Source organism: Oryctolagus cuniculus, chromosome 5 (assembly GCF_964237555.1).
Source record: "Oryctolagus cuniculus chromosome 5, mOryCun1.1, whole genome shotgun sequence".
Taxonomy (NCBI): domain Eukaryota; kingdom Metazoa; phylum Chordata; class Mammalia; order Lagomorpha; family Leporidae; genus Oryctolagus; species Oryctolagus cuniculus.
This window is the reverse complement of record NC_091436.1, coordinates 49,845,042-49,989,220: the sequence shown is the minus strand read 5'-3', so window position 1 is coordinate 49,989,220 and position 144,179 is coordinate 49,845,042. Positions and strand designations below refer to the sequence as shown.

Sequence of the window (144,179 nt, the reverse complement as noted above, 5' to 3'; positions counted from 1 at the left end):
TCTTGTCCTGACAGTTGATGTACAATGTAATACTTTATCCATTATAGTATTTTTTTTTTGTTCTAGTACTGTTGGTTGAACTCTGTAATTAACACACAATTATTCTTAGGTGTTTAAATTTTAACTGAAAAGTGATCCCTGTTAGGAATTTGGAAAACATTATGCTGAGTGAAATAAGCCAATCCCAAAGGGACAAATATCACTTGTTCTCCTTGATAGGTGACAACTAACTGAGCACCAAAAAGAAAACCTGTTAAAGTGAAATGAACACTATGAGAAACGGTGACTTCATCAGCCCTCACCCTGACTGTTGATGAGCAACTTGATATGTTATCCCTCTTAGTATGTTTTTTTTGTTTGTTCTACTTAATACTTTTGGTTGAATAATGTAATCAACACACAATTCTTCTTAAGTGCTGAAACTTAACTGAAAAGTGATCACTGTTAAATATAAGAGTGGGAATAAGAGAGGGAAGAGATGTGCAATTTGGGACATGCTCAAGCTGACTTACCTCAAACGGTAGAGTTAGAAACATACCAGGGGATTCCAATTCAATCCCATCAAGGTGGCATGTACCAATGCCATCTCACTAGTCCCAGTGATCAATTTCTGTTCACAATTGATCATAATGATAGGACTAAGAACCAAAGGGATCACATAAACAAGAATAGTGTGTGGAAATACTAGCTGATAGAATAAAAAAGGGAGTGAATGATCCAACATGGGAAGTGAGATACACAGCAGACCCATATTATGGCAGATGTCCTAAACAGCACTCTGGCCTTAGAATCAGCCATTAAGGCAGGCAGATCCAGCTGAAAAGCCCATGAGAGTATTTCAGGCATGGAAAGCCAAGACACTCTGGGGGGGGGGGAACCCTAAATGAAAGATCTCCGCGAGTGAGATCCCAGTGGAAAGAACGGGTCATCAAAGAAGGAGGTACCTTTCTCTGAAGGGAGGAGAGAACTTCCACTTTGACCATGGCCTTGTCTAAATATGATCAGAATCAGTGAACTCAGGGGGCTTCCATAGCCTTGGCAGCTCATGATAAGAGCCTAGGGTGATTACTGATGCCATAAACAAGAGTGTCAATTTGTTAAGTCAACAACAGGCGTCACTGTACACTTACTTCTCATGTAGGTTCTTTGTCCTTAGTGTGCTGTACATTGAGATTTAATGCTATAACTAGTACTCAAACAGTATTTCTCACTTTATGTTTCTGTGTGGGAGCAAACTGTTGAAATCTTTACTTAATGTATGCTAAACTGATCTTCTGTATATAAAGAGAATCGAAAATGAATCTTGATGTGAATGGAAGGGAAGAGGGAGTGGGAAAGGGGAGGCTTGCGTGTGAGAGGGACGTTATGGGGGGAAGCCATTGTAATCCATAAGCTGTACTTTGGAAATTTATATTCATTAAATAAAAGTTTAAATAAAATAAAATAAAATAAAATAAAATAATAAAAATTAGATAAAATAAACAAAGCATTTCATTGTAAAAATGAAAGAAGAAAGCCGGCGCCGCGGCTCACTAGGCTAATCCTCCGCCTTGTGGCGCCGGCACACCGGGTTCTAGTCCCGGTCGGGGCGCCGGATTCTGTCCCGGTTGCCCCTCTTCCAGGCCAGCCCTCTGCTGTGGCCAGGGAGTGCAGTGGAGGATGGCCCAGGTGCTTGGGCCCTGCACCCCACGGGAGACCAGGAAAAGCACCTGGCTCCTGGCTCCTGCCATCGGATCAGCACGGTGCGCCGGCCGCAGCACGCTGGCCGCGGCGGCCATTAGAGGGTGAACCAACGGCAAAGGAAGACCTTTCTCTCTGTCTCTCTCTCACTGTCCACTCTGCCTGTCAAAAAAAAAAAAAAAAAAAAAATGAAAGAAGAAAAAAGAAAGGAAAGAGGGAGGGTGTGAGCTTTGTTGGGTGGGAGAGTAGGCTGGGAATTATCACTGTGGCCCTGAATCTGTATATATAAAATACATGAAATCTGTTCACCTTACAAAATAAAAAAGAAAAAGAAAAAGAGTTATGGTTTCAAATATTAAAAACAATGAAATAAAAAAGAAGTTTCAGTAGGAAAACCAATACACTTCATACAGATGTAGAACGCAGAATGAAACTTCCCTTTTCTTGCATTGTAAATAGATTTCACTTTGGAAAGTGAAGCTTTCTGAAAGTTTTAAATAGATGCTTAAGGATGATTCATAGTCAATCACGTCACTGAATTACTTATCAGATTATTAGAAGACATTTTTGATGATTTAGACTACAATTCATTCCCAGAATGGCTTTACCCTATGTAATGATTCATGTAGTACGTGTGAGTGGAATGGGTAGACTGACCTATTTGACACAGCTGTAGGAAAAGTCATGAGAAAATGTGCATGTACACCACACAAAACAACAGAAAAGTAATGAGTGTGTCATATTACCTCAAGAAGACAAGTACTGTGAAAAATGATAACATTTTATTTTCTTCTTTTACTTTCTCTCAACAACAATAAATTGCTTTCACCTAGCTTTATGTGGAACTCATAAACAACAATAGAAGAAAGGAAAAGACATAAGAAGAAAAATCGCTAGAATATTATTTTAAAATAACAATTCTAGTGAGGAAGAATTGTCATATACTGAATTACTTTTGCTTGGAATGTAAAACACGAAAGTTTTGAGATTTATACAATTACCATGATTAAGATTTATATCCCCCAAACTTTCCTCATTCCCATCTCAATCTACCCCTCCCTCATTCTCGTTTTGTTTCCCAGGAACCCTTGGTTAGATTCAAAACAAGTTAGTTTGCATTTTTGAAGTTCTTTATAAATGGAATCCAATAGTATGTACCCTGTTTTGCTGTTCAATACAATTATTCTATATTTTTCACTGTATTTTGTGTTGAATAAATCATTTTTATGGCTATATAACATTCCTCTTAATTCATCTACCACATGTGCCTACTCATTCCCAGAAGAAGGATGTTTGCATATTTTACAGATTTTGGTTATTTAAAAAAATTTATTTTTATTTATTTGAAAATTACAGAGAGGGGGAGAGGGAGAGGGAGAGGGAGAGGGAGAGAGAGAGAGAGAGAGAGAGAGAGAGATTGAGATTCCACCTGCTGGTTCACTCCCCAAAAGGCCAAAATGGCTGGAGCTAAGCCAATCTGAAGACAGCAGCAAGGAGTTTCATCCATGTCTCCCATGTGGATGCAGGGGCCCAAGGACTTGGTCCATCTTTAACCTCTTTCCCTGTTCATAGCAAGGAGCTGGATTGGAAGAGGAGCAGCCGGCACTAGAACCAGCACCCAAATGGGATACCAGCACTTCAGGCTGGGGCTTTAACCTGCTGTGCCACAATCCTGGAATCCTGGTTCTAGAAAATAAACTTTTGGGGCCTGCTCAGTGGTGCAGCAGGTTAAAGCCCTGGCCTGAAGCGCTGGCACCCCATATGGGCACCAGTTCTACTCTCGGCTGCTCCTCTTTCGATCCAGCTTTCTGCTATAGCCTGAGAAAGCAGTGGAAGATAGCCCAAGTCCTTGGGCCCCTGCACCCATGCAGGAGACCCAGAAGGAGCTCCTGGCTCCTGGCTGTTGCAGCCATTTGGGGAGTGAACCAGTGGATGGAAGACCTCTCTCACTGTCTCTACCTCCCTCAGTAACTCTTTCAAATAAATCAAGTAAATCTTTTTTAAAAAAGTAAACTTTCTACAAACACCCCCAAACAAGTTTGATTTATGCTTTTGCTTAGGTAAATCCCAAGATATAGATGGCTAGATCATACAATAGATTTCTGTTTAACGTTTTACTAAAATGTGAAGTGGTTTTCCAAATTGTCCTATTGTGCACTGCTACCATGAGCATCATAAAGTACATTTCTTCCATATCTTTACCAACATTTGATATATACAGACTGTCTTATTTTAGCCAATTTATTATATGGTTAGTTCATCTGTTTAGTTTTAATTTTCATTCTTCTAAAAATTAATGCTGAACATCTTTTTATATGCTTATACATCATCTGATTGTCTTGTTTAGTGAAGTGTCTATTCAGACATTACCTACTTTTAATTGTGTTATTTATCCATGTAATAAGCATTTGCAATGTTCTTTCTCTCTCTAAGCACACCCATATTTTCATCTGATATCACTTTTCCTTCTGCCTAAAAAACTTCCTCTAATAATTCTTGAAGTGGAGGCTTGATGATAAATTACTTCAAGTTGCTATTTCTAAAAAGGCTTTCATTTTGTTTCTGGCTTTAAAATGTTTATGAATATTAAATTCTATTTGAGTAGGATTTCTTTATCCAGTTATATTTCTTTAACTTTTATTTAGTAAATATAAATTTCCAAAGTACAGTTTATGGATTACAATGGCTTCCCCCCCCATAATTTCCCTCCCACTCGCACCCCTCCCATCTCCCACTCCCTCTCCCATTCCATTCACACCAAGATTCATTTTCAATTATCTTTATATACAGAAGATCAATTTAGTATATATTAAGTAAAGATTTCATCAGTTTGCACCCACAGAGAACATAAAGTGTAAAATACTGTTCAAGTACTAGTTATAGCATTAATTCACATTGAACAACACATTAAGGACAAAGATCCTACATGAGGAGTAAGTACACAGTGACTCCTGTTGTTGACTTAAACAATTTGACACTCTTGTTTATGGCATCAGTAATCTCCCTAGGCTCTTGTCATGAGTTGCCAAGGCTATGGAAGCCTTTTGAGTTCACCAACTTTGATCTTATTTAGATAAGGTCATAGTAAAAGTGGAAGTTATCTCCTCCCTTCAGAGAAAAGTACCTCCTTGATGGCCCGTTCTTTCTACTGGGATCTCACTCGCAGAGATCTTTCATTTAGGTTTTGTGGTTTTTGTTTGTTTGTTTGTTTGTTTTTTTGCCAGAGTGTCTTGGCTTTCCATGCTTAAAATATTCTCATGGGCTCTTCAGCCAGATCCGAATGCCTTAAGGGCTGATTCTGAGGCCAGAGTGCTGTTTAGGACATCTTAATCTATCTCCTTGTGTGCTACGTTTCGGAAGTGAAATCTGGCTATATCTTCTTTGTTTGTTTCTCTATAAGTAATGCTGTTTTTGTCCTCTGATACTTTTAATTTGCTTTCATTGCCAATAATTATGAGCAATTATGCCATGACCCGCCTTTGTACATTTTTGTTTGTTTTGGTGTTCTTGAGCTTCTTGAATTTAAAAGTTCATTGAAATCTTTGCTTCTATAGGATTGTAGTTTTACTTGCATTTGGAAATTTTGGGTACCTCTTTTCTCTGGATATTTTTTAAAGATCTATTTATTTATTTGAGAGATAGAGTTGCAGATAGAGAGAAGGAGAGACAGAGAGAAAGATCTTCCATCTACAGACTCACTCCCAAATAGCTGCAATACCTAGAGCTGGGCCAATCCTAAGCCACATTCAGGAACTCCTCCTGGGTCTCCCACATTGGTGCAGGAGCCCAAGTACATGGGTCATCTTCCACTGTTTTCCCAAGAACATTAAGCAGGGAGTTGGGTCAGATGTTGAATAGCCAGGATGTTGAACATGAACTGGCAACCATATAGGATGCTGGCACAGCAGGTAGTGGTTTAACCCCTATACCACAGAGACAACCCCTAGTATTTTTTTTGTAAATGTAATTTCTTTTTAAATGTAAATTTTCTTTTCCTCTACTATTGGGAACTGTATAAACATTAGAAGGTGTGAAATTGTCCCTGAACTGGCATTGTGGCGTAGCAGGTAAAGTCACCATCTGTGATGCCAGCATCCCATATGGGCACTTATTTGAATCCTGGCTGATCCCATTCAGATCCAACTCCCTATTGGTGTGCCCAGGAAAGCAGTGGGAGATGACCCAAGAGCTTGGGCTCCTAGAACCAACTGGGAGACCTGGAAGAAGTTCCTGCTTCCTGATTTCAGTCTGGCCCAGCCTGGTTGTTACAGCCATTTGGGGAATAAATCAGCAGATACAAGATTTCTCCATGTCCCTCCATCTTTCTCTAATTCTGACTTTCAAGTAAATGAAATAAAATTAAAAAAAAAAGAACTTGTCCCAATGTTCACAAAAAGTTCTTTCAGTTTAGTTTATTAAATTGCTTTTTATCTGTATTGTTTTGTATATTTTGATTATGTTTTATTTTCTCTAATTTTTCTGTTGCAATAACTATTGGTACCATCCAAATTCTTTTTTTCACATCACACATTTCTAAAATTTCTTTTGAGGTTTTGTTCATATATTCCTTGTCATTATTATAATCTTTTTAACTTAAGAAACACAGTGAAAAAAAGAACTATTTCAATATATTTATCCATACATTTTACACCTGTAGGAGGTCTGGTTTGGTTTGATTAAATTTTTTCCTCATTATGTGTTGTATTTTCCAACTTATTTGCATAAATGGTAACGTTTGGCTGGATGATGAACGTTGCTAATTTTAACTTTTTATTGCTAGATATTTTTGAATTCCTGTAAAAACCCTTGAGCTTCATTTTGGGATACACTTGGAATACTTGGAAATAGTTTATCCCTGGTGACAATTGTTTTAAAGATTTGTTATGGCTCCCCAGAGCAGCTTATAGTCTTTGGGCAATCATTCCTCACTATTGAGGCAAATACCTTCTGCTCTACTGGATAACTCTGACTTATGAATTTTTCAAAACTATCTTGTGGAAACAGGCACTGTTTCTGGCGTTGTGTACACTGAGTATTGTTTGCTTTAATTCTTTCAGATGGTTCCTTCTCTGGCTTCAGGTAATTTCCTCTCATACATGCTCTGAAAAACCCCTTGTTAAATATTCAAGGGGTATCTCTGCTGATCTCTAGGGCTTCCTCTCAGTGCTCTTCTCTCCTCTCACTACTGTGCTATGCACATTGTGGTCAAGATTAAGTATTTCTAATAGGAAAATCCAAAATGAGAAACATTTGGGTATTGGCATAAAGCCACAAGTGAAAAATTCCACACCTGACCTCCTGTTATGGATCACTGTCATACAGGCACATATCACAGTTCTTCCAACATACCTGGTGGATGACAAAAATTCCTTACCCTTCAGTTGTATTTCTTGTCTATGAATGTACAGGTTCCAGCAGGCAAGCATGGCCACACACAGTGGTAAAGTGGCATATGTGTAGCCCTAATGCATGATTGACAGGTTGGCCATAATGTCCTACATGGGACAAAGACCATGGGTACTATTCACTATTATTTTTAATTCTTCTCTGTTCTGTGTCATGAAAATATTTTTGAAAAGTTCAAAAATGCGTGCAAATATTCCTCTGGGTAACAATGATAAGAAAAAGAGAAATCATTTATTTTTAATTATCACAATTTAATTTTTAGTTACAGCTGTTATAGAAACTGGGCAGTGGTATAATTGTGAATCTTGTTACAGAAGAGCATAACCATGCAATGTCTACCACAAATGACCTCAAGAAACAGAAGACTAAAGTGTTAAAGTTCTGTGATGAAATGATGAGCAGAAGGCAATGAAAAAGGGAAAAAATCAATACTGAATTGAAAATGAGTCTTGATCATGTGAGTGGACCCATTGGTGTTGCATTGAATATATATGGCTTAATTGTATGCTGATCATGAAACAAAGATCTATCCTGATGAACTAAAAATTGAAGAGGACTATGAATATCCACAACAAAATTTAAGAAAAGACATGGTGTTAAGATTTTTAGCATTTGTGATGATGAAGCATCTGCTTATCAAGAAGCAGGGGGGAAATTCATTGATGAATTTGCCAGGTCAACATTTATGGAAATCTTAGGCCAACACAAGTCTATTTGCTGATGAAACATCATTGTTTTGGTATAATTTCCCCCAGAAAAACATATAGTACAGTTGATGAAATAGCCCCTACAGGAATTAAGGACGCCAAGGACAGAATAATTATGCTGGGGTGTGCTAATGCAGCAAGCATGCAAAAGAGTAAACATGCTGGATAAACAAAAACTTGCATTCTTGCTGTTCTAAAGAAGTTAATTTCTTGTCATTTCATTATTATGCTTCCAAAAAGGCATTGATGTCATAGGGACATCTTTTCTGACTGATTTTCACAAGTATTTTACCAGTAGTTCATGATCACTGCAGGGAAAGTGGGGCTGAATGAAAATGACAGGATTCTTTTATTCCTTGACAGTTGTTCTGCTGCATCAGATATAATGTCTATGCATGTAATTCCCATAAAATATGATCTCATTAATTCATCTTTGTTTCTATTTGATTCATAGTTCAATGAGTAGTAAATATAAAAAAAAACACTTTGTTGAACCCATACTGGCAGCATGCGTATGGGCGATATGCAGAAGGAGTTCAGTATGAAAGATGTTTGTGCTGTTGTCAATGCTTAGAACATATATTCCTGTCACAATCGCTGACCTATAATCGTGTTCAGTGAGGATGATGATTATGGTGGTGATTTTGTAGGAATGTGTATGTTAAATGAGAAAAAAGCAATGCCTGACCTCATATATGCAAAATATGTGTCTTCAGAGTCTACCAATAAGATGGAAGAAGTAGCTTTCAAGGCAGTGTCCCATTATTCATGCATTTGCAATGATGAACTCAGTGAAATGTGTTGAGTAAATATCATTACGATAATAATGTTGAAGAAGTGGGAATTGTTATCACTGCAGAAAAAATGCCTATAGGTGACACCATGGAAAATGTTTGATGAGGTTATTGAAGGAATAGAGCTAACAGAAGAAATCATGTCAATTTATAAAATCAAAGTGACTTCTAAGACAAAAATTTATATCAGTGAAGATGATGACTTTGGAGAAAACACAAAGAAAAGACCACCAGGTCACTAGTCATAGTCTAGGAAAAGGAACAAGTTACTAAAGTTACACAGAACAGTGGTGAATATACTTCACAATAATCTATTTTCTGAGAAAATAGAAGAGAGGAATCCGAACACTGTCATCATAAAGTAATGACAAGGAGAGAGAAACATTACTTGGAGTCCTTTGATCAATACAAACTGTAGCCATTTGTTGAAATGTCACACTGGACACCACAAATACTTACGATTACTATTAACAAAATTTTAAAATGTGTAAAGAGATGTAGATGCTAACTAACCATAATTGATATCCATAGTGAATATACATACTGATTTATCACATTGTGATTATTAAATATGTTCAAATAAATGATAAAATATATGAAGTTAAAAAAATCAAAAGTTAATGAGAAAATTAGCTTTGTACAAACTGAAAAAGTAAAACTATACAGAAGAACACCCTTCATCCCTAACAGAATCACTTCTTAGTCCCTCAACAGTTACTAATGTTAGTTTTCACCCAAATAAAACTAAAAGACAGTGTATAATAACATTTTTATCAAAACGCACTGTCACAAATTGTTATAGGGCCATCAATCCACATGTACAAAATACAGTTGATGACACTGGTCTTTTTGTAAGATGAAGACTTTATTACAATACAGCAAAGAGGCAGGACAATATGGCTCAATTTTTTCCTAGGTCAGTTTGGAAAAGGGATTAAATGGAAACTTTGAGAGTGAACAAGGGAATAGAGAAAAGTCTTGTGTTATACATTAGTTAGTATTTGTCTCATGAAACTCATGCAGATGTTTAAACATGTATGGTGGATACAGGTATTCTGTTGATGCTAAAATTTTGCTTAGTTACACTGATCACATTATTTTTTCTCCATATTAATCATGTGATACTCTTTTCACTACTAAGTGCCTTTGTGAATATGTATAATGAAATTATTGCTTATTAATAGAATATAACAAAAGTTAGGGTTGATAGTGATGCTGAGTTTAATAGAAAATGACACTTTGCTTTTTGATGGTTCAAGGTTCACAGACTTTTTAATATATACTTTTATTTTTATATGTTTTATTTATGTAAGGTAAACAAATTTCATGTATTTAAAATATATAGATTTAGAGCACAGTGATACTACCCACAGTACACTCCAGCCCACCATGTACCTATCCTCCCTCCTTCTTCCTTTCTTATTCATTTCTTTATTCCTTTCTTTTTTAGAGTGAATTGCAGATTTATTTTTTCTTCAATTCAAATTTTATTTAAGTTATACAAGTTTCATGCATTTAATGTATGTATACAGATTTAGGTGCTTAGTGATACTGCCCACCCTAATCTCCCTTCTGCCCACACTCCAACTGTTCTTCTTCCCTCTAAGTTCCCACTCTTAATTTTTACAAATATCTACACTCAGTTTACTTAATGATAATAAGGTTAACCCTACACTGAGTAAAAGAGTTCAAGAAATAGTATGAAGAAAAAAAAAAAAAAACTCTTACTCAACAGAAGAGACAAGGGCTGTAAACAATTATCAGATCTCAAAATGTCCATTTCATTCCAATATATTACATTTCAGGTACTCTATTAGTTACCTTGGAGCAAGAAAAACGTATGGTATCTGTCTTTTTGGGACTAGCTTATTTCATTAAGTCTAATGGTTTCCAATTGCATCCATTTTGTTGCAAAAGTCAGAATTTCATATTCTTTACAGCTGAGTAGTACTCCATAGAGTGTATATATATCATAATTTCTTCATCCAGTTAACAGCTGTAGTGTGTATGTGTTTGTGTGTGTGTGTGTGTACCACATTTGCTTTTTCCAATCATTGGTTGGTGGACATCTGGGTTGATTCCATATCTTAGCTTTTGTAAATTGAGGTGCAGTAAACACGGGGGTACAGATAACTGTTTCATTTGCTGATTTCATTTCCCTTGGGTAAATTCTCAGGAGTGGAATGGCTTGGTCACATGGTAGATCTAGTTTCAGATTACTGAGGAATTTCCATACTGTCTTCCACGATAGCTATACTGGTTTCCATTCCCACCAAGAGTGAATTAGGGTACCTTTTCCCCAACATCCTCCCCAATGTTTATTGTTTTTTGATTTCTGTATAAGAGTCTGGGAGAGGTGAACCTATTTGTTGTTTTGTTTTGCATTTCCCCGATGACTAGTGATCCTGAGCATTGTTTCATGTGTGTGTTAGCCATTTGAATTTCCTTTCTAGAAAAATGTTTTTCCAACCCTTTGCCCATTTCTAAACTGAATTCTTTTGTTATTATTGATATCTTAAGATCTTTATAGATTTGTTATATTAATCTTTTATCAGTTTCATTCTTTGCAAATATTTCTCCTATTCTGCTGTCTCCCCACTTTGCTGAGTGTTTCTTTTGCAGTGCAAAAGCTTCTTAGCTTTATGTAAGTTCATTTGTGTATTTTTGCTTTGATTCCCTGTGTTCTGGGGTCTTTTTCCAAGAAGTTTTTGCCTGTGCCAATGTCTTGCAAAGTTTCACCAATGCTCTTCTCTAATAATTTGATGGTATCAGGTTATAGATTTAGATCTTGATCCATTTTGAGTTGAATTTTGTATAAGGTGTAAAGTGTGTATCTTATTTCATACTTGTGCCTACAGGGATCCAATTTTCCCAGAATCATTTGTTGAAGAGACTATCATTTTTTTGGAATTGATTTTTGCTCCTTTGTCAAATATTTGTTGATTGTAGATGTGTGGATTGGTTACTAATGTTTCTGTACTCTTCCATGGGTCTACATATCTATTTCTGTACCAGTACGGAACTCTTGATTAAAACTACCCAGGAGAAGAATTGAAATATTGTATTATGATGGTTCTAGCTTTCTTTTTTGTTGTTTAAAATTGCTTTACCTATTTGAAGTCTCGTGTTTCCATATGAATTTTAGTATCATTTTATCTTGTTCTGAGAGGAATGCCATTGGTATTTTGATTGCAGTCACAATGAATCTATAAATTGCTTTTGGCAGTAAGGACATTTGATGATTTTTTTTTTTCCAATCCACAACATGGAAGAATTTTCCATATTTTGTATGTTCTTATATTGGTCTTTGTTTCATGTACAATATTATTAACACTACTGTTATAATGTTATCTTCAGTCTATGTGTTCAGTCTATGTGTATAAGGAGTATATAAAATGTAAACGAATGTTGTGTTTCCAATTAAGCTTTATTGCAAAGATATCTTGTTATGTATATGTCAGTACTACAAAAACTGGAAACATCAGCAAGTTCCTGATCTCAATCATGTTGGTTAAGGTGTGGTAAAACTGTACATTATCCTTCCGCACTACTCAACAAAGTCTCCTTGCAGCACTCCTCCCAGTTCTCCTGTCTTTTCTCTCCCTGCCTAACATCTGAAGTATTGCCAATGCTATTAGTTGAGAGAATAATAAGAGTCATCTTCTTTGTTTCTTTTTCAGAGGAATCCCTCTCCTTTGCTTCCTGTGGGGGACAGAATAATGAAATTCATTGTTTCAGATCTGGTTTTGGGTTGTTTCCGGCAGGTAATATACTCAGTGTTTCACAATCTTGGGCAAAAACACAAGTCTTGATTCACTTTCAAATCAATTTCTTTTTTTATTTTAACTGTTTAAAAGTGAATTTTTTATGCTATATAATGATACATACAATGTTGTCTACATCCAATATTATAGCTTCCTATATGTCAAATTTATTTTTAAATATTTCTACATGGTGGTAGTATATTTACAAGGTAATAGATACAAATATTTTAAGTCACATTCTTATATAGTTGATTGTTTTACACATGTAATACAAAATGTATTGTGTGGTATATAACATACTGTCAATTAACTTCTAGTAATAATAACAAATTGTTGCCACAATGAACATAGTCTAAATGTATTTAGCCTAACAGTTAAGACTCATATTGGAGTACATAGATCTGAGTCCTGATTTTTTCCCCATTACAACTGCCTGGTTATGCACAACCTGTGAGGCAGCAGGTGGTAGCTCAGTATTTGAGTCCCTTATATCTATGTGGGAGACAGATTGTGTACCGGTTACCCATGTCAGAGATCTGGATTGATGCCAATTTGTGAATCAAGAGATGGAAGCTTTCTTTATCTCCCTGCTTGTCCCTCTCTGTGTGTCTCTGAGTCACAAATAAATGACTTGATAAATATTTCAAAAAGTATAGTTGTTCAGTATGTATTATAATTATACAATATAAGTTCAAAATAGCATGTTGTTTTCTGAGTCTAAGCCAATTTTTAATCATAATACAAAAGGCACATGAGATTTTAGTATGCTTCAATCAAAATTTTCAGATGTAGTCAAAAGTTTTATAATTAATCATTTAAAAATTCTTTCAAGTAAAAATATTAGATACTGGTTTCATTGAGTATAAGATTTACTTATCTTTGATTTATAGATGCATTGACCACAGCCTAGTCAATTGACGAAAATGGGTTGTTGAAGTCACTCAAATGAGGGATGTTTTCTATATTTTTTCACTTAATATGCTTTCTAATCCATTCTCTTTTCCACACCTTCAGCAAATTCTGCTTCAACAAGTCCACTGTTAAGGGTTTTCACTGTAGTCTTTATTCATTTCTGATATTTCCATTTGGTTTCTCTGCAAAATCTCATTCTCACTGAATATTTTCCTCCATTTTGTGTATAAATCTCTTGACTCACTCATATGTGGGGTCAAAAAAATTGATGATCTCACAATAGTTAAAAATATATTGGTGGAGGCCGGTGTTGCGGCTCAATAGGCTAATCCTCTGCCTGTGCCGGATTCTATTCCAGTTGCTCCTCTTCCGGTCCAGCTCTCTGCTGTGGCCCGGAAGTACAGTGGAGGATGGCCCAGGTCCTTGGGCCCTGCGCCTGCATGGGAGACAGGAAAGGCGCCTGGCCCCTGGCTTCAGACCAGTGCGGTGCACTGGCCGCAGTGACCATTGGGGGGGGGGGTGAACCAACGGAAAAAAGGAAGACCTTTCTCTCTGTCCTCTGTCTCTCTCTCTCTGTCCACTCTGCCTGTCAAATATATATATATATATATATATATAATCCTGAAATATATATATAGGTGGTTACCATAGCTTGTGGAGGAGGTGTAACAGGACTATATTGGAAAGGTTGATTGATATGTACTCAATTTTAATTAGACAAGAGACTCTATGATTCCATTACCCAATCAGATAACTATATATAATTAAAATATTCTGTATATTTTTATATTAAAAGCCTACATGATAGAACTTTGGATGCTTTCATGGTAAATAAATGTTAAATGCATGAAAGGATTTATTTACCCTGATTGAATATGTACAATGTGTACATGTAATGAAACATCACATAGTACTCAATAAACATTCACATTTTATATGTTATTAAAATTTTAAATAAAATAAAAATAAAAAATTACAAATTTTAATATGTATCATAAAAATATACAGGATATACAGGATAATATTCTTTCTTTTCTTTTTTTTTTTTTGACAGGCAGGCAGAGTGGACAGTGAGAGAGAGACAGAGAGAAAGGTCTACCTTTTGCAGTTGGTTCACCCTCCAATGGCCGCCGCTGCCGGCGCGCTGCAGCCGATCTGAAGGCAGGAGCCAGGTGCTTCTCCTGGTCTCCCATGCGGGTGCAGGGCCCAAGCACTTGGGCCATCCTCTCCACTGCACTCCCGGTCCATAGCAGAGAGCTGGCCTGGAAGGGGGGCAACCGGGACAGAATCCAGCGCCCCAACCGGGACTAGAACCCTGTGTGCCGGCGCCACTAGGTGGAGGATTAGCCTATTGAGCTGCGGCACCAGCCAAGGATAATATTCTTTCAATTCATACCTTTATGACAAAATTGTTTTAATGTCAGGTTTCTCTTACTAAAAAAATTATAAAACTATTTTTTGAAATTGCGATGTATTATAAATTTGAAAGAAAATGTTTTAAGTGTCTTTTACTAGCCTCATAACTCACACTTTCCACAGTGCCACAATTCAATCACACTTAATCACATTTAATTAAATCAATTACATTTAATATATCAGTGAAAAGGATCTGTGAGATGGATAAAAATGACATTTAGTGCCATATCATACACCATAAGTGGCCAAATGGTTGGATTTAGTTAAAAATTTTAAGATTTTATTTATTTATTTATTTGACAGGTAGAGTTACAGAGAGAGAGGGGGAGAGACAGAGAGAAAGGTCTTCCATCCACTGATTCACTCCCCAAATGGCCGCAACAGCTGGAGCTGGGCTGATCTGAAGCCAGGAGCCAGGAGTTTCTTCCAGGTCTCCCATGCTGTTGCAAGGGCCCTATCCCTTGGGGCTATCTTCTGCTGTTTTTCCAGGCCATAGCAGAGAGTAGGATCAGAAGCAGAGCAGCCAGGACAGGAACCAGCACCCATATAGGATGCAGCCATCACAGGCAGAGTCTTAGTCTACTCTGCCATAGCATTGGCACCTATTTTAGCTAAATCTTGAAAAAACAGAACTTGTATTCAGATATCATACATCTTTTAGAATAAATTATGGAGAAATAAAGTATTATTTATTCTTGATATTATTCTCTATTCAGCATGATTATGCGTGATTACACAAATACTTCCACAGGAAACCAATGTTTTATGTTTCCCTTGACAGTAACTGATAATGTATAAGGAAGGAAGGCATACAAAAATGATGAACTGTACTTTTGAGAACATTATCTTTATAGCAAGAATTTTACAACAAATATTCTAAAAAAAAGATTTCATCAAAATAAAGACCATCAATGTGTTTAGTTTAAGGGTACAAATGTCTATAATTCTAGCTTGGTGTATTTTAGCTAGAAAAGCCTCCACTGAATTAAAATTCAACCATGTGTGCATGTGCACAACCTTATACTCATTACACCTTCGTTATCATACTTGTAGTATTCCTGAAACTAATCACTAAGATTCTTCTGTTTAAATGTAAGCCTTCTTATGTTGTTATGTTAGATTCATAGAACTAGGAACAATATATAGTTTGTTCATATTGCATTTGGTGTATATACATTTGATCTTTCAATGAATGAGTTAATGTCTATTACCAGATAACCATGAATTCTTTTTCTAACTTACTTCCAGAGGAACAGTTAGATGCACCTGATTAAGGAGTGAAATAGCACATAATAATATTTGAGAGAAAGGAAAATGAAATGAAACACACTTGGATAAGTACCTCAATGATGATATTGGTCTGGAAATGAAAAGTAATTATCCTGACCTGTCACAGAGCAGCATAAAATCTGGACACTGGACAACTGGCTTTTACAAGTTTTTTGTATATGAAGTCTAAACAATTGGAATAGGCATTTTTAAGCAATTTGTCCTGAATATCCTTGGCTATTAATATTGCTATAGAAATTACTTTTCTGAGGCCAGGTAAGGGAGCTAATGTGAATAACGAAGACTAATTTGTCAGTTCTAAAAAAAATCTACCCATTCTGAATGATGTGAACTCTTCTATGGAGAAATGTAAATATTTATTTTTTAGAGAAAAATGAACCGGATTCAGCCAAACTTTGAATTTATTGTTTAATTTTATAGATTCAGAAGCGAGGTATAATCATGTTACCAGAAAACATGAAGTTCAGTTGGCTTGATTTATTCTGGACAACTTATAAGAAAGTGGTGTATTCAGGGAACAGCAATTTATTCATTAATGTGATAAAAATAACATATAAAAAGATTCAAATAAGTACTTAGTGCATTTCCCCCCTGTGGATTGAAAAACTGAAATTATAACCAGACTTTGCTGGGCATGAAAAGATACTATCCCTTAATTAACACTTTATTTCCGCCACGGCAAAACCCAATGCACTAGGCTAGCCCTGAAGTTTAATACGCCAGCTTTGGAGTTTTCCAATGCTCCTTTAAAAAGCCCTAGCCTCCTCAGATATGAAAATATTTAGAAAATAAAGGAAAAGGTATTTATATTCAATTTCTTTGGAAACATTTTTCTCCTGACATACCATGCAAATCGTAGCTGTAACATTTGTCTGATTAATTGCACCTACTCAAAACAATAATGACTGCTGTCTACCTTACAAATTGAAAACATTGTACATAGGCTAAGCATCTACTTAAATTCCCATGTTCCCAAGAAGAATGAAATGCTATTTCCCTATAAATTTACATGTCAAGAGATAAAGTCCAGTTATTGTATACATCTCTATGTTATGCCAGTGATGCTTGTATGGCTCTTACAAATCTGTATTTACAATTCCAAAGAGTTCACCTAAGAGTATATTTTATGTCACACATCCAAAGATGAGAGCTTCTGCTCCACCCTTTCAAAAGTGAGGGGGAAGCACGTGCTTTCTCTTATTTATAGAGAATTCAGTTTTTCCCCCCAGTAACTGCATACAGAATTAATCCATCACTAACACAGGAAGTCTTTACTGGTTGTTTCGACTTACTCAAAACTCCAGGTTTCAAGTGATGGATGTTAATCACATTATTCTAGTTGTTGAATTAATTTGATCAAAATATAATTCCCTTCCTTGACACGTTTCCAACACACACACACACCCCAAAACGTCACACAGTTCATTTTAATTTTTATCTATTAATAGGTCAATAAAATGATTTACATTTATGCGATACAATACTGTTGAATGACTAAATCAAACTGATTAATATACCCATCACTTCATGTATCATTTTTTTTATATGACAGATAGACAGTGAGAGAGAGACAGAGAGACAGGTCTTCCTTCAGTTGGATCACCCCATCAAATGGCTGCTAAGGCTGGCACGCTGTGTTGATCTGAAGCCAGGAGCCAGGTGCTTCCTCCTGGTCTCCCACGTGGGTGCAGGAGCCCAAGCACTTGAGCCATCCTCCACTGCCTTCCTGGGCCACATCAGAGAGCTGGATTGGAAGAGGAGCAGCTGGGACTAGAACCCAGTGCCCATATGGGGTTCTGGTGCCGCAGGCGGAGAATTAGCCAAGTGAGTCTCCCCTTCATGTATCATTTTTGGGATGTGAGAATATTTAAAATTACTCTCTTAGAGTTTTCAATTATATAATATTTTATTTTAAAGATTTGTTTATAATTTTATATGAACGTTAGAATTACACAGAAAGAGAAGAAAAAGTAGAGAGCGAGAGAGAGAGAGAGAGAGAGAGAGATGTCTTCCCTCTGCTGGCTCACTCCCCAGTTGTCTGCAAAGCCTGGAGCTGCACCAATCTGAAGCCAGGAGCCAGAAGCTTCTTCCTAGTCTCCCACGTGGGTGAAGGGGCCCAACGACTTAGACCATCTTCTTCTGCTTTCCCAGGCCACAGCAGAGAGCTGGATCGGAAGTGGAGAAGCCAGGACTCAAAACGCACCCGTAGGCCGGCGCTGCAGCTCACTAGGCTAATCCTCCACCTTGTGGCACCTGCACACCGGGTTCTAGTCCCAGTCGGGGCACCGGATTCTGTCCCGGTTGCCCCTCTTCCAGGCCAGCTCTCTGCTGTGACCAGGGAGTGCAGTGGAGGATGGCCCAAGTGCTTGGGCCCTGCACCCCATGGGAGACCAGGATGAGTACCTGGCTCCTGCCATCGGATCAATGCAGTGCGCCGGCCGCAGCACACTGGCCGCGGCGGCCATTGGAGGGTGAACAAATGGCAAAAGGAAGACCTTTCTCTCTGTCTCTCTCTCTCACTGTCCACTCTGCCTGTCAAAAAAAAAAAAAAAAAAAAAAAAAAAAGCACCCATGTGGGATGCCTGTACCACAAGATGCGGCTTCACCCACTATGCCATAGCACTGCCCCCTATACAATATATTATCTATAGTAACTGTTCTATACAATAAATCTGATAACTTATTTTTCCAATTTAACTGAAATTTCCAAACCATTATTTATTTGAATGGCAGAGTGACACAGGGAAAGAGAGTCTATCAGCTGGTTCATCCTCAAATTGTCACAATGTTCTGAACTTGAATAGGATGAAGCTAGGACCTAGGAACTCTACCCAGGATCCCACATGAGTGTCAGGGACCCAAGTACTTGGGAAATCTGCTGCTGTTTCTCCAGTGCATCAACAGGGAGCCAGATCAGAAGTGGAGCAGCAAGACTCATGTGTTCATTTCCTCCCCACTCCTCCTTCTGCCAGACACTGGTAACCACTACTCTATTCTCCGATTCTGTGAGTTTGACTTTCAGATTCTAAACATAAGTGAGGTTATCTTTCTTTGTGTTATTTCAGTCAGTCTTCTGCCTTCATCCATATTGCTTCATATGAAAGAACTGCATCCTTTGTTTCTGTTGAATAGAATTTCATGGTATATGTGTACCACATTTTCTGTGTACCACTCTTATGTTGGTAGACACTCAATGTGATCCATAACTTGGCTACTGTGAATAGTGTTTCCATTATTTTGAGAGCAGATATCTCTCTGGCACCCTGATTTCATTTCCTTTGAATACATATGCAGAAGTGAAATTGCTAGATCATATGGTAAACATTCTGTACATTTTTCCTATTTTCCTATTTATTTGAAAAGCAGAGCTACAGAGAGAGGGTGGAGGAGAGACAGATAAGAATTTCTGTCTGTTGGTTCACTCCCCAAATGGCCTCAATGATTGGAACTGGGCTGATCTGAAGCTGGGAGCCAGGAGCTTCTTCTGAGCTTCCCATATGGTTGGAGGAGCCCAAGAACTTGGACCATCTGCTGCTGCTTTCTCAGGCACATTAGCAGGGAGCAGGATCAAAAGTAGAGAAGGCAGGTTTCTTAACAGGTGCACTTATGAGATGCTGGTACTGCAGGTGGCAGCTTTCAAGCTTCATTACAGCACCAGCCATTATTTTCAATATTTTGAGGAACTTTCGTATTGCATTTTTAATAGCTGTGCTAATTTACATCCTTCGAATATAACTATGAGTTCCAACTTCGTCATTTTAACAAGTGTGAAGTAATACATAGTATTTCATGATGATTTTTAAGACATTACTGTCATGATTCATAATATTAAGCATTTTTATATCCTTATTGGCCATTTGTTTATCGTCATTTGCGAAATATCTATTCAAGTCATTTATCTATCTTAGCATATTTTCTATCTTGTTATTTAGCATTTGAGTTTCTTATATATTTAGGCTACTAACATCTTACCAGATATGTGACTTGTAAATATATATTTTCTCCCATGTCATAGGTTTTCTATTCACAGTATTGATTGCTTCCTTTGTTGTGTAGAAACACTTAAGTGTGCTACAAATCCATTTATCTTTTGCAGCTTTAGTATCCCATGCTTTTATAATTCTATCCAAAAAAATTTGCCAAAATCAATGTCAAGAAACATTTTCCCTGTGCTTTCTTCTATTAGTTTTATAGTGCTAGGTCTAAAACTTAAATGTTAAATCATTTTGGGTAAATTTTTATATTTGGTGTGATATCGGGGTTCAATTTTCATTCTGGATGTCCCATTTTCTCATTAAAAAACCCATTCTTTTCCCTGTTGAGGTTTTTTTTTTTTTTTGGGGGGGGACTTTGAAAAAATGTTAGTGAAAATGTGTCAGTTGATTTCTGAGTTCTCTATTCTGTTTCATTTGTCTGTATACTTGTTTTCTTGCCAATGCTACATTATTTTAATTACTATACTCTGTATTAGATTTTGAGATCAGCTGTATTATTTTTCACACAAGTTTGATTTGTCTATTCAGGATCTTTTGTGTTTCCATATATGTTTTGTTTTGATTTATTTTATTTTATTTTATTTTATTTTATTTTTTTATTTGACAAGCAGAGTTAGACAGTGAGAGAGAGAGAGAGACACAGAGAGAAAGGTCTTCTTTCCGTTGGTTCACCCCACCAAATGGTCACTACGCTGTGTCAATCTGAAGCTAGGAGCAAGGTGCTTCCAACTGGTCTCCCATGCAGGTGTAAGGGCCCAAGCTCTTGGGCCATCCTCTATCCCCTTACTGGGCCGCAGCAGAGAGCTGGACTGGAAAAGGAGCAACAGGGACTAGAACCCGGCGCCCATATGGGATACCGGCTCCTCAGGCGAGGATTAACCAAGTGAGCCAAGGTGCACCATCCCCTCCTATATGTTTTATATTCCATTTTCGTAAACAATGGCATTGATATTTCAGTAAAGATTTTGTTGAATCCATTGATTTTTTTTTTTTTTTTTTTGGATAGGCAGAGTTAGACAGTGAAAGAGAGACAGAGAGAAAGGTCTTCCTTTTTCCGTTGGTTCACCCCCCAAGTAGCCGCTACAGCTGGTGTGATGGGGCTGGAGTACTGCGCCAATATGAAGCCTGGAGCCAGGTGTTTCCTCCTGGTCTCCCATTTGGGTGCAGGGCCCAAGGACCTGGGCCATCCTCCACTGGCTTCCTGGGCCACAGCAGAGAACTGGACTGGAAGAGGAGCAACAGGGATAGAATCCGGCACCCCAACTGTGACTAGAACCTGGGTTGCTGATGCCGCAGGCTGAGGATTAGCCTAGTGAGCTGTGGCGCTAGCCCTGATTTCTTTACATTATATGGACATTAGAATAATATTAATTCTTCAAGTCCATGAATCTAGAATATCTTTCATTTAAATATGTACTTTTAACTTTTATCAGTGTTCTATAGCTTTCACTGTACAGTTATTTTACTTCCTTAGATAAATTTACTCATAAGAATTTTATTTAATGATGCTATTGTAATACTTTTTTAAATTCCTTTACATAGTCCATTGTTGAACTATCAAATAATTGATATTGATTTTACAGTGCTTTTGAATTCTACAACATAATTTTATTTATTTACTAGCTATAACAGGTTTTTTTGAGAATCTTTAAAATTTGATATACCTATACCATATCATGTATAAATAGATAATTTTACATCTTATTTTCTAGTTTTGATGCCTTTAGTTTATTTTTGTTGCTTAATTGCTGCAGTTAGGACTTCTAGAACAATATTATTTAGAAGTGGCTATAATGGACATCCTTGCCTTACTCCTGATCTTAGAAGAAGTACTTTTGTGTTGTCCCCCAATGAGTATGATGTCAGTTGTGTACTTGAAATAAATGGCCATTATTGTTTAAGGTACATACTACCATACCTAACTTATTTATTTTTGTCATGAGATTATGATGAATTTTAACAAAATGTTTTTCAGATATCTATCTCCATAAATAATTTTGTGTGATCATAAATGGAGTTAATTATGTGACTTGTCCTTCAAAACGTTTGAAGAGTTAAAATTGTATATGTGCAGGTGTAAAAAGTTAAGCTTAAGCTTACAGGTTTAAACCTTCCTGGTACAGCTGTGAAAATAAGACAAAGTAAAGTAGCACCTTGACAGTAGGGACTCCATTTTGGAGCACTTGAGACTCCATTCTGGAAAAGCACCCCCCCACCGTGAGACTCTGGTCTGAAACTATGATCTCAAATAGTCGGACAATAGCAGTGCACTACATCACCCTTGGCAGAGCACAAAAACCCCCTAGCATGATTGCTCAAGCTAAAAAGTAGAAAGGTTGCACCTGGGTTACCTGGGCTAATAATGAAGATGTAATTTGTCTATGTCTTAAAATCATAATTGCTGATTGTAAGATTTTAGCAACCGCTTAGCAACCGTGTATTCTCTCCCCCCTCCCGATTTTGCGGTTTTTGCCTTTATAAACCCTATGCTGTAGTTCCTCACTGCTCCTCTGTCCTTGTATGTTCAGAGAGCCCCAACATGTTGGATCAATAAATCTTTAACCTTTTGCTGGTTGCATGAGAGAAAAGTCTCTTGGAGTCGTTCCTCAGGCGGTGCGCGTTTTCGGACCCTAACAGTTAATGTGATCTATTAATTTTATTCATTATTATAGGGTAAGCCATCTTAGTATTCAAGGAATAAATACCACTTAATCTGTGAATGTTCCTTTACTTTTGTATTGTATTCCGATTGCTAGTTTCCTTGTAGATTTTTCTTTTCTTATAGTGACTTTCACTTTGGTATCAGGGTAATGCCCTTTGTAGAATATATGTAGAAATAATCCCTTCTACTGTAGTGCATTTATTATTGCTATAACAAAATAACAGAGTGAATCGTTTATAAATGATTGTCCTTTACTTTGCTGTAGATGCTTGGAAATTCATGATATGATGGTGGCAATTGTTGAGGTGCTTCTTTCTGCATAGTAATATAACGTAGAGCATAACGTGGTAAGACAGAAAAAACATACCAAACTCAGACTTTTCTTCCTCTTTTACAAAGCCAGAAGTTTCCTCATTGAGGTCCCACCCTGGTGACCTTATCTAATCCCAATTAACTCCTAAAGTTCCCATATCAAAATACCATAATATAAGAGTTTGAGGATTAGCCTTCAACATGAGACTTCAAGGGAAAATTCAAATCATAGCACCTTCATGTCAATATTTTTGAAGAAGTTTGAGAGGTACTGATATTAATTAATTAAGTGTATGAAAGAATTTAGTAATGAAGCTGTCAGGCTGGAGTTTTATTAAATGGGAGACTTTCATTACTGATTCCATTTTCTTATTCATTATTGACCTGTTCAGACTCCCATTTCTTCATGATTCAGTTTTGGTGGGTTGTTAAGTGTCTAGAAATTTATGTATTTTCTCTAAATTACCATATTATCAGCACTTAATTGATCATAGTATTCTTCTTCGATCCTTTGTCTTTCTGTGGTATCAGCTTTAATGTCATATCTTTCATGTCTGATTTTCTTTACTTGAATCTTTTTTTTTTCATTTCTTGAGATGAAATATTTTCTTTTCAAAAAGATCTCTTAATTTTGTTGATATTTTCTATTGTTTTTTTGAGTTTTTAGTTTATATTTTATATATTTGTATTCTGATATTTGTTATTTTTTTTTAGTTCTAGGATTGTTTGTTGTTCAATTTCTTTGAGAAATAATATTCTCTTGTGGAATTGCTTTTGTTACATCTTGAAGTTTTGATGTTCTGTTTTCAATTTGGTTTGTCTCAAGATATATTTAAATTCCACTTTTGATTTACTCCTTGACCCATTAGTTATTCAAGAGCATGCTGTTTAATTTGTGAATTATCTAAAATTATTCCTGTTGATTTCTAATTTCATCCCACTGTAGTCAGAAAAGATACTTCATGTGATTTCAATCATCTAAATTTATTTTTGTCTGGCATAGCCAAAGACTCTTGAACAAATTCTCTTCCTTCTTGCTTACATTTTAAACTGTGGCCTTTATACAATAGTTACGCTTGTGATTATAAAGTAAATTGAAAGTACGTCATTCCAAAAATTAAAAGAAGGGGAGCAAGGAAAGGAAGAAGGGAGGGTATGGTACAAACTATCATTATGTTGTTAAAAGTGTATATATGAAATACATGAAATCTGTTCCCTTTATATAAATAAAAAATTAAATAAAAATAAAAAATACTTATTTTGTGTCTAACATCTGGCCTTTCCTGTAGAATGTTTCTGTGTGCTTCAGAACAATATGGATTCTGTTGCAGGCTGATGTGATGTTCTAAATATATCTCTTAAGTTCAGTCAGTGTAATGTACAGTTTAAGTCCTATATTTCTTTATTGATTGTATTTCTAGATGATTTATTCAGAGCTGAAAGGGAATAATGAAGTCTCCTACAATTATTGTATTGAAATCAATTCCTCACAACTGCAAGCAGAGTCTGGAACTGGAGAGTAGGGTGCCAATGTTGTAATGTTCACAATGGGAGTGAAGATAACTGACATTTGTTCCATTTGAAGTATGAAATCACAAAAATTTTATGAATGTAGAAATTATGTAATCATATAGGTAAATTGGGGTGGGGATTTAAGATTGAAGATCCTAGAAGTGAAAGGATTCTGTCAGAGGCTATTAGTATAGTCTTAATGATAAATAATAAAGCCCTCAACACCTAGTAGTAGTAGTTATAAACCAAAATCTAAATTAGAATTATACTAAAAATCAGTGACTTCGACTTCCAACATAAAATGACAATGCAGGTTAAAATTTGGTGAGGTAAAAGCAGGATCTCTATATGTTTTTGTTTTGAATTTTACACTATTAACTATAAAAATTGTAATTATAATGGCCTGACATCTCTTCAAGGTGTCCTAAGTACTTCACTGATATATCAGATATAAATGGAACTAGCCAAGAACAAAATAAATTACCCAAACAATTCTTATATACTCACAATTCCATGTGTATGCTAAATATTAGATAAAAGATTTTAGATCATTAAATTCTGTCATGTAATAGGTCTGATTAAATGGAAAAATCTTATTTTTTTAGAAACTTCAGGTATAAGCAAATCATCAACATTAGCTAACACAATAAAAATAGTGCTTACAAAATTATAGACTTTTCTAGAGTTCTTGAATGTATTTTGAGTAATAATAATCGTCTGTATTTGTGTATAATATAATGGAAATTCCTTGAGAACAAAAACTGTATCTTATTCAACACTGGATCTCTAGTTTTTGGAGCAATGTCTGTATTGAGTTCACTTTCAGCAAATAATTCTTGAATAAATGAATAAGAAGCACTTGTTTAGAGATGCCACATACTGAATTTTCTGATTTTTGTATATTAAGAAACATGAAAACAAGTAAATGATCATGGTAGCAGGAATAGTAATAAAAGCAAGTTTAGAAGGTTAAAAAATATTGTTGGCTGAATACACAGTTTCATTTGTCTGCGTTCTCCAAAGGGACAGAACCAATGGGATGGTTGTCTGTGTGTGTGTGTATGTGTGTGTGTGTGTGTGTGTGTTTGAGAGAGAGAGTTTCCAAAATCAGCTAATGTGATTTATGATTGTGTAGCCTCATAATTCCAAAATCTTCAGAGTAGGCAAGCAACCTGGACACACCAGAGATCAGTTGCTACAAAACTGAATGTGGAGACAGTCTGGAGACAGAATTCATCTCACTCAGGAGACCCTAAGCCTATTCTTTTTTTTTTTTTTTTTTTTTTGGCAGATAGAGTTAGACAGTGAGAGAAAGAGAGAGAAAGGTCTTCCTTCCGTTCGTCCACTCCCCCAAATGGCAGCCGTGGCCAGAGCTATGCCGATCTGAAGACAGGAGCCAGGTGCTTCCTCCTGGTCTCCCATGTGGGTTCAGGGACAAGCACTTGGGCCATCTTCCACTGCCTTCCCTGGCCACAGCAGAGAGCTGGACTGGAACAGGAGCAGCCAGGACTAGAACCTGGTGTCCATATGGGATTCCGGTGCTGAGGACAGAGGATTAGCTAAGTGAGCCGTTGCGCCAGTCCAAGTCTATTCTTTTAAAGCCCTCAACTAATTGGCTGAGGAGTGTCCATATTATGGAGGGTAATCAGCCCCAATTAAAGTCTACTGATTTGAATGGTAAACACATTTTTTAAAATTTTTTTCATCTTTTTTTTATTTAGTAAATATAAATTTCCAAAGTACAATTTATGGATTACAATGGCTTCCCCCCGCCCCACAATTTCCCTCCCACTCGCACCCCTCTCATCTCCCGCTCCCTTTCCCATTCCATTCACATCAAGATTCATTTTCAATTATCTTTATATACAGAAGATCAATTTAGTAGATATTAAGTAAAGATTTCATCAGTTTGCACCCACACAGAACATAAAGTGTAAAGATACTGTTTCAGTACTAGTTATAGCATTACTTCACATTGGACAACACATTAAGGACAGATCCCACATGAGAAGTAAGTACACAGTGACTCCTGTTGTTGACTTAACAATTTGACACTCTTGTTTATGGCATCAGTAATCTCCCTAGGCTCTAATCATGAGTTGCCAAGGCTATGGAAGCCTTCGATCTTATTTACACAGGGTCATAGTGTCAAAGTGGAAGTTCTCTCTTCCCTTCAGAGAAAGGTACCACATTTTAAAAATATATTCATACCATCATCTAAACTGCTATTTGATCAACAACCAGACATTTTAGTCTCATCATGTTGACCTTTAAAATCTATCATTTCCACAGTTCCCCACAGTGAAGGAGAGAATTTTCCTATTTTTATTGAAGACTGCCTAGTAAAATATGGTACATATTTTTATTTTTCACAAAATTAAAAAATTGCAAATAGTTATGGTATATCATATGATGTATTTTTACTGTTTATTTTCTTATTTTTCATCTACTTGGAAGACAGAATGACAGAGTGGCAAGACCAAAACCAAAGGCCCAGAAGGCCATTTGGTTTCTTACATGGGTGGCAGGGATCCAACAATTGAGCTGTCAACAGCTGCCGCCCAGGACTGATATCAGTTGGATCAGAAGGAGAGCAGCTGGAACTGAAAGAAGCATTGCAATATGGGATATGAGTATTGTGGCAGCTTATCCCATTGTGGCACAACACTTGTTTCATCATATGATGTATTGACCATGTGTGGATTTCATAGTGTTCAAATCAGGGCAAACATATCTGTCTGCTCGAATATTTATCATTTCCTCATGGTGAAAAATTTCAAAAATTTTTATACACTATATTTTAAATATTGATAACAACTTTTTTGTGCATTGAAACACTATATCTTCTTCCAGCTCTCCTACTATAACTTAAATAATCTATTCCTCATATGTCTCTTAAAGGTGTACTTATTGTGAGAATGGGATAAGGGTTTAAATACAGCAATCCAGATTCCTGAAACACTAGGAGAGTCTTAGTTGTTTTTTGTAATTGTGATGATGAACATACAGGAGATACTAAAACATCATTAAATACCTTCAAGTAAATTACTGTTGGAGGTGAACCTATGCTTTCTCTTAAATTTCACTTTGTTATAATTCAAATATTTTCTTGACCAATTTTTGTTAAAATTCTTTCTTGCTTTTCACAATCCTTTCTAGTGACTATTTTATCATACTTGAACAGCAGGACAGTTTTATATATGGTGGCTCTTCAGTGTGTTTTTCAATAATTATAAGCATAAAATGACAATTTAGCTGGCAGAAAATGTTGAAGGCTTTCAATTACATCTCAGCATATGACTTTGAAAATACAACTGTTAAACCAAAGCCTCATCCTGAAAGCTAGAAATAATAGGAAATTATAATGGCAATGCTCACAAAAGGGATAATTTCTTTTCTGACCAAGTAATGCTTTTACTCTGCTATTAGCTTTGTAAGCATATCGATAATTAAACAAATGACCCTTGACTTCTTGAGGTCTTTGTGATTTCCCTCCCTCTCCTCTGGACTGCATGCAGCATTAAGCTGTGAAAAGTATTATTTCATTATCAAGAACATTTAAAATAAAAGCAAGCTCATGCTGCTAAGACTACTGGATTCTGGTGATGGCAAAAACAAAAGAGATCATCCTTGAAAATGGCATGTTTTCCTCATTGTAAAAGTTTCCAAAATGTATTCATAGCATTGCCTTCCTTAGACTTCTAACAATTTGTATTCTCCATGAAGATGTTATTCATGCTGAATTCTAAAATATTCAGCTAGCGGTTTTTCTGCCTCATTCTACAAATGTCCATCAGTGTAATCCCAATGAATTTATTTGATACAAAAGGGTCCACTGACTGTGAATAAGTCATTTTTTCTGGTAAACTCTTCATTGAATTTGGTTATACTTGTCTAAGAACAAAAATTTTTGAAGTAAATTGATATGTCACTTTCCTCCTATTGTTATGAAATAGCAAAATGGCTAATAAATATGTCCCAAAATTATTCATAAATAAGAAATAGGGGTGCCTGTGAGGATTGCATAAAGCTGTAACTGTTTTACAGACAGTATTGAAAATTCATTGCATCTTTTTCAAAAGTAATATTGTTAGTGGGTTAGAAAGATCAAAGGTTTGAACTAACATGAGACACAGATTTTCAACTCTAGATCAATGATGTGTCTCTCATTAAAACTATTATACAAGGCTGATGATAACTGAGTTTCTCTCTCTCTATTATTCCTCATAGAAAGGCAATAATAGTAAATATAGGTACAGGTAAGGAACTAATACTATTCATCTGCACTCTATTTCTCTCTGCCTCTCTCTGTCCTTCTTCCCCTCCCTCTCTCAGTCACCTTCCCCTCCTGTCATTCTAATATACTTACTATTTATTGATAATCTAATAAAAATGAAGATAAAATTTGAGTAAATAACTTGCCTTTTAATAACATTATCTTGCCAATACAGAATTAAGTAATTTTAACAAGGAAATTGTATTTTCTTCTTGAGCTTTGACACTGTTTATTCCAAATATAGAAACAAAACTTTTCATGTATTTTCTACATGTCTGAAAAATAATTATAAATAGTTTCCTTTTAATAATGCTCTGATATCTTTTCTAATCATAAGGTTCATTGTCTTGATACACTGTAACTCTTTTGTTAATTAGTTCATTGTAATCCTTCTGGATCTTAACATGTAACACTACAAATTTTTTAGGAACCAGATGAATTCACCCAGTCGTCCTGTGTTTATACCGGATCATATACATTGGTGCTAACTACATGAAAATCATTCCCTTTTTATAAATAGATATATTTTTAAAATATTGAAGAAATAAAATTTCTAGTTTTTTTTTTTTTAAATATCCTCAACTCTTTCCATTATGTATACCCTTTACAGAGAGGAGGAAGTGTTAATTTATTTTTAGCCTGGATTCTTACTTTGTGATTTAAACTTAGTCTACTATTTCCTTGTTCATAACAAGCCATTATTCTCATGAATATTAGAGTCAATCTCTTTGCTCCAGAAATTTCAGATAGCTTCCAATTTGTGAATTGTTTTGCTTACTGTTGATACTAAATATAGTAGTATTTGTGGTTTATAGGCCTCATAATTATAACCTGAGATGCTCACCTTCAATTCTGTTCACTAGTTCTGCTTATTTCAACTTCTGTTTTCTTTCTTAGGTGATCAGCCAGCTATATTTCCTTCATTATGTATCAAAGCAACATAGCCTTTGATTTTTTACTGAGTAATGCTGGCTATAATATAGTTTCCAAATGGTGCAAAATGTTCTGAGCTAGCTAGCTGGTAGAAATAACATCTTTTGAAAAATATTCAGTTCTAAAGCCTTGTTAGATTTTGGCCAAGATAAAAAGCCATTAACTTTCTCCATAATTTCCATGGATACTCTATGTATGAAAGATGAGCATTTCATTTAAAAACTGTACATTTTGAGAAACCAAACGAAACTTTGAGGAGTACTTTACCTTTGAAGTCTAAGGAAACAGAAAAATAATAAGAAACGCAATGAAGAAATAGGATGCTTTCAAAAAGAACATGTTAAACATAATGAAATATAGAAGTATTATTGATTATTGATTCTGTCATAAGATGATCATTGGAAACATTAATAAAATTTCAGGAAAAAGGTATATAAAGTAAAATTGTATAGGAAGAAGAAAGAGACATGGTAAGGGGCATTTTCCAAGATAGCTAATAGGGAAAAGACGTACTGATTTAGACAATGGGAAAACAGCAGGTAAAAACAAAACAGAAATAAAACAGAACAAAAAACAGAAGAAGCCCATTCCCAGGGGAGAGCTGCAGAGAACTTTGCAGTGGATACACTACGGAAGAAAGAGGGGCAATGTGGGGCAGAGTACAAGTTGCTGACACCCAGCAGACACCACACATGGTCCCTGCAGCTGGGGTTTGAGGAAATGCCAGCTTTGGAGAGGTGAGAGTAGACAACAGCAGCCTATACCACTAGTGATGTTGCCAGAGGGAAATCCTTGTGGCTCCCACTGTCTTCAAGTCCAGAGTGGAGCCCTAATTTTGGGTAGCAGGTTACCCATAGAATCCAATGAAGGAAAAGCATGCTTCTTTCTCACCCATTCCTTCACAAGGGCACCCAACAACTGGTGGGGGTGGGTGGGTATCATTTTGACACAAGTAGAGACTGCTACACTGGCTCTTGTGTGCATGTATGATCAGAGGATTTTACCAGAGGGAAATATCTGCATTCCCAACTGACTTTGATTCCAGATGGGAGGGTTCATAGCAGGCTGTGTACCTACATAGGACTGTGAGTTTCCTCCTTTCTCTCAACATCTAACAGACTCTGGGCTCAAACTGCCAAGACAGAGCATCCACAGGTAGCTGGTTCTCAGAACCTCTCTGCTCTCCCCGAGGACAGGGCACGCTAGCAGGACTGAGCAGATCTTTGGCATCTTGTGACTATGAGAGCCTTGCGTGCTATGATTGTGGGATTCCAGTGACTGAATGACTAGGCATGGGGTGTGCCTTATTCTCTTGAAAATCACTGTGTCTGGTGTCAGATGCTCAGAGCTCCCTGACTGCTTGGGGTGGGTGATTCCTGTGAGTTCCATGCTCACACTAAGGACTGCACAGATTATTTGTACATTGGATAAGACTGGGTGAGTGTTGCATTGTGGGTCATTAATCACCTTGCAAGAGAGGAGGTAAGGGTGTGATTATACCAACAGAGGTAATCCTATCGTCTTCTCTGCTGACAATAGACATCTATCACATTCAACTTGGGTGTCACGCTGTATACTCACCCTAACCTACAGCACTGACTCAAGCTCCCAGGAAACACCCTGCATATGCCTCATGGTATTCACTGAAACAGAAGTCACCCCACTAAGACACAGAGGCATAGTTAGTTCAAAGATAAAATCCATCAGAAGAGAAAACAAGTATTTCATCAAGTGCCTAAAAGCAAATGTAGAAATTCAATTACGAAGAATAAGGAAGACAACGATTCCCCAAGAAACACAAAAGCACCTCAGTATTGGAGGGTGAAGATGATGAGATTGAAGAAATACCTCAAAAGGAATTAAAAAAATGATCATATGATGATTCGGAAGAAGTTTGAAGCAAACTCATTACTTAAAGAAATACATACCTGACATGGAGGAAAAATATCAACACGAGATGGAGATTTTGCATAGAAATCAAGTGGAAATATTGGAAATCAAGAATTCAATAAGTCAAATAAAAATACAGTATGAAGCCTTAACAACAGAATTGGTGATGTAGAAGAAAGAATATTCAAGCTAGAAGAACAATCTTTGGAAATAAATAAATAAATAAGAACAAATTAGAAAAATGAAAAACAATGTTCATGATTTACGTAATACTATCACATGACCCAAAATATGGGTCTTAAAAGTTTTTGAAGGTGTAGAAAGAGAATTTATAAGAACTATTCAGTGAAATAATTACAGAGAATTTCCCTAATTTGGAGAAAGAAAGGGGTTACCAAGTACAGAAGGCTTACAAAACCCCTAAAAGATATAATCAGAAAAAAATCTTCACCATGGAACATTATAGTCAAGCTTTAAATGGTAAAACACAAAGAATATATTCTAAAATGTGCACTAGAGAAATGCCAGATTCATTCAGAATATGTCTAAAGACACTTCAGCTTTCTCATCAGAAACCCTACAGGATAGGGAGAATAGAGAGACAGAGTCCAGGCCTTAGGAGAAAAAAATAAAACAGTCAACCTAGGATACCATACCCTGTAAAGCCCTCATTTATGCATGAAGGTGAAATGATATTCCTTAACAGACAGAAATTGAAAGAATTTGTTACCATTCATCCAGCCTTAGAAAAGATGCTTAAAGATGTACTACACACAGAAAGATGGTCAACATTATGAAAGATTGTGGAGGCAGAAACTATCCCAGTAAAAGTACAAAGGAAATTTGAAGCAAAAATGTAGGAATATTTATGGAAAATGGCAGTGTCAAATCATTGCTTAGCACTAACAACCTTGAATCTAAATGGACTAATTTGTCCAATTAAAAGATACATATTGGCTGATGAGATTCAAAGCAAATTCCATTTATTTGCCACCCACAAGAAACAAACCTCACAAACAAAGATACTAACAAAGTAAAAAAGATATTCCTTGCTAACAGAAAGCATAAATGAGTAGATGTAGCTTTCCTAACATCTGCCAAATAGACTTTAAAACAAAAACTTTTAGAAGACATAAAGAAGGGCATTATGTATAGATTAAGGGGTCAATTCAACAGGATGATGTGACAAAACAAAATGTATATGCTCAGAATGCTGGAGAACCTGGCTACTTAAAACAAATGTTAATGGATATAAAGGGACACATAGACTCTAATACAATAGTAAAAGGGAACTTCAACATGGCACATTCATCAATGGACAGATCATGTAGATGGAAAATCAGCAAAGAAATGCCAGAGCTAATCTACATTATGCACCAAGTGGACCTATATGACATCTACAGAACCTTTCATCCCATACTTACAGAATACAAATTCTTTTGATCAGTGCATGAAATTTTCTCTAGAATAGACTATATGCTAGGCCACAAAGCAATTTTCAGCAAGTTCAAAAATTTCAAATTACACCAATAGAATTAGGCTGGAAATTAAAAATAAAAAACCTCTGTAAAATGCAGAGACTGAACAGCGTGCTCTTGAACGAAGAGTGGGTCATAGAAGAAAACAAAAGGGAAATAAAAAAATTCCTAGAAATGAATGAAGTTGACATTACAACATATCGAATCCTAGGGGAAACAGGAAAAGCAATGTTAAGAGGGAAGTTTATAGCAATTGGTTTCTACATTAAGAAAATGGAAAGGCATCAAATAAATTATGTATGAATGCATCTAAGGACATCAAAAAACAACAATGAATGAAACCCCAAATCAGTAGGAGAAAACAAATAATTAAAATTTGAGAAGAAATAAGCAAGACTGAAGCAAAAAATAAAAATGGTCAGCGAAATGAAGAGCTGTTTTTTTGAAAAAAAATTGATACATCATTGGCCCAAGCCAGATGTCCATCAAGTGAAGAATGGATTAAAAAATGTATATATGCACTATGGAATACTATGCAGCTGTAAAAAATGAAATCCTGTCTTTGCAACAAAATGGATTCAACTGGAATCCATTATGCTTAGTGAAATAAGCCAGTCCCAAAAAGAGAGATAGAGTATGTTTTCCCTGATCAGGGGTAACAAATAGAGTAGCTAAAATATAATATATTGTTGTGAAATGGACATTTTGAGGTTCAATGATTGGTTACAGCCCTTGTTTCTTTTGTTGAGGTACACTGTTTTCTTCTTTATGCTATTTTTAAACTCTTTTTCAAGTGTAGGATTAACCTTAAGATTACTAAGTAAACTGAAAGTACATTTCTGTAAAAATTAAGAGTGGGAATTGAAAAGGGAGGAGAAAGAAAGGTTGGAGTGCAGGTAGAAGAGAGGGAAGTATCACTATGTTCCTAAATCTATATATATGAAATACATGTAACTTGTATAACTTAAATAAACTTTTAAAAAGTCCTCAACAAAATACTAGCTAATCAATTCCAAAAACACATCAAAATGATCATTCACTTAGACCAAGTGAATTTATGCCTGGTATGCAGATATTTTTAAACATATGCAAATCAATACACATATACATCACATGAACAAATTGAAGAAGAAAAAGACATTTATTTCAATTGATGTTGATAAAATGCAACATCTTTCATTATAAAAATCCTACACAAATGGGGCATTGAAGGAACATTTTTCAATGCAATCAAGGCAATATATGACAAACCCACAGTCAGCATCTTATTGAATGAGGAAAAGCTGAAAGTCTTCCCACTAAGATCCAGAATTAGACAAGAATGCCCATTCTCATCATTATTACTCATTTTAGTTCTGGATGTTGCAATAAAAGCAATTAGACAAGATAAATAAATCAAATGGATGCAGATGGGAAAGAAAGAAGTCAAATTACCTCTGTCTGCATATGACATGATCCTCTATATATGGGAATTAAAGGCTCCATTGGCAGATAATCAAAACTCATAAGAGTTTGACCAAGTTGCAAAATGTAAAATTAACACACAAAAAGCAATAACATTTGTATGCATTAAAAATGCCATGGCTGAGAAAGAACTTGTAATCAGTCTCATTCAAAAGAACTACAAAAAATAAATACCTTGGGATAACTTTAACCAAGGACATAAAAGATCTCTACACTGAAAATTATAAAACATTAAGGAATGAAATAAAAGACACACAAAAATGTAAGATTCTTTCATGTTCATAGTTTGGAAGAATTAATATTATCATCAAAATGTCCCCAGATGGCTGCAATAGCCACAGCTGGACCAGGGCTAAGAGCCTGGAGCTTCATTTGGATCTGCCACATTGGTGTCAGGGAGCCAAAACTTAGGCCATCTTCTGCTGCTTTTCCAGTGCCATTAAAGTGAAATTAGAAGGTATTGGAAGTGGAGCAACTGGGGCAGGAGCCAGCATCCATAATTGATGCTGAAATGGTAGGTGGTGGCAGCTTTACCCACTAGGCCACAATGAGGGCCTCTGGCAGTTTCTTTTAAAATTAAAATATACTCACTGTATGGCACAGAGAGAAACTAGAGAAATACGTATTTTTTCTAAACTGTTCTAGATGCATATATCTATCTATCTATTTCTATATATGTTTGTATATAATAAACATACATATATATATATATATTCCATAATCATCAAAACTAGAAAGAATAGAAAAGTGACTGAAAACTTCAAAATGAAAATCTATAAACAACTTCTGGTGTACCCAACAGTTGAATACCACTCACCAAGTGAAAGGAAGAGATTATTGGCATATATAAAAACTTGCATGGAATTTCAGGGCAACATGGTATGTGATAAAAGTTAGACACAAAAGTTACCTACTGTGCAACTCCACTTTTATAATATTCTCCAAAAAGACAGTACTTTATATCCATTATAAATTTGTGCCCACAATTAAGGGTGGATATTGTGAATACAAATAAATAACATGAGGAAGTTTTATGTGTGATTGAACTTTTCTGTATATTGTTTATGGTATTATGAATATCTACGTATGTTACAATTCATGACTATACACTAAAATGCTTATTTTAACTTATTAAATAAAAATATATAGATTATTTACATATTCAAATTCTGTAGCATCACCACATTTTCATCAATTTTCTGTCAACTGAATAATCTTTTTAGTCATATTAATATAGCCAATTCCTTTTAGAGATGAGTGTTTAGCAGTTAATATACCAATTAGCATATATTTGTCCCACATTTGATTGCCTCAGGTTTCTGGCTCCAGCTTTCTGCTAATGTGGATCTTGAAAGGTGGCCTTAGTGCCTCCAGTGATTGGGTTACTGCCATGTATAAGGGAAAATTAGGTTGAATACAAGGCTCTCAGCTTCAGCTTCAGTCTCAGCCCAGCACCAGCCACTGTGGGATAGTTGGAGAATGAATCAGTGGATAAAAGGGTATGCTGGGGGCGGCGCCGTGGCTCACTTGGTTAATCCTCCGCCTGCGGTGCCGGCATCCCATATGGACCTGGGTTCTAGTTCCAGTTGCTCCTCTTCCAGTCCAACTCTCTGCTGTGGTCTGGGAGGGCATTGGAGGATGGCCCAAGTGTTTGGGCCCCTGCACCCGCATGGGAGACCAGGAAGAAGCACCTGGCTCCTGGCTTCGGATCAGTGTGGTGCGCCGGCCGCAGTGTGCCAGCCGCAGCGGCCACTGGGGGGTGAACCAATGGCAAAGGAAGACCTTTCTCTCTGTCTCTCTGTCTCTCTCACTGTTCACTCTGCCTGTCAAAAAATAAATAAATAAAAATAAATTAGCTTGAAAATAAGAAACTGATTTATATTTTTGTGGGAACTATTGCTATGATAATGAGGCATTGATATCTTTCAGAAGATTATTCTGAAAAATCACTAGTGAATTTTTCACCCACTTTTAGGACTGGTGTGGTAAAGCTTCACTATTTCTCTGTATTTTCGATGAGAAATTTAGGATGCTTCACTGATCAAATGTTCTTTAGAAAAGGAAAATCTCTGCACTTTTCTGGTCAATAACAATTTCTAAGTCTGTAAAGAAGAAAGAAGTCAAATTGCATTCTATGGGAGGAAACACTTTGTCTTTCCAAAGGGAGAAATTGAGATTATGGAATTGATGCCAATGTTTCTATAAATGCAAATGGTAATATTTGAAGAAGTTCCTGATATGAACAGCATGCTAAATTTTCAACATGTCATCAAGTGTGCAAGAGATAACAAATAAATTATCTTGACATCCATATCTCCTTTCGAGTTCTTTGGCATTAAATATCAATGACAAAATGCATCTCACTGAACCAGACTGAAATGATTTTATTTACTCTGCATGATTTTTTATTCTTCATCTTAGTGTTGTCAGTCTTGTTTTTGCTATCCATCTTGAAAGACATTGGCAGCTACAAGGTCATCATCTTCTCACAGATTTTCCTGGACTGACAAGTACTTCCCACTAGCTGAAGCATTGCCTTCTTTAGGGGTCCAGCTGGAGTGTCAGATTTATTACCTTTTCCCTGGAGGAGTCCGCTTCAAAGTGGCCGTGAACTTGGGAGCTCAAGATTTCCTGCACACCAAGAAAACTAGAGAAGTTGCCTTATATTCACAATAGCAAGGAAGTAGTTTTTCCTTTGAACAAAAACATCAGAAAATATAACATTTGCATTACAATAACATACTCCCTGAAATATCTCTTCATCAGACAGAATTGTCTTACTCATTTGCCCATATATATAATTGCTGTGTCTGGTTTCTTGTTGTTGTTGATGTTATTAACTTAGCAGATAAATCGAGTGGGAAAACGTTGACATCTACTCCCAAATCACCTTTTTCAGACTAATGTCCAACAGAATGGAAGGACTATGTACTTTCCCATGAATTTTTCATGGATGAATTCTAATATAATTTTTCATTAGTTTTAGTAGTGCAATTATGATTATTACAGCTGCAGCCATGATCAAGGACTGCTTCTCATGCAATTTCTTCTGACAGATCTTTTCCTGAAGTGCACCTCAGAGGTCTCTGTGTTTGTACAAGAGGATAAAGCATGAATGGTGACCTTTTCACTCTGTCAGATAGTGTCCTGGCTCTCACCAACGTTCCATGTTTTTTAACTTTGAGTCTCCAAATGAAAATATCACTGAGAATTTTTTTTTCCCACAAACGTCTACTAACCTTCAAAAGTACAAATATTACAAAGGAACAAAATAAGTCATTCTGACCTTGTTTTGCTTTACTGAAAAAGCAAAATTAAGATTTTTGTTTCCTTTAATTCACTAGGGATTTTCTGTCTCCCTTTTTATATGTAAGCTGAAGTAACTTACAAGCTCCATAGACAGAGATATGATTGGGTTGGTGATTATCTTTGGCTTATGAATTAAAATGTGTTGGGGAATGCATGCATGTGTATGTGTGTGTGTGTGTGCATGTGTGTGTGTGTGTGGTGGATACATGTAGAAATACGTGTGCATGCTTCTTTCAGAAAATGAAAGATTTAGGAACATGTACTAACAAACAATTTAGGACATTACAATCTTAAGATAAATGGATCCAGGGTCCTCCCAATGAATAATGTAAGTGAAATTAAATGAATTTATAAGTCATAGTAAACTCCCGAGATCCTGTTACAACTGAAACAAATGTCAGTCCTGATTTGAAACATATGGACTCTGTTGGAGAAATTATTAAAAATAATGCCTGGCCATCTCCTTGTAAATACTTCTCAGTATGGCAAATGACTTGCCAATAGTGACCAAGAAAGAGCCATTTTAGACATATAAAACCCACATCAGAATCCGCATTTACCAAAAAAAAAAAAAAAGATAGACCTGAAAAGAGATTTCTTACTACGTTTTCTGTTGATGTAATAAAATGGTGCAGCTTGGAAATTTGCAAAGAATAAAATTCAATTTATTTCATAGTTCTGGAGGTTGAAAGTCCCAGGTACCTGGTAACAGTGTCTGCGCAGCTTCAGTTGAGTGCCTTGTTGGTTTATCTGAACCTGATGGAAGACATGACAAGGTCAGTAGAGCAAGTATCACTCTATTGTAAAAACAGGAATCCAGAGGGCCAGTGCCATGGCTCACTTGGTTAATCCTCTGCCTGTGGTGCCAGCATCCCATATGGGCACTGAGTTCTACTCCCGGCTGCTCCTCTTCCAGTCCAGCTCTCTGTTGTGTCCTGGGACGGCAGTGGAGGATGGCCCAAGTGCTTGGGCACCTGCACCCGCATGGGAGACCAGGAGGAAGTGCCTGGCTTCGAATCAGCACAGTGCCAGCAGTAGCGGCCATTTGGGAAGTGAACCAATGGAAGGAAGACTTTTGTCTCTGTCTCTCTCTTTCACTGTCTATAACTCTACCTATCAAACAAATTTTAAAAAAAAATTAGGAATCCATAAATTAAGTTATTAATAAACCCTCGTGACACAGTCAACTTTTTTTTTAAGAATTTTTATTTTATTTAGTTGAAAGGCAGAGTTTATAGAACAGAGAAGGAGATACAGAGAAAAAGTTCTTCTACTGGTTGGTTCACTCCTCAGATGGCTACAATGGCTGGAGTTGAGCCAACTTGAAACTAAACTAAGAGAGGGGTTATGTATTCTCTGAAGACTCAGTAAAAAGATCCATCCTTGCTTCTTATCATCTGTTAGTCGCTAGAAATCCTTGGTATTTCTTGGTTTGTAAATATATTACTTCACTTCCTGCCTCTGTCTTCACACAGCATTCTGAATGTCAATATTTTCTTATATTATTATCTCCTCTGTATGTATGTCTCTGTGTTCAAATTTCACTTGTGCTATAAGGTCTCCAATTGTTGGGTTAGGGCCTGCACTAACCCAGTATGAACTCATATTAACAGCATCTGCACATTTCTTAATTCTGCATTAGGTCTCAAAATTAAGCTAGACAGCAGTTTTGGGTTAATACTTTTTAACACAGTATGCAGCTAATTAGGAGGAAATAGTAAAACTACTAGGAATTTATTTACTTCAAGTGGCTCATTGAGGAGTCTGTCCTCTTTAAGGAATCAAGGGTGTAAGATAGTACCAGTGAGTTAGCAGTAGGCTAAGAGGTTTTTTAATTTCACAAAAATTTTGACCTTCTTAGAGGTAATACAAAGCCATCAACTTGTGTCTAATTATAGAAGCCTGATGTTTGGATTAGTAGATCCTTCTAACACTCGGTAAAATATAAGGAAGTAGAGTCAGCAATTTTAGAAACTTTATCAGAGGTTTCCATGGTGAAGAAAAAAGAAATGAGCCCCTCTAGGGAAGTAAAATCTCAACGGTTGATAGTCTTAGTGAGAAGATGAGAAATATTTATACTCTGCCATGGAGTATCTACCTACCAGAAAAGAAAAAAAAGTAGAAAATACATGAGAGAAAGTGAAAAAGCTGCTGCACAGTAAGAAGTACACCAAAGCAAGAATACTTGTACACATAGGTGATGCTGTCAAGGAAATAGAACTTTTGTTTTTAGGATGAAGAAAGTGACAGAGATTTATTATATATATGAATTTCTGTAGGAATTGTTGGAGAAATTGAGAGAATCATGTCTTTCAGAAGAAAGAAACAAGGTAGAGTGCTTTATAAGTGCCAGATTTGATATGGTACTAGGCAGAAAATGATGAACAAAGAGATACAACTGTTACTATTTAAAAACGTATAACATAGGAGGAGATATAATTGTAATACAGATAATAATGCAAAGTGAGGCACGTTGCAGAAATGCATAGCAAGATCAAATGCACTAATATAATTTGAGACCTAAAGAATGAATATGAATAGGTGTCAAGTGTATAAGGAAGAGTATTCTAAGCCTAGGAAAAAGTATGCTTAAACACAGGAGAAAAGTTGCATGTCATCAGTAAGTTACTGAAAGGCACAGTATGGTTGAAATGTTAAACTCTAAGGCTTATGCTCAGAACTAATGCTAAAGTCAAAAAGAAAGACCATCTTACCTATTTTTTTTTTAACTTTTATTTAATGAATATACGTTTCCAAAGTACGAATAATGGATTATTATGGCTTCCCCCCCATACCGTCCCTCCCACCCACAACCCTCCCCTTTCCCACTCCCTCTCCCCTTCCATTCACATCAAGATTCATTTTCGATTATCTTAATATACAGAAGATCAGCTTAGTATACATTAAGTAAGGATTTCAACAGTTTGCTCCCACACAGAAACATAAAGTGAAAAATAATAGATGATTTTTTTTTTAATGATGATGAAATCAGATCAGACCTATTGTCATGTTTAATCCCAGTGAGAGTCAAGTTGGGAGTTGATAGTTTCTTTTCTTTTCTTTTCTTTTCTTTTTTTTTTTTTTTTTTTTACAGAGGATCAGTTTAGTATGCATTAAGTAAAGATTTCAACAGTTTGCACCCCCATAGAAACACAAAGTGAAATATATTATTTGAGTACTCGTTATAGCATTAAATCTCAATGTACAGCACATTAAGGACAGAGATCCTACATGAGGAGTGAGTGCACAGTGACTCCTGTTGTTGACTTTACCAATTGACACTCCTGTCTATGGCATCAGTAATCTCCCTATGCTCCAGTCATGAGTTTCCAAGGCTATGGAAGCCCTCTGAGTTCTCCGACTCTTATCTTGTTTAGACAAGGTCATAGTCAAAGTGGAGGTTCTCTCCTCCCTTCAGAGAAAGGCACCTCCCTCTTTGAAGACCTGTTCTTTCCACTGAGATCTCACTCACAGAGATCTTTTGCCAGAGTGTCTTGGCTTTCCATGCCTGAAATACTCTCATGGGCTTTTCAGCCAGATCTGAATGCCTTTAGGGCTGATTCTGAGGCCAGAGTGCTATTTAGGACATCTGCCATTCTATGAGTCTGCTGAGTATCTCACTTCCCATGTTGGATCACTCTCCCCTTTATTTATTCTATCGGTTAGTGTTAGCAGGTACTAGACTTGCTTATGTGCTCCCTTTGACTCTTAGTCCTTTCATTATGATCAATTGCGAACTGAAGTTGATCACTTGGACTAGTGAGATGGCATTGGTACATGCCACCTTGATGGGATTAAATTGGAGTCCCCTGGTATGTTTCTAACTCTACCATTTGGGGCAAGTCAGCTTGAGCATGTCCCAAATTATATATCTCTTCCCTCTCTTATTCCTACTCTTATGTTTAACAGGGATCACATTTCAGTTAAATTTCAACACTTAAGAATAACTGTGTATTAATTACAGAATTAAACCAGTCCTATTAAGTAGAACAGACAAAAAAACTACTAAGAGGGATAATGTATTAAGTTGTTCATTAACAGTCAGGGCTATGCTGATCAAGTCACCGTTTCCCATAGTGTCCATTCCACTTCAACAGGTTTCCTTTTTGGTGTTCAGTCAGTTGTCATCGATCAGGGAGAACATATGGTATTTGTCCCTTTGGGACTGGCTTATTTCACTCAGCATGATGTGTCTAGACTTTAAGTCTAGACTTTATTCTAAAGAGAGAAAATAAATCATTGAAAAGTTTTAAGCCAGAGGATGACACAGTAAGATTAAGCAGTGTCCATTTTTGCTTAGGTAAAAAGTATTAAATAGTATAAAAATAAAGAAAGAAAGCTAAAACAGTTTAGAAACAAGGCCATTAATCCATATGAAACATGGTGGTATATATAACCAAAGTGTGGAAATGAATTGATGAATTCCAGGTATATATATATGATGAATAATGATTTATTTAGATATTGCTTAGGATTTGTTTAGGTATTATTTATAATATTTAGAAAGAGCAATAGGTTAGATGAGTGCGGAAAATAGGTGGTTAAAGTAAATATTAGACTCAGTATCCTAAAATGCACAGACATACTGATGCTGAGACCATGCACTTATATGTGGAGTTGGAAGCACCATAAATTTCACTTATAGAATGTGACTTTCAGGACTTATGATAAATATCTAAATGGATGTACCATAAACTGTAGGACAATGATATAGCCTGATAATAATATTTTGGCCATCATCCAATGAAGGTTAAAATTATGCAACAAGAACCTGAGATAGGCTTGTAGAATGACAAGAAAATGAAGACAGAAATTAACCTTAATAAGTTCAATATTTAAAATGGAGTAGGTGAAGAAGAGAAAGCAATTCCACAACGACTAAAGAAGTAAGAGAAAATATTGAAAGATGTGGGATTATGACACTCAGCAATAAATGATTATTCTTTCTTTGGTGGACTATTAAGCCCTTGTCTATAGCACAAATTTAAAAAAAAGCTATTTGAAAAACTTAAAGAACAAAAAAGGAATAAAAAAGAAGAAAGAGGAGAAAGGAAGAAAGAGGTAGGAAAGAAGGGAATATCATCATACTCTTTGAGTTGTATCTGTGAACTATACTGAATGTGTTAAAAGGTAAAAACAATTAAAATTTAAAAACGAAGAGCTCTCTTAAACAGGGTGTGGTGAAGCGAGAGGCCGAGAGCTTCAGTAAAGCAATCCAATAGATAATCACAAATGGATTTTGAAGGATGTAACAATTGAGAATGTACATGGAAAATCATTTCATAAATTTTGACATTACTGTTTTCCCTATAGATTCATATGTTTATTTATTTATTTCAGCTGTTACCCATTTATTATGATCTCATAGATTAATTTGAAGTAGCTGATATGAAAGATTATGCTTGAGTATGATATATTTATGCCAGTTTTGGCTATTTTATGAAGCTAATTTATCAATTCTAATGCTTTTCACATTTCCAGGTATATCTCATGCCATCAGAAAATAATGATTATATGGTTTCATTGTTTTTAATATTATCTCTTCTTGGTGTTATTTAATAATATATTGCGTGATTATTACTTCAAAAATAATATGAAATGACAGCAAGAGTTGTTTTCCCCAGGGCAAGTGGGTCACTGGATGATTGATTGTTCTCTGAGGAAGGAAAATTATTGTTTCCTGAATACAGCCAAATACATTCTTTTAAAAGATGTATTTATTTGAAAGAATGGCATGCCACACACACACACACACACGTGCACACACACACACAGACAGAGACAGTGAGAGACAGAGAGGAAGAAAGACACTCTATCCACTATTTCATTGCCCAAATGACTGCATCAGCCGGGTCTGGCCAAGGCTGAAGCCAGGAGCCAGGAACTCCATCTGGATTTCATACATGGGTATCAAGGGAACAGGCCATCTTCCACAGCCGTCCCAAGCACGGTAACAGGAAGCTGTTCAGAAACAGAGCAGCTGGAACTTGAACCAGCTCTCTGATGTGGAAAGCTGGTATAACAAGCAGTGGCTTCACCTGCTATGTCACAATGCTGACTCCACCTTCAAGACTTTGAAATGAATATGGTTCTTTCATTTGGGAACAGTTATCCACTTGTTTTTTTTTTTTTTTTTTTTTATATTGAGAAGTAGCTTATAACTTATTTTCTGAGGAGACTTTAAATAATAATCAGGACACTGACTTGAGAAAATAACCTTTCTTTACTTACTAAAAACAATATTTTTATTTCTATGCTGTTTATTAAATTTATTGTTTTTGAAAAAAATCCGACAATACTGAAGAGCTGATAAGTTAATTGTTCCTTGCTCCATCCATCTCCAGCCCTAGGCTTTCTATTTAGAAGCAGTTCCTATTAAGAGTACTAATTTGGTTCAATTTTAAATTAAATTAAAAATAGGCTTAAAGTTCTAAGTAATGCACTTTTTCATTATGTTTATTTGTGAATTTAGACTTCAATCTGTTCTTATAAAAAATAAAATAACCTTATTTAGGTATCGTCATCCAAAACTCTTTCCCTCATTCCATCCCATACTTAGTTATACTTTTACTTTTTGCCTTTATCCTGTTAAATGTATACATTTGCTAAGGTATTCCTGTGTAAGTCCTCTCAATAGTCACTTACTGAAAACTTAACTCCCTGGATTAGAAGGGAGGGACTTTGGGACACTTTGTGATAAGGTCAAGGATGTGGAGCCTTTATGAATAGGATTTGTGCCCTCATAAAGAGGCCAAAGAGATGCTCTCGTCCCTTTCACCAAGACAAAATACAGGAGGCATTCTTTTTTAAAAAAATATTTAAGATATACAAATTTCATGTGTTTCATATATACAGATTTAGGATAAAGTTGTACTTTGAATCCTATCCTCCCTCCTACCCACAATCTCAACATTCTTCCTCCTCCCTCTCCTATCCCCACTCTTATTTTTTTAACAAAGATCTATTTTCAGTTTACTTAATACTCTTAAGGTTAGCCCTATGCTAAATAAAGAATTCAACAAATAGCATAAAAAAATACTGTACCTCCATAGGCGAGACAGGGGCTGTAAATGATCATTGAATCTCAAAATGTCAATTTCACCACTATACATTACATTTTAGGTACTCTATTAGTTACTACAGATCAGGGAAACAAGAGGCATTCTATATGGTCCAGAAAATGGTTCCCAGCAGACAGTGACTCTGCCAACACCATTATCTTGCACTTCTTAATCTAGAGGACTGAGAAAAACAAATTTCTGTTGTTTATAACTCACTCAGTTTATGCTTTTTTTTATTGCAGAATCTTAAATGGCATGGATATGCCCACTTTTTTTTTCCTTCAACTACATGAAGTTTTCTTGTTTACCCACACTATAATAGAATTGTGTCAATTTTGTCCTCACATTTGTATGGTTTCCACCCCTAGTTCTGTTGTCCATTGCTAAGAGTTTGTCCTTTGCTTTGTTTAAAATGTCACATTTCCCTTTTCTCTCTTTTTCTCTCCTTTTAACCAATATTTTTGTCTAGTAACTTCTATCTATGGGTTCATACTTGAAACTACAAATGAATATCTATTTGTTTTAAATATTGTTTACTTTAAAGTCATTTAATTTTTAACAATCGTGTTTACTTCATATTTTCCATGTCAAAATACCTGTTCCATGTAAACAAAATGCTACAGGTTAAATATGGATTAGGTACACGTTAGCTCCATCATTAGTTCAACATCATGGACTCAATTTGAGTCATTTGTTCCAGTTCAACACTTTTTTCCTGGAGTTAATAATTACATTTCTTTCATTGCTCTTGATGTTGATAGAGGTTGATATTTTTCTGTTTGATTTTTCTCTATTGTAATCTTTATTTCCTCACTCTGATAGCTGTGGTTTTAGTTTCATCTTCTTTTGCCATGTTCCTTAAATGGATTCATTTGAGGTGTCCATTTTTAATGCAGACATTCACAACTGCAAATTTCCCTTTGAGTACAGATTTCATTGCATTCCATGGATTTTGATATGTTATGTTTCATTTAGTATATCTCAATATATTTCCTAATTTCACTTTTGATTTTCTCTTCATCCATTGGTTGTTTATTTGTCTTGTTTACTTTCCAATGAATTTGCTCCTAGACACCCTGTCATTGATTTCTAGCTTCACTGCACTCTGTCCAGAAAACATTTGTATGATTTGTCTTTTTAAATTTATGAACTCTTTCTCTGTGGCTTAACATATAGTCTATTCCAAGATTCCATGTGAAGTTGAGAATAGGTGTAATTATTTTTTATTTTTGAATTTCATTCATTTATTTATCTATATATTTATTTAATGTGTAGAAATTTCATTTATTTTATATGTACAGATTTAAGAATACAGTGATACTTCCCACCCTTTGCTCCCTCCCACCCATGCTCCCGCCCTTGATCCTCCTTTATCTCTTATTCCTTCTCTCAATTTTTACAATGATCTACTGTCAGTTTACTTAATACTCCTAAGAGTAATCCTACACTAAATAAAGAGTTCAACAAATGGAAAGAAGAAAACAAACCAAAAAACAAACAAACAAACAAAAAAAACACTCTTACTCAACAGTAAAGGCAAAGGCTGCAAACAATCATTGAATCTTACCTTTACCCTTGTGGGGGGGGGGGGTAAGTGCATGAGAATGTGTGCCAAACTGTACAGCTCCTCCCTCTCTTATTCCCACTCTTATTTTTCACTGGGATCTGTTTTCATTTGAAATTATATACCTATGATTATATAATGATTATATGATTATATAATATCATATATTAAAGTGATCATATTAAGATTATAATTGATCATATAGATTGGATTGTCAAAGGGATCAAATAAATAAGACCAAGTGTCTTGTAATAGCATAACAATAGATAGAATTAAAAAGGAGAGAATGTTCCAACATGGAAAGCAGTCCACAAAGCTGACTCATAGAATGACGAATGCCCTAAACAGCACTATGACCTCAGAATCAGCCCTTAAGACATTCAGATCTGGCTGAAAAGCCATGAGAACATTTTAGGCATGGAAAGCCAAGACACTGTAGCAAAAAATGTTCTACATGAAGGATCTCTGTGAGTAAGACCCCAGTAGAAAGAAGAGGCCATCGAAGAAGAAGAATATACTTTTCTCTGAAGCTAGGAGAGGACTCACACTTTGCTCACGGCCTTTTCTAAATGCTGATGGACTTTGTGGATGCAAACTTCCATAGCAACTCATGTAAAGAGCCTCAGGTAATCACTGAAATCATAAACATGAGTGTTAATGATTAAATCAACAACAGGAGCCACTGTATACTTACTCCCCATGTAGGACCTCTATCCTTAATGTGTTGTGCTATCATAATTAACTGTAAAACTTGTTTGCAAATAGTATTTTGTGGGTCTGTGTGGGTGAAAATTGTTGAAATCTTTACTTAGTATGGAGTGTCTCTTCAATACATAAAGTTAATCAGAAATGAATATTAATGAGGAACGGGATGGGAAAGGGAGTAGGAGGTGGGATGGGAGTTGGGGTGGGAGATGGATATGGGGGAAAGAACCACTATAATCTTAAATCTGTACCTATGAAATTTGTATTGATTAAATAAAAGCTTTCTTAAAAAAATCATCAAATCCCAAAAAGTCAATTTCACTTCTATACAATTCATTCTTAGTACTCTAATAGTTACCATGAATCAGGGAAAACATATGGTTATTTTGTTTTGGGGGCTGGCTTATTTCTCTAAGTATAATGGTTTCCAGTTGCATCCATGTATTTGCAAGACATGGTTTCACCGTTTTTTGTGGCTGAGTAGTATATCATATTTCTGTAAAAGAACATAAATTGATTAGGAAGAAAGTTACATTGAGTTCCATACCAAATCCACATGTAGAGCAATCTGGTTTCTAACAGGCTCTTAATAATTGTTGAAGTCCAGAAGGAAGAATGAGTGAATGAAAACATTCCCAGAGTAAAAACATCAAATGACCTTCAATTCTTCTTAGATTACAGATCTTAAATCCCCTGCCAACTTCTCCTGTAACACTCGCTTCCCTGTCCTCAATTTCCAAGAACACTGGACATTGTGATCCCTTGCATATGCTATAATCTTATTTATCTCTTTTTTTTTTTTTTTTAAGATTACTGGTCACCTGCACCCGAGGACTTTCTTTCCCCTCTTCACATATCATTTTCCTAGACATTCTTTAGGTTTGAGCAACTTTCTTGATGAGATTACACAGACTTAAACAGTTTATATATATATATATATATATAAATTTTATTTCAAATAGATCATAATGAGCAACAGTTGACTCAGGTAAATCTCTGAAGCATCTGATTTCTGATTGCTATTCCTGTGTTTCTTATAGATTTAGACCTTGGATATGAGTAAATGTTATCATGGTCTTTGATAGGAAGAATTGTGTAACTAGATTTACTTTTGCATTACTTAGGAGAATGGAAATGTGGGAAAATGTGCTTTAGATTGGATAGGGGATATGTCTTAATTTATCCAGTAGTGAATTTCTGCATATTCCTCAATTTCAAAGAACAATTATTACTTACTTATTTTTTTCACATTTTATTTAGAAAAAATTTTATCTAGTAGTTTCCTTTAAACGTATTTGGAATATAAAACAGTGTAGTTGAATATACATCATAAAAGTATACTATGAATCTAAGTTATGTGAAATAATTCATAATAGCGGTTCTTAATACACTAATTGTGTATACTACAAAGGGTCTTCAGAAAGCTTATGGAGATTTTATATTATGGAAACAATTTTGCATCACTTCAAAATATTTTACAAAATAAGCATCTTCTGTTTCCACTTTCCGTAGACTTTTAAAGTAACATTGAACATTCAAATTTGATTCCAAATTTGTTCTTACTTCATTTCTTAATTGAATTACTATAGATTTGCTATATAACTCATAAGTGAAGGGATAAGTGGTACATATTTTTAGAATTTCCAATCAAATGAGTAAGTTTCCTTATCATGCAAGAAGCCATTTCAAAGTTTCTCTATTCTCCTGGGTCTCTCTGCCAATTTGCTACTAATGCTGGAGTTTTTATGCTTCCCTTTTATGTGGTAGCTTATTTCTTAAAAACCGAACAATCTAGAGATGGGTTGCTAAAACAAAACTGCACAGGGAAGGACAGTTTATACAATGTCTGATATTGGACATTTGGGAACATTAAGTTTTCTCTGGAGAAAGGGTTTCCCTTTTCTGCTAATGGAATATATCTGATGAAAAGTGGCCATAGAAATAAATACCAAGAGAAACAGGGGCTGACTTTTCCTGCTCTGTTCAACCATAGAAGATAATTTATTCTTTTCTTTTTATTTGACAGGCAGAGTTAGTGAGAGAGAAAGACAGAGACAAAGGTCTTCCTTCCTTCACCCCCTAAATGGACCCTACATTCTGCATTGTGCTGATCCAAAGCCAGTAGCCAGGTGTCTCCTCCTGGTCTCCCATGCGGGTGCAGGGACCCTAGCACCTGGGCTATCCTTCACTGCTCTCCCAGGCCACAGCAGATTGCTGGACTGGAAGAGGAGCAACCAGGACTAGAACGCAGAGCCCATATGGGATGCCGGTGCCACAAGTAGTTTATAGATTAACCAAGTGAGCCGTGGTACTGGGCCTGATAATTTGTTCTTTGAACAGGAATTTATTCCCTGTAAAAATAAGAGATTGATTTAAGGGGCCAGCATGTTGGTGAAGCAGGTTCAGTTGCCACCTGCAATGTAGGCAGCCCATATGAGTACTGGATCAACTCCCAGCTGACTCACTTCTAATCCAGCTTCCTGCGAATGCATCCAGGAAAGCAGCAGCAGATTGTCCACATGCTTGAGGCCCTGCCACCCATGTGGGAGACTCAGATGGAGTTCCAAGCTCCTGGCTTTGGCCAGGACAAACACTGGCTGTTGCAGACATTTGAGGAGGGGAGCAGCAGATGAAAAATCTTTCTCTCTCTCTCTCTCTCTCATCCTCTCTCTCTGTTATCTTTATCTTTCCAATTCTACCTTTTAAATAAACATAAAATAAATAAATAAAATAAATAAATAAAATAAACATAAAATAAAAATACTTAAAAAAGAGATAGAGAGGTTGACTTCAATACTTATTAGGGAATCCCATCTAAGAAGGGTAGGATGTAGATAGAAGCAATATGCTTCTCCCTCATTGCTCTGAAAGTGGATGTGTAGTCAAAGGGGAATTCGAATAAATTCTTGGTCAGCAGTGTGTCTAAAATTCTACTTCAATCTCTGACTTCAATTTACAATTGGATCAGATATGATTACTGAGGCGCATTAGTTATGATGACTGTGCCTTAGTTTTCTTAAATATTATGCATATTTAAAATCTCCTGTAATAGCAAATCCAGATGGTGATTATCAACCAGGATCCAGGTTCTAACCTTCTCTCCAGTCTGATGGTCTTTTCACTGATTTTCTCATCAAGCATATAATAAGGTTACAACACTTGCAGTTATTGCACTCAGACACAGTTATCTTGCGATAAAGTTATCTCTTATTGGAGATGTCTGTTTAAAAAAGAATATGTTCTTAGAATTCACAACAGCATTATCCTCACCATTAGTCAGACCTGAGCTAGCAAGGGAAATGAAATAAGAGTAGCAAATTCAGAGCAGTGTGATTGATCTAATGCTTATTGAATGTTACTCACCATACTCCCTTGGATTTATTAAGTACATATACAATTTTTCTAGTAAGTTCCGGTTCTTATATTCCAATTTGGTTTTACTAAACTTGGTAGATGTTTACCTTCATGGTACGTCAAGAAAATCCTCTGTTACACTTCCATGCAATCAGAAATGACTTTGTGGTGGTTTTTATGAAATTGAATGGAAAAAGGAGCAAAGACACCAAGTCACAAAGTGGAAAAATAATGAAACCTAAGGAAATGGAACTTCAGTAGTCTGAAGCCAGGAGACCGGAGCTTAATCCGCATCTCCACATGGGTGGCAGGGGCACTGGAACTTGGGACATCTTCTGATGCTTCTTAGGATTGGAAGTGGAGCAACACCTGGACTTGAGCCAGCACCCACATGAGATGCATGTGTAGCAGGCAGCAGCTTTACTTCCTACACCACATTTCCGGCCTCATATTGTTGTTGTTTAAATGAATGAATTTTTATTTTCAATATGAAAATATTGAGAAGATGAAGACAATCTGATGGAAAGTGAAAGTGAACAGGTCAACAGAAGAGATTATTATATGAGTCTGGTAAAAGAATCAAATTTTTTTTTATAAAAGGAAATAAAGAGAAAGCGTTAGGTGATATTGTAAAGTGAAAAGTCACAGTGAAAAGTGGTAGATTGAATGAGTTCTGCTATTTGCAATAAAAATTGAAATAATATGTTGAATTAAATTTATTGATTTGCTGTCTTAAAAATAGAAAAAAAGTATCAAAATTGATGAAAGTGATTTAAAAATTAGTCAACAAGAAGTAAATAAAAGGATAGCTAAGAGCCTGTGATAGTGGGTAAATTTGGATATCAAAAAATATACTAAAAGAAAGTAAAACATATTGGATATAAGGAGAAACACAGGTAAGAGAAAACCCTGAAAGAAAAGTAAAATAACAATTTTTTAATTTTTGAAACTTGATCTCACAAAATAGTTGTATTGGACAGTCAGTTATGATGATTTATTTTCATTTCATATAGATCTTGAATTGATCTTCTTAGGATAAACAGAATTAATAAAGTTGGCATATTTCTAGAGTTCAAAATTTCATAGCTCTATACTCATAGCAGTGCATATATAAGATGGAACAAAGGACAAAATGCAAATTTTGAAGCCAGGATTTTTGTTGGTTAGAAAAATATTAACTGTCAATAAGAAAGATAAAGAAATAGTCCCACTCTTTTTATATAAGGCTTAGCATCAGTACTGTGAAATTTCTGTGTCCTTTCTATAAATACGGCAAACCATCTCTATGCCTGCAAGATGCTGAATGGAAATAAACGTTGATGAAGGCCCATGATGAAGTGAATGTAGATTCACACAAGAAGGAAAGACTTGATTTTTATGGCAGTCTCTTATGATTTTCTGACTCAAACTTAGAGTTTGGAATAATATATTTATTTGGAATAATATATTTATTTATCTAATACTGATGTCAGTTCACAAATATTGAGAAAATCAAATGAACTGAATGTACATGAAAGTGCACTGAAAATCTAAAATCCTAAATCAACAGGATTTGCTAAGGCTAAACTCGAAAATATTTAAGACAAATTGTATTTTTTTAAAGATTTATTTTATTTATTTGAAAGAGCTACAGAGAGAGGTAGAGACAGAGATAGAGACGTCTTCCACCTGCTGGTTCACTCCCAAGATGGCCACAATGGCTGGAGCTGCGCTGATCCGAAGCTAGAAGCCAGGAGCTTCCTCCAGGTCTCCTACGTGAGTGCAGGGGCCCAAGGACTTGGGCCAACTTCCACTACTTTCCCAGGCCACAGCAGAGAGCTGGATCAAAAGTGGAGCAGCTGGGACTCGAACAAGTGCCCGTATGCGGTGCTGTGTGCAATACAATGTTTAGATAATGATATGGAGGAATATGCATTATTTTTCTTCTTGAAGGATGATACCAAAATTTTTAATATAATAGTTTTGTCATTATCGTAAGGACAACTAAAGGAGTAAATCATTGTGAGGAGTGCTGCAAACATGGTACATTTTAAGATCTGGATAAACATTTACTTCAAGTAGTTTATAGATTGCTGCTAAAAACACATGTATACATTGCATATGGTCAGTAGACTTATATTACAAATATTTTTGAAGAATTAAGGAAGAGAAATAGAAATAATATGATTGGAAATCTATAACTGTTTCTAGCATAGCCGCAGAATTACAAAGTGAATTTACTTGTATTTTCCCCAAATTTACATTTAGTCCAAGCGGTGTAGTGAGAACTAATTATCTAGAACAGTTCAAAGTGGAATGAACAATTTAGACTCGGAGAGAAAATAATCCTGTTTCTGATGAAGGAATATTGATAGTTCACATATTCTTTAAATGAAAATGATGCTATTAAAACTAGTAATAAATTTTAGGAACATCTCAGAATATAAATAAAACATATTGGAATAAATGTGTACTCTCATTAGCATTAAATAACGAATTGAATTTTTAACCATTATTTTATAATATCAATGAAAACAAGGAATATTTATTTATTAAAAAACTGGTAAGTGGGGCCGGTGCTGTGGTTTAGCAGGCAAAGCTGCTGCCTGCAGTGCTGGCACCCCATATGGGCACTGGTTCAAGTCCCACCTGCTCCACTTTCAATCCAGCTCTCTGCTGTGGCCTAGGAAAGTAGTGGAAGTTGGTCCAAGTCCTTGAGGCCCTGTACCCATGTGGGAAACCTGGAGGAAGCTCCAAGCTCCTGGATTTGACTGGCACAGCTCTGACCATTGCGGCCATCTGGGGAGTGAACCAGCAGACAGAAGACCTCTCTCTCTCTTTCTGCCTCTGCCTCTTTATAACTCTGCCTTTCAAATAAAAAATAAATCTTAATTAAAAAATAAAAATTAAAAAGGTGTATATAAAGTTATATTTTACTAATAAAAATTAAAATACCTAAATAATTTGAGGTTTTATCTGTTCATGGATTATAAGAATTTATTAAAGTTGAATATGCTCCAGACTGACCTGAGCTCCTGGCTCCTAGGATCAGCCTGGCGCACCCCTGGCTGTTACAGCCGTTTAAGGAGTGAGCCACTGGATGGAAGACCTCTCTATTTCTCTGTAACTTTGACTTTCAAATGAATAAAATAAATCTTTTAAAAATATGCCAATTAATATGACATCTAAATATTTTTAACCTCTGTATACACATGAAAGACAAGTGTGGAATTTGTCTTTCTGTGGTTTATTTTACTTAAAATAATGATTCACAGTTTTATCCATTTTATTCCAAATATTAGTATTTAATTCTTTTTATGGGAGAGTAATACTCCATCCTGTATAAATAAATAATATTCCATCGTGTATAAATATCTTAATTAAATGATAAGTTGACTGGCATCTATGTTTATTGATTCTATAACATTATTATTGTGAATTGGACTGCAATAACCTGGCACTTTAGATATCTCTTTCATATGCTGACTTAATTTCAGATATATTTTAGATATATCTTTGATATATTCTCAGAAGTGGGATAGCTAAGTTGGGTGGTATATTGATCCATGTTTTGTTTTTGGGGGGTTGATTTTTACATTTTGATCATGGTTGCATGGTCGTACTAATTTTCATTCCCACCTACAGTGCATTACAGTCTCTTTTGTCTACAATATTGCTTCCATTTGTTATTTTTTATTTTTGCATAATGGCTATTCTTTTTTTTTTGACAGGCAGAGTGGACAGTGAGAGAGAGAGACAGAGAGAGAAAGGTCTTCCTTTGCTGTTGGTTCACCCTCCAATGGCCGCCGCTGCAGCCGGCGCACCGCGCTGATCCGATGGCAGGAGCCAGGATCCAGGTGCTTTTCCTGGTCTCCCATGGGGTGCAGGGCCCAAGCACCTGGGCCATCCTCCATTGCACTCCCTGGCCATAGCAGAGAGCTGGCCTGGAAGAGGGGCAACCGGGACAGAATCCGGCGCCCCGACCAGGACTAGAACCCGGTGTGCCGGCGCCGCAAGGTGGAGGATTAGCCTATTGAGCCACGGCGCCGGCTCATAATGGCTATTCTAAGTGCGGTGAGATGATAGCTCATTGTGATTTTCAACTACATTTCCTTGATGTCTAATGATCCTATGAATTTTTATTATGTGTTTGTTGACCATTTCTATTTCTTTCTTTTTTTTTTTTTTGACAAAAGGGTACTAATTTTCTTTGCTCATTTCTAAACTGGACTGTTTTGTTGTTGAATTTCTGGAACTCCTTATGTATTCTGGGTATTAATTCTTTATCAGACACATGACTTGTAAATTAATTCTTCTACTATTTTAGGGTTCTCTTTTCACCTTGTTAATTCTTTTGCTGTACAGAATTTTCTTAGTTTGATACAGTCCTATTTGTCATATTTGTTTTTACTGTGTAAGCTTTTGGGATTTTATACAAAATTAATTATATTTATCAATAGCGTGGAGTGTTCCTCTGTTTTTCTCTAGTAGTTTGAAAGTTTCAGCTCTTACATTTAAATCCTTGATCCATTTTGTATTGATTTTTGTAAAGGGAATATAATGGGCATCATAATTTTCATGGCAGAAGTATTTTATATTCTTGGATAAAATTACCATAAGGTACTTAATTTTTGTGTCTATTATAAATTGGATTATTCTTATAAGTTCTTTCTCAACAAGAAAACCATTGATATATATGAATGCTACTACTTTTTGTGTGTTGATTTTGTTTCCTGTAACTTTGCTGAAAGCTCTTATAAGTTCTAATAGTTCCTTTATGGCATCATTTGGGTCCCTTAAATATGGAACCATGTCATTTGCAAATGGAGAAAATTTGATTTCCTCTTTTTGATTTGTAAAAACTTTATTGCTTTCTCTCTTGCCAAACAGCTTTGACTAAAACTTCCATAACTACATTGAATATGAATGGGGAGAGTTTACATCTTTTTCTGTTCCCAAATTTTAGTTTATTTGTTCCCAACCTTCCTCCATCCATTATGATGTTAGCATAAATAATTGAAATTAAAATCCTAGAAGATGTTTGTTTAACTTGATCTACTCTTTCTAAAGATATATAAATGTAAAATATTTCTAGAATAGCCAAAATAATTTTAGAAAAAAGAGATCATTGAAAAATGCATGCTACTGAATTTCAAAATAGAATGCAATGAGAATCAAAGCATGGTATTGGGAGTAAATTTGAACATACAGATTAATAAATCAGAATTTAAAGGTCAGAGGCTAACACACACAGGAGATTTGCTTTTACAAACACCAGGAAAGTGGAGAAATAATGCTCTTTTCAACAAATAGCATTGAGGGCTGTTGCAAGTGAAAGGAGAGAGAAGATGCGGGAACTCTTACTCTGAAGAATGTGCTGGAAATCCCAGTGTGTTTCTTTTATTGACAAGGACTACATCAGCCATATGCACAGCACATTCACATGCTTATATAACTCTTACATTACTTGTAATATTACTTGATAATCTTCAGTACATGATTATCATGACATTGTCTCCTTGTGGCTTGGTTTACTAGATAAGCAAGTCTGGGAAAGCAGCTCCATGTCCTCCTGGGAGCTAATGTTCCCATGAGAACTCATTTTTTTTCCTGATAAGTCATTCAGTGTCCTTAATCAGCATCTGCAGCCACACCCTGTTCCCAGGAGGATGTGTTCTCACTGAGTGCTTTAGCAGAAGCTATGTTCCCTACAAAATAGTTTGGGAGTAACTGGATGTACACATAAAATAATAAATAGCAACAGGTGTTTCATCTAGTGGTTAGGGAAGCAGTATCCTATATCCGAGTACCTGGGTTTAAGTTCTGACTCCACTCCCTATTCTAGCTTCTTGCAAAATTATACCCAGGGAAGCAGCAGCTGATAACTCAAGTGACTATGATCGTACCATTAATGTGGGAGATTGGGCTGAATTCCACATTGCTAGCTTCAGCTGGGCCCAGCCCCAGTCATTACTGTCACTTGGGGAGTGAGCCAGTGGATGAGAGTGCCCCCAGGACCCCATTATCTGTCTCTCAAGTGAAAAAAATATATGTACAATAATAATTAAAACTCATGACTATTTCCCATTATATACAAAATTAACAGTATTGTACCCAAATTGTATCTCTGTATGCTTCATATAACTCTGGCCTGAGGAAAAACTTCTTAAAAATATAGGAAGAGGGGCCGGTGCCATGGCTCACTTGGTTAATCCTCCGCCTGCGGCACCGGCATCCCATATGGGCTCCGCGTTATAGTCCCGGCTGCTCCTCTTCCAGTCCAGCTCTCTGCTGTGGTCCGGGAGAGCAGTGGAGGATGGCCCAAGTGCTTGGGCACCTGCACCCGCTTGAGAGACCAGGAAGAAGCACCTGGCTCCTGGCTTCGGATCAGCACAGCGCTGACTGTAGCGGCCATTTGGGGGAGTGAACCAGCGGAAAGAAGACCTTTCTCTCTGTCTCTCTCTGTCACTGTCTATATCTCTACCTGTCAAATAAAAAAATATAGGAGAAATTGTTTCTTAGTTTCTTTTAGAAAACCTTTTCCTGGGTAAAATTGAAAAACACAATACCAGGACAGGTGCTGTTACATAGTAGGTAAAGCCACCACCTGCAGTACCGGCATCCCATATGGGTTCAATTCCAGGCTGCTCCACTTCCAATCCAGCTCTCTGCTATGGCCTAGGAAAGCAGTAGAAGATGGCCCAAGTGCTTGGACCCCTCCACCCATGTGGCAGACCCAGACCTAGAAGAAGCTCCTGGTTCCTGGCTTCAGATCTGCCCAGTTCAGGCCATTGAGGCCAACTGCAGAGTGAACCATCAAATGGAAAACCTCTCTCTCTCTCTGCCTCTCCTTCTCTCTATATATAACTCTTTCAAACAAATAAATAAATCTTTTTTTCTAAAAAACCACAATACCTAAATGAAATTCATGGATAAATTGATAAAAGAGATATTATTCAAATTATAGTATTCTGCTTTAAAAAAATATTTCTATAGAATGAAATCAAGACACAGACTAGAAAAATGCCCTTGCAAATCATATAATGATATAAGGACCAATATCTAGACTATGTAAATAATATTTTAAACTTAACAGTTTAAAGACAGAGTAAGGCCAGCACCGCGGCTCACTAGGCTAATCCTCCGCCTTGCGGCACCGGCACACCGGGTTCTAGTCCCGGTCAGGGCGCTGGATTCTGTCCTGGTTGCCCCTCTTCCAGGCCAGCTCTCTGCTGTGGCCAGGGAGTGCAGTGGAGGATGGCCCAGGTCCTTGGGCCCTGTACCCCATGGGAGACCAGGATAAGTACCTGGCTCCTGCCATCGGATCAGCGTGGTGCGCTGGCCGCGGCGGCCATTGGAGGGTGAACCAACGGCAAAGGAAGACCTTTTTCTCTGTCTCTCTCTCTCACTGTCCACTCTGCCTGTCAAAAAAAAAAAAAAAAAAAAAAAAGAGAGAGAGAGAGAGAATAAAATCTACTTTACAGTCAGCAAAAGTTCTGGATGAACTTCACCAAAGAAGACCATGTGGATGACAAATAATGTGTAAAAATGGTGTTCAATGTCATTCGTCGTAGGTAAAATGCAAACTAAAAGCACAGTGAAATGCCAAATCCAGCCATAAATGATTAAATTTTAAGACTTAGAATGACTGTGATTCTTATTTAGTTAGATACTTAACCATCCCATGATTCAGTAATTTCATTCCTAAATAATTATCCAAGAAAAAAGTAGATTCAGGATGCTGCTGGCTCCTGGCTTCCGATGCTTCTGATTGGCGCAGCTCTGGCCGTTGTGGCCAACTGGGGAGTGAACAGTGGATGGAAGACCTCTCTCTGTCTCTCACTGCCTCTCCTCTCTCTGTGTAACTGACTTTCAAATAAATAATCTTTTAGAAAAAAGATCAGAAAATGAAAAGATTTGTATGCAAATACTGGCAAGAAGTTTATTTATAATAGTCTTAAAAGGAAAGTAATCACATTTCTACCTCCAGGTGGGTGAGAGGACAATGCTCTGCAATAAAACAGAAAGAGTAAATTTTCTCTATTTTGATAGTAAACAGATTAGCATTTGCCCAGGACAAAGGAAGCAGAGTGCTGGAGTGGAGCAAAAGAACCAGCAAAAGGCTTTACTTGTGAAGAATCAGATATTCTTATTAGCCACGACAGCATAGATCTTTCTCAGCCTTTGTAGTGAGATATGTCATTCTCTAGAAGTTTCAGAAACTTTTAATTACTCTGCTACATAAGCTTTATAGATATATAATATCGGCATAATATATATATATACACATATATGTGTGTATATAAATGCATGTGTGTGCATATACATGTATAATACACAAAATTCCAGCATTGAAACTAAGTTAGGTTCAATTTGAAATATATTGATATTTTACATAGTTATAGAAAATTTTTTTGCTCAAAGGACAATCCAAGGACAACTTGTGCATTGCTCTGTATGGGGATTGGAATGCAAGGAAAACTGTGGTATGTATATTAAGGAGAGAAAATCCCAGTGAAAAACTGTAGCCAATGTACTATAGCACACAGAAATGATCTGATCTTTTTTTAAGATTTATTTATTTATTTGAAAGTCAGAGTTACACAGAGAGAGGAGAGGCAAAGAGAGAGGTCTTCCATTCACTTTTCACTCCCCAATTGGCCACAACGGCCAGAGCTGCGCCAATCGGAAGCCAGAAGCCAGCAGCATCCTTCAGGTCTCCCACGTGGGTGCAAGAGCCCAAGGATTTGGGCCATCCTCTGTTGTTTCCCAGGCCAAAGCAGAGAGCTGGATCAAAGTGGAGCGACTGGGTCTCGATCCAGCACCTATATGGGATGCCAGTGCTTCAGGCCAGAGTGTTAACCTGCTATGCCACAGCGCCAGGCCCCTATGATCTGCTCTTTTAAAGAAGGGAAAAGGTTTTGTTATTGCAATGACCTTCACTTATAATCCAATAATTTGAAATGAATATTCTAAAGTAAATTTCTACAATAAAAATTACATATCTTGGAATGAGCTTTTATCCTAGCAGTTCAGACACCTGTATCCTGCATTGGGATATCTCTGTTTGATTCCTGGCTTTGGCTCTTGAGTCCAGTTTCTTACAAAAGTGGATGCTGGAACTAGCAGTGATGACTTAATAAATTAGATTCCTGCAGCTCTCATGGAAGATCTGGATTGAGTTCCTGCTTCCCAGCTGTGGGACTGGCATAGCCCTAGCCATTGTGAGCATGAGGAGAGGCAATCAGCAGTTGGAAAGTTTTCTGTGTCTCTATCTCTGTCTTTCTTTTTGTTTCTCAAATGAAAACAGAATTGAAAAGTTAAAGTTCTTGAAATGTTGTAGACTTTTAGTGAACAACATCTTCTGTCTTAATTTCTATAAGCTTACAGTTCTTATTAGTAGGCTCTATCAAGCAGAAATTATAGTAGATTATTGAGTTCATAAAACCATTAAACAATTCTAAACAGAATATATGAAATACTATGTCTGCAATAAGATACTAAAATAAAACTTATTTCTAACTTCATAAAAGTAAAGCTATGTTATCAATATTAATATGCCACATACTTTCTGCACTAATAAATTCAAAATAATACTGGTTTCCTTCTTATGTGGTGTGTTTTCTAAACCTATTCCTCGTACTCAATATTCCAGGGAAAATGAATGCATATGCTCATTCTCCTAAAAACTCTTCACTTTCTACATGTATCATTTTCATCAGCATTCTCTTTGCTTACTTCTTCACTAATTTGAGTATAAGTCATACTTTATCCTAAATCCTTTTTTATTAAATTAATTTTACCCCTTGTTTTCTTATCATCAGTTAGGACTCATTATAGTACTCTTAACTGTCACATAATTAACTCTCAAAATTTCCCTGTCTGGCCATTTCTGATTATGGTTTGCCCTTTTCTCTATTCACAATTATTTCATGTGCTCATAGGTTTGGCCCAATTATTTTTCTTCCTGAAAATCCATCAATGACAAATTGTTGTCATTTAGATTAAAAGCCACCTTTTGTCAGTCAATGTCAATGACCTTCTGCACTCTTTTACTTTATGTGCTATGCCATATTTGGCTTTAAAAATCCTGCTTTGTATACTACTCAGCATGAAGCTCCCTTTGAAGGTGAGCATCATGAGACATCCCCCGATCTAGCTAGGTCTCCTTCTTCGTGAAATCACTCCTCATTAGAGCTAATTCCTCATAACCTGGACACAACGAGCTGACAGTGCTGATCGTGTCTGTTCAGGCTACGGCTTTCCTTGGCAGCTGTGACAGGAATTCAAACACTGAGCAGCCTGAGAAAAGTAGAAGCACCAATTTCAGTCCAATCTGGAAGTAGACTGGAAACTTGTGGGAAAAAAATCTTTCACTAAGACTTCCACAAAGGTTTAAATCCCTTGTAAACTTTCCACACTGAGTTGTGTTTCAGTCTAAAAGGCAGTAGCTTAATTAATTGACTGTAATTTTTTTATTTGTTTCTTTTCTCTGCCTTTAGCTCTTTCTTGTGCTGTTCAAAAAAAACATGCAATGAAAATTTACACTATTCCACCTAGATGCATTTCTGCTTATCTTCTTTAGTGTTGAGATTTGAAATCACTTTATATAATTTTTACTTCTGTCATACATGCTATTGTGCTTGTTAGGAATGAATATCTGCATCTTCCCAAAATTCTTATGTTGAAATCTTCCCTTGCGGTGTGACTGTTTTGTGAAATATGCAGTAATTAAGGCTAAATGAGGTTATAAGGACAGTCTCTGATCCTGTATGATTAGTGTTCTTGCAAGAGAAGTCACCAGAATAGACCATAGGGTGACATCACTGGAAGACACTGGTCAACCTTTAATAAGTCAAGAAGAGCCCACACCAGAATGCTGCTGTGAGAAAATAAATTTGATTGTTCTAACTACGCTACCTGCACTTCTTAGTTTGCTTGGACTCCCAAGCAAACTAGGATAAATGTTAAAGGTCCTGCCTTCCTTACTCAATGAACAGCTTGTCCTTAGCAAAGTTCATACACACACACAGGTGCAGACACACACACACACACACAAAGGAAAACTAAAGGTTTTATATGAAAAACATTGAAGTCTTCTCATTATCTTTTCTTGACCCCTGAAAATTGACCCATTCAGTCATTGACACCTTCAAGTACCATAGCATGAAGGTATGCAAAGCAGACTCAAGCACACACAGAAGTATTATCTTATCACACAAACAGCAATGTGAATTGGAAAACCATCTCCCATCAGAAAACGTCTGCAAATTTAGAAATCCTTCATACATATGTACTTTTCTGATTCGATTAGTCTTCCTGGAAACTTTTTTTAGACAGGTGAGAATCAGCAAATAGACAATGAACTGGTCAATATTTATGCATCCTTTCTTTACCAAAAATAGCTTAGTTCTTTTATCAGAGATATCTTTGATGGGTATTTCCTAATGACAAAACTCAGCTTGTTTATACACTGTGGGATGTAATTATATCATAATTCACTTGATGTAAAAGTTAACTGATATGCAAATATGTACATACAACCTGGCTGAGAATTTTCCTTAGAGGACAGTATATTACATCTAAATTCATGGTGTCCTGTAAAAACTTTAACAATATTTAAATATATTTCCACTTGTGTTTTCTGCATAATTTTTCTATTTATAAGACTCCGGTCCTTTTTCATTTATTTCACTGAAATCTCTTATATGTTATTGTGGATTGGGCCTTAGTTAATTTTTTCTTTTCATAAAGTGTTAGAGTCTATTTTCCTCTATACCATGGCCTAGATAAAGAAATTGTACAGATAATCTCCTGGAAAAAATGCGTTGAAAAATATCTAAGTATTTATATGTGTATTTTATGATTTGATGCATGTGTTTAAAATATACTAAACATAATTTACTACAAATATTAAAATTTGAATTGAATATTTTTTATGTATTCTGTCTTGTAATACAAGCAAATTCTAATTGGCAGGTTATGTGGTTTCAGTATGAAGATGTCATAGAATTGCTTTTTTATTAAATATATTTTATTACTTGCATGAAACATTATTTTTGAGCCTACGATGTGGTGCTGTGGGTTAACGCCTTGGCCTGTAGCACTGGCATTCCATATGGGCACCGGTCAAGTCCCAGCTGCTCCAAATCCAATCCAGCTCCCCGCTAACGTTACCTGGAAAAGCAGCAGAGGATAGCTCAAGTCCTTGGGCCCTTGCATCTACATGGGAGACCCGGAAAAAGCCCCTAGCTACTGGCTTCAGAATGGCTCAACTCCAGCCATTGTGGCCATTTGGGGAGTGAACCAGTGGATGGAAGACTTCTCTCTGTGTGTCTCTAAACTCTCTCTGTAAGTCTACTGTAAATGCTGTGGCTCACTTGGTTAATCTTCCGCCTGTAGCACTGGCATCCCATACGGGCCCCGGGGTTCTAGTCCCAGTTGCTCCTCTTCAAGTCCAGCTCTCTGCTGTGGCCTGGGAGGGCAGTGGAGGATGGCCCAAGTGCTTGGGCCCTGGACCCTCATGGGAGACCAGGAAGAAGCACCTGGCTCCTGGCTTGGATCAGCACAGCGCCGGTGGTAGCAGCCATTCGGGAGGTGAACCAATGGAAGGAAGACTATTCTCTCTGTCTCTCTCTGTCTCACTATCTGTATCTCTACCTATCAAATAAATAAAAAAAAGAAAAAAAATTTTCTAAGAATATAAAGGGAATTTGAATAGATTTTAATACACGTTTCAACAGAGGAAAAAAAGAAAGCAATGTAGCAGTATACATTCAGATTGAAAGGTTATAATTGATGTAATTTTCCAGGTTATCTCTGGCACTTCTGGTCTGGAGCCGTAGAAGAGAACATAGTAATGAATATTAAAATGTTTAATTATAGTTCAACAGGTTATGTGCTCATTATTCAAGGAAAGGTGAATCCTACCATTTCTGCTCCATTTCTGAGATACAGATAAACTTAACCTTGGGGTAGTCTCAGAGAAGCCAATTCTGTGTACTGTGTTGTCCACATGGTCATACAGAAATTAGACACTTTTTCATGTACGATTTATTTAGCAGATGAGTCAGAAAATTAATTTAGAAATGAAATTAAATAGAAAGTTGGAATAACCAACATTTTATTCTGTAAGTTACTATTTCTAAATTAATTTGATTTTTTCTATTAAACATTCATAATATATTGATCAGCAATTATTTTACCTTACTTGTATCAAATGTTATCAAAATATTAATCAATTTTAATTATGAATATTTATCAATTTGTAATTAAATATTTTACAGGGTTTGTTAAATGTTTTCTGTTATAAATTTAGTAGATGAAGAACATAAATTGTACTTGATCTCTGTAATAATCTTTGAATTTCCTTCTGGTGATAATAGTTTTTTAAAGACTTATTTATTTATTTGAAAGTCAGAGGTACATAGAGAGATAAGGAAAGGCAGAGAGAGAGGTTTTCCATCCAGAGCTGCACCGATCTGAATCCAGGAGCCAGAAGCTTCTTCCAAGTCTCTCACGTGGGTACAGGGCCCAGAGAACTTGGGCTATTTTTCTACTGCTTTCTCAGGCCATAGCAGAGAGCTGGATCAGACGTGGATCAGCCAGGACTCAAACCAGCACCCATATGGGATGCCAGCACTGGAGGTGGTGGCTTTACCTGGTATGCCACAGCTCCAGGTGATAAGATTTTAAAAGGAAAATTCGGTTAGAAGATGACAGACCAAATGAGAAATATGACATAGAATAATAAATATTTTTAATTGAATGTGTCACTTGAAACTGGTAGCCAAACTTATTCTGTAATGCATCATAACCTATGTGTTATTAAATTGACAAAATGTAAATTTTGTAACTGTAAGAGAGTTGAAGGCAACAGTCTACAAAAGAATGGATGAGACAAACACTAACACTAACCTAAGATAATACTATTATGATAATAATTATCATATTGAATCCGAGCTATTTTCCAGAGGTCATATTGCAATTTACATCGAGACTATCTCCAATAATTAGATGATGTTAAGTGTATCAGTAATAACTATGTTTAATTAAGGAGAAATGCTTAGCTATATGTGAGTTGAATATTATAGTTAGGCTTGCAATATTTTAGTTAAAAATTTCTTTCTGCTACATCCTTGAATATTTTTGCTTGTTTTGGATTTGCTAAAGGCAGATCACATCTGCCTTTCAATAATGAGCACTGAGAATGGCCTCTCAGCATAGAGGTCTAAGATGCTGACCTTTACAGATTCTCCCACAAGTACATCCTCCAACTACTTACACAAATGTGCAGCTAATCTAAGACCATGAGTCGCATGGCCAAGGAAGCAGACGTCTCCAAATCTTCCAGTGAAAATGAAAATTAGGGAAGGGAGTTTTTCATAAGCCAATGCAATCAAACAAAAATCCTGGTCCTCATGATTATGATTGGAATTAAGAGGATTTTAGAGCTAACTAGAAACTCCTTAACATTGAGACAACTTTAAAACGACAAGTGAGTAGTAAAGCTTCTAGCAAAATCTTACTAACACATATGTGAAGAATGTAGGGCTAGAAAAAATTGTTAGCCATTATGCTGATGTGAAAAGTAACCTTGGAATCCCTTCCCCTCTAACAGTTTGAAAGTATGGTCCAGCTTCACTTAGAAAGCCCCACGTTTCTGGGGGAAGTACAGAACACAACACTTGGCTCTGTTACATGGTGGAGCTCATTCTTACCACTTGCCTTCTGCCATACCTAAATTGTCACTGGGAAATATGAACTTTTGCTCTTTAGTTGAGTACAATATCTATGGAGGCAGGGAAGGAAACTTGGTGGTGAATGACAAAAGTGTTCAAAATTTACTTCCAAATAGCCCTCTGTTAAATAGAACTATAAGTACCCAAGTATTGGTTAGTGTGGTCCATGGGGATTTTTGCGATACCTACTTAACTCCATTTCTACTGTATTAGGCTTATACATATCCTTGCATATGTATGCAGTGTGTGTTTTTCTTGGAGCTGATATAGGTAAATAGATAAAGCTGTGTTTATACTTGAGTATACACTGAATCATATATTGCATAAACATTAATGCATTACTGCTGTCCAGTTCAGTTTGTTTTCTGGTATGTATTCAAACTGGTCATATAGAAAGACTTAGCTTTAGGTCAGAAAAGGAAGTTTGGCATGGAGGAATATGGGAATGCTTCTAAAAGTTCCAGTCAACCTCTCATTTTCACATCTGTTATTCCTTAAACTGTGGATTACTGAGTATATTTCCTAGACACTCAAACTTCACTGTAGAATCACTGCTGATCTCCCTGAGGATACTGTTGGATGTGCTTTCTTGCTTAGCGTTCTCAAGTAAGTAGACATATTTCGACTAATAAGACAGATTTTGGATCCAGGTCTTCTTTTTGTCCTTTTGGCAACTTATGTTTATTATAACCATTTTCATCAAGCAAAATAATTTATGCTAAAATCATTTTAATAATTATCCTTGGAAAAGAAAATGGAATAAAAATGACATGGTGACTGCTTGAAATGCATGCACTGAGAAAGACTTATACACAAGTGAAAAGGATAAATCAGAGCTTAGGACAGTGACACTGTTAGTTATGATTTGGTAGAAAAAGTAAGAAAAATAAAAATGATATAAAAGCTTTATGACTGTGGTTTTATCCTTTTATTTATTAAATGTTCTTTATTAAACATAAAATGTTTATCTAAAAGGTCATTAGTATGACATTCATAGTGTATTGAACATATTTTATTTTCCTTATTGGCAAGGAGCAAACAGACAGCTACTCAGTTCTTGCTGCTTTTCTACCCTCCATACAGAGGGTAGAAACATCTCAGGAGTACAATTGGGAAAAAACTTACTTCGAGAAAACAGAACCAAAACCATGGATAACAATGGATTAGGAAGTTAATCTCAAATATTGGAGAAACATTTCTCTCTAGTCTCCATATTTAAATGATTAAGGACCAAACAGGTAATTCCTTTACACAACAAATGGTTAAAAGCTTCTTGATTTCCAACTTGATGCAACCTTCAATCTATGTTTTATTAAATCAGATTTTGTGAGTAAAATTGTTTGAATTGGAATCTCATCATTGTAACAACAAAGGAAAAATTTGTTCAAAGACCACACTTCTTAAAAATAGTGTGTTGTGAGTAGTATGAGTATTACAGTTGCAAACAAGTTTGAATCAATAAACAATGCATCTTTAAAAAAAAAAAAAAAAAAGGAGCCAGTTCTGTGGCATAGCGGGTGAAACTACTGCCTGCAGTGCCGGTATTCCATATGGGCGCCACTTTGAGTCCTGGCTATTCCATTTCCCATCCATCTCTTGGCTATGGCCTGGAAAAGCAGTAAAAGGTGGCCCACACCTTTAGTCCTTGCACCCAAATGGGAGATCTGAAAAAAGCTCCAGGCTCCTGGCTTGGGATTAGACCAGTTCCAGCCATTGCGGCCATTTGGGAAATGAACTAGCGGATGAAAGACCTCTCTCTCTCTTTCTATCTCTCTCCCTCTGTCTCTCTCTGTCTCTGTGACTCTGCCTTTCAAAGAATAAATAAATCTTAAAAAATTAAAAAAAAATATCTGAAGAGTATAAAGACCAAAATTATGTCTTTCATTTATTATTTGAAATAATCATTACAAACACAATCTCAAATAATCAAGAACAATGGTTTTTCACATCTGACTATATATTTGCTGGTTTGTTCTGCCTAGGAGTGAATAACAGAAAATACTCCTCTGGTATTAAGTGGAAAGAAAGTGAGTAAAAATAAAGATAAATTTTAAAAGTGAGGAAAAGTTCTCATATAACACAAAAAAAGTTTTATTAAACAGAGAAGGTGGACTATGATTTTGTAGGAGGGTTAACATGATTATTTTTAAGAGTGTGGGAAATTTTAGAATCCTAGGCATGACATAAAATAGGTTATTGGATAGGGACATGAAGTTTCAGTAGAGATCCTACATGTCAGAAATAGATTGATAATTAGTCATAAGAGAGATAACAATTCATGCAATGATGATAAATAAGATTTTCCAGTAAAATAAAAATTTTAAAAGTAAGAAAGGAGAATCAGAAACATTCTCATTTGAATGAGCGACTGATATAAGGGAAATCTGCAAAATAACTTTAAAAGTAGACGAAGGAGTATGCTATCTTACAAGTCAAAGAAATCAAATTTAAAGAAACATAGAAATTAACAATGTGAACTACCATTGAAATTTAAAGGAAAATAAAACAGCGAGTGGTTTATCATAGGTAATAATGGTCCTTAGTAACTAGGATTAGATAATTTCCTTCAAGGGGTAGAATTTCAACCCAGATATGAAAGATTGATGAATTATTGGTAATTACATAAATGGAAAAAGTGATTACAGATATATTACTAGAGTAGCATTTTCCAGGAGGAGGGGGAACTTAAGCAAAAAAAATTTAAAAAGCCTGACATATTCAAATAATATCCCTCTTTTTTAAAGTTTTTCTTTTCTTTTAATTTTTATTTATTTATGGGAAAGGCAGAGTTACAGGCAGGTGGAAAAATAAAGAGAGAGAGTTTCCATCCAATGATTCACAAGGGTCAGGACTCAGTCCAACCAGGAGCTTCCTCTGGGTTTCCCACATGTGTGGTAGGGGCCCAATCACTCTGGCCATCTTCTGTTCCTTTGCAAGGCACATTAACAGAGTGCTTCATTGTAAGTGGAACAGCTGGGACTCAAACAAGTGTCCATATGGGATACCAGAATTACAGGTGGCGGTTTTCTACAGTATGCCATAATATTGGCTCCATGAAAAAGAGTTCTGATTGATAGTCAGCAAGCAGGGGGTCAAATGACTGGAAACTCTACTGCTTGGATAGAGATTAGATGAAGATGGACATCTTGGACTCCTTGGCTGCTTTTCCCAAGCCACCAGGAGAGAGCTGGATCAGAAGTGGAGCAACCAGATCATAAATCAGTGACCACAGGCAAGATAGACATTGCAGGTAGTGGCTTTACCTGCTAATGCCACAACCCTGGTCCCTGAACTTAAGATTTTGCAAGTGACTCAGAGTCTAAGAACTGGCTACTGGTGGGGTAACAACAGCATTGTGTGGAAGAACAATCCCCCATGGAGAAGAAAGTAATGAGTGGAGGTTAGAAAACACCAGATTTCTCCAGGACTTTTATTTGTCTTAGGGAAGATAGAAAAGTGGTTAAAATAAAATGAAGTGTAGAGGCCAAGGCTTGGACCTAAGAGCCAACAGCCAGGCAACGATTGCTGTGAGTGGTGTTAGGAATGCTCGGATAGGATCAGAAAGTCACCAGCCTCAACAAAGAAAAATAGGATCATTATGTAGACAAAGAATATTCTTCTGTAATCAGAAGCCACACGTTTTATCCCACTTCTTTTTTCTTCTTTGTCTTCTCTTTCTCTCCATGAAAGCTGTGTCCTCACTTTTATTATCCATAAAGATTTGACAGCTTAACATTTCCTGTAATCAAGTGATTAATCATGTACAACAGAGAAGCATAAAGTGATACAAAGATTCATCATAAAAAAAAAAAAAAACTCTAAACATAATTTTGAACCTGTAGCTAACTCTGTTTTGGGAAAAAAATTCCAGTAACCAGATTACTAAAGAGTTAAAATAAAAGATATCAATATGCTACTGAGGTGAGGATGCCTTGGAGGTAATTGGATTATCACATGATGTGATCTAGAAGTGACAGCACTACAAAACATAGGTTGTAGAATAAATATGCTTGCAGTAGAAGTATATGTTTGTAAATTCCACCACCTGGCTAAGTTCTACTTCAAGGAAATTTATCTTATGTTGGCTTCAGGTTCAAACAGAAAGCAAATCACTGCTCTGAGAAACCTTAATATCACATGATGCTAAATCTATATATATGAAATATATTAAATTTATTTGCTTTATATGAATTTTAAAAAATATAAAGCACACACACCCCAAAAAAATCAAAACAACTTCTACCCTCCCCAATCACAGTGGTTCATGTGTACACTCCCATATGGCACAGAAAATTCAAGCCAATACTTCAGTGAACATGGTTTTGTTTGCTGTTCTACTAGGTATATGCAGGAAGTAAAATCTTATTCTTCTTAGAAAAATGTATTTTAGGACCTTTGGAATACTCATAGATAAAATTCAAATGAACATGGGTTCAGCATAAAAAGCAAAAGAAAACACAGTGTACTGTAAGCACAGTCATTTTTTTAATAAGATTTTTATTTAATTACGTGAGCGGCAGAGTTACAAAGAGAAGGAGAAACAGAGAAAAAGGTCGTCCATCTGCTGGTTCACTCATCAAATGGCCACAAAGGCTGGAGATAGGCAGATCGGAAGTCAGGAGCCAGGAGCTTCTTCCTGGTCTCCTACACGGGTGCAGGGGCCCAAGCGCTTGGGCTGACATCCACTGCTTTTGCAGGCCATAGCAGAGAGCTGGATTGGAAGAGGAGCAGCTGGGGCTGAAACCAGTACTCCTATGGAATTCCTGTGTCACAGGCAGAGGCTTAGCCTACAACAACACAGAGCCAACACAGCACAGGTCATCTTTAAAACACTCAAATATTAAATTCTGTTTTACAGTTGTCCTTTATATTACACATTTGGACATATAATGTAATGATAAAGAAGTAAAATTAAAATGTATTTCTTTAAAAATGTCTACTATATTTGAAAAAAAAAGACAAACAGAATTTCTACAAATATAAACACAACCACTGAAGTTAAGAAACCAAAGAATCGATAAACAAAGAATAAACATTTGTAAAGAACTTGTGAATTAGAAAGGAAATCTGTAGAAATTATTGCTTATTCAGTTCATAGGGATAATGAGATAGAAAATACAAAATACAGGCTAAGACATGCAAAAGAGAAAATGGAAATGTCTAATACCTATTCCACATGAATACTGTAAGAAGAATAAATATAAAAAGTATTCACTACTTGATTTCAAAAGTTACTGTAGGGATACTGTAATTAAGACAGTGTGAAATGCATAAAGGAATGATATAAAAATCAATGGAAAATAATGAAAGTGAGAAAAATATTTGGATCATTATTTAAAAAGAAAATCGTAAATGCTATTCAATGTAGGATCAACAATCTGCAGGACAAAAAGAGCTACAAAAATTGCACTGCAAAAAGGAGAGAAAGCATAATAATTTAATTCCCACCTGAAACAATATACAAAAATGAACTTAAAACATGTTATAGATTTTAACTTAAATCCTGAAACTTCACATTTTCTAGCAGAGTATGTAGAAAAATATCTTTGTTACCTTGAACTAGAACAAAAGGATTCTCTGAAGAATTATATTTCACCAATATTACAAACATCTGATCTTTGGGAGACATTTGGCTGATTGAAAGAGCAAGACAGACTAGGAGAAAATATTTGCAAGTCACATATTTGAGAAATAAATTGTGTGTGCTATGATAAATTACAGAAACCAGACTCAAAAGATAACATTCTGTAGTTTAAAATTAGATGACATTATTTGGAAGTAAAAATAAAGATATGTGGTTACCAAGGACTGGAGGTTGGCAATACTAAGAGATAAAAAGACAAGAATTTTAGAGGAGTATTAGTGGTGTTTTATACTGTAAAAATGGTTATGCAACATCAACTGTTAAACTCACTAAAACAAGTGAGTTTTACTCTGTCTGAATTAAATTACAATAAAAAATTTAAAGTATGATAACGATCATTTTGTTTAGGCTTGCATACACTGAAGCATTATTATTCTAAAATTTTTATATAAAATGGCAATTTATAGGGATAAACCTAAACTCTTCAAAACTTCTAATGTAGCTAGGTAAACTTTTGACGAAAACTTTTTACAGCCAGTGATGCTTATTTTAATACAAGAAAACAGAATGTTCAATAGTTAAATCTCTTACTCAATAAGTTAAGCTAAGATTCTGCCGGGTCTTAGTCCACCCGAACGAGGATGGACTGGGTCCGAGGAAAGGTAAGTGTGCCACATGCCCTTGTGGCAACAAGGTTCCAGCAAGAAGGGAAGTGGAGAGACTTTGATGTTGCAATCTATACTCGTTTTCTATCTAGGCATTTGTGCAACCTTGTGATGCATGTAGAAACAAGGCAATAAATCAATTATTAAACATTTGGAAGAGGGAGCTGATTTCAGGTGCACAGATCTTCAAAAATTCATTTAAAATTTGTATGATGACATATTTTGCGTGATTTTGGTGCAGAAATAAACTTATGATTTGATTCCATTATTCCATAAATTTCTGAAGTTCTCTTACACTATTACAGTTGATATAAGGGCAATACCAAGCCACAAGATTTCTGTTGAAAACCTCAGACTTCCAAATGATATCTGGCAGTCAGTGCAAGCAAGAGGTAGACTGAGTGCTCAAATGATAAAAACTATTCTCAGATCAATTAAAACCCTGAATAAATTCACATGACCATATAACCATATAAATTCTACTCCACAGGTAAATAAAAAGCAAAAAACAACAATGTCTAGGTAATAACATGACAAATGCCAAACATTTTTCTTATATCTGCAGTGTCAGACCTATTAAAAATATACTATGTATAGCAGGACCCAATGCTCAGAGAAAACAAATGGCAAACCAAATAAATAGTATATGGATGGAATGTGTATTAAGATATCAGACACTGAGATAATGTTTACTAAAAACAAGTGACAAGAGAAAACACTCCACCCTAATGGTGGAATCTATCAATTTATCTGAGAATTTATCAAAACTGATGAAAGACACCTACCTACTGATTTAAAACTACTACTGATTTAAAATTAAGCCAGTCCCAAAGGGACAAATATCATATGTTCTCCCTGATCAGCGACAACTAACTGAGCACCAAAGGGGAAACTTGTTGAAATGAAATAGACACTATGAGAAACAGTGACTTGATCAGCTCTTGTCCTGACGGTTGATGTACAATGTACAATGTAATACTTTATCCATTATGGATATGTTTGATGACAATTCAGTGTATGAAACAAGCAAAACAAATAACAAACACATATGTGCATATCCAAAGGTATTCAAAAATTACTGGAGGGGTCAGAATTGCAGCATGGCAATTTATGCTGCCTCCTGGGATGCCAGCATCCCATATGGGCACCGTTTCATTTCCTGGTTGCTCCACTTCCAATCCAGCTCCCTACTAATGCACTTGGAAAAGCTGCATGTGATGGCTCAACTCCTTGGGCCCCTGCCACCCATGTGAAAGACCCATATGAAGCTCCTGGCTCCTGCCTTCCACATGGCCCAGGCCTGGTCACTGTGGCCTTTCATGGTGTGAACCAGCTTATACAAGATCTCTCTGTGTCTCCTTCTTTCTGTGTAACATTGCCTTTCATCCAAAAAAACAAATACATCTTTTTAAATAGAAAGTTATTGGAAAATGGTTAATAGATGTTTATTTGGTTCAAGAATTTTTTGAATCTATGGAAAATTTTTTCATGAAACACATTTTCTCAACTTCGAAGACCCTTCAAATGGACAATATATTTTAAATATAAAGAAAATATTATTGCAAGATAAAATGTAAAATAATAAAATTTCTGAGATCCTAACATTTATAATTTGTCGAGGATGCATAAATTAATCTCCATGTAACAAAAAAGTATAACAGAATGCTTTCTTTTTAAGATTATAGCAGAAAAGAGCTAAAATATTTGTATACTGAAAATGAAAAGGCAAAAAATATCAACAGTAAATAAAATAATAGATCACTAATAAAAATGTATTTATATGTGCAAATATATAAATACAGTGTATTCAAGCCAATGGAGGTTTTTTTTAGATTTATTTATTTGAAAAGTAGAGTTACAGAGAGGCACAGGCTGAGAGAGAGAGAGTAAAAGAGAGAGAGAGAGAGAGAGAGAGAGAAACTTCCATTCGCTGGTTCACTCCCCAGATGGCCACAATGGCTGGAGCTATGCAAATCTGAATCCAGGAACCAGGAGTTTCTTCAGGGTCTTCCACATGGGTACAGATTCCTAAGGACTTGGGGCATCTTCTACTGCTTTCCCAGGCCATAGCAGAGAGCTGGATAGGAAGTAGAACAGTCAGGACTCGAACCGGTGCCCATGTGGGATACCGGCACTACAGGCAGCAGCCTTACCCGCCATGCCTCAGCACCTCCCCACCAATGGCTGTTTTATGTGATAGTCTATCAGTTCTGAAAATACATTGCATGACTGCAAAATGATAACAACAATGACCACAACGTGAGTGTCATTTTCACCATATGCACATAGACTGTCACTGGAGGTGTCTCAAAGCTGCTTGTATTTGAATTGAATTGAACCAAGAAATGGCCTTCTGAATAAACAGCCTGTATTCCTCTATATGAGAGTAGCATAAGTAGCGATGCTTCTGGAACACGAAGACTTGTGAAACTATCTTGGAGGGCTTGGCCTATGAATCTGTAAAATCTATTGCAAATCAAGGCATTTTAGAAAATTAGTTTTGGATCCAGCTTTAGGATCAGCAATCCATTTTCAATCATCTAAAGCTAAGAAGCTCAAATAAATCATCCAAGGTCATGGAACTAAATAGTAGATTGGGATGTGTAAGAATTGATAGTATTAACATTACTTTAAGTCATAAAAAGTAAACTGTGTGAAAACATGTTAGGATTATTTCCATTAAATTTAATCACATTTTAATATGCAGTAAAATTATTAGACTGGATTCCAATGCTACTTAATGAAATTTTCCAGAAAATTTTCTTACATGTTAGAATATATCTAGGGGGTAGGCATGTGGAACAATGGTAAGCATGCCACTTGGGAATCCACTTCTCATATTGGATTTGCTCTCTGTTAAGGGTCTGCCTTTGCTTCTGAATCCAGGTTTCTACTGGAGTGCATTCTGGGAAGAAGCAGAGTGCCTGTCACCCATGTGGAAGAATTGGACTGGGTCTCCCGGCTTGGACTGATGTAGAGAAATAACTAAATAAGTCTCACTAAGTAAAAGTTTCAAGCAAGAATGCTTACTCTCACAATGTAGAGGGAACATCCTGCTACTTTCTGTTCTAGTCTATTATTTATTTACACAAAAATGCTCATCATGTTTCCATAAATTAGTTTTATAAAGCACTGAGCCTTTGAGACTTTCAATTTGAGAATCACTGTTATAGATATCACCATTTCTCTAAGAGTTTAATGCAGTTTCATAGACTCAAATGGCTTAGAGTATCTTGTTTTCTAGTTTTGTGGTGTAGACTTAGGTGATAGCATAATAAACCATAAAAATATAAACTGAGGCAGGTGCTTGGCATAGTGGTTGAGATGCTGCTTGGAATACCCACATCCTCTATTGGAGTGTCTGATTTTGAGAGCTGTAGCTGCTCTCAATTCCAGTTTCTTACTAATGTGCTCCCTGGAAAGCAGTAGGTGACAGCTAAAGTATTTTGGTTCCTACCAACCACTTTGGAGACCAGGACTGACTTCATGGCCATGGCTTTGAATTACACCAACCCTAGCTATTGTGGATATTTAGGGAGTAAAACAATGGATGCATTGTGTGTCAGCCTCACTCTGTTTCTTTCTGTCTTTGTGTTTATCTTTCAAATGAAGAAAACAAAAATATAATAAGATATGTAAACAGACATCCCCATAATTTCCAAAAAATAATTAAAATTGCAACCTTGAGAATTAGTTATTAAGTGTAAGTTATCTCTGCAGGCCACATTACCCTGGGGATTAGATGAGTTAATAATATATTTATTGTGTATTTAAGATAAAAATTTTAAAGTATTTTATTAACTTTAAAGAGTGTGGCGATTAAAATGTAATAATCTGTTAGCACTAAATATTCCAGTAAGTACAAGTCATCCCTAATTTCTTTTATTATAACAGTAGTTTTTCATGGATTTCACATTACTTTAAAATAGAAGACACAATAACACAGGCTATTTGGAAGATGTTACCTTTGAGATGAAAATTGAAATGAATATAAATGCTTTGCATTAAGTATGCCAGACACTACTTAATAAATATCAATGCCACCGTCACTACAGTTTTTGCAGGAAAGATATGTCAAAGCCAACAAGATGATTGCTTCCTTGGTTTGGATATGGTTTGAGAGTGTCCCCTAGAGGTCCATGTCCCAGAGGCTTAGTCCTTGGTGTGGCATTGGTGAAGTGATAGAATATAAGAAGTGGGGCTTAATGGGAGTTAATTAAGGCATGGAAGCATTGCCCTTGGAAGGATTTAATGATGATCGCATGGACTGGGCTAGTTCTTGTGACAGTATCTTGTTACAATTGAAGTAACCATGAATTCGTCTCTCTTTGAACACAGCCAACATGAGGTAAAGCAGATGAAGTCGGGGTGGAGGAGGTTAGCCAAGATGCTGGTGCTATGCTCTTGGATTTCCAGACCTGTCAGTTTAATAGACTTCTTCCTAAAAATAAGGTGCCCAGCCTCAAGTATTTATTAAAGAAAACAAATCAAGTCCCTTCTCATCTGAGTGCAAAGTTAAACTATATTCTAGCACTCTTGCCTCTAGCTGGTGCCAGATGAATAGTTCTCCCCCAACAAATTTAAGTGAAATGATCTGATCACCTCTAATTTAGAGATGTAGAGAGCAGATGTGCTTATTGTTTTTATTCTTGTTCTTCTTGCCCTGCTTCATGCTGGACAATAATTGGAAAACCTTAAAGCCACATATTAAAGTTCAATGGAGCCCAGTCTATTGGACATCTGTATAACTACAGAGACAGAATGCACCTGATTTTCTCACCATTTCTCTCGTCTAACTTCCTCTTCTTCTTCCTCTTTCTCTCTCTCTCTTCCTCTCTCTCTCTCTCTCTCTCTCTCTCTCTCTCACACACACACACACACACAGAATCAAGAGATATGTGATCAGCCCTTGTCTAGACTGTTGAGGAAGAACTTACTATTTTATTCATTTTAGTATTTTTGTTGTTGTTGTTGTTGCTCTGTTTGTTCTACATAAGACCACTGGTTGAACTCTAATCAATGCACAATCATTCGTAGGCATTTAAAATTAACAGAAAAGTGATCTCTGTTAAACATAGGAGTGGGAATAAGAGAGGGAGGAGATATAAAGGTTGGCACATGCTCACTCGGACTTACCTCCAATGGTGGAACTAGAAATGTGCCAGGGGATTTCAACTCAATCTTACCAAGGAGGCAGGTACCAATGCCAGCGCACTTGGTAAAGTGATAAGTATAAATACACAACCGATCAAAAAGATAGGGTATGTGTCGATGAGATTTCAGAAATAAGACCAGTGTAAGCAACTAATGAAGGATAGAATTAAAAGGGAGAGAATGATCCTGCAGGGGAAACAGGACACACAGCAGACTCATAGAATGGCAGCACTCCTGCCTCAGAATCAACCCTTGGGACATTCGGATCTGGCTAAAAGGTCCATGAGAGTCTCACAGGCATGGAAAGCCATGACACGGTGGCAAAAAACAATCTAAATGAAAGATCCTGGTGAACAAGACCCCAGCGGAAGGAACAGGCCATCAAGGAGGGAGGCGCCTTTCTCTGAAGGGAGGAAGGAACCTCCACTGTGATACAGCCTTGACTAAACAAGTTCAGAGTTGGTGAACTCAAGGGGCTTCCATAGCCTAGGCAGCTCATAGCAAGAGTCTCCGGTGATTGCTGACGTCATAAATAAGAGTGCCAATTGTTAAATCAACAACGGGAGTCACTGGGTACATGCTCCCTACGTAGGATCTCTGTCCTTAATGTGTTTTACTATGAAACTTAAAAACAACACTACTAGTTGAACAATACCCTATACCTTGTGCGGTTGTGTTAGTGCAGCCTGTTGAAATCCTTGCTTAGTATATACTAGGCTGATCTTCAGTATATGAAGGTAATTGAAAATGAAACTTGATGAAGGGCAGGATGGGAGAGGGAGTGGGAGAGGGGAGAGCCACAGGAGGGAGGGAGGTTGTTGGGGGGAAGCCACAACAATAAAAAAGCTGCACTTTGTAAATTCACATTTATTAAATAAAAAATAACTATATAACAAACAAAAAAGAAACAGAAAAAAAAACTTAATTCTTTACCCTTTTAGTATTTTTTATGTTCTACTTAAAACTATTGGTTGAACTCTGTAATTAATACACAATTACGGGCTGGCGCCGCGGCTCACTAGGCTAATCCTCCGCCTTGCGGCGCTGGCACACCGGGTTCTAGTCCCGGTCAGGGCGCCGGATTCTGTCCCGGTTGTCCCTCTTCCAGGCCAGCTCTCTGCTGTGGCCAGGAAGTGCAGTGGAGGATGGCCCAAGTGCTTGGGCCCTGCACCCCATGGGAGACCAGGGTAAGTACCTGGCTCCTGCCTTCGGATCAGCACGGTGCGCTGGCCGCAGCGCGCTGGCCGCAGGGGCCATTGGAGGGTGAACCAAAGGCAAAGGAAGACCTTTCTCTCTGTCTCTCTCTCTCACTGTCCACTCTGCCAATCAAAAAATAAATAAATAAAAAATAAAAAAAATACACAATTACTCTTAGGTGTTTAATTAATGCTATAACTAGTACTCAAATAGTATTTTACACTTTGTGTTTCTGTGTGGGTGCAAACTGTTGAAATCTTTACTTAATATATGCTAAATTGATCTTCGGTATATAAAGATAATTGAAAATTAATCTTGATGTGAATGGAAGGGGGGAGGGAGTGGGAGAGGGGAGTGTTGTGAGTGGGAGGGAAGTTATGGGGGGGAAGCTATTGTAATCTATAAGCTGTACTTTGGAAATTTATGTTCATTAAATAAAATAAAATATAAAAAAAAAACAAAAAAATATTTTATTTGTAAAGTCACTGAATATTTAAGCATTAACAAGTAACAGTGATCACTTACCTTAACAAATGGAAGGAAACCAAAATTCTGCAAAGCTAGGTCATCAAAAACTTAAGGCACCTTAATCACTGTATTATTGGATTCTACAATTTTTGGTAAGCTTTCATTATGTAATAGATTGCTTCTTATTGAGAAATGCTTATAAAGAAGAATCTTTGACAATCTTTCTTCCTATAAAAGAAAGCTCATTAATCACTGTTTCATTTTCATGTGTAAATTCCACTAACAACAAGGAAAGGGATAATTATTCAACTGTAAGAAATTATTAAAGGTCTATTCATAAGGTATTTCCAAAATGTCACTTAGATAAATCCTGCACATAATGAATAAAACACAAATATATTTCTTGATCTAAATGTGATTGACCTTTACAATGGCAACAAAAACCCTGAGACAAGTATCATAAGGATAATTTTAAGTAACTATAAGATTATGTGGCATTTGCATAAAATGTTATTTTATATCAGATTCATATGTCTGACCTCATTAGTTTCACATTTCAGGTCATTGATGCATTTATTTGGCATGTTTTAAAAATACGTGTTTGTTTAATTGTAAAAAATGAATCTTTGTTAAAATAAACCTTAGAAAATAATGGAATTAATTTTATATTCCTCAGTGGTATCATGCATTTAAGTCTGCCTGATGCCACCTAGGACTCTATTGTAAGGAAAACAAGGAGATCCTTTACTATCTATTGAAATGTTGGATTTATAATTCAAAGTCATTAACATATGCTCTTTCAGAATTTCCCAATGACTTACTTTCAATTTATTTTATAATCACAGGCTTAATCCTCCACTAAATAAAAAATTAAAAAGAACAATAAGCAAAGGAGGTGGGTGAAAGTGAGCGAGGGAGGACGTTGAGGGAAGTAACATTGTGCCCTTTAAACAGTGTATATGAAATTAGAAATTTTAAAAAGTAAAAAATGATGATTTTTCCAGCATAATGAACCAGACTCCCGAAATTATGACACTTTACAGTTACTTTGTGGGCCTTCTTTTATAATGTTGATCAGAAAAAAGTTTTTCTAGAGATGATTGAACCTACAACACGGTCTAGCCATATTGTTTTGAAAAATCAGAGATCTTGCTAGTGATTTCCAAAGCAAACGTTATGCTACTATTTTTAGGTTTAACAAAGCTGACATGAAAGAACTCACAGAGACAACCCTTAAGGACATACAAACCTTACTCTTTAATCTCAGTGCCCTGAAATAAGCTTGATAGTTTTACAAAAGAAAGATTGTAATACACGTTTTTCTTAGCTGAATATTAAAGTCTTGTTTGAATATTATTCTTTCTTCAGGGTATGATACTTGAGGTGGAAGTCCAACTTTCTGAGAATAAGAGATTTCTATATCTGAGTTATTCTTTTCACCGTTGTTTAACAGAAAAACCAAAACGCAGTAGCCTAATAATTTAAACAAACAAAAAAGTAGAAGTTATGGAGAACATACTTCTAAGCTATCCGTTTAAGAAGCTGAACTCTTTTATCGGTATTTCAGGTTTGCCTTTTACTGCTTTGCCAGCTTCTCTCTGTGGAAGATAGCTCTCAAGCTTGTCTTCTCTTCATCACAAGTTAGTTTTATGAAGCTTCCCTTGCAGAGGGAAGGATGGAAAAACAATAACTGGAAAAAGCCAAAAAACTGTTCTCCCACTGTAATTTTAAGGATTATTATTTTTTTAAAAAGTCTCACAACAGATATTCATAATAGCTAATTTACCATACTCTTGTCACCTGCCCAATCTTAACCTAATCACAGCAATTAGAGTAGGAGAAATTTAACAGGATTACTTTAGATTATTCAAGGTTTATGTACTGAGGATTGAAAGTAGCCAATTTCTCTTGAAGTTATGGGGTTCAAAAACCAAACTGAAGGGTGATTTCTTTGATAAAAAATTGAAGGAGTGATTTACCAGAGGCAATCAGTTTTGCCTTCACAAGGTATGATCAATATTGCCTGAATCAATAATTTAGAATCTTGGAGAATGCCAATATCTTCCATTTTATCCTTTATTAATTGGATTTTTCCTTATGACAAAAAGGAAAACTAAGTATTCAAAGTCTTTTCAATAGGTTATTGTAGAAATTAGCTGAGTGAAACATTAGATTTCTTATTGAATTAAATCAGGAATATCCTAATGCAGAATAATTAGAGGAATTTTTTTCAATTTTTCCTATGAACAAATAAAACAATTCTCCCAAGTTGGTTTTGGTGAGGTTACAGTGTATATAAATATGTCTTCGGTGGACCTAATGGTAGTCTGGAATTCAGGAAAACTGTTACCTTAATAGAATAGAGTGCCCTAGGCTTATTTCAGTTACTAAACACTCACAACAAAAACAATTGTAATAGAGATTGCTGGTTGTACTTTTAATATTTATTGTCTCTTTTATTCTTAATAAAAAGCAGAAAAATATTCGAGATAACCCTGCAAATCCATGAGCTCATTGTCCATTTGCAAAAATTCTGGTTAATGAGGTTATATTTGACATAATCATAGGATTCCTCAAAGAGAGGCAGAAACCTTCAAAGTGTTTTTATTTCTTTTTCTTTTTCTTTTTTTTTTTTTTTTTTTTTTTTTTTTTTTTTTTGACAGGCAGAGTGGACAGTGAGAGAGAGAGACAGAGAGAAAGGTCTTCCTTTTGCCGTTGGTTCACCCTCCAATGGCTGCTGCGGTGGGTGCGCTGCGGCTGGCGCACCGCGCCGCCCCAAAGGCAGGAGCCAGGTGCTTCTCCTGGTCTCCCATGGGGTGCAGGGCCCAAGCACTTGGGCCATCCTCCACTGCACTCCCGGGCCATAGCAGAGAGCTGGCCTGGGAGAGGGGCAACTGGGACAGAATCCAGCGCCCCAACCGGGACTAGAACCCGATGTGCCGGCACCACAAAGCGGAGGATTAGCCTATTGAGCCACTGCGCCGGCTTCAAAGTGTTTTTATAAAAATCTTCAATCTGCTTTAGTAGATGCATATAAGGCTCGAACTGCCTTAGCACATGTAAAGTTTAAGGAGCAAAATAATTATAGAATAATACCAGAATTCTCTACTGGAAAATGAGTAATATATACAGAGGACAAATAAAACAGCACTGTGAAAACTGAAAACAGGATAATTCTAGAACCAAAAACCAAAAAAAGGTGAGCAGAACTTACATCATAAAATCTATTTGGTTGAATACTTGCTAAAAGAAAGCACAACACCACTTTACAGGACCAAAGAAGACCTAGAATTTGGTTACATTCAATTAAAACTTTTCAGAATAAATCCCAATTTACTAACCATATGTAGAAATAGGAAAATTTCAATTTTCTTAGGTAAAGTGATCAATGAAAGGTAATACCAAGATAATGTAGATGTGAGAATTATCTGGATAAAACTTTAAGTCAGCTCTTCCTAAACTGAGGAAGACTGCAAGTAAGCACATACACTAGAATGAATAGAGGAATGAAATTCTTACCAAAGAAATATGATAAAAACAGGATATAAATTCATTTAAAATTACAAATATAACTCAAACATCTGATTGATAATAAATAACTCAGTAGCAGAATTGAGTTAAAAAAGAGAAAACCTCAAGATAGATAAATAGAAATTATGAATTCTGAAATCATAAATGAAAAAGATTGAACATAAAATGCGCAAATCCTTGGAAATTATGTTATATTTCTTTTTAGAAGGCTTTTATTTAATTAACACAAATTTCATATGTACAGCTTTTAGGAATATAGTGGTTCTTCCCTCCATTCCCACCCTCCCACCCCACTCCCTTTCCACCTCCTACTCCCTCTTCCATCCCATTCTTCATTAAGTTTCATCCTTATTTAACTTCATATACAGAAGATCAACTCTATACTAAGTAAAGATTTCAGTTCACATTCATGTCAATAATGCCACAAAATTATAGGGAAAAGAAATCAATACCAAAAATGTTTTAAAGGATTTTTTGTAAACATTCCAGTTTAGTGAAATCTATAGATTTGATAACCTAATGAACAACAAACAAGATAAATTTAAAGAAATTCAAAGGGAAACTGGTAGGCTTCCAGCAAAAAGAAAGATAAGGAAAAGGGAAGACTGTCTGGTATGGCAGATTTAGACTACGTAGAGTATGGAAAGTAACATTGGGCTCTTTAAAATGCATGAGGATTCTATATTAGAGACATAACCTGTGGGGCAACTGGTTAAACTGCCACAAGGATTCCTTACTGGAGTGCCTGTTAGAGTCCCAGCTGGTCTGATTCCTATCCAGGTGCTTTCTAATGTATATGGGAATGGCAAACTACTTGGCATCTGTCATCCACGTGGGAGACATGGATGGAATTCCAGGTTCCTGGCTTAAGCCTGGACCAACCCTGGCCATTGCAGATGGAGGATCTTTGTGTCTCCCCTTATCTCTTTATCATTCTGGCTTTCAAAATAAGTAAATAATACAAAAAACATATAACTATATGCTAATCCAAAATTTTTAAAGAGATTTTATTTATTTGTTTGAGAGGTAGAGTTACAGAGAGAGAGAGAGAGAGAGAGAGAGAGTAAGAGAGAGAGAGAGAGATAGAAAGGTCTTCTGTATTATGATTCACTCCCCAAATGGCTGCAATGGCCAAAGCTGGGCTGAACTGAAGCCAGGAACCAGGCTTCTGGCTCTCCAATGTGGGTGCAAGGATCCAAGCACTTGGGCATCTTCTACTGCTTTCCCAGGCTATAACAGAGAGCTGGATCAGAAGCGGGCAGCCAGTGCATGAAAAGGAGCCCATATGGGCTGTTGACATCCCAGGTAGAGGCTTAGCCCACTATGCCACAGCACCAGCTCCACTAATCCAAAATTTTAAAAATAATATTCAGCTAGTAAATAAAATCCAGGAAAAATTAGAAATTCACACTGAGGCATATTATCATAAAAGAGGTAAATTCCTTTCACTATGAAATCTTGAAAGTAACCTGAGAAAATGACTGATCTTCCATTGATGAACAAATATAGGAATGACAGTAAATTTCTTATCAGTAACCATGAAGGGTAGAAGTAGCACAATTTTATAGTACTTAAAGACAAAGACTTGCAATTCCTTGTCAGAACTGGAAAACAAAACAAAACAATAAAATCATGGATGTCTATGACACACTCATTACATGATATTAATATATTTACCTCAAACGAAAGTTCTCAGATCACTTATTAATCTAATTTTTGGATGCTCAAAGAAATATATCAGAATATGTCAAAAAGCCTGTGTAAAACAGAAGATACTGAAAGATAAGTTCATCTTGGTGCAAAAATTTGAAATTAATGTATATTTTTTCATGAGAGGCATTTCCATGAACTTTTTGAAAAACCATTGTATTATGAGAAATGAAAGCTAGAGATAGGTTTCCAATTTCCTTTTCATTTCACTAGTCCCTTCATTATTTAATTTTGTGATTTTTGCTCTCTATATTCCTACCTTTGCTGTTTCCTTGTGATCTCTCTGTCTCTCTGTCTCTGTCTCTGTCTATCTCTCTCTCACACACACACACACAGATCAAAACACACAGATGAAAGAATGCTCATCTACTGGTTCATTCTCCAAATGCATATAACAGACCCTGTCAGGGCCAAAACTGGTTGTCAGGAACTCTACAAGTCTCTCAATTACTTTAGCTGTCACCATCCCTTCCTAGTGTCTGCATAACCAGAAACTGGAATAAGGATCCAGAACAAGGAAGTGAATCCAGGCACTCTGATGTCATATGCATACAACTCAAGCACTAGGTCTAAACCTCACTCCTCTGTATGATTCACTTTAACTACTCTTGATTACCAAAAATGCACCATTTTCTTTGGGTCTTTTAATAGGATAACGTATTAGTCTGCAAACTGCAGAACAGATACTTCAAGGTAGATGTTATAGAAGTACAGACAACAATGAAAAGATGATGAATGATTTGGGACACACAAACTGTGGTAAACCATCACCAGTTCCAAACCTGAAAGGACAACAGAGAGACAATTTCTGAACTCTACTGAGAGCTGTTTCCTTCAGAGTGGGACTCAGAAGCTGTGGCCTGGGGAGAAAAATGAAGGAATTGCCCACTCATGGATTAAATGTCAGGAAACAAAGGGAATCAGTAACCTAACCTCTCTCTCCACCTCTCAGAAACTCCCAGTAATTGAACTCAAATGGAAGCTAGAGAGATCAGGCTTTCTGGTATACAGTCAATGAAAGATGGAAAATAGATTGAAAGATACAAATATCCCATAACTACAATACACAGTTTTACCCCATAGCAACCACTCTCATATCCTTAATATAAGGAAATAGAAGTCCTTAATAGTCTTGTCTTCATTAAATATATGGTTTTCCATTATAGTATTATCAAACGTGGCAATACAAAGTAGCAATTTTGTGACACTCTGATTCTAACAATACTCCCTGCTGATCCTAATTTTATATATTGATTTTATATAATGGTGATGCTTAACTTCTCTTTTGTTGAGTGCTAGGAAGATATGGGAAATAGCTTTGTGCACTTTCAATTTTCACTGTGTTGTTGGAACCAACTATTGGCCCTGGTAGAAATATTTTTCACAAGCACTCAAGCATCAGTGTATTAAATCTAGTATTGTGAGGCAGAAAAAAACCATATTAATATTACTAATAGCTACATCTGTGAAGGATCCCTGCTACTTTTATTCCTTTGTCAAGTATGACGTTGGGAAATGGCATCACAGATTGGCCGTCACGTGACAAGAGAATGCATCCTCTAGTTTTTTCCCCTTCCTTATCTACTCTTTCTCCATATTTATGGCCTATGTGTCTCCTCTCACATTCCCAGGCAACTTGACTTGGTGAAACTTTGACAAAATAACTACTACATCTGAAACTGTACTCATATAAATAGCAAAAGTATCTTCTGTTTTACAGAGTGAAGTAGTGATTAAATCATTGAAAGAAAATGTTAGCGCATTCTCACAAGATGGTTTTTCCAGAATCTGTCTGACATTAATTGCAATGTTTCTTTATCATGCAGCCACATCTGCTAAATTCTGATCTCATCAGAGCAGTGGATGAAGTGTGGCAAAATTTGTATGTGTTTAGCTGATTAAAATTTGCTATAAAGATTCAGGCAATATGAGCTGTACACATTGATTTATGAATTTATCTGTACTTGGAAAATGTGACATTTGCTATATAAACCCCTAAGGGATAGGAGCCAGAATTTTTCTGGGTGAACACTAATGCATAACTATTGCCTGTGGAAAGTTGCTAAGTAAAAAGCTTACCAATTACATTCACACAGATGAACAAAGTTTTGTTTGTGTTGTCAACCAATTATCTTTCAGTGGTGAAATTAAAAAAAAAAAAAACTATTGGAAGAGCACTTTCTTTATTACATTATGCAATTGATAAAACTGAGTAAGGATAAAAGCCATTCTTTTACATTAGTTTACCTTTAATGTAAATACATTACTTTACTAGTAATACAATTTTTATTAAGGAGTAAAATGCAATAGTTTTTATTGATATTAAAACATAGTTATATTGATTGGAAATCAAAAATTGCTTTAGCTGTTTGAAATTTGGAATTTTGTCAGCACAGAAAGAAAAAGATGTACTTCCTCGATTTCTTCTATAGGCAATGATTAGACATCCTGAAATTTAAACAGCTTGGAATGTGAAGTTTTGGCACAGTCATTTAATCTTTTATGAGGCATTGCCTCTGGTTAATAGCAGTAAAATGTTAATTTAATCTTTGATAGGACATATTTGCATTATAACTCAGAACAGTTTCTGGTATGTTAATGTTGAAATGAAAATGGTTCAGATTAATGAATGGATCAATAAAAAATCTTCTAGATGTCAGAAATGACAAAGCTGATCAAAGATGTCAAACTGGTATGGTGATGCAGTTACAGGGCTATGTGTTCAGAGTTAAATGTGGGCCAGTGCCATGACTCACTTGGTTAATCCTCCGCCTGCGGTGCCGGCATCCCATATGGGTGCCGGGTTCTAGTCCCAGCTGCCCTTCTTCCAGTCCAGCTCTCTGCTGTGGCCCGGGAAGGCAGTGGGGGATGGCTTGGGCCCTGAACTTGCATAGGAGACTGGGTAGCGAGCCGGCCGTAGCGGCCATTTGGGTGTGAACCAGAGGAAGGATGACCTTTCTTTTTGTCTCTCTCTCTCTCACTGTCTAACTCTACCTATCAAATTAAAAAAAAAAAAAAAAAGGAGTTAAATATTATCTGCAAAGTGATGAAAGGAGACTTTAATAAAATCTCTAATTGATATTATATGAAATCATGCACAACATGCTATTTTTTACACTATTACCTATTTGTTCATATTTTTAAACAGTGACTGAATAATTTTAAGTTTATTTTTCTATTATGTTGATTTCATTTTTGCAGGTGATATGAAAAACACCTGATTTGGAAAAACATCAAATGTTTTGTATATTCTGGCTAAGTTCATACAAGTTTAAAGATTTTTATTTTTTATCTATTTAAAAGTCAGAATTACAGAAAGAGAAAGAGAGAAAGAGTGAGAGAGGTCTTCCATCCACTGGTTTTCTTCCCAAATGGCTGCAACAACCAGCACAGGGCCTGGCAGAAGCTAGGATCCAGGAGCTTCTTCCAGGTCCTACACATGTGTGCAGGGACCCAAGAACTTGGATCATCTTCTGCTGCTTTCTCAGGCCATCACCAGTGAGCTGTATCAGAAGTGGAGCAGCCAGGAATAGAACCAGTGCTCATATGGGATGCTGGTGTGGCAGGTAATGGCTTAACCTGCTACGCCATTGCACGGGCCCCTCAAACAAATTTATAAAACAGATTGTAATACAAAGAAAATATGAGAGTAAATTCTAAAATTCTTTGCTATTAGATAGGCCAAGAATTATTCCTTGTCTCTCTATTTATTGCTCAATTGTTTGATAAAGTAGGTGTAGGAGGAATGCAATAACCACCATATTTAGTTTTTCTTCCTTTACCTATTACTTCTTGGCTCAATCTCACACTTCTAATATTTCCCCCTAAACTACCTTATACTGTGGAATGTTCCCATAATTTATTTTCATGATTCCTTCTTTGATACTAAGAATTTACAGTAACCCTAACCTATTTTCTGAAACATTGTAATCATTGATGGTTGTTACCTTTATTTACTTTTAATTCTGCCACTACTTATAGTCTGTATTTTAAAAATATTTAAGTTTTTAGACCTTAGATGTCTCTGCATCAGGCAAAATGTATATATGAGATTTAAAATGTAGTGTTAAGGGTGTCCTTTTTCATTAGATTAACAGGTTTATGTGAGAGGATTATCTTCACTTCAGCCAGTACATTCAATTCTACAATGTCATATTTAATCTTCACAGCACTCTTTGTAAGATTATTCTGGTCTAAAGTATTATTTAATCTGTTTGTCAATTGGATTCACTGTCAGAAACATTTAGGGCCTTATTCCTCATATCAGCATTCTCACTAAGGGGAACTTATCTGAGAACAATCATAACTGCATGTGATTAAATGATATTTATTCATAAACTATAAATCAGCTATCTATTTTTGGAACTTAAATTGATTATGAACAAGACCTAAATGTGTGTACATGCCTTCTTTTTGATTTACATAGAATATTTTTCTAAATAGCTCAAAATAATTTTAAATTTATTATCTCATTAACTGTTTCAGTCTTTATGCATTTCTAGCCTTACCTAAGGCAAATTGGGTGATACAGTAGCTAATGAAATCATTTATTCATTCCATTTATTATCTATCAATTTTAACTTTCTAAATGTATTTATATATCTAATTTATACATGGTTGTCTACTAATTTTAAATAGAAATTTTAAAGACTAGAAGAGTGAAAGACTATTAATATTATTTTGCCTAGAGAAAATTTCTATTTCTCTATTAAGTGCTTACTCCTTTGAGAAAGATTATCTTTTTCCTGGTTTAATGAATTCTTGATATCCCAATCCTTATGAAAATATTGCACCCAAAGCTTTAGCTCTTGTGCCAACATATCACATTTTTATTTTATTCAATATTTTTAAGCAGTAATCAACAGTAGCAATGACTAGGGAAACTTAATAAGACCAGAGGAAGATGTATGGATATTGAGTAGGAAAACTAATACTAAAAAATGGTGTGACCTTCTCTTGGGGCTGGCACATAGCAGATAAAGCCTCTGCCTGCAGTGCTGGCATCCCACATGGGCGCTGGTTCTACTCCCGGCAGCTCCATTTCGGATCCAGCTCTCTGCTATGGCCTGGGAAAGCAGTTGAAGATGGCCCAAGTCCTTGGGCCCCTGCATCCACCTGGGAGACCCGGAGGAGGCTCCTGGCTCCTGGCTTTAGATCAGCGCAGCTCCAGCCGTTGTGGCAATCTGGGGAGTGAACCATTGGGTGGAAGACCTCTCTCTCTCTCTCTCTCTCTCTCTCTCTTTCTGCCTCTCTTCTCTCTCTGGGTAACTCTTTCAAGTAAATAAATAAAATTTTTTTTTAAAAAAGGTGAGATCTCACAAAGCACTCACACTTGTATCAGAAGTCTAGAGACAGGGCTTTTATCAGCACTACAAATGTATCTTGGGATTTGCACATCCCGTATCAGAGTCCCCACTATCAAACTCTGGCTCTGCTTCCAATCCAACTTTCTGCTAATGTGCACCCATGGAGGCAGCTTGTGATAGTTCAGTACTTGGTCCCTGCCACCCATATGAGAGTTCCAGAATGAGTTCCCAGCTCCTGGCTTCAGCCCAGCTCAGTCCTGGCTATTGTGGGTGTCTGGGGAATGAACCAGAAGGTGGAATCTCTCTCCCTTTCAAGTATACATATATGTTAAAGTATCCTAGACAATTTCTGGTATTGAAAGGGATACACAGACAAACTCTTGCTGATCAGAGGTATGTTTAAATTCAGACAAAGCCTAGACAAAATAATCAAATTTACAGGAAACACATTAAAAACATCGCACCAGGGTCAAGTATTTGGCACAGTCAGTAAGACACCACTTGGAACCCTTTCATTCACAATTGTAAGGTTCCTTTCCAGTACCAGCTACTCTGCTTCTGGTACAGCTTCCTGAAAACGTGCGTCTCAGAGGCAATGGTCGTGGCTCAAGTACTTGAATCCCACCGTGTATGTGGGAAGCCTGATTGAATTCTCGGTGCCTGGCTTTGGCCTGGCTCAGCCCTGGCTGTGAATGGCATTTGGAGAATGAATCAGTAGATAGGAAATTTCTCTCTCTCTCTCAAATAACTTGAATTTAAAAATCTGGGAGCAGACTCTGTGGCATAGCAGGTTAAGCTGCTTTGCAGGACACTCACATTCCCTACCAGAGTGCTAGTTTAAGTACTGACTATTCTGCTTACAACCGTTTCCAGGTAATGCATCCTGTGATGCAGCAGATTTTGGCTTAAACGCTTGGGCCTCTGTCACCCATGAGAGATTCAGATTTAGTTCCAGGCTTTCTGGCTTCCATCTGGCCCTGACATAGCAACTGCAGTTAGTTAGGGGAGTGAATCAATTAATGGAGAATTTCTCTCTATCTCCCATTCTTTCTTTCTCCCCCTTTCAAGCAGATGAAAACAAATTAAAAAATCATTTAAAAAATCTGCCAATGCGTCTGGAAAATTACTTACTAAATTCTTAGATTGAAAAGAAAAGGAGATTGAAATACCCCACGTTGGTACCACACTGAAAATGTCAAGATTTCTCTCACCAACCTGAGAAGAGTTGGTTTTCTGTACTTCTTAAAGTGTATCACATGGAATTGTGTGAAGTCATGGCAGGAAACTTAGAACAATGAAAAATACTGGTTTCTATTCTCCTGAGCATGTTTAATATAGATGATAATTTTGAGTTAAAAAGCTGTACACTTTTGAACTACTTTGTGTTGGTTCCCTATGGGCAGGAAACGTGGTCTAAGGAGCAGCTAGAAGTCACATCATGTACAGTTACATATATTTCTCAATCCCACTTGAAACTATTTCAATCCTTCTGTGTAATGTACTTCAAAGGTATTAAAATAATATCAAGGGTCATTTGAATGTTTCTAGACATTCTGTGGCAAGTTATATTCTTGTTATTTTAAATCTCAAGTAAGTCAAAGAAATTTTAATGCACCTTCACATGTCTCTTAAGATTTCAAAGCTACAGTGGAATAAAAATGAAAAAAAAAAAAAAAAAACCTAGATTTAAGTGACAGGTCTGAAATTAGAAACTCATTGCCTTGTCTTTCACAAGTTGTAATCTGTGTTAGAAGAAAGGCTGCATATCTCCAGTCATTTCTGGTTGTGCTGCTTCCATTGTCATTTGTTTGAAGTTATTGTTGTGTAGTAACATCCATTCTAGATTTTTATTCATTTATTTATACTCAGCATTTTAAATTATACTTCCTGTGGAGGCCTCTGGGTGAATTTAAATTTCTTCCAGTTAGGGTGTAAGTATCAAAGGAGAGCATGGGAGATAGATCAGAGAAAAAAAAACTTATCCCCTGAGGCACCAAAGGCACTGGGGAAGCTGATCCAGACACACCAGCAGAGGGTCGCAGTGGGAGTTAAAGCTGGTATTGGTTAAAACAGTTAAGGAGTTGAGGGTGGGATGCTGAGAAACAACAAACAAGCAGATCTCTACAACAGAAACCAGGGAAGAGGGCACAGCATGAGAATACATGGGTAGGCAAACAGGATTCTGAAAAGGAATCTATTAGTAGCTAGCAAATCCTCATTTTGGATTGAGATGCAAAGATTTCATGTGCTTTAGGGATCCTGACAAAACAGTGACTGGTTCTATGCCTTCAAATCTTTTGTCCAAAATGCATTGTTAAGACAGAAATTCATGCACACAGAAATAAAAAGCAAAACAGAAAAGCAGAGTCATATGTGTATTAGTGATCTGACAATACGACTCAATGTAAAGACAGTGATGTGTTCCACATCTTAATCAAATCTGATTTTCCATAGAAAGTGATGTGGATCTATATGAGGGGAAGGAAGAAAATTGGGAGGATGTTATAGGTGTCTTCAAACTTCTCCTGCAAAATGGATGTGATAACTCACTCCCAACTTATATACACAGTTGTGAGAAGTTTGAAATATTAACGTTTTCTACATGTGACACTTTACTCACATTGTCTTTGGTAAAGACTGCTAGATGTCCATCAGCATCTATTTCTGCCTTTTCCTAAGCTCATCAGTAGACTATCATTCCCTGTTCTATGGCTGTGCGTTTTGGAAGTGGATCCAATGAAAAAGAAATATGTGCTGCTTATGGAACAAGACCTAAGAAATAAGTTTACCCTTCCAAGATCTCTGTACTTTTCTCTCAAGTGCATGCTGATGGTGACCAGATAGCTTTCAACATGGTAAATTCATTTCTATTGATTTCATTACAACCTAAGTTTTGCTAGATGAAAAAGGCCAAATTCTTGAATAATACATGCAGAGGAACCACCCAGCAACCCATACATACACAGGTCTATGAGTATGTAAAAAAGGAAAGCAATTTCTACTGTTTTCTTTTTCATTTTTTTTAAGATTCATTCATCTATTTGAAAAGCAGAGTTGAGGTGGGGAGGAGAGAGAATCTTCCATTCCCTGGCTCCCTCTCCAAATTCCCCAAATGGCCAAAACAGACAGGGCTAGCCCAGGGCAAAACCAAGAGCCAGGAGCTTCTTCAAGGTGTCCCACCTGGGTGAAAGGGCCTACTCACTCAGGCCATCTTACACTGCTTTCCCAGGTGCATTTGCAGGGGTCTGAATCAGAAGTGGATCACCTGGGCCTCAAACTAGTGCCCATATGGTATATAGGTATTGCAGGTGGTACTTTTATCTGCTTTGCCACAAAGCCCACCCTTCTACTTTTTCTAATGGGCATTTGGATTTGGTAAAGGAGTTGCAGCGTAACTACTTAAATCAGATTCTGGATGTCTCATATTTAAGTATTAGTAAACTTTTCTATAATCGCCTTTCAATTCTAAACTACAATATCTTTTATCATCACAATTCACTAAATCAATTTTCTCTTTAATAAATGACAGTCCTTTACTGCACAATCTCCTAATGTGGTATTTGGGAGTATCTTCTGATTATTATTGTGCTTTGTATTATTTTAGTTATTACTGTGTATTACTTAACATTTACATATTTATTTCTATTGTTTTATTTATACAAATGAAAAAATGATCAAGAAACTAACTTCTGAAGTCATGTCTGCTGGAAGTTTTTTTATTTATTGAAACTACATATATAAAAATAGATATAGAAATGTCTATGTAATAAATCTTAAAATGATAGCTATTAACATTAATAATGTAATAAGGGTTCAAATGGTACATTTTCACTGCAACTAGAATTTGCTAGGTTAGCAAGTACTTCCTCTTTACCTGGTGATAATTTAGTGTACTTTTAAACAATATGATTCTCTTATTATCATTATAAATTAAATTATATACATGCAAATGAGCATTCTGAAGTATTTTCCATTTTTTAGAAATTTTATTTCAGAAGCAGAGAGATACAGATACACTCGCAGAGACTGACAGCTGCCAGTCACTGGTTCACTGCTCACATGTTGCAATGGCTAGGACTGGCTGTGGGCCAAAGCCAGTTCCTGCACCAATTCTGGTGGCAGTAACCTAATTACCTGCATCATCAGCATTGGCTTCCAGGTTTCATCTCAGTAGGCAAATGGAGTCAAGATCTAGAGTCCATGGCTGGAACCAGAAAGCATATCCAGGCATTCCAGTTTGGGAAGTGAGCATCTTAACTGGTATGTAAATGTCTTCTTTCTAGTCATTTCTAATCAATTGTTTTTCAGGATTCTGATTGGCATTTGTTGAAAATATTCAATGGTATCTTGTATATAGTTTTCTTTTGGCGTCATTTTGAAAATTTATTTTTTATTTGAAAAGTTTATTTGAAAGTCAGAGAAACACTGTGGTGTCATTTAAAATTTACCTTTTCAAGGTACTAAATTAAAGAACTCTTAAAACAAATGATTTTCTATAAAATATACTTGGATTATACAGCTGTTTTATTTATTCTGCCTAGAAAGCCATATTTATTACTGCTCACAAGTATTTGATATCACGGAGATCTTTTTTAGCTCCCTTCTGTATGAGGTTGTAAAATATGTATTTAGAAAATTATTTAACTTTGACGCTACATATCTAATGACCTGAGACTATGCAATAAAAACGTATCATTTTAAGACTCAACAAGAAGAGCCGGCGCCGTGGCTCAATAGGCTAATCCTCCACCTTGCGGCGCCGGCACACCGGGTTCTAGTCCCGGTTGGGGCGCCGGATTCTGTCCCGGTTGCCCCTCTTCCAGGCCAGCTCTCTGCTATGGCCAGGGAGTGCAGTGGAGGATGGCCCAGGTGCTTGGGCCCTGCACCCCAGGGGAGACCAGGAAAAAGCACCTGGCTCCTGGCTCCTGCCAGGATCAGCGCGGTGCGCCGGCTGCAGCGGCGGCCATTGGAGGGTGAACCAGCGGCAAAGGAAGACCTTTCTCTCTCTGTCTCTCTCTCTCACTGTCCACTCTGCCTGTAAAAAAAAAAAAAAAAAAAAAAGACTCAACAAGAAGAAATTTAATATCAAGTAGAGCTGCACCACATCCCGTTTGGGAGTGCCTGGATTTGACACTAAGCTCCACTCTTGACTCTAGCTTCCTGCTAACACAGACCCCAGGTGGCAACAGTGATGGCTCACAAGATTAGGCCCCATCACCCAACCTGAGAGACCTGGGTTGAGTTCCTGGCTCCAGTTTCAGCACCACCTTGATGGTGTGGACATTTTAGGAGTGAACTGCAAATGGGAGCTCTCCCCTCCTGCCGTCATGATTGATACTTATTTTCTTCTCAAATACCTAATTTTTGAAAAGGAAAAAAAATCTAAATAGTGGTATCTGAAGCAAGCATCCAAAGAAAACTATGATGATCCATCACTGTACTTCTGCAATTTAGAACTCCCCAGTGTATAACATAAAATCTGTGTTAACTTGATTACACACCTTCAATATCATGGATACTTGCTTCCACAGAAATATAAGAACAATGTAATCATGCTCATATATTCACAAGTGTCATTGGTACTTGAGGAAAGAAATGAGTACATAAAACCAATTTTTATTTTTTTGTGTGTTTGCTTCTGCGGATATTACCAAATATCCTTTACAAAGAAATCAATGCCATAAATTCCCTTAGCATTTAGGGGGAAAACAGTTCTCCTTAAAGACAGTGACACCTGGATAATTCATATTTCTCATTTTCCATAGTTGTCAATATTCTCAGTATATATTTGTTGCAAATTATGAAAATTTGAGGTAAAATTCTGATTCATTGTTTGTCTTTAAATGGTTAACATTGTATTAATTATCCTCTTGTATTTTTGTCACTTAATTTTACAGCATAGATTATCAAATGATAAATAAAAATCTTGCTATTTTAGAAAATATTAAAATATGAAATATATACAGATATATACTGATCTATATATTTATGATTTTATATATAATTGATAATTTACATATAATAGTTTTAGCAAAATATTTTTTAAAATAGATTTTATTTTTGTATAATTCATATAACATTAACAACATATGACTTTGGTATTTTAAAATTCATTTGTACTGATTTCATTACACTTCATGTCATGAATCTTTTAATTGTTGAATTTTTCAGATTGTAGGATATTTAGTCTTCTCCAACATTATATTGTATAAAAATGTAGTAATAAATATCATTATTGACTTTTTAATGCCACATTATTTTGTAATGTGTATTTATATATTTATTTGAAGGCAGGGAAATAGAGAAAGAGAGAGAGAAAGAGAGAGAGAGAGAGAGAGAGAGAGAGATCTGTTGCAATAGCCAGGTCTGAGCCAGGCCAAAGCCAGGAGCCATGAACTCCATCTTGATCTCATACATGGATGGCAGGGCCCCAAACACTTGGGCCATCTTCTGCTATTTTCCAAAGCACATTAGGAGGAAGCTGGATTAGAAGTGGAGCAGATGGGACTGGAACAGGCACTCCCATAAGGGAAACTGGCATTGTAAGAGGTTTAATCCGCTGATCCACAAAACTGGCTCCATGCTACATTAATTCTTTAAATATATTATCATAGATTGAACTACTGGATAAAAAAAAAAAAAAAAAAACTTTTTGAAATAATTTAAATACCATGAAAAATTTTTGATATTTAAACTGTAAATTCATATTTTAAGAATTAATGGCTAAGAATGACAATCTCATCACATTCCAACAGCTTTCATTTTTATAGTTTTTAACATGTCTACTTTGATAATTCATGCATCATTTCAGCATTTTTTCAATTAGTGACATTGCTTGTGTTTTCAGATGTTGCTGGTAATCTTATATCTGCTTTACTGAATCTATGCATTTTCCTCATTTTGGGTTAACAAGCATATTTTTATAATATAGAAATTTGTTCAGGGGCCGGCACTGTGGCTCACTTGGTTAATCCTCCACTCATGGCGCCAGCATCCCATATGGGCACCGGGTTCTAGTCCCAATTGCTCCTCTTCCAGTCCAGCTCTCTGCTGTGGCCTGGGAGGGCAGTGGAGGATAGCCCAAGTGCATGGGTCCCTGCACCCACTTGGGAGACTAAGAAGCACTTGGCTCCTGACTTCGGATCGGCACAACACCAGCCGTGGCGGCCATTTGGGGAGTGAACTAACGGAAGGAAGACCTTTCTCTCTCTCTCTCTCTCTCTCACTTTCTATAACTCTACCTGCCAAATAAATTTTTTAAAAAAGAAATTTGTACATATTTATTATAAAACTTACAAGTTTCTGATGTGTCAATATGTCTATATTACACGTGGCCAATGATTTTTGCATACTTAAATCCATTAATTGCATTTGCTCTACTGTTAACTCAATTGTTTCCACTACCTTGAAGCATTTCTAGAACTTGGTACCTTATGGTTTCTTAATATTGCATAGAATTCCTGGGGCAGGTGCTGTGGTGCAGTGGGTTAGGGCCCTGGCCTTGAATCACCATATGGGCACCAGTTCTAGTCTTGGCTACTCCTCTTCCAATCCAGTTCTCTGCTATGGTCTGGGATAGCAATAGAAGATGGCCCATGTCATTGGGCCCCTGCACCTATGTGGGAGACCTGGAAGAAGCTCCTGGCTCCTTTCTTCGGTTCGGTGCAGCTCCAGCCATTGTGGCCATCTGGGGAGTGCACCAGCGGATAGAAGACCTCTCTGTGTCTCTACCTCTCTCTGTAATTCTGCCTTTCAAATAAATAAAATAAATCTTTAAAAAATATTTCATAGAATGCCTTATAAGCATTTTCCCTTACTAGTTAATTACATACTGATTTTTAACACATCATACATTAGATATATCACACATCTTTCTTTTAATTTATTTAATATGTTTATGCTTTCATATTATAAGATATGTAATTTTCCTTAGCATACAGATTATTAATCATTAGTGTTTTATTTTTATTTTTCATTCTTACAGTGACTGGCATATGAACTTGCCTATAAAATAATTTGGAAAGAAGTTCCTTTTTAATTTTTAATTAAAAAATATACAATTGTTTAGTTATTTGATTGAGAGACTGAGGGCCAGTGTGGGGAGCAACTCGGACTAGACTAAGTTACTGGAATTAAGACTTATTCTATACATCTGCTCTCCCACAATATGGCGCTGGGAGAGGAGCAAACAGCTTCTACCCAGCTGCCCCTTACCAACTTGATAAGCTGCAGGAGCTGCTCCTGATTGGAGGAGAGCAGCGTGCTCAGCGTGTGGGTAGCAGAGCACGGATTGGTGGAGAGGACTATATAGGAGGAGAGAGACGGCATGGTGCTGTGGGTTGGTTGGAGAGTGCGTTGGAGAGTTCACGGGGAAGTTCGTTGCTTCGTTCTTTCTCATTTCTCTCTACTCATTCTTGCTTTGGGAGTTCGCTGTTTACTTATTCTTACTTTACTATAGAAAAGACTTGTAAAAAAGGGGAACAACAAGCGTCCGGTCCGGTGCGGCTCCTCCACGTGCGGAGGAGCAGCAGGCCAGAAAAACAGAGCTCTCATCAATTGGTTCACTCTCAAAATGCCCACAATGGCTGGGGTTGTGCCAGGCCAAATCCAGAAGCTATGAACTGTATCCAGACGTCTCACTTGGTTACAGGAACCCAAGTACTAAAGTCAGCATCTGTTGCTCCCCGGAGTGTGCTTTAGCAGGTAATTGGAATCAGGAGAGCGGTGGGGACAAGTACTCACACCCTGCAGTATCAGATGTGGGCATCCTGAGTGTCGTCTCAATCACTAGGTCAAATGCCTCCCTTAAGTGAGAAGTTCTTTTGTGAATAGTTCCTTGATTTTTTCACATAGTAGGTTAATATAGATACTTATATGACATTATCTAGTTTAATATCTTGCAAGAAAGAACTACAAAATCCAGAGTTGTTATCTAGTTTAACATATTTCCTTTTTTTCTATGTATTTTAAACAATTCTGGAAGATGCACTTTAAAAATGTTTTAGTATTATTTTTAAACATGTGTTTCCTTGACCAGGCTGATATTTGAGCAATAAAAGAATAGTAGACTTTGCTAAACAAAAATATTGACTATAACCTTTATCCCATAAAGAAGAAAAATATTAATAACGAAATTGGAGGTTAGAACTTAAATCCTTCAGGGCATTTTTTGAATCTGTGTGATTAATTCTGTTTAGGGAACTTGGTTGCTTTATACTGAAAACAAAATTTGAAATGTTCAAGGTTCAGTAACTAAACCTCAAGGGTAGTAACATATGCAGTCTATGCTTACTGTGCAATAGTGTAACTTTCTTTTTAAAGATCTCAATTTCCCTCTAGGACATTTTTGATTGTGACATCTCTCTCCTTGGGATAACAACAACAACAACAAAAAAATAGAATGTTTTCCTGATAAAGAAACCTAGTTCTTCACATTTGGGTCTTTGTTGAAACCAAGTATATGGTTAGCTATTAAATAAATAAATAAATATTTTTAAAAAAGATTAATTGGTAAAATAGTTCTTGTAAGTGGAACTTACATTCTTAATATGTGGAAATTTCTTTGAGGATACAGATTATGTGTTTAATTACCAAAATATAAACCATTCTGGTGCAATGCAATTGATAAGACAATCTTGGAAAATGCTTTTTATTAGTTTTGCTTTTCCTTTAGGACTTGTGTGAAAATATGTAAAATATAACAATTATCTTTCAAGGTTATCTAGAAGTGTTGAAGGTAACACCAAGTTGCATAGCTTGCAAAATGGTGCCTATGGAGCATATTACTCATCAATTCAGAATGAGTAGACTGGCCACAGTAGATTTCTTTCATTTACCTTAAAAGAACACAAACGATTTATGGGAGCATATTCCCCAACTATGTAAGGCAAGGTTTACTGGTATCTGATAACATAACGGGTTCTTGAGTAGGTCCTAAAGTATGCACATCTCAAATAAATCTCATATTCTTGACCAGCAGTTATTTTAAGAAATTAGATGAAAGCAAAACAGCAACTACTAGTGCAATCATGGGCACATGATATAGCTGGCCAAATCTGACTGCAGGAAATGACTTTCACTCCATGACTTATGTCTGTATTCATTGCTGGCAAGAATCGTGTTTTGTATTGGAGACAGATTAAGCATAGCATCAAAATTCATAAGTGAGTAGGACCAAGAGAATCACAGAGAAATAGAGCCAGAACTCTGTGCTATACCTCCTTTGGGTTATTCAGAGTAACAGAATAAGAAAGATTAGGATATAGATATAGATATAGATGATATAGATATAGATATAGATATAGACATAGATATACATATAGATGTAGATGTAGATGTAGATATATGGAGAGAGACAGAGACAGAGGCAAAGTGAGATTTTTTTCAAAGAATTGACTCACAATATTATGGATGCTGGCAGGTCAGCTAAAGAGCCAGGGAAGAGTTAATGTTGCAATCTTCAGTCTGAAGAAACAGTGAAGGCAAAATTCTTGTTATTCCATAGGATCATCATTCTTTTGCCTTCAGATTTGATGAGGATCAGTCACACTAAGGAGGGTGATGTGCTTTACTCAAAGTTGCCTGATTTAAATAAATCATATTAACAAATACCTTCACAGTGATGTCGATATCAGTGTTTCATCAAACAACTGAATGCCATAATATAGACATATTGACACACAAAATTAATCATTGTGATGGCTCTTCTTGTTTTTAAGCCAGTATGAGTATATTTCTGTTATTTCCAGGAGAGCTTCCACTAATACCAAGGGTAATCAAGAAAGAAAGCACTGAAACAAAGTAAAAATTGGTGAACAAATAAGTAAATAATAAAAATGGGTGACAAGTAAAGACTTGCTTGAGGATCTGTGGTTTATCACAATATTCTTTGTATTAAGTTTCTATGAATTTCATAATATTATAGTCTTTTTTTCTTTGTGGTACTATTTAAGTGTTGGAATTCCAGCTTTATTTCAAATTAGAAAAACAAGAATCCTTATTTTATTATGATATGCAATTATGTCAATTTAGAAAGGAAGCTGTATCAAGTGATCCTGATTGCCAGATCTTATAATAATGCTCCTCAGAAATGAAACGTGATTTGTAAGTGGGTAATAGACACAGGCAAAAATGAACATATCAAACTTTTTTTTTAAGATTTATTTATTTGAGAGTCAGAGTTACACAGCAGGAGGAGAGGCAGAGAGAGAGAGAGAGAGAGAGAGAGAAAGTCTTCTATCCAATGATTCACTCCCCAATTGGCCATAATGGCCGGAGTTGTGCCAATCCGAAGCCAGGAGCCAGGAGCCCCCTCAGGGTTTCTCATGGTGCTGCAGGGGCCCAAGGACCTGGGCCATCTTCCCCTGCTATCCTAGGCCACAGCAGAGAGCTGTATGGGAAGTGAAGCAGCCAAATCTCGAACCAGCACCCATATGGGATGCCGGTGTTGCAGGCCAGGGCATTAACCTGCTGCCCCCCAGCACCAGCCTGTAACATACTGAATTTTTTTTTTTTTTGACAGGCAGAGTGGACAGTGAGAGAGAGAGAGACAGAGAGAAAGGTCTTCCTTTGCCGTTGGTTCACCCTCCAATGGCCGCCGCGGCCAGCGCGATGCGACCGGCGCACCGCGCTGATCCGATGGCAGGAGCCAGGAGCCAGGTGCTTTTCCTGGTCTCCCATGGGGTGCAGGGCCCAAGCACCTGGGCCATCCTCCACTGCACTCCCGGGCCACAGCAGAGGGCTGGCCTGGAAGAGGGGCAACCGGGACAGAATCCGGCGCCCCGACCGGGACTAGAACCCTGTGTGCCGGCGCCGCTAGGCGGAGGATTAGCCTAGTGAGCCGCAGCGCCGGCCAACATACTGAAATTTAATCTAAGGGAGTCTCGTTCTGTAGTCTTCTTATTTTTTCAAATTTAATTTGAAAAATATACATATTCTGTGAGGAAACAATAATCCTAAATTTGTGGGCAAATCCCTTTGGTAGAATTTGATACTACAAGATGAATGAAATCTGGTCTAAAATGAAGCAGCTGGATCATGTTTCCTTAAGGACCTATGATCTAAGAATGAGGACAGGAGAATAATAAGGTTCTGTCTCTCTGGTGTAATGTTGTCAAAAGAATGACTATTATTTTCAACATTATCATCCATGTAGAAATAGTCATAAGTTGATACATAAGCTAGATTTTGTATATAATTTATATGATTTAAGAAATTTTTTCTAATATATTAACATACATTTATTCCTAATTTTTCAATCACTAAATGATTTTTTATTCCTAATGTAAATAACTACCTTTTTATTAAAAAATTTATAACACATATTAGGGCTATTTTAAAAACATCAATATAGTATGGCTTCAAAATTCCGTAAAGCTGCATTGTGGTACAGTGTGTTCTATCGATTTAAGAAAGAAGCTGGCTCAATGAATCCTGATTGTTAATGCTCACATTTATGCCACTTCAAAGTTTGCATCCCGTACTGGAGTTTTAGCTTTAGTCTTTTTTTTTTTTAAGATTTTATTTATTTATTTGAGAGTCAGAGTTACACAGAGAGAGGAGAGGCAGAGAGAGAGAGAGGTCTTCCATCCGCTGGGTCACTCCCCAATTGACAGCAACAGCTGGAGCTGAGCTGATCCAGAGCCAGAAGCCAGGAGCTTCTTCTGGGTCTCCCACATGGGTGAAGGGGCCCAAGGACTTGGGCCATCTTCTACTGCTTTCCCAGGCCATAGCAGAGATCAGATTGGAAGTGGAGCAGCCAGGTTTTGAACCGGCATCTATATGGGGGCCGGCACTTCAGGCCAGGGTGTTAACACGCTGCACCACAGCACTGACCCCTCAGCTTTAGTCTTGACTACCCTGTTTCCAATCCAGCTTCCTGCTGTTGTGCCTGGGAAGTCAGTGAAGGATGACTAAAGTACTTTGACCCTGTCACCCAAATGTAAGACCAGGAATCCCGGCTTGGAGTTGGCTTGGACCTGGAACTTGCAGCTATTTAGAAGAATGAAGCAGAGCATATATGTTCTCCCTCTGTATTTCTCTCTGTCACTCTGCATTTTAAATAAGTAAATATATTGTTAAAAAAAAAGCAGAGCGACCTCAGGTCTGCACCGGCCCTGCGCCTAGCAGAAAAACCTGACTCTGGGTGGGGCGAATTAACAGGAGATTAGGACCTAGTAAATTTGTGGTGCTACTGAACTGAGACTGTGAAAAAAGAGACGGTGGGGGAGAGAACTCACGGAATTCACGTGAGCACTCTACAGAGACACTACAATTCCGTAACTTTGGCAACCCAGTGGGAGACTGAAGGAGAATTTGAGCCCACTCTGAGGGCAGAACAGATTCCCTGTGTGGTCCTTGGGAAAGAGCTTCCGATCTCTGGCTCCTGCGGGTATATCATTTGCCTGCTAACTACCTCCAACTTCGTTCAGCTGTGCAGAATAACTTCCCTTTTGAATCAAAAAGAGAGAGAGAGAGAGAGAGAGAGAGAGAAGTTTACCACGCCTAACCTGGGAGTGTCACTTTGGCACACCAAACAGAGCTCTCAGGCCACACCCATCTCAAGCCCTAAGGCTCCATCAAAAACAGATAGTCCACTTAATCTAGAGTCATAGTATAACAAGAAAAAGCACCACAGTGAAGAAACCAAATATCTCCAATATGCCAAATAACAAACGCAAAAACCAAGGTAATAAAAACAAGGAAGTCACCATGAAGCCCTCAAATGAAAAAGACACCCCAATTCAAGATTATGAGGATGATGACATAGAAGAAATGCAAGAAGCAGATCTCAAAAAATTGATAAGAACATTAAGAAGTTCTCAAAAACAAATTCTGGAACTACACAAAATCCTTAATGGACAAGATAGAAAATCTCTCTCGTGAAAATGAAATATTAAGGAGGAATCAAAATGAAATGAAACAACTAGTACAACAGGAAACTGGGATAGTGACTGAAGTGAAGAATTCAATAGATCAATGAAAAACACAATAGAGAGCCTTACAAACAGAATGGGAGAAGCAGAAGAGAGAATATCGGACTTAGAAGACAGAGCACAGGAAAGGATACAGTCAAACCAAAGAAAAGAAGAGGAAATTAGAAATCTAAAACATATTGTCGGGAATCTTCAGGATACTATTAAAAAAACCAACATTCGGGTTCTAGGAGTTCCTGAAGGCATGGAGAGGGAGAAAGGATTAGAAGGCCTTTTTAGTGAGATATTAGCAGAAAATTTCCCAGGTTTGGAGAAGGACAGAGAAATCCTAGTACAGGAAGCTCACAGAACCCCTAATAAACACGACCAAAAGAGATCCTCACCACGACACGTGGTAATTAAACTCTCCACAGTGAAACATAAAGAAAAGATCCTAAAATGTGCAAGAGAGAAACATCAGATTACTCTCAGAGGATCTCCAATCAGACTCACAGCTGACTTCTCATCAGAAACTCTACAAGCTAGGAGGGAATGGCGAGATATAGCCCAGGTACTAAGAGAGAACAACTGCCAGCCCAGAATATTATATCCTGCAAAGCTATCATTTGTGAATGAAGGTGAAATAAAGACTTTTCATAACAAACAGAAATTGAAAGAATTTGTTGCCACTCGTCCAGCCCTGCAAAAGATGCTTAAAGATGTGTTACACACAGAAACAAAGAAACACGGTCATCAATATGAAAGAAGGTAAAGGAAGGAAACCAAGGAAGGAAAGCTCACAGCAAAAGATCACAGGGAATTCAAAGCATATATAAGAACTTATCTTTGGCAAATGGCAGGGCAAAGTTACCACTTATCATTAGTCACATTGAACGTGAATGGCCTGAACTGTCCAGTTAAAAGACACCGTTTGGCTGATTGGGTTAAGGAACAAAACCCATCTATTTGCTGCTTACAAGAAACACATCTTTCCAACAAAGATCCATACAGACTGAAAGTGAAAGGCTGGAAAAAGATATACCATGCCAACAGAAATGAAAAAAGAGCGGGCGTAGCCATCTTAATATCAGACACCATAAACTTTACCACAAAAACCGTTAAGAGAGACAAAGAGGGACACTACATAATGATTAAGGGATCAATTCAACAGGAAGATATAACAATTATCAATGTATATGCACCTAACTACAGGGCACTGGTTTATCTAAAAGATTTGTTAACGGACTTAAAGGGAGACTTAGACCCCAATACAATAGTACTGGGGGACTTCAATACTCCACTCTCAGAAATAGACAGATCAATAGGACAGAAGATCAACAAGGATACAGTAGATTTAAACGACACTATAGCCCAAATGGATCTAACAGATATATACAGAACTTTCAATCCTCCAGCTAAAGATTTTACATTCTTCTCAGCAGTACATGGAACCTTCTCTAGGATTGACCACATACTAGGCCATAAAGCAAGTCTCAGCAAATTCAAAAGAATTAGAATCATACCATGCAGCTTCTCAGACCATAAAGGAATGAAGTTGGAAATTAGCAACTCAGGAATCCCTAGAGCATATGCAAACACATGGAGATTGAACAACATGCTCCTGAATGAAAAATGGGTCATAGAAGAAATCAAAAGAGAAATCAAAAACTTTCTGGAAGTAAATGAGGATAACAGCACAACAGATAAAAAATTATGGGATGCAGCAAAAGCAGTGTTAAGAGGGAAGTTTATATCCATAGGTGCCTACATCAAGACATTGGAAAGGCACCAAATAGATGAGCTTTCATTTCACCTCAAGGATCTAAAAAACCTACAGCAAACCAGACCCAAATCTAGTAGGAGAAGAGAAATAATTAAAATCAGAGAAGAAATCAACAGGATTGAATCAAGAAAAACATTACAAAAAATCAGCCAAACGAGGAGCTGTTTTTTTGAAAAAATAAACAAAATTGACACCCCATTGGCCCAACTAACTAAAAAAAGAAGAGAAAAGACCCAAATCAATAAAATCAGAGATGAAAAAGGAAACGTAACAACAGACACCACAGAAATAAAAAGAATCATCAGAAATTACTACAAGGACTTGTATGCCAGCAAACAGGGAAACCTATCAGAAATGGATAGATTCCTGGACACATGCAACATACATAAATTGAACCAGGAAGACATCGAAAACCTAAACAGACCCATAACTGAAACAGAAATTGAAACCATAATAAAGGCCCTCCCAACAAAGAAAAGCCCAGGACCAGATGGATTCACTGCTGAATTCTACCAGACATTTAAAGAAGAACTAACTCCAATTCTTCTCAAACTATTCAGAACAATCGAAGAAGAGGGAATCCTCCCAAATTCTTTCTATGAAGCCAGCATCACCTTAATTCCTAAGCCGGAAAAAGATGCAGCACTGAAAGAGAATTACGGACCAATATCCCTGATGAACATAGATGCAAAAATCCTCAATAAAATTCTCGCCAATAGAATGCAACAACACATCAGAAAGATCATCCACCCAGACCAAGTGGGATTTATCCCTGGTATGCAGGGATGGTTTAATGTGCGTAAGACAATCAATGTGATACACCACATTAACAGACTGCAGAAGAAAAACCATATGATTATCTCAATAGATGCCAAGAAAGCATTTGATAAAATACAACACCCGTTCATGATGAAAACTCTAAGCAAACTGGGTTTGGAAGGAACATTCCTCAATACAATCAAAGCAATCTATGAAAAACCCACAGCCAAAATCCTATTGAATGGGGAAAAGTTGGAAGCATTTCCACTGAGATCTGGGACCAGACAGGGATTTCCACTCTCACCACTGCTATTCAATGTAGTTCTGGAGGTTCTAGCCAGAGCTATTAGGCAAGAAAGAGAAATTAAAGGGATACAAATTGGGAAGGAAGAACTCAAACTATCCCTCTTTGCAGATGACATGATTCTTTATTTAGGGGACCCAAAGAACTCTACTAAGAGACTATTGGAACTCATAGAAGATTTTGGCAAAGTAGCAGGGTATAAAATCAATGCACAAAAATCAACAGCCTTTGTATACACAGACAATGCCATGGCTGAGGAAGAACTTCTAAGATCAATCCCATTCACAATAGCTACAAAAACAATCAAATGCCTTGGAATAAACTTAACCAAGGACGTTAAAGATCTCTATGATGAAAATTACAAAACCTTAAAGAAAGAAATAGAAGAGGATACCAAAAAAATGGAAAAATCTTCCATGCTCATGGATTGGAAGAATCAACATCATCAAAATGTCCATTCTCCCAAAAGCAATTTATAAATTCAATGCAATACCAATCAAGATACCAAAGACCTTCTTCTCAGATCTGGAAAAATTGGTGCTGAAATTTATATGGAGGCACAAGAGACCTCGAATAGCTAAAGCAATCTTGTACAACAAAAACAAAGCCGGAGGCATCACAATACCAGATTTCAGGACATACTACAGGGCAGTTGTAATCAAAACAGCATGGTACTGGTACAGAAACAGATGGATAGACCAATGGAACAGAACTGAAACACCAGAAATCAACCCAAACATCTACAGCCAACTTATATTTGATCAAGGATCTAAAACCAATTCCTGGAGCAAGGACAGTCTATTCAATAAATGGTGCTGGGAAAATTGGATTTCCACGTGCAGAATCATGAAGCAAGACCCCTACGTTACACCTTACACAAAAATCCACTCAACATGGATTAAAGACCTAAATCTACGACCTGACACCATCAAGTTACTAGAGAACATTGGAGAAACCCTTCAAGATATTGGCACAGGCAAAGAATTTCTGGAAAAGACCCGGGAGGCACAGGCAGTCAAAGCCAAAATCAACTATTGGGATTGCATCAAATTGAGAAGTTTCTGTACTGCAAAAGAAACAGTCAGGAGAGTGAAGAGACAACCGACAGAATGGGAAAAAATATTTGCAAACTATGCAACAGATAAAGGGTTAATAACCAGAATCTACAAAGAGATCAAGAAACTCCACAAAAACAAAACCAACAACCCACTTAAGAGATGGGCCAAGGACCTCAATAGACATTTTTCAAAAGAGGAAATCCAAATGGCCAACAGGCACCTGAAAAAATGTTCAAGGTCATTAGCAATCAGGGAAATGCAAATCAAAACCACAATGAGGTTTCACCTCACCCCGGTTAGAATGGCTCACATTCAGAAATCTACCAACAACAGATGCTGGCGAGGATGTGGGGAAAAAGGGACACTAACCCACTGTTGGTGGGAATGCAAACTGGTCAAGCCACTATGGAAGTCAGTCTGGAGATCCCTCAGAAACCTGAAGATAACCCCACCATTCAACCCAGCCATCCCACTCCTTGGAATTTACCCAAAGGAATTTAAATTGGCAAACAAAAAAGCGGTCTGCACCCTAATGTTTATTGCAGCTCAATTCACAATAGCTAAGACCTGGAACCAACCTAAATGCCCATCAACGGTAGACTGGATAAAGAAATTATGGGATATGTACTCTTTAGAATACTATACCACAGTAAGAAACAACGAAATCCAGTCATTTGCAACAACATGGAGGAATCTGGAACACATCATGCTGAGCGAAATAAGCCTGTCCCAAAGGGACAAATACCATATGTTCTCCCTGATCGGTGATGACTGACTGAACACCAAAAAGGAAACCTGTTGAAGTGGAATGGACACTATGGGAAACAGTGGCTTGATCAGCATAGCCCTGACTGTTGATGAACAACTTAATACATTATCCCTCTTAGTAGTTTTTTTGTCTGTTCTACTTAATATGACTGGTTTAATTCTGTAACTAATACACAGTTATTCTTAAGTGTTGAAATTTAACTGAAATGTGATCCCTGTTGAACATGAGGGTAGGAATAAGAGAGGGAAGAGATATGTAATTTGGGACATGCTCAAGCTGACTTGCCCCAAATGGTAGAGTTAGAAACATACCAGGGGACTCCAATTTCATCCCATCAAGGTGGCATGTACCAATGCCATCTCACTATTCCAAGTGATCAATTTCAGTTCACAATTGATCATAATGAAAGGACTAAGAGTCAAAGGAAGCACATAAACAAGTCTAGTACCTGCTAACACTAACCGATAGAATAAATAAAGGGGAGAGTGATCCAACATGGGAAGTGAGATACTCAGCAGACTCATAGAATGGCAGATGTCCTAAACAGCACTCTGGCCTCAGAATCAGCCCTAAAGGCATTCGGATCTGGCTGAAAAGACCATGAGAGTATTTCAGGCATGGAAAGCCAAGACACTCTGGCAAAAGATCTCTGTGAGTGAGATCTCAGTGGAAAGAACGGGTCTTCAAAGAAGGAGGTACCTTTCTCTGAAGGGAGGAGAGAACCTCCACTTTGACTATGACCTTGTCTAAACAAGATAAGAGTCGGAGAACTCAAGGGGCTTCCATAGCCTTGGAAACTCATAACTGGTGCATAGGGAGATTACTGATGCCATAAACAGGAGTGTCAATTGGTAAAGTCAACAACAGGAGTCACTGTGCACTTACTCCTCATGTAGGATCTCTGTCCTTAGTATGCTGTGCATTGAGATTTAATGCTATAACGAGTACTCAAACAATATATTTCACTTTGTGTTTCTATGGGGGTGCAAACTGTTGAAATCTTTACTTAATGCATACTAAACTGATCCTCTGTAAAAAAAAAAAAAAAAAAAAAAATTATCAATTCCCAACTTGACTCTCACTGGGATTAAACATGACAATAGGTCTGATCTGATTTCATCATCATTTAAAAAAAATCATCTATTATTTTCCACTTTAGGTTTCTGTGTGGGAGCAAACTGTTGAAATCCTTACTTAATGTTTACTAAGCTGATCTTCTGTATATTAAGATAATTGAAAATGAAACTTGATGTGAATGGAAGGGGAGAGGGAGTGGGAAAGGGGAGGGTTGTGGGTGGGAGGGATGGTATGGGGGGGAAGCCATTGTAATCCATAAGTCGTACTTTGGAAATTTATATTCATTAAATAAAAGTTAAAAAAAAAAGAGAAAAACAAACAAACAAACAAACAAACAAACAAAAAACCCACTAGATCCTGCCGGCGCCGCCGCTCACTAGGCTAATCCTCTGCCTTGTGGCGCTGGCACACCGGATTCTAGTCCTGGTCAGGGTGCCGGATTCTGTCCCGGTTGCCCCTCTTCCATGCCAGCTCTCTGCTGTGGCCAGGGAGTGCAGTGGAGGATGGCCCAAGTGCTTGGGCCCTGCACCCCATGGGAGACCAGGATAAGTACCTGGCTCCTGCCATCGGATCAGCGTGGTGCGCCAGCCACGGCGGCCATTGGAGGGTGAACCAACGGCAAAGGAAGACCTTTCTCTCTGTCTTTCTCACTGTCCACTCTGCTTGTCAAAAAATAAAAAAAAAATAAAATAATAAATAAACACTTAAATTATATATATTTCTGTGGTAGCAGATAGTTGTGTATATACATGTACACATTGCATAGCAGATGAAAGTAAGTATATATTATAAATACAATATAAATATCTCCAAATATCTAACATATATAGTATGAAAGCATTAAAATGCATATCTTCTAGACTGTTTAATAGAAATATTCAGTAAATTAATGTTATCCCTAGACACCATATTGTGCAATAGAAATGAAGAACTTTACTTAGATTCCATTGATCAACTTTGCTCAACACTTTCTCCCATCTCCCTTGTTTCCTCAGCCTCTGGTAATAACCATCATACTTGCATTGTCTATGAGATCACTTTTTTACATGCCACGTGTGAGTGAGATCATATGGTACTTGTATTTTGGTACTTGGCTTATGTGAATTAACATAATGACTAGTTCCATATATGTAATAAATTGCAATATTTAATCTTGTTTATGGTTGAGTGGCAGTCTATTGTGCATATGTAGGACATTTGTCAATGAATGGACTCTTAAATTGTTTGCCTTTCTTTGATATTCTGAATAATGTTGCAGTAAACAAGGGAGTTACAATGTCTCTTCAACAGAATGCTTTCATTTCTTTGGAAACATACTTAGTACTGGAATTGTTGGGTCCTATGGAAGCTCTACTTTTTTTTTTTTAGGGAACTAATATACTGATTGTCCCCATGACTACAGTGATTTACATATCTACCAATAGTGTACAAGGTTCCATTTTCTCCTCATCATTGCCAGCATTAAATATTTTTGGTTTTGGTAATAGCCAATGTGAGTGGAGTGGGGAGATATCTCATTGTGTTTTGATTTGCATTTCCTCAATTAATAGTGAGGGCAATCATTTCCTCAGGAATTTCCTGGTCATTTTTATGTATTCCTTTGAAAAATGTTTATATAGCTCTTCAACTTTCAAATGGGATTAGTTGGATATTTTGATATTGAGTTGTTTGGGTTCTTTATAAATTAGTTTTTAATTTATTTCAGACTCATAATTTTGAATACTTTTTCCTATTATGTAGGTTATTCTAACTCTGTTGGTTGTTTCTTTTGTTGTGTAGAAATTCTTTAGAATTTCTCCTATCTATTTTTCCTTTTGTTTCCCATGCTTTTGGAGTTTGTTCCAAAAAAATCCTTTATCACCAATATCCTGAAGTATCCTTTGTTTTCACTATTTTATAGTTTTCATTGTAGAAATCAATACCTTTCTTTTGTTAGATTTATTCCTAGAGATTTTCTTTGTAGCTATTGAAGATAAGCTTGCCTTCTTGATATTTTTTCAGATAATTCTCTGTTGGTGCATAACAAAATACTGATTTTTTTACATTGACTTTGTATCCTGCAACATCCTGAATTTATTTATTAGTTTTGATTGCATTTTAGTGGAAGATCTGGGGTATTCTCTGTATAAGACAGTATCATCTGTAAACGATGACAATCTAACTTAATTTTGTTTTCAATTTGGATATCCTTTATTTCTCCCCTTTTCCTAATTTCTATGTCAAGGACTTCTGGTACTATCTGGAATAAAAGTTTTGAAGGTAAGCCATCCTTGTCTTGCCGAAGATCTTAGAAATTCTCTATCTTTTCCCTATTCATTCTAACTTCATTTGTTGGCTTGATACATATGTCCTTTATTATGTTAAGGTATGTTCACTTGAACACTCATTATTTCATAATGTTTATTATGAAAATATGTTGATTTTTTCTTTTTTACTTATTTAAGAGACAGAGACAAGTAAAAGGGGAGGTGGAAGGAGACACAGAGTGGGTGCTTCTATTTGCAATTCATTGCCAGATGTTTGTAATAATGGCTAAGGCTGGACCAGGCACAAACCAAGAGCTAGGATTTCAATCAACTACTCCCACAGTATGACAGAGACTGCAGTACCTGAGACATCACCTGCTACATTAGGAGGAAGCTAAATTGCGAGCTGAACCTGGATTCAATCAGGGGTATTTTGATATGGGGTGTGAGAGTATTAACTGCTAGGCCAAGTGTCTGCCTCAGGGATGTTGAATTTTATTAAATCCCTTCTTTGTAGATATCATGATGATAATTTAATTTTTTTTATCTTCCTTCTGTTGATGTATTGTGTCAAATTTATTTATTTGTGTATGTTGAACCACCATTCCAACACTGGGATGAATCCCACTTAATAATGATGAATATTTTTTGATGTGCTATGGGATTTGATTTGCTAGTATTTTCTTGAAGATTTTAACACCTATGTTCTTCAAAGATATTGGGCTGTAACTTTTATTTTTAGGCATGTTTTTCTCTGATATTGCTATAAAGATAATGCTGGCCTCATAGAGTAAATTTAGAAGAATTCTCTCTTCTGTTTTTTGAAAAAAATTAAGAAAGATTTAATTAATAACGATTTAAATATTTGATAGAATTAATCAATTACGTGATCTCACTCTGAGCTTTATTTTGATGGGGGAATTTTTATTGCTGATTAAATCTTGTTCCACGTTATTGATCTGTAGATTTATTGTTGTTTCCTATAGGTTTTGTAGACTGTTTTTATTTTCATTCAAGACTTTCAAGAATTCCTTCCATGATCCATTGTTTCATAAGGAGTAAGTTGGTTAACTTTCACGTGATTTCCAAAGATTTTTTTCTAATTTTATTACATTATGCACAGGAGAGACATTCAAGATATTTTATATTAAAAAAATAATGAGATTTGTTTTGTAATCTCCATACAATCCATCCTGGGAAATGTTTCATGTGTAGTACTGTCATTCTTTAATGGAAAGTTCCGTATATTTGTGTGTTAGGTCTAATTGATCCAGGATACAACCTAACTATGCTGTTTGTTAATTATCTCTCTGATCTGTCCATTTCTGAGAGTGAGGTTTAGGCTGGCACCGAGGCTCATTTGGCTAATCCTCCACCTGAGGCGCTGGTACCCTGGGTTCTAGTCCTGGTTGGGGCGCCAGATTCTGTCCTGCTTGCTCCTCTTCCAGTCCAGCTTTCTGCTGTGGCCCGGGAAGGCAGGGGAGGACGGCCCAAGTGCTTGGACCCTGCACCTTCATGGGAGACCAGGAGGAAGCTCCTGGTTCCTGGCTTCAGATCAGTGCATCGCGCTGGCCACAGCGGCCATTTGGAGGGTGAACCAATGGAAGGAAAACCTTTCTCTCTCTCTCTCTCTCTCTCTCTCTCTCTCTCTCTCTCTCCCACTGTCTGACTCTTACTGTCAAAAAAAAAAAAAGTGAGGTTTAGAAGCTCCAACTATTATTATATTACTGTGTGTTTCTTTCTTTACATCTATTAACATTTTCTTTATGTATTTGGATCCTTCAGTGCTGTGTGTGTGTGTGTGTGTGTGTGTGTATTTTTCCTCTTGCTGGACTAAGCTCTTTTATATAATTACTTTCTTTGTATCTTTATTAATTAATTTATTTATTTTAAGAATGATTTTATCTATTTGAAAGAGTTACAAAGAGAGGTAGAGAGAGAGAGAGGTCATTCATTCCACTGGTTCACTTCCCAGTGACCGCAATGGCCAGAGCTGAGCTGATCAGAAGCCAGGAGCCGGGAGCTTCTTCCAAATCTCCCACATGGGTGCAGGGACCCAAGGACTTGGGCTATCTTCTACTGCTTTCCCAGGTCATAGCAGAGAGCTGGATGGGAAGAGGAGCAGCCGGGACTAGAACAGTCGCCCATATGGGATGTCAGCACTGCATGCTAGGGTTTTAACCCACTGCACCACAGCGCCAGCCCCTCTTTGTATCTTTTTTTTAAATCAGCTCATTTAAAATTTAAAATATGTTTTATCTGGTAAAAGTATTATTTTATCTAGTTTTTGGGGGGAGTTCAATTTTCACGTAATATCTTCTATACTTTCACATTCAGTCTAAGTATGTCCTTAGAAGTAAAGTGGGTTTCATGTAATTGTCATACATTTGTGTCATGCCTTTTATCCATTTAGCAACTGTGTTTTAGCTAGAGGACATAATCCATTTCTATTTAAGGTTGTTAAAATAGGCAATGTGTTATGGTTGCCACTATTATAATTTATTTACTTTCATCTTATTTGAAAGAGAGAGAAAGAGAGAGAGCGATTGTCCATCTACTGGTTCATTCTTCAAGTGTTTATAAAAGCTGGTGTCTTGCTAGCCCAAATCCAAGAATCCAGAACTCAATGTGGATCTTTCATATGGGTAACAGCAGTACAACTACTTCAGACATCAGCGGCTGTCTCTCACGGTGTACATTAGCAGAAACATGGAATGGAAAACTGACATGAAATCAAGCATTTTGACATGGGATATAGGGATCCCATACAATGTTTCAATGCTACCCTAACACTTGCCTCACTGCAAATTTATCATTTTTCCCATTTTTTACTGTAGTTCATTACTTTCTTTCTCCCTCTCTTAAAATCTTTCTTTGTATTTGATAAACTGTGTCTAGTATTGTGTCTTGATTCCTGTTTCTTATTCATTACTTTTTTTTCTTTTTTTATTACTTTTTGCTTTGTGCTACCATGAGACTTGAAAAAATTATTTTGAGTATAATCAGCTATTCTGAAATAGTATACACTTAAACAAGTAGAGAGTAGTAATGAACAAGTCTTCATTTGCATTCCACTATTTCCCACATTTTGAATTTTTTATGTTTACTTTGTTTCTTTCTGTGTTACAATTCTATTAAAATTTAATGTAGTTGTACTTTAAATTGGTTTGATTTTCAGTCTTAATACTAAAGATGTAAATGGTTTATACACTGTGTTTACAGTATTGAAGCATTCTACATTTTTCTGTATAGATACTGTTACCATGAGATTTCTACTTTCAAATATTTTCTTCTTAATCATTATGTCTTTCTTTCAGTGTGAATAACTCCTATTAGCATTTCTTCGAGGACAAATCTAATATTGATAAATTATCTGTGCTTTTGTTGGTCTAGGGATTTCTTTATCTATTCCTCATATCTGAAGGATAGCTTTGCTAGGAGCTGTTTTAGCACATGATGACCTTCTGCCTATGGAGAGTCCTATTAACTCTGAATCGTATAATGGTGGTGCTTGCACTAGGATCAAGACCAAGGATTGGACTCAGTTGCCTCTCTATCTCACAGTCAGGAGGCTTCTGCTTCCATGCTGCGATACTTGGAGCTGGCAGAGGGATGATACAGGCAATTCTTTCCTTCTTTCTTCAATGTGACATCTTAGTATTATGTTAAAGTCAGACACTGTGATGTCTCACATGGCTTCTAAAGCTCCTGGGAAGGGAAACTTGCTTGAATAGATATTCAAATTGGTGTTTCTGAGAGGCAGGCGATCATGTGAACATCTTACCCAGCTTATATCCTGCTTCACCTCTTAATTTCCTAGTTGAATAAATAACTCAAGGGCACTGTTATCAATCAAGGCCTTATAAACATGAATCAAATAAATGTCCCCATGAGAGGTCACACATGTAAATGACCTTATATAGGTTTGACATAATGGAGTATATTTTATATGAAAGCAATTTGTTCTTTCCAGAAATATTTTAAGAAATCTAAATAATTTTTAAGTCCTTTGGGAATTAATATGACATTGGCATAGCAAAGAAAATCACAGGTCTAGTTACCTGAGATAAATATTTTACAGAAAATAGAAGTTCTCATTCGTAAGGGAGAAACTTGACTAACATGCAAATATTCTACCATAAATTTCCCATAAGCACTGACTACTTATTCTGTTAATACATAACTATTCATAATATATCATAATTGTCTTTATTTATAATATTGGTGAACTTATTACAGTTGGAAGTAACTTAAAGTTGTTATTTTTCCATGTTGAACCATAACTTGATAGAGATCTAAAATTAGATTTTGATACACTTACAGTTGTTATTTTAAGAGATTTTGTTTTTTCAGACTTTTTGGCATTTACAAAAGTGCTCGGTCTGTTATAAATTTGTATACTTCCAATTCTACCAACCAATTGGTTCTCAATCCTTGGTCTCTGAGTCCACAGGAGGCTTTATTATGTAAAGAGAAATACACCTGAAGTCAGCATGATAGTATTAAAATAATCAGGTTGATTTTTAAATAGGCAGAGTAAAAAAAATGTTACCTAGTATTATTGATGGAAGCATCATAAAGCCTCAAGTTTCCTTCGGTTAAAGCATTACTTAACAATTTCCATTTGGGCAATTTTTGGTGCAATGTTAAAGTTGTTGTTTGGCATATCTTCATCCCATAACCAGGAGCACCTGGTTCATTCCTGGCTCCTCTGCTTCTTACCGAGCTTCCTGCTGATGTGCAAACCTGTGAGATAACAGGTAACAGCTCAAGCCTATGTGTCCTGCTACCCTTGTGGAAGACCTTGATGGAGTTCTGGTCTCCTGGCTCTGGCCTGTGCTAGGCCTGGCTGTTCTAGGCATTTGGGGAGTAAACCAGTAAGATAGAGTCAGTCTCTCTCTCTTCCTCTCAAATCAATAAATATTTGTAAAATTCCCATTAAATACAGCTTTATCAAATCTGGAGAATGATTCTCTAAGATCAGTTCTATCTACATGGTGATTAGAAAACTCAAGTACTCAACTATCCTCTCCTGTCTTATGGGTAATGTATATAATCAGTCAAATAGGAGTCAGTGTCGTGGTGTAGAAGGCTAAGCCTCTGCTTGCCATGCTGGCATTCCATATGGCTGCTGGTTCCTGTTCCAGCTTATCCATTTCTGATCCAGGTCCCTGCTGATGGCCTGAGAAAGCAGTGGAAGATCACCCAAGTGTTTACACTTGTTGGGACCCATGTGGGACATATAGAGAAAGCTCCTGGCTCCTGGCTTTGGATCAGCCCAGCTCCAGCTGTTGTGGTCATTTGGGAAGTAAACCAGTGGGTGGAAGACCACTTGCTCTGTCTCTTCCTCTATTCGTGACTGTGCTTCTCAATAAATAAATAAATAAATAGTCAAATAAAGATTAAAAAACATGGATAGGTCAACAATATTCAAAGAATTTGAGTGATACCTATAGCCTGGACAGAAATATACAGTCAAAAAAAGAAGAGACAACATTGATTATGGTATACAGATTGTGTACATGTTTTAAAGTATAAGTGTTTGGGCCATAAACTTATGAAGTTATTGTTAATAAAAATTTTATTTCTTTATTTTTTAAAGATATATTTTATTTATTATTTGACAGGCAGAGTTTCAGAGAGATGTAGAGACAGAGAGAGAGAGCTCTTCCATCTGCTGGTTCACTCCCAAGATGGCGACAACAGCTGGAGCTGTGCTGATCTGAAGCCAGGAGCCAGGAGCTTCTTCCAGGTCTCTCCTGCAGGGGCCCAAAGACTTGGGCCATCTTCTACTGCTATCCCAGGCCATAGCAGAAAACTGCATTGGAAAAGGAGCAGCTTGACTAAAACCGGTGCCCATATGGGATGCCAGTGCTTCAGGCTAAGAAGTTAACTCACTGAGCCATAGTGCTGGCCCCAATAAAAATTTTAAAACCTTCACAATGTACAGCACATTAAGGACAGAGATCCTACATGAGGAGTAAGTGCACAGTGACTCCTGTTGTTGATTTAACAAATTGACACTCTTGTTTATGGTGTCAGTAATCACCCTAGGCTCTTGTCATGAATTGCCAAGGCTATGGAGGCCTTCTGAGTTCACCAACTCTGATCTTATTCAAACAAGGTCATAGTCAAAGTGGAAGTTCTCCCCTCCCTTCAGAGAAAGGTACCTCCTTCTTTGATGACCTGTTCTTTCCACTGGGATCTCACTCCCAGAGATCTTTCATTTAGGTCATTTTTTTTAAACTTTTATTTAATGAATATAAATTTGCAAAGTACGACTTATGAATTACAATGGCTTCCCCCCAATACCGTCCCTCCCACCCACAACCCTCCCCTTTCCCACTCCCTCTCCCCTTCCATTCACATCAAGATTCATTTTCGATTATCTTAATATACAGAAGATCAGCTTAGTATACATTAAGTATGGATTTCAACAGTTTGCTCCCACACAGAAACATAAAGTGGAAAATAATAGATGATTTTTTTTAAATGATGATGAAATCAGATCAGACCTATTGTCATGTTTAATCCCAGTGAGAGTCAAGTTGGGAATTGATAATTTCTTTTTTTTTTTTTTTTTTTTTTTTTTTTTTTTTTTTACAGAGGATCAGTTTAGTATGCATTAAGTAAGGATTTCAACAGTTTGCACCCCCATAGAAACACAAAGTGAAATATATTGTTTGAGTACTCGTTATAGCATTAAATCTCAATGTACAGCACATTAAGGATAGAGATCCTACATGAGGAGTAAGTGCACAGTGACTCCTGTTGTTGACTTTACCAATTGACACTCCTGTCTATGGCATCAGTAATCTCCCTATGCTCCAGTCATGAGTTTCCAAGGCTATGGAAGCCCTCTGAGTTCTCCGACTCTTATCTTGTTTAGACAAGGTCATAGTCAAAGTGGAGGTTCTCTCCTCCCTTCAGAGAAAGGTACCTCCTTCTTTGATGAGCTGTTCTTTCCACTGGGATCTCACTCGCAGAGATCTTTTGCCAGAGTGTCTTGGCTTTCCATGCCTGAAATACTCTCATGAGCTTTTCAGCCAGCTCCGAATGCCTTTAGGGCTGATTCTGAGGCCAGAGTGCTATTTAGGACATCTGCCATTCTATGAGTCTGCTGAGTATCTCACTTCCCATGTTGGATCACTCTCCCCTTTATTTACTCCATCGGTTAGCGTTAGCAGGTACTAGACTTGTCTATGTGCTCCCTTTGACTCCCAGTCCCTTCACCATGACCAACTGTGAACTGAAACTGATCACCTGGAACAGTGAGATGGCATTGGTACATGCCACCTCGATGGGATTGAATTGGAATCCCCTGGTATGCTTCCAACTCCACCACTTGGGGCAAGTCAGCCTGAGCATGTCCCAAATTATACATCTCTTCCCTCTCCCATTCCCACCACCATGTTCAACAGGGATCACATTTCAGTTAATTTTCAACACTTAAGAATAACTGTGCATCAATTACAGGTCTAAACCAGTCATATTAAGTAGAACAGATAAAAAAACTACTAAGAGGGATAATGTATTAAGTTGTTCATTAACAGTCAGGGCTATGCTGATCAAGCCACCGTTTCCCATAGTGTCCACCTCACTCCAACAGGTTTCCCTCTTGGTGTTCAGTCAGTCGTCACCGATCAGGGAGAACATATGGTATTTGTCCCTTTGGGACTGGCTTATTTCACTCAGCATGATGTGTTCCAGATTCCTCCATTTTGTTGCAAATGACTGGATTTCGTTGTTTCTTACTGTGGTATAGTATTCTAAAGAGTACATATCCCATAATTTCTTTATCCAGTCTATCGTTGATGGGCATTTAGGTTGGTTCCAGGTCTTAGCTATTGTGAATTGAGCTGCAATAAACATTAGGGTGCAGACCTCTTTTTTGTTTGCCAATTTAAATTCCTTTGGGTAAATTCCAAGGAGTGGGATGGCTGGGTCGAACGGTAGGGTTATCTTCAGGTTTCTAAGGAATCTCCAGACTGACTTCCATAGTGGCTTGACCAGTTTTTGTTTTTTGCACAGTGTCTTGGCTTTCCATGCCTGAAATACACTCATCGGCTTTTTAGCCAGATCCGAATGCCTTTAGGGCTGATTCTGAGGCCAGGGTGCTATTTAGGACATCTGCCATTCTATGAGTCTGCTGTATATCCCGCTTCCCATGTTGGATCATTCTCTCCCTTTTTTATTCTATCAGTTAGTATTAGCAGGCACTATTCTTATTTATGTGATCCCTTTGACTCTTAGACCTATCATTACGATAAATTATGACCTGAAATTGATCACTTGGACTAGTGAGATGGCATTGGTACATACCACCTTGATGGGATTGAATTCGAATCCCCAGGTATGTTTCTAACTCTACCATTTGGGGCAAGTCCAATTGAGCATGACCCAAACTGTACTTTTCTTCCCTCTCTTATTCCCACTCTTATATTTAACAAGGATCACTTTTCAGTTAAGTTTCAACACTTAAGAATAATTGTGTATTAATTACAGAGTTCAACCAATAGTATTAATAATATTAAGTAGAACATTGTGATTTAATGCTACAACTAGTACTCAAACAGTATTTTACACTTTGTGTTTCTGTGTGGGTGCAAACTGCTGAAAGCTTTACTTAATATATGCTAAATTGATCTTTTGTATATAAAGATAATTGAAAATGAATCTTGATGTGAATGGAGGGGGAGAGGGAGCAGGAGAGGGGAGGGTTGCAGGTGGGAGGAAAGTTATGGGGGGGTGGAGCCATTGTAAGCCATAAGCTGTACTTAGAAAATTTATATTCATTAAATAAAAGTTAAAAATTTTTAAAAAAGAAATGAAAAAAGAAAATATATCAAAAACTAAAGAAAAATTTTAAAACCTTAAAAATAAAAACAGAATACTTACTGTTGCTAATATTTTTAGACTTATTGAACAGGTTATAATTATGTACTGAGAAGAATCAACCTAAACTACAATTTCAACAGAATTGTTTTGAGAAATAAAACTAGCTGTGCACTCATATGAATATAGTGAAAAAGTCCAGCCTAAAATAGCAAAAAATGCATTTCATCTCCATTCTGCCACTTAAGTTTTGTTGGGACAGTTAAAATCAGCAGTGGGGAGTATAATGTCCAGAACTGACCATGCACAGAGTTAAACTGATAAAGTGGAGGACACATTAGAAAAGGTTATCCTAATGCAGAAGAACAAGGCAATAGATTTGAAAATGAGATGAAAGAAAAGAGACACATAATAAACCATGAGTGTGTGAAAATGTGGAGTGTAATTAACCTTGAAATCAATTAAGGAGCAACAGCTTTAGGAATATTGACATAATCTTGAAATTAAAATTCTACAGAAGTTATCCTACAGGCATTCACTCTGAAATTAAAAAAAAAAAAAAAAACAGGAACAGAGTTTTTAGATCTTTCTATCCAAATAAAAATATTAGAAAAAATAGATTTTTATAGTGAAAAAATTTGTGACACAAGAAATTTCTATCCAAGAGAGACAAATTTTTAGATATTTTAGTAGACATAATAAAATAACCAGCAACATTCTCAAAAATATTAATCAAAGTATTTCCTGAATAACAATAAATAAAAAAGAAACAAATAAGAAAATTTTATTATTCAGATAATTACAATAAAGTATTAGAAAAGGATTCATTGGAAGATTTTTTTTTAAATAACAATTTTATTAACAGACTTTGTTTTGAAATTTCAGAGGATTGGTGTTCAGTGCAGTGGCTGACACCTCTTAGTATGCCTACATCCTAGATCCAAGGGCTTAGATTCAAATATGTGTTTTGCTTCCAATTTCAGCTACCTGCAGACGCACACCTTGGGAGGCAGCTGGCAATGAGTCCAGTTCTTGGATCCTGACTATCCACATGACAGACCAAGATGAAGCGCTGATCTCCTGGCTTCTGACTGTCTCAGAGCTGGCTGTTTCAGGCATTTGGGAAGTGAACAACAGGATGGGATATATTTCTCCCTTTCTCTTTGCCTTTTAAAAAGAATAAACATAAATGAATACAAATTAAACTAAATATGATGTACTATAAAATAAAAATTAAAATATTTATTGTGTTGTCTTTTATATATAATTAACTGAAGTCCTTAATTAATGATTTTGAATACACACATATACCGACACACACACAGGTGATGCCTCATCTCAAGGATGGCATGGAGTATTTCATCATGTCAGAGATTTTCTTAATCATTTTCTAAGAAATTCTCACAATCAAAATTCTAATTTCATCCGTAATATATTAGTTTTGACCATTCTTGAGCTATGTGTAAATGAAATCATATTACTCATTTTATTCCTATGAGATTCATGCATGTTCTTTCATGCTTTTTCTTATTGCTAAGAAATATTTTTATATTATTATAAGCCAATATGTTTCCTGTTCTTTTGTTGATGAATTGTTTGCCTTTTCTACTTCTTCAATTCTTATGAGGAATGATTGTATAAACATTCATCTACAATTCACTTTTGGGCATTGTCTTAGTCCATTTTCTTTGTAATGATTTACTTGAGAGAGGAGAGAGAGAGAGAGAGAGAGAGATCTCCCATCTGCTGATTCACTCTCCAAATTCCTGAATTTAGGAACAGGATACATAATTCAGATCTCCCCCATTAGTTGAGTCTTCGCCACTGTTTGTTATGGCTTATGTGAATCAGGAATTTTAATCAGGTATGAATCATAGGCTCTGTAATAGGGGACATGGAGTTTCTAACTGCTAAACTAAATGTATACCCTCTGAGTTTGCTTTCTGTTCTTATAACTAAATTCAACAAATTGGATAACTTAAAAAAAGAGAGATTTATATCCGTTCATAGTTTTAGAAGCTGGGCAGTCCAGGGCATGACACTGGTGAGGGCCTCATGCTGCTTTACTTCATGATGAAAAGGCAAGCGGTTGTGTTGTAAGAGACACAGCACATGGTGTGGCCTCACTTTGTAGCAATCTAGTCTCACAGTAACTGACCCAATCTGACTAAAGAACTCAGTGTGTTAAGAAAGACATCAATCTTTCTTAAATTATTCATAGCTTAAAGGCTACACCTCTCAATATTGTGAATTAAATTTCATCATGGTTTTAGTTGGGGCAAACTATATTCAAAAGAGAGTAGACAGGTAGTTTATATTTCTCTTGAGTAGAATACTAAAACAGAGCTGCTAGACCCTTGTACTGATATTTGCTTAATTATATATATATATATATATATATATATATATATATATATTTTTGACAGGCAGAGCAGAGTGGGACAGTGAGAGAGAGAGAGAGACAGAGACAGAGACAGAGAGAAAGGCCTTCCTTTTGCCATTGGTTCACCCTCCAATGGCCGGCAGAGCACCGCGCTGATCCAAAAGTAGGAGCCAGGTGCTTCTCCTGGTCTCCCATGAGGGTGCAGGGCCCAAGTACTTGGGCCATCCTCCACTGCACTCCCGGGCCATTGCAGAGAGCTGGCCTGGAAGAGGGGCAACCGAGACAGAATTTGGCACCCTGACCAGGACTAGAACCCGGTGTGTGTGCCGGTGCCGCAAGGAGGATTAGCCTGTTGAGTCGCGGTGCCGGCCTGCTTAATTATATTAACAATAATTACTAGAGTCACCCACATAGTTCTATGATTTTGTACTCCAATGCTTTTTGAGAACTACTCTTATTCAACATTCTCTTCAAATTTTGGTAATGCAGTTTTTATTTTGTTTCAAACTTTAGTCATTCTGATGAAAGTGAATTTACTCTCAGTGGGATTTTTACTTTCTTCTTCCTGATTACTATTTTTTAAAGATTTTTTTTTATTTTTTAAAGATGTATTTATTTATTTGAAAGTCAGAGTTACACAGAGAGAGAGGAGAGACAGGGAGAGGCCTCCATATACCTGTTCACTCCCCAGTTGGCCACAATGGGAGGAGCAGAGTCGATCCGAAGCAAGGAGGCAGGAACTTCTACTGGATCTCCCATGAGGGTGCAGGGGCCCAAGGACTTGGGCCGTCTTCTACTGCTTTCCCAGGCCATAGCAGAGACCTGGATTGGAATTAGAGCAACCAGGACACGAACCGGTGCCCATATAGGATTCTGGCACTGGAAGCAGAGGCTTTACCCGCCATGTCACAGTGCCAGCTGCCTGATTACTAATGATATTGAGAATCTTTTCCTGTGCTTATTGGTCATCTATATATAATTTTTGTGAGTGTCTATTTTTGTGTCCTGAACATTTTTTTATTAATTTGTAGAAGTTTTCTTTATTGATTTGTAGGATTTAAGTCCTTTTCCAGATACACACACACACACATGATGTTCTAAATAATTTTTTTAGGATTTATTTATATATTTGAAAGTGTTACAGAGTAAGAAGGTGACACAGAGAGAAAGAGAGAAGATCTTCCATCCAATGTCTCACTTCCCAGATGGTGATAATGGCCAGCACTGGTCTAGGCTGTAGTCAGAAGCCAGGAATCCTCGGTGGGTTGAAGGAACCCAAACATCTTCTCTGGTCTTCCAAGGCCATTAGCAGGGATCTGGATCTGAAGTAGAGCAGCCGGGACACGAACTGGCACCTATACAGGATGCCAGCATCACAGGCAGTGGCTTAGCCAGTTACACCACAATGCCAGCTCTGTATTTCATATTCTTTGTTGCTTATTATTTCATTTCCTTTTAAAATATTCATTTCCATTGTACTTGAAACTTGGGGGAAGGGTTGGAGAGAGAGAGGAGACAGACAGGGTGAGAGAGAACAAGAGAGACCGCTCTTCCATTCACCAGTATGCTCCCAAATTCCTGCAACAGCCAAACTGGGGAAGGCCGAGAACTCAGTACAGGTCTGCATGTGGGTGTCTGGGACCTAAGCACTTGTACCATTAACTGCTGCCTCCCAGGAAGCTGGAATCGGAAACTGTGTTGGGGCTTGAATTCAGGCACTCCAATATGAGATGCAGAAATCTCAGGCAATGTCTTGACTGCTACACCAGGCACTGCAGTGTTTGTTTTCCTGTATTTTGTGAAGCAAAACATTTACTATATAATTTACTATAATTAATTACTATAATAATACTATAATTAATTTACTATAAATAATTAATATAATTTACTATAATTAATCTATTATTTATTAATTTATTTTGTGATTAATTCTACTTATTTTCTTAACCAGACTGTTTTTACTTACTACATGGTCATGAAAAAAATTGTCAGATTTTTCTGAAAGTTTCATAGCTTTAACTTGCATTCAGGTGGTCAGTTATTTATCGTTATTGTTTTCTTTTTTTAATCCACTGGTTAATGACGAAATTACTAGAAATATTAACTTTCTATCTTTGCATTTTCCTGGTATTTTACTGAAAATCAACTGAACAGACACATGCCAGTCCATTTCAGAGTAGCTAGTTTGTTCCATTCACCTATGTGTGAATGCTTTTAACAAGAGTGCACTGTCTTGATTGCAGTAGCTTTATGGAAAATCTTGGAATCAAGCAAGGTCATATGAGTCTTATAACTGCCTTTGTTATTTTTTCTATGAAAACCTTTCAGAAATTTGATTTGAATCACTTAGGATCTATATATGGTGTAGAATTGAAATATTAAGTGTGTTGTTTCTTCTGATTCATGCATTTATTTTACCTGATATATTTATTTTCATTTTCTTGATTTACTCATGAAATGTTTTATAGTTGTTTCCTGTGTCAATGTGTATGTATAGAAGAGTAAACATATTTTATTATTCCTGTTAAATTTATTTCTAGCTATGATTGTTTGAAACTATAGTAAATGGGGCTAGTGCTGTGGTGTAGTGGGTAAAGCTGCCACCTACAGTTCTGGCATCCCATATGGGCTCTGGTTCATGTCCTGGCTCCTCAAGTTCCAATCCAGCTCTCTGCTATGGTCTAGGAAAGCAGTGGAGGATGGCCCAAATCCCTGTGCCTGTGTGGAAGACCCAGAAGAAGCTCCCTGCTCCTGGCTCCTGGCTCCTGGCTTTGAATCAGCACAGCTCCAGCCGTTGCAGCCAGTTGGGGAGGGAAGCAGTGGATAGAAGCCCTCTCTCTTGCTCTCTGCCTCTCCCTCTCTTTGTATGTAACTGTAACTTTCAAATAAATGAAATATTTTAAAAAAGAAAGTACCGTAAATTGTATTTAATATTTATTTTTATTGATTTGTATTGTCTCTAAAATATACAAATGCATTTGATCATTGACATTTTACTATATTCATTTTTTCTGGTTTATCAAGTTCTTCTGAGGATATAATTATGTCATTTACTAAAACAGATAGTTTAAATATCATTTTCCAACCATTATTCTTTTTAAAATTATTTTTCTTGCTTTATTGAGCTGTATAAAACATTCAATATAATTCCAGAAGTAAACTGTGAGGCATATATTTCAAACTTGCTTTTTATTTTAGGAGAAACGCATTCATTATTACATTTATAGTGCTTTTACTTTTGCTTTTTAGTTATTATTTTATTGTTCAAATTTTAAAAATTAAGGTATCTATTTAGGAAACGGAAATACAGAAGGGAAGAAAGAGAGAGAGAGAGAGAGAGAGAGAGAGAGAATCCATTTACTGGCTCACTTCCCAAATCCCTGAAACAGTTGGGACTGGACCAGCCAAATCCAGGACTGTAAAATTCAACCTAGATCTCACTTGTGAATCACAAAAACCCAGTTAGTTGAGCCATGACTGCTTCTTTCCAGGGACTGTCTTAATAGAAAGCAGGCATCAAATGCCAGAGTCAAGTAGTAAGCTAGCATTCTAATGTGGTTTGCGGGTGTCCACACTAGCACCTCCAATGCTAGGCTAAACACTTACTGCAAGAAATGTATTTTTATTATAAATATCTGCTGAATTTGACATTCTCTGTATCTAGTTATAAGGTAATGGTAGAGCATTTTTTTTTTTACTTTTTCTACTAATGTTGTCAATTAAATTGATTAATTTTTGAACATTAAATAAAACTCCTTGAATGTGTGCCATTAAAGAACTCTGATTTCTGTATTGCTTTCATACCCTTAACCAATTCTCTTTATGATAGGGCTATCTAACCATTTCTCTCTTTTTCTTTTATATTTTTTTATTTTCAAATTCATATAGGAGAATTCATGGAATGGCTTTTCCTCAAAAGATAAAAAACAAAAAGTTGCTCAGATTTATAAAATGAGCACATTTGACGTGGGCACTTTGGCTAGCAAAAAAGAGATCTATTGTGATGCTCATATCCCTACTGAATGCTTAGTTTTGAGTCTCAGTCATGTTCCCAATTCCAGCGTCGTGTTAATGTACACCATGTGAGGCAGAACGTGGTGGCTCAAGTAATTGATCCCTGGAAATATCTGGGAGACCTGGATTGAGTTGCTATTTTTGGGCTCTGGTCTGGTTCAGCCATGACCAGTATAGACATTTGGGAAGGGAACCAGTAGATGGGAATCCCTGGCCTGTTTCTCTTTTTCTGACTTCAAATGAATAAATAAATAAATAAATAAATATTTAAATGGACACACTTGTATTCAATGATATGTTACTTTTCTAAAATTTAGTAAATAATACATATTTTAGTTACTTCGGAATTTTTTCCTAGACCTGAGGTATGACTATATGGGTCTTCTATCTATAAAGGCACATATGCACAATTGTTTTATCCATCTAAGTTTTATTTTATTTGTAGTGCAATAATGCTAAACACATCCTTATATCTAACACATGGAAATAGATTGAACAAAAAGAAAGGAAAATAGCTTCTCTATTCTGCTTTTTTTTTGTTTTTTTTGACAGGCAGAGTGGACAGTGAGAGAGAGAGAGACAGAGAGAAAGGTCTTCCTTTTGCTGTTGGTTCACCCTTCAATGGCCGCCACGGTTGGCGCGCTGTGGCCAGTGCACCACGCTGATCCAAAGGCAGGAGCCAGGTGCTTCTCCTGGTCTCCCATGCGGGTACAGGGCCCAAGCACTTGGGCCATCCTCCACTGCACTCCCAGGCCACAGCAGAGAGCTGGCCTGGAAGAGGGGCAACCGGGACAGAATCCGGCGCCCCGACCAGGACTAGAACCCAGTGTGCCTGCACCGCAAGGCAGAGGATTAGCCTAGTGAGCCGTGGCGCCGGCCAGCACTAATTTTATTTTAATTCTAAATTATTATTTTCCTGACAGCATAGTGTTCTGGAATCACAAATGAGAAACTACTTCATATTAAAACTGAAAACAAAGCATCAGCCTTCTTTCCACTTGCAAAGAAGTCATATCAACCAGTACTCATGCTGCAGCTACACTGGACTGTCAATTGCAACTACAATAAGGCTTTGGATTAAAATAATGTATCAAAAATTGATGCAAGTAAGAATCATTCTGTGGGAATCTTTGTTTACACAGACATGAGAACAAAAATTAGTATATATTTTATTATTATTTATAAGATTATTGCCTATACAATGCTTACATCAGTGAAATTTATTACAAATTTATATACATTAATATATGTATACATACATGCAGATTTTTGTTTTGGGGAATTGGTTCTTAAATGTTTACAATCAGACAGCTGTATATAGCTCTATTTTTAGCTTTTCATCTTTACTTATGCACATGCAATAGGTATTTGGGTTGACCATTGATCTGCTAGTTGGGATGCCCACAACCCTTATCATAGTGTCTGGGTTAAAGTCTAAACTTTAATATGATTTAAATTTAAATTTAAATATGATTCCATATTCCTTCTCATGTGTACCTTGTGAGGTAGAAGGTGACCTCTCTAATACTTGGGTCCCTACCACCCACTTGGGAGATTGGATGGATTTCTCAGCTCCTCAGCATTTTGGGAGTGAAGCAGTGAATAGGATCTCTCTGTCTTTATGTCTCTTTTTGGCTCTCCACATTTCAAAATAGTAAAAAAGCTTCAAAAATTAAAGTGATTGGGAAGACATCCATGAATGAAACTTTCACTACTGCACGGATGCCATGTGCCCATGTTGCTCCTTTCATTTCTTAGGAATTATAGTCCAACTTAGCTTATTATTATTATGGTGATGATGATCTATTTTCATTGTCTTAAGCCCAGATATTTTGCCAATTATTTTATTTATATGATATTATTTTATTTATATGATATTTAGAAAATAAATCATAAGCTAAAATTATAAGGGGAATTCTTCAGTCTGACATAGCTTCCCTACAATAATACAATAGTGAATATCTTTTTTAATGGTGAAGATTTGAAAACATTCTCTTTGATATATGGGACAAGAAAAAGTTTTGGCCATTATTGGGATTTTACTAAATATCATGGGTGAAATACAAGGCCAAAAATATAAATACAATGTGCATGGGTTAGAAAAGAAGGAATATAATCTGTCAATATTTGGAGACTAATTGTTCATTTTGAAAATAATAAATATTAACATTAAACAGAGCTTAAGTCAATAAAGGTCATATTTATAATTCAATATACTTCAGCAACAAAATTCTCTCAAAATTTACTGGCATACAAATTACCTAGAAATAACTCCGATATCAAATTTGCAAGCACTTTACAGAGATAAATCAAAAATTTTATTGATAGTTACTTACTTCATGTATGCATAAAGGGATACATTGATGTTTTATAGACTTTAAATCATAAATGTATCATCTTTACCACAATTGTTATGCACATTCAGTGCAATTGAAATCAAAATATATTTCTGTGAAAATTGTCAAACTTGATTTAAATTTATATGGAAATGCAAATTTCAAGAATATCTGCAGTATTTCTATTAAAAAAGAAAGAAAAATGAAAGGACTTACTCTAGAAAATAAGAAAATCTATTTTCTCCCATCCAAGTACTAATCAGGCCCGACCCTGCTTAGCTTCTGAGATCAGACGAGATCGGACGCGTTCAGGGTGTATGGCCGTAGATAGAAAATCTATTTTCTATAGTACATAATACATTAATGTTTGGGCTCATGAATTGACAATTAGATCAATGGACATAATAGGTATTTCAGAAATAAATCAATGCATTTGCACATTTACCGTATGACAGAGGTAGTAATGTAAATAGCATTCATTTTAATGATTGGTGCTAGGATGCAGTGAACTCATACTGAACAAACAAAAAAAAAAAAAAAAAAAAAGAGGAGGCAGCATTGTGGCATGGTGCCTAAAGCTGCCACTGGTGATGCCAGCATCTCATATGGGTGCCAGTCCGTGTCACAACTACTTCATTTCTGATCTAACTCTTGACTAATGGCCTGGGAAAATGGCCCAATTCCTTGGCTCCTGTTACTCAGGAGAAGACCTCGAAGAAGTTCTGCTTCTGGCTTCAATCTCCCAGCGCTGGCTGTTGCAGTCATCTGCAGAGTGAACCAGTGGATAGATCTTTCTGTCTGTCTCTCCCTCTCTTTGTAACTCTGATTTCCAAAAAATAAAGAAATGCTGAAAAAGAAAAAGAGAGAAAAGGCAAAGAAGTCAGTAATAAAAATAAGTAAAGCTCCAAAATTTGCAAATATAAGTATTTACAAAACAAATCCCAATAAACGTTTTGAGAAAATGTTCAATTAATTATTAATGAAATATAGCTTAAAGTCAAAATGATTCAGAATGGCAAACATTAGAAATGTAAACTTTAAAAATATAACAAAACCATTTGTAGGCAACTGTAGGAAGCAACAGAAATTTCTTTATATCATAATATAGATTCTGAATTGTATACACCTACTGGAAAAGTGTTTGTCATTATCCAGTAAGTAAATTCACAATCCATGGCCAGCACTGTGGCATAACAGGTAAAGCCATCGCTTGCAGTGCCTTCACCCTATATGGGCACCGGTTCAAGTTGTTGCTGCTCTACTTCCAATATAGTTCCTTGCTGATGCGCCTGGGAGAGCAGCAGACAATGGGCATCCGCACCCATGTGGGAAATCAGTAGCAACGATCCTGGTCTCCCATGTGGGTGCAAGGCCCAAGCACTTGGGCCATCCTCCACTGCCCTCCTGGGCCACAGCAGAGAGCTGGACTGGAAGAGGAGCAACCGGGACTAGAACCCAGCGCCCATATGGGATGTCGGCACCATAGGTGGAGGATTAACCAAGTGAGTCACTTTGCCAGCCCAAGCCTGGTGGATTTTTATTTCCAACTTTTCACCTTACTGCTACAATTCAGCATTTATTCCTCAACTTTTCTGAAATATTTTAAAATTTATTTTAATAATTCTTACTCTATAGTTTCTGATTAATATAGAAACTTCATAGTGTTCCATCTTTAAATCTCATCTCTCCTCATTATATTCCACTCTTACTTTGTTAATTAGCTTTGTATTTTAATCAATTGTTTAGGACTGATCTTTTATTTCCTGTTCTCCATTGAATCTCTGGAAAACACATCCTTCATCCTTCTTTTACATTCACTATTTAAAAAGATATTTTTGATTTTGCAGTATATGTGCTTCTTGTGTTCTAAATATGCAGCAGTAATGGAATTTTCCACTCTATTTTACCACAGTAAAACTGATTAAACTGAGGAAAAGCAGAGTCAGGTTGTATGAATCAGGATCCAGGACACTATTCTTAAATTAGCTAAGATAAGCCTAAATATGCTCTAGTCACAAACAAATATGAGATCTCCGGGACTCATGGTAACAAAGGTTTATTCCCTGTTCATTCACTGTGTATCCACAATGAACTGGCTTAGGCATTGCTTCAAGTTGTCTGCAGTCCAAAGCCAATTCTATAAGAAAGAATCTCTAATCCAGAACAATGACACTCTCATAGCATAAGAAAAGGTATCACAGTAGACAATAACCTAGTCAGTCTAAAGGTATCATTTCTGAAAGGATTTCACCCACACTTACTTTTCATTGGTCAGAGAAACTCACCTGGGTTTCATGGGATCTAATGTAATATAGCAAAGTTATCTCAAGCAAAACAGCTCAGAGAAAAGACAGCTGTTGTACATATTATAAATGAAGTAATCCACATATGTAAGTCATCTCTCTAGCACCTGGCTAATTGCATACCATGCATACCATGTCGATTACATTTTTTTTTTTTTTTTTTTTTGACTACCAAGGGCCTTCTATCATCTGCAGGACTGGAACTTAATCACTATGGCCCTTTTCTAAACAGTGGAAAAATGAATATGAGATTGGAGGAATGTAGTCTTAAGAATCAATGTGGAGGCTGGCACTGTGGCTCACTAGGCTAATCCTCTGCCTAAGGCACCGGCAACCCTGGTTCTAGTCCCAGTTGGGGCACCAGATTCTGTTCTAGTTGCTCCTCTTCCAGTCTAGCTCTCTGCTGTGGCCTGGGAAGGCTGTGGAGGATGACCCAAGTGCTTAGGTCCTGCACCCGCATGGGAGACTAGGAGGAAGCACCTGGCTCCTGGCTTCAGATTGGCCCAGTGCACCAGCTGTAGCGGCCATTTGGGGGTGAACCAATGGAAAGAAGACCCTTCTCTCTCTCTCTCTCTCTCTCTCTCTCTCTCTCTCTCTCTGTCTAATTCTGCCTGTTAAAAAAAGAAAAAAAAGAATCAATCTGGAAATGGTGCGTTTCACATCTATTCACATTTTATTGGTTAATAATATTACCCTCAAAATCTTCATAAAATTACTGGAATTCTGATTGAATGCAGTTTCTATGCATAGAATTTGGTGGAGATGGTACATTTATGGAATTATTCTTCTAACCCACCAATATGTCATAGTCTAATATTTATATATACATAGTTTAAATAACTGTGAATGCTGACAGGCCACACTTAACCCATGATGATGGTAAGTGCCACTTTACTTTCTTGGGGAAAAAACATGCATTTTTAGGACATTGGCTTTAATTCAATTATTCAGTGATAAAATCAGTCAAATGAAAACTAATTTTTATTTCATTAAAAATGCCTGTTTTTAGGACATACCTAACACAATATCAACATTTTTCATTAAAATGTGAAAAAATACTAAAGTTTGTGTAGACCACAAAAGATCCCAGTTATGCAAGTAGTATTCAGAGAAAAAGTTAAAAAAGGAGGAGGAAATACACTATCAGATTTTAAAACATATATTACAATTCCGTAACTTTGGCAACCCAGTGGGAGACTGAAGGAGAATCTGAGCCCACCCTGAGGGCAGAACAGATTCCCTGTGAGGTCCTTGGGAAAGAGCTTCGGATCTCTGGCTCCTGTGGGTATAATTTAAACAATCTTAATAAATTTAAACAAAATACACAAATCCAGAGACATCACAATACCAGACTTCAATACATAGTACAAGGCAGTTATAATCAAAGTCTGGAAGTAGCACAGTAATAGGTCTGTAGGACAATGGAAGAGAATAGACACTTCAGAAATCAATCCACTCATCTACAACCAAGTAATTTTTGACAAATGAGATAAAATAAATCCCTGAAGAAATGACAGTCACTTTAACATAAAGTGTATGAGAAAATTGGATCTATGCATGCAGACTTATGAAAAAAAAATCCCCTACCTTATACCTTACACAAAAATCAACTGCCAATAAATTGAGGATCTAAATATATGACCTGCTATCATCCAATTACTAGTTTAAAACTCTGCAAGACTCTAGAAGACATTGACATAGGCAAAGACATCTTGGAAAAGACCCTAGAAGCACAGGCAATCAAAGCCAAAATTGAAAAATGGTATTACATCAAGCTACAAAGTCAAAGTCCACAAATAGAAGAGGAAACTGACAGAATGGAAGAAAATATTTGCAAACTATGCAACTGATAAAGGATTGGTATCCAGGATCTAGAAAGAGCTCAAGAAACTCAACAACAACAAAACAAAAAATCAAGTTAAGAAATGGGCAAAGGGCTGGTGCTGCGGCTCACTAGGTTAATCCTCCACCTGCGGCACCAGTACTCTGGGTTCTAGTCCCGGTTGGAGTGCCAGTTCTGTCCTGGTTGCTCCTCTTCCAGGCTAGCTCTCTGCTGTGTGCCAGGAAGGCAGTGGAGGATGGCCCAAGTGCTTGGGCCCTGCACCCGCATGGGAGACCAGGAGGAAGCACCTAGCTCGTGGCTTCAGATCAGCGCAGTGCGCTGGCAGTGGCGGCAATTTGGGGGGTGAACCAACAGAAGGAAGACCTTTCTCTGTCTCTCTTTCTCACTGTCTAACTCTTCCTGTTTAAAAAAAAAAAAAAAGAAAGAAAGAAATGGGCAAAGGAAATGAACAGGCATTTTTTTCAAAGTATGAGAACTAAATGGCCAACAGACACATGAAAAAAAAAATGCTCAGATCATTAGTCATCAAATAAATGTAAATAAAAAACACAATGAGGTTTAACCTTACCCCATCAGGATGGCTATCATCCAAAATTCAAAAATGAATAAGTGCTTCCAATCATGTGGGGGTCAAATGTACCCTATTCCACTGTTGGTAGGAATGTAAACTAGTACAACCATTATAGAAGACTGTATGGAAGCACCCCAGAAATCTGAAAATAAAGACATTATGGAGATATCTCTGAAATAGACCTACTATATGTCTTAGCCATCCCACTCCTTGAAATTTACCCCAAAAAATTGAAATCAACATATGAAAGCTTTAGCTATACTCCCATGATTATTGCAGCTCAATTCACAATAGCTAAGATATGGCATCAACCCCGAAGTCCATCCACTGATGATGAATAAATATGGTACATGTACACTATGGAATACCACTCAGCCATAACATTTTTTTTAACTTTTATTTAATGAATATAAATTTCCAAAGTACAGAAAATGGATTCCAATGGCTTCCCACTCATAACGTCCCTCCCACCCGCAACCCTGCCCTTACCCACTCCCTCTCCCCTTCCATTCACATCAAGATTCATTTTCGATTATCTTTATATACAGAAGATCAGTTTAGCATACATTAAGTAAAGATTTCAACAGTTTGCTCCCACACAGAAACATAGAGTGAAAAATACTGTTTGAGTACTAGTTATAGCATTAAATCTCAATGTACAGCACACTAAGGACAAAGATCCTACATGAGGAGTAAGTGCACAGTGACTCCTGTTGTTGACTTAACAAATTCACACTCTTGTTTATGGCCTCAGTAATCACCCTAGGCTCTTGTCATGAGCTGCCAAGGCTATGGAAGCCCCCTGAGTTCACTGACTCTGATCAATTTTAGACAAGGCCATGGTCAAAGTGGAAGTTCTCTCCTCCCTTCAGAGAAAGGTACCTCCTTCTTTGATGACCCATTCTTTCCACTGGGATCTCACTCATGGAGATCTTTCATTTAGGTTTTTTTTTCCCCAGAGTGTCTTGGCTTTCCATGCCTGAAATACTCTCATGGGCATTTCAGCCAGATCCACATGCCTTAAGGGCTGATTCTGAGGCCAGAGTGCTGTTTAGGACATCTGCCATTCTATGGGTCTGTTGTGTATCTCACTTCCCATGTTGGATCATTCTGTCCCTTTTTGATTCTATCAGCTAGTATTTGCAGACACTATTCTTGTTTATGTGATCCCTTTGGTTCTTAGTCCTATCATTACGATCAACTGTGAACATAAATTGGTCACTGGGACTAGTGAGATGGCATTGGTGCATGCCACCTTGATGGGATTGAATTGGAATCCCCTGGTATGTTTCTAACTCTACCGTTTGAGGTAAGTCAGCTTGAGCATGTCCCGTATTGCACATCTCTTCCCTCTCCTATTCCCACTCTTATATTTAACAGCGATCATTTTTCAGTTTAGTTTCAGCACTTAAGAAGAATTGTGTATTGATTACAGTATTCAACCAAAAGTATTAAGTAGAACAAACAAACAAACTACTAAGAGGGATAACATATTAAGCTGCTCATCAACAGTCAGGGTGAGGGCTGATCAAGTCACCGTTTCTCATACTGTTCATTTCACTTTAACAGGTTTTCTTTTTGGTGCTCAGTTAGTTGTCACCTGTCAAGGAGAACAAGTGGTATTTGTCCCTTTGGGATTGGCTTATTTCACTCAACATAACGTTTTCCAAATTCCTAACAGGGATCACTTTTCAGCTAAAATTTAAACACCTAAGAATAATTGTGTGTTAATTACAGAGTTCAACCAATGGTACTAGAACAAAAAAAATACTAAAATGGATAAAGTATTACATTGTACATCAACCGTCAGGACAAGAGCTGATCAAGTCACCGTTTCTCACAGTGTCCATTTCACTTCAACAAGTTTCCCCTTTGGTGCTCAGTTAGTTGTCGCCAATCAGGGAGAACATATGATATTTGTCCCTTTGGGCCTGGCTTAATTCACTCAGCAGGATGTTTTCCAAATTCCTCCACCTTGTTGCAAATGACTGGGTTTCATTGTGTTTGACTGCTGTATAGTATTCTATAGAGTACATGTCCCATAATTTCTTTATCCAGTCTACTGTTGATGGGCATTTGGGTTGGTTCCATGGCTTAGCTATTGTGAATTGAGCTGCAATAAACATTAATGTGCAGACTGCTTTTTTGTTTGCCAATTTAATTTCCTTTGGGTAAATTCCAAGGAGTGGAATGGCTAGGTTGAATGGTAGGGTTATATTCAGGTTTCTGAGGAATCTCCAGACTGACTTCCATAGTGGCTTAACCAGTTTGCATTCCCACCAACAGTGGGTTAGTGTCCCTTTTTCCCCACATCCTCCCCAGCATCTGTTGTTGGTAGATTTCTGAATGTGAGCCATTCTAACTGGGGTGAGGTGAAACCTCATTGTGGTTTTGATTTGCATTTCCCTGATTGCTAGTGATCCTGAACATTTTTTCATGTCCCTGTTGGCCATTTGGATTTTCTCTTTTGAAAAATGTCTATTGAGGTCCTTGGCCCATCTCTTAAGTGGGTTGTTTGTTTTGATGTTGTGAAGTTTCTTGATTTCTTTGTAGATTCTGGTTATCAACCCTTTATCAGTTGCATAGTTTGCAAATATATTTTCCCATTCTGTCGGTTGTCTCTTCACTTTCCTGACTGTTTCTTTTGTAGTACAGAAACTTCTCAATTTGATGCAATCCCAAATGTTAATTTTGGCTTTGACTGCCTGTGCTTCTGGGGTGTTTTCCAAGAAGTCATTGCCGGTACCTATATCTTGCAGGGTTTTTCCAATGCTCTCTAATAATTTGATAGTGTCAGGTCGTAGATTTAAGTCTTTAATCCATGTTCAGTGGATTTTTGTGTAAGGTGAAAGGTAGGGGTCTTGCTTCATGATTCTGCACGTGGAAATCCAATTTTCCCAGCACCATTTATTGAATAGACTGTCCTTACTCCAGGGATTGGTTTTGGATCCTTGATCCTTTATCTGTACTCCCATGTTTATTGCAGCTTAATTCACAATAGCTAAGATATGGCATCAACCCTGAAGTCCATCCACTGATGATGAATAAGTATGGTACATGTACACTGTGGAATACCACTCAGCCATAAAAAAAATTAATTCCAATCTTTTGCAACAAAATGGATGCATATGGATACTATTATGCTTAGTACAATAAGTCAATTACAAAATAACAAACACTGTATTTTATCTGATATAATACAAAAATATTATAGAAATGAAATGGACATCTTGTTATTTGATTGTTGCTTTTACCTCTTGTTTACATTCCTGTAAACTACAGTCTTCCTACATTTTTAGTGGTGCATTAGGCTTCTGATTAAAGAGTGGATTGAAATTATGTTTTTGCAAATGTTATAAAAAAAGAGAGGAAGGAAGGAGGGGATTAAGGAAAGGAGATAATGTTGGAAGGAAATATTGTTATTTTCTTAGAATTGTACCTATGAAATAATTGAAATATGTTCATTAATAAAAAAACTTTAAAAGGATTTCAAAAATAAATAAAGTGTGGTACATACTCATGATGAAATAATAGACAACCATTAAAATGATGAAATCTTGTTATCCACAACAACATGGATGAAAATGGATGTCTTGTTAAGTAAAACAAGTCAAGCATAAAAAGACAAGGACCATAAGATCTCACTCATAGTTAGTAAATACAATAAATTATTTAAAATAATATATAATTTAAAAATAAGGTGATCTTGCAGAATTTAGAAGTATAATGGAGGTTAGCAGGTGCTAAAAAGGGAGGGAAAGTGGAATATAGAATGGTTGATTAGCAAGTACTATGTTAAAGTGTATGAGTATGAAAATCTGATATTCTGTTACAAAGTATATATAGATAATGAAAAATGCTATATATTTCTATAAATTAGACAACTTTAAGAAAGAATTTTGAATGTTTATCCCTTAAGTAATGAAATTTTGATGAAATTTATACATTTTCTTCTATTGTATATTATGTGCATAATACATCTATCAAAATGTCACACAATGCACCATAATATCACATGGGTCACCATACAATTTGTGTGTCTGTTAAATACAATTTTTTAAAGTTGACATGGAAGTCTAAGGGATGCAGAATAAACAAAACAACTTTGATAAAGAGCAAAATTAAATGCCTAATTTCATAACCTACTTAATAACTACCTGTGTTTGTTTTCTACTACTGTGTAAAAATTGCCACAAACTCAGTTTTCATCAATATTCCTTACTGTACTGCTTTCTATCATCCAGAAAAAAGAATTAAACAACAACAACAGCAAGATCAATGAAAGTATGAATTTATCTAAACACAAATCAAATTTTGAAATTTGTGTGCTGCCTTTTAACAATGTGCACTTTGGGGCACCAAAATAAACTTACACTTTCCATGCCAGTTTTACATGAAATTTTTGAAGTTCACTTAAGCCATTTCTGTAACAATTACTCTATTTTGCCACTGGTGAAAAAAGCAGCCAATGACAGTAAGTTATTGACTATATTTCACTAACATTTTATTTCCAAAAATAATTGCTTATTTTTCTTAATAGAAAATGTAATTATTATAATGCATTTAATTGTATTCAGTTTTTTAAATTTTGCACATTATTTTAATATGTAAACAATAATATGCATTATAAAAAGAATCTATGTCACTAAAACTGAACACAGATATTATGCCTTTGCTTTCTTTCCTTATTTTAATAAAGATTTTCAAAATTCTATGCTACTAAAATGACTTAAAATTCCATTTTATTTTTCATATTTGTGTGAATGATTTCATTATTTTCTTAAATTGTTATCTCACCGCTTACATTTTATGTAAAGACTTCCTTTAAACTTGAAATAATCACTCCTTCCAGAATTACAACACAATTTTTTTTAAGAATTTAAATGTAGTGTCCCAAATTATCTTGTTAATCTTTACTGTGTATCAACATTAATAGTAATGTTTCTTTGTTGTTTTCAACTTTGGGCCTTTCAAGACAAAGAAGTTGAGATATTTGAGTATTTTTTTTTTACTATTTCTATCATTCTGCATATTTCTTCAAAGCTGGGAATTGTGGTTTTGTATCTAAATTGCAACATAAATTCACATTGGAAACTACTAATTGATTTAGTACTGTGACTAAAAAATTATAACAAGCAATAAAATAACATAACTTATCTTCTATATTATTCTGTATATTAACGACAATTGTCACACAAACTCTATATTTTGATCAATTTTAGTGTTTTTAGCCTGCTGACCAATAATTTCCAAAGAATTTAGTATTACTTATTTAACAAAATTTACAGTAGATAATAAATCAGTATAAACACATTTAGACTATCATAAAAGTTCTTAGTAACACATTAATTTCAACAGCCATTCTTCTAATTGCAGTTTTGTAAATGATGAAAATGGCAGAAAATATTATCTAAATCCTTTTGTCTCTTCTGTACTCATTTACCCAGAAACTAAATTGCAAAGTGATGACATTTCAGCAGCTTTTCTGTATTTAACAAGAAATAAAAGGTCCATAGAAAGTAATAAACCTTTGTGATTTTCTAATCTAATTGCCATCAATGCATGAATTATTCTGAAAAGGAAATAATTTAATAAAGGCTTACATGTAGCTGAGAAGGAACAATGAAAGTTTAAAGAAATGTTGGAATGGTTCTAATTGTGGATATTTTTGTGAGTACTCTCATTGTGTAAATCAATATAAATACACTGTTTGCTCTTTAGAAAGATTTAAATGTTAGAACATTTGTATTCACAGATGCTGCCTTTCCTGCAGAAAGCAGCTCATTTCAGTAGAAATTAATAAGCACCCACTTTCCACTGACCTCTATGCAAGGCTTGAGAAAAGAATAGAACTGACACAATAAAAAGAAGTGGAAGATACATTATTGTCTATTGCCCCCCAGTTTTATGTGGCCAGATGAGAATTCAAATATGCGAAACATTGAATGTTAATATAATATTAAAAGGAAGGAATTGTTCTTCCTCCTCATTCTTTTTAGGTGAATTTCTTGAGAGAGTACCCAGAATTGAATCTCACTAATTATGTAAATGACCTAGAAACACAGTATACATGAAGACATATCCCATGTGAATTAGAATTATGTGTCATATTTAAAATGAATAATATAAATTCAGAAAAATACTATTCCTTGCCAAAAATGAGTTTAAATGTTGATTATAAGAGTAAACGCTGAACAAACATTGAACACTGACACTTTCACATGAAGGCAGTGCAATTTCATCATAATTTTGTTTATAGTTTCATTGGTGAGCAATTTAATTGCTTCTGGGACACACTGGAGGAAAACAGTAGAGCAACAATATCAGTAAAAAAATTATGTGTAGAGATTGAATACGGCTGAAGAGTGGACACTGCACGGACCTCAGCCATAGAAAGATACCAGAAAAACAAAGGAAGGATTACATTCCCAGGGGACTGACAGAGAAATTGTCACTGGAGAAGTGACAAAGCAGAAAATAGGCTCCATCGGTCAGCGAGAGAGACAGATATGCCAATTCCTTTGGCTGTACTGCTGGCCATACTGAATGTATGTTTTGAGCTCCCAGATGGGAAATGACATCTTCCCTGGACAAGGTAGGAAGAGAATACTGAGGTACCTCACCAGTGTCATCAACAACTGGGAGAAATCCCTTGTTCCCACTGACTCCAGTCCCTCCTGTTAAGATGATGAGTCTGAGTGACTTCCTTGCTCTAAAGGGAAAGCTACCTTTTTCCCCCTCCCTTCTGCAAGCCCCTCCAAGTGCCACACTCACTTTCTTGCCATAGAGTCCTTGCTGAATTCTGTTCTGACTGGTGAACAGTGAACAGTCATGCTGTTACCAGAGGACACCACAAGAGAAACCAGGAAATCTACAGAGCCAGGAGTAGATTCTTCCAGCACTTGGCAACACTGGGTGGGAGTTGTCGGCATCACTCACACTGTGTGATACAGGGATTTGCCCTTCAGCTTTTTGGGACTAGCACTAGCAGTAGTTCATATAAATTTGGACCCAACCTGAGAAAGTTTCCTCTGCAGCTCCCAGCTCATGGTGCTGGGAACACTGTGCATAAGCCCTAGCATCACTCTTTTATGACATGTGAGAACTGAGGACAGTTCCATCTGTGCCTGACAGAGCTGTTGAATATTGATGTTGGTATAAAAATCTCTGGACAAACTTGTACTCAATTCCCATATCTTGAGAGTTCTTAATCCATTGCTCTGCTTTCTGCATGTGGCTACCACCATCCCAAACACCTGGCTATCACACTGGGAGATTTGTGTAACATCCCAACTGAATCCTACTGTACAGGGAATGTGACAATCAGTACTAATTTTCTTAAAACCTTTGGAATCTAACTGAGGTGACCTAGTAAAGAACCTGCTAGCATTCCTCATTTTTGGGCCCATTCTCAACAGTGCAAAATCCTGTCACCCTGTAAGACTGCAAATAAAACATAGTTCACAACTTTCAGTCGTAGAACCAGGACTTTTGGTACTATAAGCTTCAGTACCAGTTGCAGTCTCTCAGCAGGACCTAAGGAGGGTCCAACCTACATCACATAATTCTAGAACCACAGCACAACTTCATCCCATCTCAACAATAAATTATTTTCGAATAAAACATAATTCATAAGGAACAAGGTACTATTTGATGCACAGATTTCAACACAGAAATACACAAAATATGATTAAGTAAGGTATTATGACACCTCCAAAAGAACACAATAGTTCTCCTGAAAAATATTGTAATCTAAAAGAAATCTGTAGAATGCAAGAAAAGAATTCAAAATAGCAATTTTAAGAAAACTCTAGGCAATGTTAGAGAATGCAGATAGCTTAAAGAAAGAAGGAAACAATAGATGAAATGAATGAAAGATTCAGTAAAGAGACGGAGATTAATAAAAAGAACCAAACTTTGGAGATGAAAATGTTATTCAGTGAATTAAAAATACAGCTGAGAGCTTCATCAGCAGAATAGACCAACTGGAGGAAAGGATTTCTCATCTGGAGGATAAGACTTTTGAAATAACCCATTCAGGTAAAAATTAACAGAAAATACTTTAAAAAGAAGAAATCCTACATGAGATAAAGACACCATTAAGTGACCAAATATTCACATTACAGTAATTCCTTATTAAATTAAATAATACTAATTAAATAATAGTACTTATTAAATTAAATAATAGTAACTGTAAACATTCAAAGTCCTGAATGAGATGTGGACATCCAGATATAGGAATGACACATGACCCCAAGCAGAATCACAGAAGATGTTCCCCAGGCATCTTATAGTCAAATTGTCAAAATTAAGACAAGGAGAAGATCCTAAACCCACTAAGAGAAAAGCATCAAGCTACATATAAATGATTACCAACTAGAAAAAAGCAAGTTAAGAATTATATATTACTAGTTTTAATGATCTTTGACTATTTTAAAATTAATGTGAATGGAGTTGAACATCTTTTCATTTGATTAATATTTTTAGCCTTTGCCTATATTTTTGCTGAACTGGTCTTTTACATTGTATTTTTTTGAAATCTTTATTTAGTTGAGCATTAATCCTTTGAGAATAAGATAATTTAATGATAAGACTTGCCATATGAAATACATAGATGATATAATATATATGAGTGTAACATAATTTAATGATAAGGCTTGCTTATAAATAATGTATTTATTTTAGGAGTTTTGTTGCAGATATTTGGGACTTATGAATTTCTATATAATCAAGCAATTTTTCCAACTGATAATGAAAGCTATTTTATTTTTTAAGACATAAAGTCTAATTTTTTTTGTTTTCATTATCAAATAATTTCCAGAAGGAAATGAGAAAGTTAGAGGTTAAATTGTTGGCAGACTTATTGAAATCCAAATTTTGACATTGTTGGACCTCTTTATTATCTCTTCTTTCATTAGAGCACATTTTTGCATTTTTCTGCCTTTGATTTTTTTAGTTTTTTCTTTTTCTAGTTTCTTCAGCTGGTCAATTCATTCATTCATTTCTAATATAACCATTAGATTTAAACTATAAGCCTAATATAATTTCATCTTAAAGTTATAAGCCTAATATAATTTCATCTTAAAGCTATATGTGGTGTGTTATTAATTCATGGCTTCAAATAGTACCGATATCTACCATCTTTTTTTTTTAATGTTTAGGTGTTTGTATTCATCTACTTGAAAGGTAATATAACAGAGAGAAAGAGAACTTTTTTATCTTCTAGTTCACATCCCAAATGGCAGGACTGGGCCAGGCTGAAGTCAGGAGCTGAGAATTTCATCTAATTCTCCCACATGGGTGAAAAAAGCTCTTTAACCATCATATACTGCCTCCCAGGAGACATTAGTAGGAAGCTAGATTGGAAGAGTAGCTGGGGTTATAACCAACACTCCAATATGGAATGTAGGTGTCTCAACGGGCAGTTTAATCTACTGCACCATTACACCCATAACATGTTTTCTACATTGGAACATTTATATTAAGGAGGACATTTCTTAATGTTCAAAATAGATAACAATATTTTAATAAAATTGTATTATGAAAATATTACATAATTTAAATTTTATAGTTCATAGAAGTTTCCAACATGACATTTACTTATTTCATATAGTATTTGAATTCAATTTTATGTTTTAGTTTGACCAGGATCTGGATCCCTCAACTGAGGTAAATATTTAAGCATCAGGGTCCTAGATTCTAACACTTGGTGGGATAAAGGGGGAGGCTTGATCTAAGCACAGCCTGTGAAAATGAGAGTGGTGCCTGTTGGGTGTTCTTAGGTCACTGGGGAATTGCCTTTTGAAGTTGTTTTGCAAGAGTTGGTTCTTTAAGCCTTCTGTGTTTCTCTCTGGCTTACCGTATGTTCATTTACCTGCATATGCTCTGCCTTAGCCAATCTCCATCAGACATCAGAATAATGGGGTTGAGCAGTGACCCTCGAAATGTTAGACCCAAGTGAACCATTTGCTGCCCTAGATGCTCCACTCAGCTCTTTTAGTTAAAATATCAAAAACCTAATATTAAATATGCTCAATATCACCACATATAGTAACAAATTACCATAAATTGCTGAAAATAGAACTTGTATAATTACAAAGCAATCCTCTTAAAATCTATTATTTTAAATATCTATTTTATTTGGTGATTATGGTGATTAGGCTAACTTAATTTTGTATAGAATCTGCAATATATATTTTATCTATGTTTTTAGCTTCTCGCAGAGTTTGGTTTTAGATATACATTCCATCATATTGTTCCTATTCTTAAAGTTTTTCCTGAGAATGAATAATTTGACACACAACAATCTAATTAAATATGTATTTTATTACTATATTGTTATTTCTATTCAAACATAATTTATGGGTGTTTCTTTTTCAGCAGATTTCTTAATTTTGAATTGAATGTGTATATTTACCTATTTAAAAATTTGTTCTATTATTTTGAAATTCATACTTTTTCTTCTTCCTAAATAGTTATCCTATACTTAGAAATTTTATCTCCTTTCTCACCTTACAACTTCTATTATTTTGTTATAAGTTTTAATTTAACTGGTTTTCATTTGTGTATACACCATATGCCTTTATCTTTGGTTATTTCATTCATTCAAGTATTCAGAGCTTTTATTTGTTTCATTGACAATTATTATAGGCTCTTGATCCTTTTACCTGACAATGCTGTAAGCTTTTAAAGTAAAATGTAAATACTTGTTGTAATGGATTGAATATTGTTTATATTTCTGAAAATCACGTTGAAATTCAATCCCCACTGTGAGATATAAAGAGTTTGGAACAGATGATGGATTATAATTTGTTCATTAATTAATAATTTAACTGGTTAATGAGTTAATTAGCTCATCAATTACGTGTTTAACTGGTTAATGGATTATTTAGAGTGGATCTGCTACAACAACCAGTTTTACTGGTTCTGTCAGGCATACTCCTTGTCTGTTGCCATGGAATTTACTGAACCACTTCAGCAAACTTTGACAAGAATGCTGTCACCAGATGTAGTCCCTTGCCAAGGGACCAGAATTGTCAGTCAAAAACAAAACACATTTCATTTATAAGTTAGCCACTCTGTGGTACCACGTTATTAGCAGTATGAAACAAACCAAGACACAAGAATAGAACACAAAAGTTTAATAGGTAGATAAAATGCATGACA

The 144,179-nt window shown here is 36.5% G+C and overlaps 1 long non-coding RNA gene across 1 annotated transcript; it reads left to right on the top strand.

The window, feature by feature from the left end:
- Positions 1 to 46,770: 46,770 nt before the first annotated feature.
- Positions 46,771 to 120,767, top strand: LOC138849735 (uncharacterized). Its single transcript, XR_011388867.1, has 3 exons — positions 46,771 to 47,051; positions 92,979 to 93,079; positions 120,547 to 120,767. It is a non-coding gene; the product is annotated as an uncharacterized lncRNA (long non-coding RNA).
- Positions 120,768 to 144,179: the final 23,412 nt, after the last annotated feature.